The following is a 121,896-nucleotide window of genomic DNA, read 5'->3' as shown; positions in this document are numbered from 1 at the left end:
GGCAGGTGGGGATCCTGCCTGGGGAAACCCCTTGTATAGGGCAGCTGGAATCTGCATGTGAAATAGTAACATCAGGCTCATGAACCACTGACTGCATCCTGCAGGAGCTGTTACCGAGTGCCCGGGGGAAGCAGCAGCACAGACTCGGGGTGGCCCATGGGGATGCAGGGTGATGGAGATGGAGGAAGTAGAGACCTGGCAGAAATCTTTAACTATCTGAAACAAGAGCTAATTGTTCCCTCCTTATTCTGCCTGCGTGTGATGATGCAACAAAATCCCATATTATCATTGCTCGTACAGATCTGCTGCTAGTGCTGGGATTGGCCTTGCTTCGTGCCCAGCAGGGGGCTGGTTTGCCATGGGAAAGGGACAACTGTTGCTTCAGCCAGGGGCAGTTTTGGCAGCCAGGACACTGCATGTGTCTAATAACATAATGCCAGCGGTGGGATCAGCAAAGGGCTGGGCTGGCAACTGGCCCGTCTCGGTTCCCAGTCCTGACAGGGGACATCTTGGTATGGCCTGTACTCTATCTTCTCTCCCAGCAGTGTGCTCAGCTCTGGCAGGTTGTTCCTGGCGCTGGCACCTCTGAGGATGCAGCAGGACCCGGTGTTTGGGGGAAGGAGCACAGCACCTGTGTGCAGACAAGTGAGAACCAACACTGCCTGCTGCACTGCGTTAATCCATGCACCACCAAGCAGGTCTGGATACGGCCCGACCCTGCCAGCTGCTGTTGTGGCCATAAAGGGCCAGGGATGTTGCAGGGAGGAGGGTAGCCAGGGGACTGTAGATGCCAGCATTTAGGCTGGGCTGTTCCCTTATATCCCACCTGTGGTCAGGACCTCTGGGCAGCCCTAGCAGTGGGCAGGAGGATGCCAGAGTGACAGCAAGGCCAGCCTTTTCCTGGGGATACACCACGTTGTAAGGCTGTCCCAGCAGCACAGCACAGCCCTGATCTTCTGCAGGTACTGCCAGAAATTTCAGGGCCAAGGGAGGTCTGCAGAGCAGCATCAATGAGTAATTCGGCCAAAAGAGCAGGTTCAACAGCTCTGTTGGTGGAGTAAATGTATTTTTGGTGCTTTTATGGCTGTCGCTTGTTGCAGCATGTCTGCAGCTTGGGAGCATTGATCTAATTCCACAGTTAAAATGAATTTAGATGGTTTAGTAGAGACCCCAGGAGGGATTTGCCAAGGATTCACAGTTTCTGGCACAGCAGAAACTCGTCCCCTGTGCTTCTCCCCAGCCTGGCAGTGCTGGGGACACCTCGCCCGGCTGCCGCTGCCTCGGGCTGGGAGGGAGCTGAGCTGCCAGGCAGATGCGGCTCCCCAAAAGCCAGGCAGGATGGGTGACCCGCCCCGGGGAGACCCCCCCCAGAGACCCTAGGTGAGGAGAGTGTCCCAGGCGTGCCGTGCAGCCTGGGCCCGGTAGCTGCTGCGTGTTTCCACTAGGTGGCGACAAAGGGCCGCGGGGGGTGGGGGTGGCCCTGGCTGCCCCCAGCGCCGGCGGGACATGCCGGGGACATCCCGCCTGCTGGCTGCGCCATTCCCACGGAGGGGGTCTGAGGGGAGCCCCACCTTCGGTACCTGCCAGACACAAGCTGCAGCCAAGCGCATTTCGCAGAGGAAGAGTTTTACCCGTGGCAACAGGCGGCTGCTGCCCAAAACCGCCAGACACCTCCAGCCACACACCCGCGGGGGCTCAGAGGGACGAAGCAAGCTAGAAATGCCATCAAATGTGGCCCCAAGCTCCCCAGCCTTGCTCCCCTGGCATCGTGGCTCACCTGCTACATGGTCCAAGCAGTGGCCTGGCCTGGCCTGGCAAAGGTAACAGGAAAAAAAATAATTACATTTATCCATCTCAGATCTACGTTAAAACCTCTTGAGCATCCCCATGTCCCACCGGCAAAGCCCCTTCCCCTGCCAACAGTGCCCACCTCACCCTGTTATGCTGCTCCCTGGCCATTTGCCTGCTGCCAGCCAGAGCCATCCCCGTGGGTACCGTGGAGCAGCTGATGGATGGTAACGCAGTGGTGTCAGCACACAGTGCTGGTTGTTTCTCTTCCCGGCTGCACAGCTCACTTCAAATAGCAGGTGGAGAAAACTCTCCCCAGGCCCTGATTAATGCAGGGCATCAAATGAGACAGGCCTGTGTGGTACCCTAATTAAGTCTTTTCTTCGTTACCCACCTGGCCTTGGCCATACAGAGAGGTCAGCCCTCAAGGATGATGGCACAAAGTGGGCACAGGGCTTGCTGTGACACATGGCATTTGATTTGAGCAGCTGCACTCCAGGCCACGTCCTGCACCTTGAAACGGGCAACTCAGGACACAGTGGGCTGCAGGGATGAAAGTCAGCAGTGCCTGGCAGAGTACAGGTTCTCTTCTCTCGGGAACATCCTTTTTGAAGGTGGGATGCTGCAGGGATCGGCATGGGTCCCTGAAGCCAGATACACCCTTTGCCGCTCCGACTGGTGGTGGGTGATAACCCAGCACATCCCTCCTGCATGAGGCTGTGCCTTTTCCTGGGGTTCATGACGAGGAAAAGTCTTGGTGTCTCATACAGGGAGTTTCGTATGTGCAGTGTTTAGTCTTCTCATGACCTCCAAGTATTCCTTGCATTGATTGTTCCTGGTATCCTGGAGAGAAAAAAGGGCTTTTCTATTTCCAGGAGAAGCCAATTCCCCTGAGATGTCCCTTCTGGCAACCAGTTCCTCTCCCTAACACGCCTTGCCTGGAGCCGGCAGCAGGACCTTGCCGCCTGCCTGTGAGCCCCCAGCAAGCCCAGCAGCTGCACAGAGCCCCCGGGACAGGCGAGACTCCCCTCCGGCTCTGCTCAGTTGGAAGAACAAGTGCAGCCCTGGAAAAAATGGTGTGAGGGAAAGAAGTGGGACTGAATCAAAGAGGACTTGTATTAGGTGTGAGATAAAGAAGAGAAACCAGGCTAGGGAAATGTGGAGCAATTTGGGTGGTGAGGGGGGAGCAAACCCAAACCAGGGGATTGGTTTTTTCTTTCCTTTTTCCTTCTCAATCGGAAAAAAAAAAATATATCTTTGTTGAGTCCAAACTGGAAAACCAGGAATCCCCCTCCGGTTCCTCTGTTCTTGTGTATCCAAGTGAGGGGGGTGAGCTCAGCCCTGCCTTGGGAGCTACAGGCACCCACCACTCGGTGAAGGCAGTGAGCAGCGTGGCACAGTGAACCTGGGGTTTCCCTATGTCCTTACCTTTAAAAGCAGAACAGAGCCAAATGCCACCAGAGAGAGCAGAGCCACAGTGCACCAGGGACCCCGTGCAGCCCACAGGCACACACACACAGATGTGTGCCCAGTATAACGTGTCCCAGCCTCTGCCAGGGGAGCTGGCAGGTCTCAGCCAGCAGAGCCAAGTCAAAACCGTGCTTGGCATAGGCATCAGTGCCGGTGGAAGGCACACTGGGTGGCTTTAGCTTAGTGGGAAATGGGCTGTCACTGCCCCAGGGGGCTGCTGTGCTGTGTTGTCCCAGCTGAACCTGCCCCCTGAGCCCCATCCACAAGGTTTGCAAAGCTTCTGCCCCAACTTACCCGTGTGAGGGAACAGCCACCCCAAGGGTTTTCGTGCTTGCATCTGCAGGTCCAGCCACAAGCCGAGCTTTTGGAGAGGGTCACTTTACACTTGACTGCACCTGCAGAGCTCAAGTGACCCAGGCTAGTGTTGAGCTGTACAGACCACCCAAGTGCCTGGGGAAGGTCAGAGCTCGGGAGTCACCAGCACGGTGCCAGGGATGCTAAGCCCACCCAGCTTTCACCCTCTGTCTGCCCCAGCCTCCCCTCTGCAGCATGCTCCATCGAAAGGAGGTTAAAAGCGGGGGCTGAAAGTACGTCCCCAGCCCGGACCCCTCTCAGGCTGTTTGTGCCTTGTCCCCGCAGCACACTGGGCTCTTTCACTTACCAGCTCTCACTGCAGAAATCCCCACCGGCAGAGCGCAAGTTAAAGTCACTGCTTTCAAACTTTCTATGACTGCAGGTAAAAATAAGACTTGGAGGAATAATTTTCCCACCGTCAGCACTGTCGAAGGCGAAACCCGGTCCTGAATGACCAATGGTGTCTCATTAAGCTGGGCGAGCGTGTGATCGTGACGCCTGCGTCCTGGGAGGGAGATGAGAACATGGTTTCTTGGGAAAAGTCTTCTCCTTCCCATCCCTTACAAGCCATCAGCACATCCCCGTGCACATGAAACATCAGAGAAGCTTAAAGCAGACAATTACCCTGCATCTCTCCTGCTCAGTTTTAATTGTAGAGCAAAGAAAGAAGCCCATCGATTCATCCCGCTGGGTAATTAAATGCTTAATGCCATTGACTGTAACGACATTACGGCTCAGCAGCCCAACACTAATGCAATAATAATCACTTATATCATGGCAAGGAAGGGGCACGAGCTGCTCCCAAGGAAAGTGATAGTTATGTGGGATGGGAGCCTGCACTGGAAATCCTTAGGGCCTGAATTAGAGCCCTGCAGTTCACAATTAGTGATGCCCTGCAGAAGTGAGAGCTTCTCCCGAGGAGCAGGGGAACAGGGAAGGGCTAGAAGGACAGGCAGCCCCTATCCCAGGGAAGGCCCCCGGCCATGCAGTGGATGGGCAGTGGGGGTGGGGGTCTGGGTCTGGGCTCTCAGCATCAGTGCTGTCCCCAGCACAGATCTGAGATGTAAGCTGTGGGATCACGAAGATAAATCTGAGCAGAGCAACCCTTTCATAACAAGCCATGGTGCAGGCACGAGCAGGGTCTGCCCACCTCCTCCCAGGGACTATATTTCCAATAATGAGCTGGCTGCTTTAGCGTATTTATTATGCAGATGTTGTGGAGCACAGGGCAGAGGCTGCACATTGCCTGAGGTTAACAGCATCAAAACGTGGCTGAGTGAGCACAGCCAGAGAGGGTGATTTGCTCACTGGGAAAGGCGGCATTGACCCTCAAAGCGTGGCGTGCCAGCAGGTACCATGCACTCCCTGAGGAGTCTCACCTGCTGAAGGATGTACCTTGCTATGGTGGCTGCACAGCGTCCCACCTGCAGGGACTTCAGAGCCTGGCACGTGGCAGGAGTCCCATGGTCAGGCAGGCTGGAGAAGGCCGGTTCACAGGAGGTGGAGGAAGGAAGGACCTGCAACAGCACGCAGAGAGGGGACCCTTCACAAGACCATCCTCTGCTGAGTTTTTTCCCACCTCCCCATGAGCAAGGCATTGCCCCTCCAGCCGTGGCACGCTGGGTTAACCCAGCAGCTCACCTGTAGCCACTTCGAGGGACAGAGCAGACACAGCCTAAAAAGCCACCAGAGGCATAATTTCCATCTCAGGTCTCAAATCCACATTGGCAAGCCCCTGCCTAAGAATAAGGAGAAACTCTGCAGCCCTTTCTGGCCTCCAGCATGAAAACCAAAAGTACTCGCAATTTTCTCTGAGCAAATACAAATGCAGATCATGCTGTCAAACCCTCATTCGATTTGTTTCTCTGGTGGCTCTGCACCATTTGCCTTCATTACTTTCTCTGCCCCATGCCATAGTCCAGTAAGGTAGCATCTGACCAATAAAAGGTCCATTCATATAATTTACAAGTAGTTGGCACTTTCTGCCTTGCCTGCGAGAATGGGCTCCCTGGGTAGCCTGTTGCTTGGAAAAAAAGGGGCTTTTACAGTAATTCTGAGTAGGATAAGTAACCTCCAAGCACTGTTTATAGCATGATTTAGCCTCGTGAAGTTGCAATTCTCCCAAAGATTTGATTCATGGCTTGAAATTGAACCCTTTAAGTATATTTCTTTATACGGTCTTTAAAACAAAAAAAAAGGCTGGAAAGAAGGAAAGGTCCTTTCCTACAGCCCCCAGGGACAAGGAAGAAGGTTCCTCCAGCTCTTTGGAAGCAATCATAGGGGGACACTGAGTCAGGGGAGGAGGAATGCCTGGTGCTCCCAGTCTCCCGCCTCACCAGGTGAGGCAGCCCTGACTGGGTGAGCTGCTGCATTTCCTCTAGAAAAGCCTTTCTGAGACCAAGTTTAGCCTAAATACATACCTATGTTGGTACGTATGTATGTGTAACAGCCTCACTAAGGGTGTGTTGTGGTGTTAGGAGTGAAACACATTTCCTGAGGATGCTGTGAGGGTAAGGGAAGCACATTGCTGTTGCTGGGTCTTGGTACCCCTTTGCTCTGAGTCTTCAGGACATGCCCATGCAGTGATGGGCAGAGACTGTGGTCTGTGCCACGGAGCAGTGCTCGCTCTGCACCCATCTTTTGGGAGAAGAATGAATCATCACCTCTATGGGTGCCAAACCCAGCACCCTCCAGGCTGTGAGCCTCGTAGTCTTGTGCCTAAACTTGCTGAAATTGGTTGAGGCTCTTGTAAGGCAAGTGGTGTTGACCTGCGCTTTTTGGTTGAGGAGCACCTGAACCGGTCCTGCTGCTTCACTGGGGCTCACCCTGTGCCCATACCCTCACCCCGGCTCAGGGCATCCCTCCCAGGGAAACTGAGCTCCTCCGCACAAGGTGTCTCCCACCACAGCACCAGCATTGCCCAGACCTTGAAGGTGATAAAACACCCCAGGCGGATGAGCCACAGCCTGGGAGGGAGCAAATCTGTCTATGTAAGGAGATCGCACTGGGAGAAAGGTCCAGAAGAGAAAGGGGAAATTTCAAGGAAAGCCCAAATGTCTCTAGCCACAGTCATGCCAGGTTTCTTTATTTGAATGGGGTTTCCTTAGCCTTCTGTTTTCAAGCGGCTCCATCACATTGCAGGTGAAGGCTGCCAGTGTACAGAGAGGAGACAGGCAGTTTCTGTACGAGCCTGGCCCGAGCGCTCCCGCACACCAGGACAGCAGCAGCACAGGGGTTAACACTGAGCCTGGTCTCACCATCCACCTTCTGCCCAAAAACCTTGTTGGGGCTAATGAAGTGATCCTGCAGCTCGGCCAAGAGCTGCTTCCACCCCTGGCAAAGGCAGGGGAGACAAGCGCATCCCAAGTCCCTGACCCCAACACCAGCTTTGCTGGAAAACCAGCTAAAGGCAAACCATAATGGATCTAGAAGAGCACCGAGGTGTACTTGCACTGCCATTAGTGCAGGATTTGTGCAGTGCTGCATAGCCTAAACCTTCAACTTCTAGGTATTAAAAGGTGCATTTAGCACTGAAAGGACTGGAGGGTGCAAAAATACACCAAGCATGGAGAGTCCTGCTTTGCTCACTCATAGTCAGTCCTCTTTCTTTCCCCCAGTGCCTTGGACCCAAGTGGGTATTTGCACAAAATCAGGATTGTTCTGCTAGCTCTGCTTCTGCCCTTGCTCTCACCTGCAGAAAGGAGATCATCCTTCTGTCACCACTGAGGCTGGACTGGAGGCAGTGAACTGGGGGGGGGACAGCGTTCAGAGGGGACGTCAGCATTGATGTGGTGGCTCATGGGAAAATGCCTGGATGTTTTCTGCAAAAAAAACATTAAATCTATCTCTTGGGGGATGAGCCTGTTTTTGTGGGGCTGGCACCACGCACAAAGCAGCCTCTTGGATGAGGGGAAAATCAGACCAGAAGGTCCTGAAGATGCTGACAAGTGCCCATCGGCCACATCACACCTGCAAGCATCCCAGCTGCCAAAAACAGTTACCCTGTGAATTCTCCCCCCCTGGTGCCGTGGCACAGGAGAGGACCCATCCTCACCAGCAAGGAGGGGATGTGGCTGAAGCAAGTCTCTTGGCAGGGCAGGGCTGTGGTGGGACCATATTGCCCTGCTGCTCACGCTTGGAGATGCTCTGGCTCCCTCTGGGTGCCGAATGGAAAGGATACCGGGTTGCTTGGCCCGGTCTTTTCTATTGTTTTAAATTGTTCTCCCAATTTTTGGCTCAAGCACAGTCAGGCTTTGTGACCAACATTATCACTGGCATGGAAAAGCCAGATGAAGGAGGCTGGAGACCCCCAAACCTGTTTCAAGTAGGTTTTGGGAGAAAGTCATCAGTGATGTGTAGGTTTTCTCACTGCTGACCCCAGCCCCGCCCCCCCCCCCCCCCCCCCCCATATGGGCAGAATGAAATTGCACAAGTGTCAGCCAAAGGCTCTGCTCAGCTCTGGAGCTGTTGTGCCAGGGGGATGGTAAACTTTAGGGGTGAGGAAGCAGGTCAAGAGCTGGGAGGAACAGCGAGCAGGTGCAGGGACCTCTCAAAGGCTGGTGTTCCCAGCAAGGAGGGAGGTGCTCTCAAATATGACTCATCAGACCACCTCAGCTCCAGGGATGGGTGGTCTCCTACTGCAGCCCCTGGCTTTTGGAATAGGGTTAAACTCCATTACATCTCCCGGTTATATCTGCACAGGGACAATCAGCAGAGAGGCAAATTCTCTTTCCAGGAGGAAAAACCTTTAAATTCTTCAGTTGCCACACTCACTGGATGCAAACATGTTCTTTTCAGTCCCATTTTCACCTTTACTGTGTTTTCTTTCCTTTAGCTTTTTGTTGCTGTATATTTAATTCAGCCATCCACCACAGTCAATAGAAATCACTCCCACCTGTCTCCCTTCTTCCATGGCAGGGGATCAAGAAGTCCTTACCCAGCCCTCCTCTTGCAGGGCTCCCAGCTCACACAGATGATGCTCTCGCATGGCACTCGCTGCTGTTGTGTTTCAGGCTCCTGCCAGATGGACTCACCGCCTGCGAGCTGGGGATTGCCACAGAAAAATAGACATGAAACCCAGCTCAAACCATTTGCTTTTCCATCTGTGCAAGGCGGTTTTTTAAATCAGCCCCAGCAGAGAGGCTTGGAGCTGGAGCCAGGATGAGTTTGGACAACTGAAGAGCAGGAGAGAGATGCAGATCTTCCTTTAACCAGAGCAGAAATCACTCGAAAACACCAGGAGGAGCAAAAAGCTCTTAAACAGAGAGGCACAGACCAGGATGTGAATAAAAGGCAGTACCTGGAAAAAGGGAGCTTGAGCCTGGGGTCACCAACAGGCTCCTGGGATAGCTAGGAGCTCTAGGTGGGGGAAGAGATGAGCAGGGCAGGCAGCAGCAATACCTTCCCCTGTTCCTCATTAATACAGCAGTAAGGCTTGATGGGTCTCCTCAATTATAATGGCTTTCTTGTCATTAACTTGATTTCTTTCTGGTGACAGCAGCAGCAAATTGGCCCCAGCTGTTCTGAGCATGAGATGAGAAGTTAAAAGGAATTAATCCAAGCAAGTGCTGGAGGGGTTGGTGTGAAGGGGTGAGGATGCTCTGGGCCAGTGATAACCTGAGGGCTGCAGTAATGGGAGTAGTGGGAGATGTCAGGAAGGGAGGAAGTGGCATCAGGGCTTATGTTTCTCCCTACAAGCAGGATGCTGAAAAGCAGGTGCCTACCACAGCAGGGTCTGACCAGGGAGGGGTTACCCATATGTGTGCTGAGGCCACTGCCATGGGAGTTGTGGGTTGTGGGATCTGGCCCAGTCAAGACAGACAGACAACCTATAGGGATGCTTTTGGGGGTGAAAGTTACCTGAAAGCAACTTGGACCAACAAGCCAAAAGCCTGCCCTGAGGAAAGCAGGACCTTGTCCACCACTTGCCATAAGCCTGCAGCCCCCTGGGAAGGTCCCCTGGCTGGGGGATGGAGGAGGGCAGTGCTGCTGAGCTTCTTGATGAGCCTGCACAGGCAAGTGTCAGGCAGCAAAGGGTTTTTATCAGCTGTCCCTGCAGAGGTCAGGCACAGGAGCTGAGGAAATCCAGATCTATTTATTTATGTGTCTTTATTTTCTGCTGCCTGTTGGCAGCTCCTGTGCCTCCAGGTGCCTGCTGGCCGAGGCATGGAGAGGGGCTTGCGTGGGGAAGCCACTCTGTCCTGTCCCTGCCAAATACCCACTGGGAACCTGTGTCCTCCCCTCCTGGCAGCCCCAGGCTGATTCCTGTGTGAAATACAGCTCTTGGTCAGATGCAAGCTCTGGGTGTGGGAAGGGATGTCTCACACTTGGTCTCAGCATCATTAATGTGAGATGGTCGTTAATGTGAGACAGTCACTCTACCTGCTGAGGAAAGATAACAAGAAAGATGTGTTTGTCTTCCAGATGCCTCTCAGACAGTTTTCTCCAATATGCCACATTAAATAGTCCCAAACCAAGAAGACAAACTCACCCTGGCTGCTGTGATAAGCACAAAGAATGATAAAACCCTGTAATTAAAGTCTGCTGCTATAGTAATGTGGCAGCTGGGGTCTAGCCCTGAGTGCGGGTCTGCATCGGGTTTTTACTTGTTTTCATTGCAAACTCATTTCGGAGTGGGTCAGCCCGGGTACTGCCAGGTGCTCTGCGTGCCAGGAGGGAGGGGAAGGTGTCTGGGCATGGTGGGGGAGCAAGGGCTGTTGTTCCTTTCCTGACTTTGTAATGCAGACCACATCCTTAGCAAAAGCAAATACCTTCAAAACCACATTTGAAGAAGAGCTGACCTTATAGAAAAAGCACTGACCTGTGAGGAGGCATTTCCCCTCAAGGGATTCCACCACTGCCCCTGGGAACTTGTGCTCATATTTCACTGGTCCTAAATATATACAAAGCCAGATAAGTTAGGTTTTCCCAGCCTGAGCATCCCAGCCTTCCTCTTCATGCTGGAATTTGTTCCACCCCAATGAGGACCGGAGAGATGGTGCCCCCTCATCCTCCACATCCCACACAGGGGACCAGGGCAGATCCCTGGGATGTGTGCGCTGAGGACCTGAAACACAGCTTGTGTGGGCTGTGGGGAAGCCCTTTGCAGACTGTTGTCCTCCAGCTCAGTCTCTGAGTCCTGCACTGGCTCTCCCCAAGCCCTGGGGACCTGCTCAGGGTCAGTGGGGGGGGCTTGGGCTGCCTGATACCCCCAGCCCCAACCAGTTGTTAGCAATCCCTCCTTGCCCCAGAGGTCTGACATCCAGCCAGCTTTAATCCACTTACTGCCATGCTAATTATGCATCACTTTCATTTCTTAATCAAAGTGTCCCCATGAACCAGTTTAAGCATCACACAGGCTCTGCTGACAACAATTCTGTCATCTTTAGCAACAACACATCGCGATGGGAGAAGGTGGGAGACAGACTGTCTCTTCTAACCTGTTGCGGTGCGGTTTGGATCCTGCCCCAGGTGAAGCTTGTGAAGGTGTCCAGTGGCTTCAACGGGCCGCTTTGCCCCTGAAAATGTCCCTGCACATTGCTGCTAGGCTGTGGGCAAGGGCACTGTGTGTTGCACCTCTGTCCTTCCCATCACCCTGCTGTGAGGACATGAGGACGGTGGTATTTCAGGCAGGGAGGTCCTTAGATAACACACAGACCTTCACTTCTTGGAGATGCCCTTTGCCCTTCTGGCCCCAGTGTGTCCAGTCCCTGCATGCCCTAAGGCAGGCAGAGGTGGGATGCGGGGAGCCCATCCCTTCCCTGCATCTGGCCCAGCCCCTCCAGGGCTGTTGGGTTGCTGTGACATGGAGAAGAAGGTCCCCAGTGCAGGTGACAGTCACATTGCACCTTGGCTGAGTCAGCCTGAGCATCCAGAGCCGTGGTTGCGCTCCTCCACCCAGGCCCTTGGGGTGGGCTCTGCTCCCCCCCCCCCCCCCCCCCCCCCCCCCCCCCCCCCCCCACCTCTTCCCAGCCTCCCTGCAATGCGCAGCTCCTGGGAAGCTGGTTCCTGGGTGGGTCCTGGCTCTTTGGGAAGCCACCAAGGAGCTGGGGAGGAAGGTGGGCTGCCTTCGGTGTGGGGCTAATAGCTGTGCCTACAGGTGTCCCCAAGGAGCAGAATCAAATCCTACATATATTTCTCTCACCCTATTTGTCCTCCCGCCTACCTCTATGCTGCCCATCACCAGCCTGTAGACACTAGGTGTTAGCTTTCCACTGCCACCACTGGCCTGGAGTAAGAGGGATAACTGAAATGTTGTTCAAAAAAAAAATTTTTTTTTAACACCTAAATCTGTACCACGCTCAAACCCAGCACATACAGTGGTTTCCTGACATTTACGTTTTTCTGCTTTCCCGCTCTCTTTACAAAGTCTGGATTCTCGGTGGGAAAGGCTGCCGTGCCACATCCATGGCCAGGCAGCCTGAATCTGCCCCACCGCCTGACCCCAGCCAGGGACCGCTCACCCCCAGGCACGCAATGGCTTTGCCAAATTCATGCTGTATGAGTTTTCCCCATACCACTGCTGTGCAAAGGAAGAAAAACCCAACTCTTCCCTTGGCTTATTGAAGAGGGTCGGCAAGAAATCCACTGGTGCTCTCCGGAGCCATCCATCAGGGCTCCAAATATATGAGGCAATTGCTGTAAAACTTGAATTTGGCTCTGTAAAACAAAACAAAAAAAAACAAACACCAAAAACCCAACCAAACCAAAACATCCCGTGCCTGCTGCAAACGACCACAGTACAAAAAAAAAGCCTTACAAGGCTGGGGCAGCCTCATAGATAGATTGCTTTTTAATCCTCAAAGCTACGGTGATAAATCTTTTTATTGGAAGCTCCGGAGATACTGTGTCACTCAGGGCATGCAGCAGTGCGGGGGAGGGGGAAAGAGCTCCACAAGCTGCTGGGAGAGAGGGAGTCTCTTGGGAGCAGGGCCAGACGTGATGGAGGAGGGATGGGTGCTTGCTGTAGGGGTGCTGAGTGGGCACGGGCTGGGGGGGACAGGAGGGTTCCCTCGGGGCTGGGAGTGGGTGGTTAAGCAGGAACCGGCTGTCGGACAGACATGCTGTAAATCTGGGAGGACAGATGGACAACTTTTGGGGAACAGCCCAAACAACAAAGGAAACAAAGTGTTTGGAGAGGAGACGGTGGCATGGAGCCCGACCTGGCCACGTGCTCCGTGTTGCAGGGACAGAGCTGCTTCCCCCAGCTCTGAGAGATGACCCGGAGCAACAGCTTCCACACGCTCCCCCCAGCTCCCGGCCCCCCAACACCACTCTGCTCCGTGCCCTCTGGGCTCCCTTGGGTTCTGGAAGGATCATTTAGCTGCTGAGAACTCCCGGGCAGCGTTTTGGGACCCCCCTTCCCCTACACCCATCCTGTGGCGGTTGATCCCCCCGGCCAGTTACACATGTATGAGGAGTGGGAGCAATTCGCCCCATCCCTGGCTTCTGCTGCCTCCCCGCCCCCCCCCCCCCCCCCCCCCCCCCCAAGGCTCTGGCTTCTGTACCACCTCCCCGGCAGAAATAATCCCTCCAATTTATACCGGGAAGGTGGCAGGGAACCAGGCTGACCCCAAGGGCACAGGTGAGCAGGGAGCATCCTCCTTGGAGCAAACAGGCACCGTAATTCCCTTCCTGGGGGCTGCAACAAGCCCGAGCCAGGCAGGAGCCAGCAGCCGCTGCCCTCCTGCTGATGGAGATGTGTAAAACCCTCCCTGTGAAACCACTCTCAGAGACGCGTTCCTTTTCTATTAGGTTTCATGCCCTGACTGCAGCTTTTACTAAAATTAATTATGGGATTAAAGGACTAGCCTGGGAGCCTTCAGTTGCAACATCTCTCATGAGCCCAGCTGGCACACGGTACCTGGGGACTTGGGGTTTTTCTCCACACGCTGTCACAAAACCCTGGTCAGGGGAGCAAAGTTTGCCCATGCGTCTCCACCCAGGAGGTGCCACCAGCCACACTGCAGCTGCAGCTTTGGCAAGCCTTTGGGATGCTTTCCAGGGCGATCCCTGGCCGAGCTGGGGGGGTCAGGGGGCAGGCAGTGGGGCAGCCCCCAGCATGGCCACCTGACACACCAGGGCCTCAGCAGCACATTCCCCTCCTGCATCTCAGAGAGGGGAATTTGGAGTAGCCAAGGAGGACAGGCAGTCCCAGATGAGGAGACAGCAGGGCAGCTGGGGACACAAGGCTGGATGAAGGCAAAGCCAGTGCCTCACCTTTCCGGCTGCTCTGAACTCCACTCCAGCTGTGCTGAGTCCCAGGACACCCCCAAAAAACCCCAGGGGGAGACACACTGTCCTCTGGCACTGACCAAGCAGCTCGAGCTGCAGTGGCCACAGCCGTACCCTTGAGCTGCCTGGTTGCTCACAAGCACGGGGATGCGCCCTCCCAGCTCACAGCAGAGGGACCCTGAATCTCCACGCGGGCAGCTGTTGCTGCATGATTAAACGCTGTTGATCACCCACTGAAAAGCCATTCCCTGGAGATCTGTGGCTGGGTGAAGTGACATGGGGCAATAACTGCCATCAAGGAGACATCAGTCATGTCCACCTGCACAGCAGTTACGAGGGGCCCTGCACGGCTACCAGGGTGCTGTCCCCTGCCAGGACCATCAGTGATGAGAGCCAGAAAGGGAAGGAAATAGATGGATCTTGATGCTCTTGGCCATGCTGACATCATCTGGAGAGAGGCTGTGAGCAGCCAGCAGGACCCTGAAGCTCAAAGTTACCACAGCCCCATGCCCACCCTCACCCCGCAGCACACAGCAGGACCCCACAAAAACTTTGCCCATGGCAGATCCTGCTGTGGGTATGGGGAGCTGGCCCCACTGCCCCTGAACCAGAGACCAGGTCAATGGGGGCAGGAGGGAGTTTGCAAGCCCCAAATCCCACCCATTCTTTGTTACTGGCCTGGCTGTGGCTCCATATGATGTGCTTAGGAGGGGCTGGAAGGAGAGCAGCAGCTGCCAGCACTCTGTCTGGAGCTCGATCCTCTGGTATTTGCGCTCAGGTCCCCAGGTGAGCCCCACAGGTACATCCATGCTGCCCAGAGGCACAGCCATGGGATGCCAAGCCAGGGGAGCAACCAGGGCTGGGGAAGATGTGTAAGCCAAGAGCTCAAGCTGCTTGGCCAGCCCCTCAGGTGGCATTCTGGACCCTCAATATTTCATCCTGTGGGAGGACCTGGCACACACCAGGAAGTCAGCAGCATTGATCACAGACAGTAAATCGATGGGTCCTTCCAGCCCGTGGGAGCGTGACCAGCCAGCCCGCATCCCGTGGCATTTTCATGACATTTTGCGAGCTGCATGTCTGGGGACAAATTGATCGCCACCGCTCTGGAGGCAGCTTCCTTTCTGCAATGGCCCCAACCTCAGCTCAACCCGAGCATCCCTGACACCAAGAAGGGTGCTGCTCATGCCTTCCCTGCCGTGCTGTTCCCTGAGCCTGGCCAGGCCCACAGGCAGCAGAGCTCACAGGCAGAGCTGGTGGGACACCCCTGGTGCCCATCACCCTGGCACATGGCCTGCCTGTCACTGCCCAGGAGGATGGCCCAGGTTCAGTCCTGTGCTGGGAGCAGAGCTGGGTCCAGGGGGATGCAACCAGGGCACAAAGCAGGTCAACGGCATTTTTAATTCTCAATGAGGATCAGCCCATGCAGGGCGGGGAGGGAGGGCTCCACACACTCCCCAGGGGTGCAGGGGCACATGGTGAGCTGAGGAAGAGGAGGGTGGCACCCACCAGGTGTGAGTCAGAGAGGGGAGAGCAGGGCATATTCATGGGGTACATGGACAGGCATAGCGCTGTGCCTTGGTGCTGCAGGCAGCCTGGGACTCCCATTGTCCCATATTTTCCCCCACAGACTCCAGCTCCTGAGGGAGCAGCTGTACTTCTTCCCTTGCCCTCATGGGCTCGGGACGCAGGGCAGGAGGAAGGCTGGGAGCAGGGAGCCACACCAGCACCCTGCAGCCAGACACTGGCTGGCACCACTGAAGAGATGTGCAAGAAAATAAGGGGCACGTCGATGCCAGAGGGCCCTGGGGAGGTCTCCGGAGATAAGGCACCCACAAACTTTTTCATCCAGGGCACAACAGCATGGCCACTTCCACCATGTCCCTGGAGCAGCACTGTCAAGAGAACCAGTCTTTGCATCCCAGTGGGATGGCACAGAGAGGCAGGGATGCCTCCATCTCTCCTGCCCCGATCCCCACCATGGGATGGGTGCCATAGTCAGGGGGATGCTGGTGGTGGGGAAAGCTGACCCCAGTCCCCCTGTGTCCTCCCACTCTTCAGCAGAGGGATGTTGCATGGGTGGTGGCCTGGCCACCCTCCACCTCCTCGAGCTCGAACTCGTCAGCATCGGAGAGGGGCAGCCCATTGGTGCCAGGCATGGGCTCGCACTCCGTGCTGCGGGTGGTGGTGCGGGTGACGCTGGGTGAGTATTTCCGTGACCGCAGTGGGCCGTGGCCAACATGGCACATCACCTCCTTGAACATCTCCCGGAAGCGGGTGGACATCAGGTTGTAGAGGATGGGGTTGGCGGCTGAGCTCAGGTAGAAGAAGACGCCTGAGATGATGTGGACATACTGGAACATGTGGAGCATATGGCTGGTCCAGGTGGAGACGAAGCTCCAGACAAGGCGGTCTGTGTGGAAGGGGGCCCAGCAGATCCCGAACACCACCACCAGCACAACTGTGGGAGCCGAGGAGCTGCTGTTACTGAGGGGATGGGACTCACCCCCCAAGGGTCCTCCAGTCCCTGGCCAAGCGCTGCCCTGTTTTGGCTTTGGCCATAGCAAAGAACACCCAAAAAAGCACGGGAGAGGGAAAGGATGAGGGGAAGGGGGAGAGGGGAAGGACCCCCCCAGTGCCTTTTTGACTTGCTGTGGAGAGGCTGGAGGTCTGGACAGGATCTCCCTCCCTCCAACTCCTGCCAGGCTGCTCCAGGCACTGCTGCACCATGTGTCTCTGCTCCCCATCAGCAGGCAGCTGGCCCTGCCACAGCCCCAGGGCCATGCAGCATGGCTGGGGGATGCCCCTGTGGGCATCCAGCCTCCGGGAACCCTGCCACCCTCACCAGCAAAGTCCAAGGAGCAAGAGCTATTTGTGCCCTTTCCTTCTGCTCTGGTTTTGGAGGGTTTTTTATAACCCCGCTCTGCTGATGGAAAGGAAAGGGGGTGATGTATAGGTGGTCCTGGGGTCCCCTGCCCTGCCCATGCCACGCTGCATCTGCATTGCACGCAAGGGACAGGTCCCCCTTTGTCCCCGTCCCAGCCCTGGTGCTGGGGGAAGCGGGGTTACCACTTGTCTGGGACATGGCGGAGAAGCAGCCCTGGCCCTGCGGATGGACTGTGCTGGGCAACCTGCCATCACTGTACCATCACGGGGCTGGGAGCACGCGGAGGTCAGCGTGCCGGGGAGAGAAAGCTAGCCAAGGGCAGCCGGCTGCCACTGCCAAGAAGGGGGCCAGGGGCTGCAGGGACAGAACTGGGGAGGGAAGCAGGAACACAGAGCGGTGGGATGGAGGGATGCTCCAGTCCAGCCTTGGGTCAGTGCATCATTGCCCCAGGACAGTTGCAGAGGCTGTGGGACTGGGTAGGAATGATCCCCCCCTGGGAAATACCACCACCACCACCACCAGACCAGCATGCGAGGTCTGGCTGGGGGACAGGGAGCAGGTTCCCCCATCCCAACCCACCTCCTTTCCCTTTCTCACCCAGCACTTTCATTGAGGAGGAGAGGTCTCATGGCTAGGAAGGAGCTGGCGTAAGCAACCCTCACTGGTGGACTGGAGCCACCAGATCTGTCTTTGCCCTGATATCCCACAAGCAAGCCCCGCAGCCTTCCTCTGAGACAGCCCTGCTTCGGTGCTCTGGACCACCTGTGCCTCAGTTTCCCCCCCAGCACCCTTCCAACAGAGCCTTGGGAGATACTCCCTGGCTCTGCCCATCCCCAGCATCACACTCCCCAGCATCAGACTCACACAGCATCTTTGTGACCTGCCTCCTCTTGACTTTCTTCTGCCCCCGGGTGTTGTGGCACTTGCCGCTGCCGCTGGACTTCGCTCCCAAGGTCTCCAACATCTTTTCCTTCTTGAGCTGCAGGCCAATGAGCAGGTAGAGGACACTGATGGTTCCCATGGGCAGGAAGAAGAAGACGATGGTGGTAATCTGGATGATAAGGTTGTAGGTCAAGCGTGGCTTCACCAGGGTGCAGATCTCCGAATCAGGCACCCGCCCCCGGCCAGGCACGTAGAGAGGCTGCAGCCCATGGAGGCTGGTGTTGGGGATGGAGCAGATGACCGACAAGACCCAAATAGTGATGATGACCCTCTTGGCGTGGTTCCTGGTCACCACATACTTGGCCTTGAGTGGGTGCACCACAGCGATGTAGCGCTCCACGCTCAGGGCTGTGACATTGAGGATGGAAGCGAAGCAGACGGCCTCGAAGAGCAACGTCTTGAAATAGCAGCCGCTGGCGCCCAGCAGGAAGGGGTAGTTGCTCCACATGTCATACAGCTCCAGCGGCATCCCCAGCAGCAGCACCAGCAGGTCGGACACGGCCAGGCTGAACAGGTAGTAGTTGGTGGGGGTCCTCATGAACCGGTGCCGGAGGATGACAATGCAGGTGAGTGTGTTGCCCACAGCCCCCACCACAAAGATCATCAGGTAGATGACACAGACTGGGACAAAGAAGCTAGACCGTCGGGGTCCCAGGTACTTATCCCGCAGCTGTTCCTCTGTCAGGTTGGCATCCTTGGGGTCGAACAAGGTCGCTCGGTGAGTCCTGTTGCAGAGATCAGGGCTGATGGGCTCCACAGGAAAGTCTTGCTGAGGCAGGGGGAACTCAGGGCTGGAGCAGCTGATGTACGGATTCATGGCTGCGGAGAGACAGGGAGGTTTGTGGCATGCTTTCCCAGCCCCTCTGCTGCCCCTGCTCCCTCTGCCCCTCTCCCCACTGGTGTTAGGTTCCCAGTATGACGCTGATCGCCACAGCTCTGCACCCTTGCAGCCATCCTACCCCAGCCACAGCCTTTCTTGGGAAACCATCCAAAATCTACCCCCCACCCTCCCTCCAGGGTTCCCAAGCACTCCTTGTCCTATTTCCCACTCACAAACAACTCCTCAGTCCTTTGCCCCCTTGACAAGGGATGTTAGCAAAGCTCTCCCTTTTCCCTGCTCCCCAAAGCAGAGCAGGGTACAGCCCCAAAGCCAACCCCAAAAATCGATCCCAGCTCCAACTCTACCGGCCGTGCAGAGGAGCTGACAGGGTGACCGTAAAACAGCCAGAAGGAAAATTGATTTTCCAGCCCAAGAAGGACGTATGGCTTGCTGAGAAGCTCCAGATGAAGGCTGAGGTCCCACCACTCCTGCGCCACACAGGGTCGGGCTGGGGAGGGAGCATGGGAGGGGATGGATACTCACTGCCTTAAGAGGCAGGCTAATGAAATCCTGCCGCCGCTCTCTCCCCCGAGCTCAGCTCCGAGAAGCTGCCTGTCCTTACCCACCTTCTCCCTCTCGTCCTCCATCAGAGAGAGGCTGGCGAGTGAGCTGGGGGCTTCCTCTCCCACCGCTGGGGCAGCAAAACCCGGCACCGAGACCCTACCCCTGCTGGGGACTGGCTCCTGGTTCACAAAGCAGCGCTGCTGAAAAGATGCTCTTCAGAGAGAGGAAATAACGTTAAAGTAATAAACTCCACTGACTCTAAGACAGTCCCGGGGGAGGGAGGTGCAGCCGCCTCCAGCCCCACCAGCAGCCTTCGCAACGCAGGGATTTGCCATTTGCGTGGCCTGCGTGGTGCGGCATCCATCAGCCCCGCTGCCATCCTGACACTGCCAGGCATGGGGGTCTGCACAGCACCCACTGCTCGTCCGGGCTCGTCTGGGGAGATGCAGAGGGCCCCAGCCGCTTCCTGGGGTCTCCCCGCTTCCAGATGTCCAACCCCTGGGTTACCCGAGTCACTCCCCCTTGGACCAGCTGGCTCCAGCTGGCTCCCCTCACACTTCAGAGGGAGGAAGTTGCTGCACTCGCAGTGTCACCCCTTGCTCCGCACCGGGGTCTGCTCCCTCCCTGTACCCAGTGTCTGTCTGTCTGTGCTCCCACCTGTCCTCTGTGCTGGCACCCAGTCCTGCGGACACCCCCAGCCGCAGGGCAGCGTTCCTGCTCGGCAGCTGTGTAGCTGCATGCAGACCCATTGCACACACACACTTGTACATAAATGTGTGCAGACACGCAAACAAATACATACATACACACACAAACATGCCTACACACACATATACATGCACACACATACATGCCTACACACATACATGCCCATGCACGTGTGTACACACATACATGTGTGCATACATACATGCCTGCACACACAGATGCATGCACACACCCAGATGCATGCACACACATACATGCCTACACACACACTACACACGTTTGCACACACATACATGCCTGCACACACACTACACACATAAATGCTTGCACACACACATGCACACACAGTACACACGTATGTTTGCACACACATACATGCCCACACACACAAGCATGCAGACACGCACACCCCGACACTGACTCACGCGTTCCCGTGCGCCCGGCCGTGCGGCAGGGCTGCGGGTCCCCACTCCTCTCTTCCCCCACCACGTCCCTCCCCGGGCGGCAGCCCACCGGAGCCCCCCGCCCCTCCTCACCACCCCGGCCCCGCTCCGCCCGCGGAGAAGCGCTGACGGCTGCGGAGCGGGGCGGGGGCTTTCCAGCCCGCCCCGGCCCCCCGGAGGTGGGGAAGGGGCGGCGGATGGGAGGTCGGGGCAAGGGGGTGACACCGGGGAGGCTGTGCCTGGTGGGGAAGGGGTCCGAGTGAGGGGGGAAGCTGCTGCGCATCGCTCCGCCGCCCCGTGCGACGGCAGAGGGCACTGCCAGCCCGCGGGACGGGCGGGCACCCTGGGCACAGGTGCGCGCACCGGTCCCTCCGAGGGTGGCAGAGCCCAGGGGGCCCCGGCCCCGGGATGACACCTTGAAGGGCTCGGGCACCCCGGGGACCCTCCTCCATCCAGCCCGTCCCAGCACCATCTGTGCGCGGAGTGCCTGGCTGAGCGGGCAGGATGGAGCTGGAAGAGGCTTTGGCGGGGCTGGATTCGAGCAGACAGGACGGGGATCTTGGAGAAGGAGCTGGGAGAGACCTGCCGGGAGAGACCTGCCGCCTCCTCCCCAGCTCCCACCCGAGCTGAGCCCCAGCACAGCTCTCTGTGCCACTGAGCCCTGTGCCTGCTGCCAGGATCCAGCAGCCTCCAGCATCGGGACAGTGCTCCTGGAGTCCTGCACCCCCAAAATCACCCTCCTGATGCCAGAGCACACAGCAGCAGCACCGCTCACCCCCTTCCCTCCCATGGCCCAAGGGGAAACTGAGGCACCAAGCTCCCACTGGTGCCCTTCTTCCCAGGAGGCTCGGTGCTCACAGGAGTGCTCCCGCTTGCTGCTGTTGCACAGGGAAGCAAATAGAGCCTGGGTGCAACCAGAGATGGTTGGCAGGACACGACTGGGCACAAATGTCCCCAGGGCCACCAGGCACAGCCTGGCACTGGAGCAGAGCACTTGGCACCACCCCTGCTCAGGAGCCACCCACATGGACCACACAACTTGGCACACTGCTCCAGAGCACCCTGGGGGTACAGGGTGCCAGCTGAGAGGGGGGACACAGCACCCCATTTCCCTGCTGGCTGGTGAAATAAAGCCAAAGGAGAGCAGCAGAGGACAGCACCCAGGGGGAAGGATGTGGCAGGTGGGGACAGTGTGCTTGGACCAACCCAAGGGAGTGATGTACACGGTGGGAACTGATCCCACAAAACCCTGGAGACATTTTTCCTCCCAGTTTTAATAAGGCACAAAGATCCTTGAGAAAGCCTTGAGAGTACCCAGCCCGGCCTCTGCCCAGGCTGGCAGCAGAGGGAAAATCAGCCTATCACCTCCCTGTCCTGCAGGCCACTGTGCTGGTGTGAGTGATCTCTGCCAGCTCTGTCCCCAACAAGTGATAATAATGGGCAGGAGGAACACCACAGGGGTCCAAGGCAACCCTGAGACATGACTTTCCTCGGGAAATCATCTCACAGCAGAGGAGAGGAACTACTGAAGCCAAAGGGCTGGAGGGTAAAGGAGCGTAAACAAGACATTACGCAAGGGAAGATCGCAACAAGCTGGAAATAGCGCCTGGAACTAGGAGGGAGAAGAGGTGCTGCCCCTTTATGGGATAGATTAAGGCAATGAAACCTTGTCCCCTCTGGGCTTGGAAACACACTAAAACACAGGGGTTTATGGCACAGTGCTGGTGACAGCAGGAACAGGACTCAGGAACAGCAGCTGGGCGATGCTGGCAGGGGTTCAGCAGGGCTGGCTAGGCAGATGCCAGGGTGGGCGACAATGTCAGGGAGCTGGCACGCTGCAGACCACAGCCCCTGGGTGGCAGAGCCAGAAACAGTAGCTGATGGGCACAGATTTCTCTCCCTGCCTCCAGACTATGCACAGGCTGCTTTTTTCCCTGGGGGATGTCCAAGGCAGGGGACGGATCCATGGTGGTGCTGAGGCAGGTTGTGCTGTACCACTGAGGCACCAGAAACCTAGGCAAAATTGAGGGAATGCATCAGGGAACGAAGCATTGCTGAAAATCTATCTCATTTTCCATCCTTTCTCTCTCCCTTCCATCCTCATCTGCCTCCCCCTGTTTCCTGGCCACCCTGCTGAGCACGCACACAGGCGGCCAGCTCCCAGCACAATCCCAGCTGCTCCCTGGGCTCTGTGCACGGTGGCACAGCCATCTCTCCCATCCCTGGGGCAAAGGCTCCTCCCTGCATGCAGCCATGATGTCTCCCACCCCTGTCCTGTTCATCGCCCCTGCCCAGCCCCCTGAGCTCTGCACCTGTGTCCTTGTCCCTGCACGGACTCCCACAGCTCATCTGTCCTCCACCCCTATGGGGATGAGGGGATGTCTGCTGGGACTGGGGGGCTCAGAGGTTGCTTGGGTTGGAGCAAAGCAATGGAGATGCTGCTGAGCTCTTACCAAACTTCAGCATCTGTTTCTCTGCAGTCTTCATTCCTAGCTGAAGGCAATGGGCACATGGTAAGGATGGTTTGGATGGTTTGCAACAAGCAAGAACCAGACAGAGCTTAGTTCACTCAGAGCTGAACCACAGGTCCATCTGTCCCCCTCTAAGTTGCCAGATCCTGGCTTCCAGGTAGCAACAGACCTCCCTGTCCTACTCCTAGTCCAGCTCTCCTAGACCTGGCTTTGCTGGGACACCAGAACCACTGTACTGAGGATCCTTCTTCCTCTGCCTCCCCTTTTCTGCCACCATTCATATCAGCCTGCTGGAGCTTTCCCCATAACTGGGGCCTCAACAGCTGCTCCCACCCTACCTGCTGTTTTATCTCTTTGAGAAGAGTTGGTAGCTCTCTGGGACTGCACATCACTTCTTCCCCTTGGCATCTGTTTCTTGCTACCCCTCCCCACCAAGTCAAGCCTGACAGTGCTTCAGTGATCCTTTCTGTTTTTCAATTTTCTGATAAACCAAATAACCAGGAGGTGGTAACCCCTCTTCCATCAGTGAGCCCCTGCTGCTTAAAAGAGGGTGACCTGTACATGGGAGCATGGCCCTTAAGCCTATTCCCCTTATCACGTATTTTATAGTAACCCTGCCCAGGGAGGCAGCAGGGGGGATAGCCAGAAGCACATCAAACCCACTCCTTGCCATGATTTGTTGGCCACAGTCCAGCCATCTCTGTGGCCAGAGCATCTCTGAGCTGGACTGGAAATTTCAGCAGCAAGCAAGCAAGCTAGGAGCACCCACAAGGCTCCCTACATAACCCCAGCTCAAAGGATCTCTCCAGTCTTCCTCCCCTCAGTCTTCCTCCCGCTCCGTGCATGCACCCATCCCTCCCAGCAAGCCAGCCAGTACAGAGGCTGTCCCTCCACATGTGGGTTAAGGCTGGCACACGGAGGTTGAGCAAGGCCAGCTCTGCAGCATTGCCAGGAGAATTAAGAGGCCAAAAGAGAAGACAAACAGCAGCTTTGAAGCCTGAGAGCTGCAGCACTAATAACCAACTGCATCCACTCCTGGCAATCGCAGGGCAGGCCAGCACAGCCTTTTACAGAGCTGTTTTTGCTCTGTCCCCCCATTTCTTCCCATTTTGCAGTTTTAATTAATACCCTTTGGTCCTGAGCACAAAAACCCACCACAGCACGGAGTGACACTGCATCTGAGGGGAACTGGGGCACATACAGTCACTTGTCCCCTCCCTGTGCCATCACCCTGCAGCAGGCAAGAGCCTTCGGGGTGCATCCCTCACTGCCACTGAAGCAAGTGGATAAGCAGCCCCTTCACAGGTTATTGCTGCAGCAAACCTTCCCAAGTAGAGATGGACAGAACAGGGTTATGAAGCTTTAGGGACAAGAATGAACCCTCTTCCCTTGGAAAACAAACAAATCTCTTGGCCACAAGGATGTAAGAGGGTCATGTCTCCCTGCTAGGAGCTGCCTTCTACCCCTCTTTGGTCACCTGGAGGTGATGCATCCAGAGGATGCATCTCAGAGGAGGAGGATGCTCCTTTCAGTCCCCAGGGCCAGGAAGGGCCACTCAGACCCACAGGGCACCAGACCTGCATCTGGGTGATTTTGCAGCAACATAGCTGGAGGTGAATGCAAGTCAGTGGTGTGATCTTTCCAAAGCAGTGCTGCTGTCATTTACCCAGCAGAGCCCACCCACACAACCTTGCCTGGTGTGGGACACCCTCCTCTAGAAATTTCTTGCCCATTGCTACCCTTTGTGTTTCCAGTCACTAACTCTCTAAAGGCCTTTTTTCCACTGTGTAAAAATCTCCAAAAATCTCATCTCAACATTGTTACCCTCCTCATCCCCTCTCACACAGCCTGAACAGGTGACTTGTTAATCTCTCCCAAGAGTGGCAGCTCCTTCTAGATCTCCAAGTCCCCTTTTCTGAGCTGGTCATAACTTGCCCACACACTTTCCAAGGTGCGGGCTCCCAGCAAAGGAACGAGCAAGGAGCCTCTGGGACAGCTAACTGCATCCCTGTGGGATGCAGGGCTGGTACCCTGCTCACACCCTGGGGTTTTTCCCTTGCACCTGAAGCCCCACAGCTCATTTGAGACATTGATGGGAAGGGGCATTTCTCCTCCACTCCAAACTGTGCTGAGACAGAAGCAAAGGGGCAGGTGGGAAGGACCATTTCAGTGTTCACTGGGAAAAAAGCAATCTGCTTTCTAAGGAACAGCAAAAATGGAGAGTGGTCCTCAGGTCTGCTGGGGGGACATGGGAAGGCAGGCACTCTCTGAGCAGGTATTTGGGCTCCATGGCAACCATAATTTTACTAATCAGGTCCAGCACAGACTTGAAATGCTTTTTCACATGGCAGGAGCACTGGCCTTTTCCAGATCCTCATCAGGCTGAGCTACCCAGGGGTGCTGTCTCGGCCATGCCCATCGCATAGTGATGGAGCGGGATGAGGGCTGGCTGCAGCCAGGGCATCCTGACAAAAGCCTCAGTGCTGTGCCCCCGTCCAGCACAAAGCTGGAGACCATGTTTTTCTACTGAGGCCAGGATGAATCACCCAAGATGAAAAAAGCATCAGGTTACTTCTCAAGGTACAGATGTGTCTGTCAGCCAGGGCTTTGCTAATAACACACCATTTTCCTGCCTCCCCCTCACCACCTCGGTGGCTTCATGCAGGGTCAGCAGAGCTTTGCTCTAGCATTGCAACCAGTGATGGAGATGGCATTTTGTACCTGGAGAGTAGAGATGCAGTTGCAAGAAGGGTCATCCTCTTACCCCACACTCAGGGCACTGCTACCACCATGTTTTCCTTAACCTGGAAAACCCCAGCTTGGAGAGGATGAGTTGCAGCCCACAGCAAGTTCCAGGGCTGCAGCAGAATACTCTGTGGGCCCAAGGGGCAGCAAACAAGCCGTGATGGAAATCCCTTCTTCTGACTGAAACCTGCTCTGTGGCTGCAACACCCGATGGGCAGGAAGGACGCGGTGCCTGGCCAAGCCAGCTCTGCCTTTGCTCAGCAGCACAGCCAAGCCAGGGTACACCAAAGGAGCATTTCACCAGCTGAACACATCCCAGCCAACCCGTAACGAGCTTGGAATCCCCTCAGCTACCTTCTCTGAAGCACTTTTAAATGGAGCATGGATCCAGGGCATCTTCCCAAGCATCAAAAAGTCATTTTATGGGCTCTATTTATACCTTTCCAAACCTCCTCCTTTATGAGTTACCAAAAATAGATAACTACATGGCACAGCACAGGGACAGCCTCCCTCCCCTCCATTCACAGCCACTTCACATTTGCAAGTTGATTTAAGGTTCCCCCTGGGTCTCTGAGGACTGATTGCTGGGACTTTTACTACCTCTCCCACTCGGCTCATGGCAGATACTCATTCCCTGCCTATGCATGGCTCTCAGCACCTGATTCATAAGCCTTAAATGGGACTGGAAGAGGCTTTCAGCTGGAAGGAAAAATGGCTGCTCCAGTTCTGCAAAAAAAAAAAACAGATGAGGAAATAACATCTGTTATGGGACCCCATTTACCATGTAGTAACAAACTGCGTCAAGATCAAATCCTCCAGCCATAAAAAAACCCAACAAACTACATCATCCCACTGAAACACAAACAAGGCAGCAAATAGAGATGTAGGCTAGAAAGAGAGAAACGCATGACAGGGTCTGTGCACTTGACCCTGAAGTCATTTGTAAATGAGCATCTCCCCGGTCCAGCATAGGGCAGGGCAGAGGAACAGGGCCGTGACGGTAGCAGGGACAGGGTCTACTGCAAGTGTCTTGTTCTTCATACTGTCACGCCAGACACTGATTTTAATCACCACATTAATGGCACTGCAATTTTCCTTATTGCTTCTTGTCTTTGCAGCATGACAGCTGATGACTGGGGATGGTGGGAATATCTTGCACTAGTTGCTGGCACTTTTACTGGTTCACTGGGAATAAAAAGGGCTGGCAGTAAAAGGTTGGCTGCTTCAGGGAGAAGAACAGGGACCCCTCCTCACATCTGCAGCATCCTCTCTCAGGGAAAGTTGCATGGGTCAGGTGGGAGAGGCGAGAAGGCTTTGGAGAGGGTCACCGCAAGCCAATTGCCACCCTGTCACCTGAAACATCACAGCAGTCTCTGACACAGCATTTCAACCAAGTATGGACCCTGGTGCTGATGGTAAATTGGAGGGATCTCCTGGCAGAGCTGTGCTCAGCATCCCCAGTGAAGCTCCAGCACCTCCCTACCCAGCTGGTAGCCAAGAGCACTGTAACCCTTCATACGGACCTACCTGTCCCACATGCCACATTCAAAGCCCTTTCAACACAGCCTGAGAGCAGGACTGCCAGGCATAGGACAAAATACTCTCTCTGCATCTTTATGCAAGTACCACCATGCTCTGCACCAGGTCCTGGGACAGGTTTTTACTCTAAGCCTCACTTTCCAGGCACTGGTAAACTTCAGGGCTGGACTTTTCCAGGCTTGCTCTGAATTCAAAAGATAAATTCAACTAAAAAAAAATAAAGTAGGACACACACGTACACTTTCATTTTTTTCTAGTAGAAAGCTTGTGCTTCAGCTAAAGAGAATCAAAACTCAAAGCACACCACCAGCTCCCAGGGATGCCAACATGGCAGCTTTTGTATGAATGAAAGTGGCCTGAGCCCCAGGAAGGAAAAAAAAAGCCACAAATGTGAGCAAACAGCCTAAGATACTCCTGCCTGCTGAGGAAAAAGATCTAGCAAATTGGTGGAGCTGGCAGGGTTCATCTCTGAGCACAGGCAGCAAACACCACCTCAATTTGCAAGACAGCTACCGGCGGTGCTGCTGTGCTAGAGAGCAGGGGATGCTTGGACTCCAACAGAAGAGGACAGCAGATCCAGCCCCTTCAGAAACTTGCAGTGTTTTGATGCCAGCAAATTGGAGCTGAATACAAGGAGAGCTCCAGGGCGAGTTCCCAGCTCCTTGTATAACCTACCTGTTCTGTCGGTCCAGGAAGGGGTCACCACAGAGCAAGGGAGACTGAAGCATCCAGGAAATCCAGTTTCTGCTGGGATGGATCAGATATATCACGCCAGGATGAGCAAAAAGCAGAAGTGGGAGAAATGCTAAGGTCTGGGCTTTGCAGAGAGCTCACCTGTGCTTCCCAGGGTTGTTGGCATCACCTCAGCAGCGAGCAGAGGTCACCAAGGCAGGCAAGAGTTGCCTCTGTTGATGGACTCAAGGGTGACAGTTCACAACATCTCAGGCCAGCTGATCATTTCTCTCTGATGAAACTGCCTTCGGCCAACACTGCTTTCCATGGCTTGCCCACCCCACCAAACCCATCAGCATTGCAAAACACCTCCCTCAGCCCAAAGCCACGACCCCACCAAGCACATCTTCCTCCCTACCTCTGCAAACCTCACCAGCCCATCTCTCACTGCATTAATACAGGATGGGACACAGGGCAAAGATCCAACCTGTGTCTACCATCACCATAAAACACATAGTACCCATACCCAGGGATGCTGGCAAGCCCACCCACTCAGTATAGCACAGGATGGGCTGAATGAGAAGCCAAGTCACACGAGCTGAATTATGGCATGACACATACAGTGATGGAGTGAAGCCAGAGGGGGTGACACATGCAGGGTGGCAGATCCAGATAACACCTACCCCAGGGGACTACCGTAAGACACAAAAGTCACTGTCATTATTTGAGACCCTGGGGACACTCAAGGGACAGAAGAAGATTAAGGATGATAATTCTAAGTGGAGGGATAGAGATGAGAGGCTCTCAGCCTGATTTCCACACTCAGAAAGAAACAGGAATGAATAATTAAACATCCCACCTGCAAGCACTGAGATACTCACACCTCACAAGCACAGCAGATGCAGCCAGTTCAGCTCCCCTCTCCAGCAGGACAGTAGTCAGTAAGTGAAAGCCATCACAGCTCCACCACAGGAAAACTCCCAGTGCTGTCCACTACAACATGCCCCCAAAACAGGGAATAAGCTCCGGGGTGACCGTATACACCCTCACTGCTGGCCAGACCCCAGCACAGCCCTGCTGCCACCCTCTTCCCAAACCCAGAGGGGTGACAGCAACCTTCTCCTACCCTATTAGCCCTTCCTACAGCCTCCCACCAGCTCACCCTCAGCCCCTTTTATAGGTCTGGGAAGTGCCCACAGCTGGGCCAGGCTGGGCAGCACCTGTGTGAAGAGAAGGGTTGGGTTAACCCTTTACTCATCAGCCTCTAGCCTAATGCTGCCTCCACCAGCAGCTGTAGAGGAGAGGGTTGATGACAGTTGCACATCCACATGTTTCAGCTGCCCTGTCCCACCCCATCCCACCAGTCCTCTCTCCCGTGCCTCAGTGTCTCTCTGTTGTCCCCACCTGCTGCTGAGGTTCTAAGGGAATTCCTGGTTTCTCCTCTTTTCCCTCTTTTAGGTGCTTCCCAGACAGGCAGGCATCTTTACCCATGCCAGCCAGCCCACCACAAGGCTTGGGGCATGCACACCCTGCTTCCAGCATCTTTGGGACTGGTGGGAAGGGTATAGGACACGAACTCAGCCCATGAAATTGTTTCCCTCCCACCAGCCCTGCAGCTCTCAAATGGGGCTTCCCAGCCAGGCTTGGTGGCCTCGCAGAAGTGTCGTGGCCTCTGGTTGCTTCTCATGCCCCAAAGTCCCCAGAAGCTGGGCATTCCCAGCCACTCCACCAGGGAGACAGGATTAAATGCTGGAGCTGGCTGGGATTTCCTCTCCCTGGCTGTGCCAGTCTGCTCTGGCAGCAGTGCTGAGTGGTAACCTGGCACTGCCTGCCTGGATTTGGCCCAGATCCCATTGATTCCATGATTTTCCCTGACCCATGGCCTCTCTTCTTCTTGCTGACACCGTGGCAGCCCCCTGCTCTCAGCCCCAGCCTCTGATGTGCCCGAAGTCTCCCTCATGCTGGTGGGGGGCTGGGACCCCCAGACCTCCTGGCCACCGCAGAAAGCAGCAGTTTTCAGTGGAAAGCAGGAATTTGGAGGGGACTTTGGTGGATTAGACACATGGCCAAAATGTGGCACCCGATTAACTCAGGACTGGTGTGAATCCCGTCCCACATGGCTGCCGCTAATGATAGGCTTTAAATAAACAAGCAAATGCTGGACAAATGGGAGAGATTTTCCTCTGGCATCACATTGCCTGCGATATTTCTGCTCTGACTCTCCCTCCACTCACCTCCTGTCCCCATCTGGCAGGTTATTTCCATCCTGCTCCCTTTTCCCACCAACAATGTGTCTGACACTGTCCAAACCTGGGGAGCAGCGAGGTGTGAACAGGAAAGAGCTTCAGGTGTGATGCCACGAGCTGCTGTTCCAAGAACACCATTTCAAACCCTCCCTTTCTGGTGCTTCACATCTGCATTAATTTAGATTCGTTACGTCTCCTATAAAGTGATTAGAGCAGTTTCTTCATCTTCGGTCTGGGTTTGGACATGGTGCTGAGTGATGATTTGAACGGGGAGACACCCACTCGCCCGAGAGACGATGCGGGGCTGCCCCACGGTGCGGGGACCCTCTTTGCTGCTGCAGTTGCTCTTCCCAGACAGGAGGCAGCGGGGTACAGCCCCCCCGGCACAGGGGCTGCGAGCCCCCCGGCTGGCCCACAGAGGGACAGATGTGGGGTTTCGCCCTGCGGTGTGTGGCAGTTGGAAGCAGGGTTCCTGGCAGGTCGGCTTTGCAAGCCACACGGAAGGGTGACAGTCCCCGTTTGGCCTCCCAAGGCTGCGGCGTGGCTCAGCGCCCCGAGGCCGCAATGATGGGCGGTGGTGGCCACGATTCGTGGCGGTTTGGCTCCCTCTGGTGGAAACACGTGGGAGCTCCGGGGTGTTCCACAGCCACGGGCCACCACCGGCCGCCAGCTGGCCCCGCTGGGGGGTGGGAGACTCCCGGGCAGGGCAGGCATTTGCCGGCATCCCCGCTGCACCGCCGAGGTGGGCTTGGGGAGGGGGGTGTCGCACTGTGTCTCCCCTCCTTGCAGCCCCCAGGGACCGGGGCAGCAATGCCCACGGGGCTGCGCACGGCGGCAGCCGGTGAAGGGGACACCCTGGAGACATGCTGGAACGGTGGCCCCTGGGGAAAGGGGGGCCAGGAGCAGGTCTGGGCTTGCCCAGGCGGAGATGTGTCGTGTTTGCTGGAAAACGGGGAAGAAGGAACACGAAATGGGGGCATAAGGGGTGTAAAATGGGGGGAGAAATTTTGTATTGTGGGGGAGAGCCTCTCTGGGGGCTGGTGAAGACAGAGTAGATCCCCCCAGCTCCATCACTTCCTTCCATGTCTAGCTACTTGTGTCATTTATTGTGCCCCCTTTCCCTTGCCCAGGGCACTTGTGGGGGTTCCCCACCAGATCAGCCAGCGCTTGATTCCTTAATGCAGTCACAGCTTGGGGGTGGCCAGAGCAGGGGGGCACGGCGGTGGGGGTGATGGGGTGGGGAGGGAGGACACAGCCCCTGTGCCTAAGGGGGAAAGGCAGGCAGCGGGCAAGGTTTTGGGGGACATGGGGTGGTGGGAGGGGGACATAACCCCTCTTGGTGTTCAGGACAGCCTGGGAAAGCAGCGCTGCCAAGCCAGGTCCATGCCGAACCCCCCATCCCCGTCCCTGCGCTCCGCAGCCTTGCCTGGCTGGGGGTGTTGTGGAAGTGTCCTGTGTCCACACGATGGCACCAGACCCGGAGCGGTGTCCCCAGCCGCGGTGGCGTGGCAGGACCCTGTCCCCAGGCCTCAGGGCTGTGTGACTCACGTCTGGGAGAGGTGATGGCTTTTTTGGCAGTGCCCACTCATAAAGGGTTGTGCAGCAGCCAGCAACTCCTCTCAGCATCCCTCCAGCTTCGGATGCTCCTGCTTTTGCTCCGGGTGTGAAACCGGAGGAAGGTGTCTAAAACCTGGTCCTTGTTTATCTGCTCCATCCCCTGGTCTCATCTTCTGTCAACTCTCTACACAAGCCTCACCTGGCTCGGGTGTGCACAAAGCCACCCTGCCTGGCACACACTTCCCTGCGGCAGGGCCAGAGCCTCCCACCTCCCCACCCCACCAGACAAACCAGAGCCCCATCCCCTGAGAAGGAGGGGAGCACCACGGGCAGTAGCTGGATGCCAGGGAGTGGGGGCCAGAAGGACAGATCCTGCTTTGTCCTTGAGGAGCTGGCAGGGCGCGGTGGGGCTGCTCAGTGGGGACCAGGATTCAGGGCTCTGGCAGATGAGGTCTTTGACCATCCTGTTCCATCCCACCATACTCTGGGTGAGAAGTAGCCAGGCTGGAGGCCACCACAGAGGGGGCTTGGGAACATACCAACTGCGATGATGGCATTCCTACAAATCACCTGGGTTAAATCACATGCGGTGCAAGGGTCCCAGCTGATCCTGTGCAGGCTCGGCACCAGCAGGATTAGGCCCCAAACCTCTCAGTGGGCAGCCAGGCTCTCCTTCGTCTGTAGTGCAGCCCTGTGCCCTGGGGCTGGTAGCTGCAGGTCCGGCCCCCCCTACTCCTCCAGCTAACAAACTCTTCCCAAGGGATACAGGGTCCTTCCTCTGCCCCCACTGCATCCAGATTTTCCCCTGAGCCTGTCCTTAAGAGGCAACATGAATTAGTAGGGGATGAGGCCTCCAGAGGGGACTTTGGGGAGCCCAGGGCAGGCTTGGGGACCCTCTGATGGAGCTCCCCCTTAGCCCATGTGCTCCGGTAGGGTGGGGGCTTTCTGCTGCTCAGTTTTGCCTGCTGCAAAGTTTGCATAGGCTCAGCAGGGAGTTTTCCTTGTTGGGCTCGGCAATAGCCCAGGGGGTCCAAGAGAGCAGTGATGCACACAGCACTCCCCGTGCCATTGGCAGGACAGGCACGAGTCCCGGATGGGGCTGCGAGCCCCCTCCACCCCCTGTCCATCCCCCAGCCGCAGCTCCATCCAGACCCCTCACCTCCACGATTTTAGCAGACGAGCCCTTCCCTGCCCTCTCCCTAGCTGCCCTCCACGCTCAGGACTCAGCTGAGCTCCCCATCCCCATCTCCTTCCCCACCGGGGCCCTGCAGCCCCGCCACCCCAGTAAGCTCAGCAGCTGTCTAACCAGCAGTGAGCCAAGATCCCGTCACCGCGCAGCAAACAGCGTCTCAGTGCGGCCTCACTCTCCTCGCCTGCCTGCGTCCATCTGCCAGCTCTTGTCCTGCAGTTCGACCGGCAGCGCCCTGTGAGTGGGCTCTGCCCTTTCCCCGTCCCTTCGTCTCGCCTGAGCAGGACGGAGATTTGGCTTAAAAGTCTCTACAAGGCTTTGGAAATAACACAGAAGCTGGAGGCTTGCTGGAGCAAAGAAAGACACTGCAGGGCACCCGGTCTGGCTGAACCCAGGGTTTCACCCAGAGACACTGAGCTATTAACCCCAGGCAACCCCTTTCCCACTCGGCATCCTTAGGTGGCCTCAGGCCACATATCCCAGCTTTCTCTGTCTCCCTCTATCCAACCAAGCTGGCCACTGCCCGCCCTGCGTGGCTCTAAGTAGCTTTGGCTAAATCCCTGGCCAGAGGAAGCTGCTAATCCCTGCGGCTTCGTGGCCAGCAGGATGGCTGGCATGCCGGAGTGGGCAGCAGGCTCAGGGGTGGCAGGGCAGAGGGGCAGGGCAGGTCCCCAGGGAAAAGGGACAAAGAGCAGGCATGGCCATGGGTCCACCGCTGCCAGCCAGCCCGGCGGAGCAAAGCCACCCAGCTGCCACGGTGCCTGGCCCAGCCGGGGTCCCAGAGCCGGTGGCAGAAGGGGACAAGGGATTGTGGCTCGGAAGGAGCAGCCGCCTCACTTTCCACAAAGCAGATGTCGGGGTTTAGGAATAAATCGCTGCCAGCAGGGATACAAGCTGGGGGAAATGTCAAACCCTCAGCCTCCCAGCAGCTATGGGGACTGGGACCAGAGCGGAAAGTGGGCTGCAGCGTTAGCACTGGTACCTGCCCCCCACCACCTGCCCCAGCCCCCCGTGCCCCGCTCCCCACACAGCCCAGCCCCCCGCTGCCTGTTTCCACGGGGAAGTGCGTTTCCCGTGGAAAGAAAGGACGTTCCCGACGCGGGCAGCTTTTCCGCCAGGATTTCTAAAAATAACAACTCAGGCCGAGCCAAACAAAGCTTTATTTTCCTTTTTTCCACTGTTTTAACGCGAAGCTTTTGCTGTTCCCCCGGGAAGACACCTCCCCGCTCGGGGGGGGGGGGGGGGGGGGGCGTCGCCGTTCGGGGAGGGGGGGTCTGGTCCCGGGGACCCGCCCCTCCGCCGCAGACCGCCCCGGCCGCCCCCCGGCCCCGCGGGAGGCCCCGCATCTCCCCCCCGCCCCTCCCGCTGCACCGGCCCGTCGCCATGGCGACAGTGACCTCACGCGGGGACGGGCGAGCGGACCGGTCGCGTAGCAACCGTCCCGGTGACATCAGAAGCCCGGTCCGGTTCCCACGGCAACCCGCGGCGCAGGGAGGAAGGCGGGGGCCGTTCGCGGGGGGACCCCAGGCCGGGGGGGATCGGGGCAGCGGCGGGGTCCCCCCGCCCCAAAGCCTCCCCGGGACCCCCCCCCGAGTCCTGCGAGGAAAGGGTTAACGCGCATAAATTTGCATATCTTAGTGACGTCAGCCGCGGGGCCCCGCCGCAGCCAACCGCAAGGGAGGGCAATGAGCCCCGGCCGGCCCTCTCGGGGTTTGAGGGGGCTAAAAAGGGACAGCGCATCCCCTGCCAGACCCCCAGCATCACCCAGGCACACCCCAGCGCTGCACCCCCCCGCCAGACCCCCCAGCATCACCCAGGTGCATCCCAGCGCTGCCCGGGCAGGGGACACTACCCCAGCATGGCTCCCTCTGCCCTGCTGGGCAGGGGGACAGGGGCTGGTGGCCCGCGGGAGACATGGCAGGACAGCGGGCACCCTTGAGGGAGAAGCATGAAAAGGTTTAGGCCGGGGGATCTCGGGGTGCAGCCGGGTGGGAGCGTGTCCTGGGCCATGCACGATGCTTCCTGCTCCCCCAGCAAACACGTGCACCCCCTTCACCCACCCCTAAGGTGTGTCCTTCCCCCCCCCCAAGGTGGGCACCCCTCACCCTGGCAAACACTCTCCCACGCTCTGCCAGCCCTCTCCCGTGGCTCCGAGCCCTGGATGTCCCTCCAGCCTCGAGCGAGGCCAGGGAAAAAAGCAGCTTTTTCTGGATAAAAACTCTTACCACCTTAGGCTACCAGTCCCCAAACTGGGATGGTAAGGCTACGCCCACAGAGGTGACCTGTGTCACCAGAGGCCTTTGCAGAAGTTAATCGCCAGCCTCACTGGTGTTCCCGGTGGGATTAGCCGCTAGATAGCAGTCTTGCTTTACACACAGCGAGGGAGCTGGCAGGTATTTGGCAGCAGGGAGAAGGGATGCTGAAGGCAGCATGTTCACCCAAGCACCACGCACGACGTAATCCCAAACGGGGTGCGCTGCAGCGGCTGGGAGACAGCCAGCTCCTCCGGCCCCGCCGCCAGCCAAAAATAGCCGTGGCGGGGTGACTTTCAGCAGGGAAGCGATCTGCAAGGCTCTCTGGGCAGGGTGCTGCGCGCTGAAATGCAGCTGCTTCTGAGGCAGCGAGTACTCATCCCTCGGGGTGATAAGCGGAAAGGATCAGGGGATGCTTTTGGTGGGGGAAGATGCCTGGATCTCCGTTTTGCAGCTCACCTGGACACAGTCCTGTCAGCAGGATAACCATCCCTTCCCGGGACAGCCGGTTCCACAGGACAGCACCTACGTGCCAGCTGCTTACCATCACTGGGAGAGGCTGAATTCGTCCCCATGACCCAATGCACGCTGCAAATTCCCCTCGTGCATTTATTTCCCTCTTGGTCACTGTGACTCACGCTCTCCATCTGCCTGTTTACAGGCTGTTTTCCCAAGGCCCCTGCAGAGGCAATGACCAGTTGGGAGGAACTGGGCTGCTTGCCCACGTCCTCAAGGGAAAGCCTCCAGAGGTCTGGGAGTGAGAGGCAAGGGACAGGAGTCACAACGCCTGCACACTGGGATGTCTCCAAAGGAATGGAGGCCACTTCGTATCCCACAGACCGGCTACACCCACAGAGCGGCTACATCCACAGACTGGCTACACCCAGGAGCCCGCGGCAATACCAGGGCTGGCACTGCCAGCCTGGCTGGCATCACTCTGGCAGCCAAGCGCCTGCGGGGCAGAAGCGGGTACTACCCACACAGCTCCTTCTCCAAAAGGTCAAGCGTCACCAGCCTGGAAATAGTGCCCACGCCGCCAACCTTTAGTTGGACCTTTAGGACTCCCTTCAGTGGGCGTCCGGCATGCCAAGCCCCCTGGGCCAGGGATGGGGGGGAAGGACCTCAACAAGGTTGAAAAGGGATGGAGGGCTGATGGCAGGGGAAGGGCAGGAGGGTGGAGGGTGCCCCAAGGGCTGGTGGGTTGCCCTTGAAACAGCCCCAGAGGGAGGTTCTTGATGCATGCATCCCATCCATGCATCCAGACCCTGCCTCCCTGGGGATGCTGAGGCACTGGGAAGGGGGAGCGGTAGTGGGGGGAGGCTGCGCTTTGTGTTTTCACGGTGCATCTGTGCCCTTTGAATCCCCACGTGAATGTGGAGGTGGTAAAATGTCACCAGCTGGGCTGCGGGGAAGGGGGCCGGGCGCGTAAAACCTCAACAAAGGGTGGCCATTGTCTAGGGAGGCACGGCGGGGGGGGGGCAGAGGAGCAGCCTGCTGCGTGCCCCTCGGCCCCCCTGGCCCCTGCAGCCCCACAGCTCAGGTGCCTGATGAAAAGGCAGCTTTATCATTCCCCCTGAGCCCCACATGGGAGGTGATGCAGATCCCCAGCGTCTCAGAGCATGGCCCAAACGTGCCCCCCGGGGAAGCAGGGGGACACAGAGGGGAGCACAGTGTGCCCCAGCTCCCTTACTCCACTCTGGGCTGCCAGAGCCGCTCTCCCCCATCCGACCTCCCATTCCCACATCCTGGCAAGCCTGGCCTGTGTGGGCAGATGGGACAACCCTGCTCAGGCTCGAAAAGCAGCCCTGCTCCCCACCCGGTTCCTTCATTTCAGGGCCTTTTATGGCCATCAGCTCCAGCAGGGTGGCAGCCGGAGTGGCTTCCCAGCCTGCGAGGTCCCTTCCAGGCAGGGGGAAGGGACACTGGTGGGATCACCCGGGGATGCTCTGAAGGCAGCTCACCCTCTGCAATCCCAGGCATTGGGGTCCTGCTGTGGAACAGCAGCATTTCAGGGGCACCGCATCCAATACACTGCCAAGTTTACTTTGTGCCTGCTGCTGTGCACTGAGATACATGTACTGAGGGACACTCCCAAATACTTGGCAAGGGTGAACTCTACAGGGTCCCAAGTGGAGGAATTGTGGCTCAAAAAGCGTTCTTTCCCACCATCTCCCTCCATGGAGCAAGGCTGAATGCTGCAGCCTGGCTTTGGAGTGAGGTGCCAGGGAGCTGGTGGGCACCAGGGACAGGGTGAGTGGAGGACGGTGAGAGCCATCCCAAGCCCTCACCTCCATCCCTGGGCTGATGAGCTCCCAGGCTCCATGCTGGAGCTGGCTGCACACACAGGCAGAGGCAAAGCAGTCCCTCAGCCCTAGTATGAAAGGTGTTGCTGCAAACACCACCCGTCATTTCCTCCTCCATGGCTGGAGCTATGGAACAGGTTCTTCAGCAACCCCTTGGCACAGTGACAGGACGGGGAGAGGCTGGGAAAGGTGCCAGCTGAAACTTAGCACTGCCGGCCAGAGCCGCCCTGCACGCCACCAGGGGAGGGGGACCCCAGACTCCAGCCATGCTGGCGGGAAGCCGAGCCGGATGCGTGCCGAAGGGTGCTGTGTGGGCCACTAACCTCAGCTAAAAAACCCTGGGAGATAGCTGTAGGGGAAAATGTGGATTTAGTGCATTGACAAGGTTGGGACCCAAATCTGCCCACCGGCTCCAGCAAAGGTGCAGAGACAGAGATGTCCACAGCAGCTAAGCAAGGTGTGGCCAAGGCTGTAAGGCTGCACCTTGCCCTGCTGGGGCTGGTGGCAAGATGCCCCCTCCCAGCTGCAAACCAGGGTCCCAAATGGGGTCCCCGTTCCCAAGCCAGGGACTGCTGGAGGCAGGGGGCAGACGTGCCGGCAGCTCCACAGCACATGTATCCCAGTGTGAGCCCAAGTGTAGGAGTTTATGGGGCTTTGACGCAGGAGACGTGTGATGGGAGAATTGTTGCCAGGCTTGGGGAAGGATCCAATCGCACTGGGGTGCTCTCAGCAGATTAAGCATTGGAAAGCTCTGGTAATTACTTTGCAGTATAAAAATAGGCCCAGCTTTATCCCTCGCCCTGATCTCCCGCTCCTGCCTTGCCCTGCCCCACTCCTCCCCCCCCACCCAAGGGTGAGCAGATGCCACCCACCCAGCCAGCACAGCAGGAGGGCAGAAAACAGCTTCCAGCCCAGTGCCAGCGTCTCTAGGGTGGAAGGGGGTAAAAAAGAGGGGGGGGGGGGGGGTGTCTGGGATAGGGTGGCAACAGCAGCACAGCGATGGCATCTGGCTGGCACATGCAAACTATGCGGATTGAGGGGCTGACAGAGGAGCTGGGGCATGCGCAGAGGCGTTCCCGCATACTGTGAGGCATTGTGCTGGGGAGGAAACAGCCAGGAGACATCAGCAGACCAGATGCCTGGTCAGGAGAGGACCATGCCTGCAGGATCCTCTCACACAAAGAGGGAGCATGGCTCCAGCTCTGACCAACCCCGCACGCAGGAGGACCCAAGAGAAGGCTGCTCCAGGCACAGAGCGTGGAGTGGCACAAATTGACTCAGGGCAGTTCCCAGACCTCTCATTTCCCTTTGCTGGGGCCTGGGGACACGTGGTGGTTGGAGCCACAGGAACAAAGCATAGGGCAAATGCTCCCAGACATGTAGTCCAGCCTGTCTTCTCACCTTCTCCCACAGGTCGCAATAGCTCTGGCAGACCTGTATCTCACAGCAAAGCCAAAACATGGCATCTCGCCTTGTTCCCCTCCTTGCATGGTGCCGTCCTCCTTTGCCAGAGCCTGCCTGGCCCAGGCCAAAGGAAAAGCTGCTCTCTGCACCCTCCCTGCGAGGCCTCTGCAGCACCCAGAGCAGGCAGCAGAGCAGGCAGCAGAGCACGCCGGGACCTGTAGTCTGGCAGCAAGCCCCAGCCTGTTCCATGTAACCCGCAGGCTCCCACCCACCCCAGCCCTGCTGGGAAAACGGCTCAGCTGCATCCAGAGGCTTCTGGATTGGGGAAGGGGGGGGGAGCAGCTGCCAGCCCTGTTCCAGGCCATGCAAACCTCAGGCTAGTGGAGCAGCACTATAAATATCTCCTTTTGCGAGACTCGGTCACGCAGCTGAGATCACGTAAGGGGCAGCGCTGCCCTTGTGAGGTCCTCTGCGGTGCCTGCGCAGCGCAGCCCACTCTCCCCGAGTCCCCCATCACCAGGTTCACGGCCAGGGCACTGGGGTGCAGAGCTGAGAGGTGACTAGCAGAGCGGTGGGTGGATTGTGTGGGCAAGCGTAGGTGGCATCTCTGCCACCAGCACAGAGAGGGGGCAATGCCAGCCCCACAAATCCCTCATCTGCTCCCCTTTTTCCCCATTGCCACCCGCACCTTCCTTTACAAGCGCAACACCCCATAACCCTCCTTGTACCAAGCCGCAAAGCCCCCGCACGGCACTCCCGTGCCCGCACACATTCTCCCTGCCACACTCCGGGCACTCTGCACCCCCTAACTCATGTGCAAATCCTGCAGTCCCTCTGTACCCCGAAACCTGCGGTAGGATGGCTGGGGGGGCAGAGTCCCCGCCCCGCTCCCGTCAGGATGCCTGCAGCCCTTGTCCCCTGCAAAGCCCCCAGCTCCGAGCAGCCCCCCAGCCCGGGGGGATAGTGCGGGCAGCGTGCCTTGGCACCCCCCAGCCCTCGCACGGCACACCGTCGCCCCCAGCCCGGTTTGCAGCCGAGCAACCCTCCCCTCCCGCCGGTATTTTTCCATACATCCCCCCCACACACACGCTTGGTCCTTTGTTCTTCGCAAATCCCGGATCCGGCCCCTTCCCGGCAAGAGGCTGCACGCACCCCCTGCCCCCCCGGAGGTTCGCCCCCCGGCCGATACCCCCGGGGTGCCCCGTTGCCCTCGGCGGGGGCGCGGGAGGGGGTGCTGGGGGAGGGGTGGGGGGAGCTGAGCCCCGGCCCGGCCACCCCCGCCCGCTTGCCTGGCTGCGGCCGCTGCCTCCTTCGCCTCTGCGCGGAGCCGCCGGGGCACCGGAGCCGCCATGGGGTACCGGGGGTGCCGAGCTGCCCGGGCGCGGAGCCACTAAGCAGTACCGGAGCCGCCGCGGTGCCGGAGCAGCCGAGTTCGCCGGGTACCGACCCACTGCGGTGCCGGTGCCGCCGGAGCCGCTCTCGGCGCCGCCGCTCTCCGCTCCTCCCGCCCTGCGCCGCTGCCTCCCGTTCCCCCGGGCCGCCACCGCGGGGCACGGCCGGGGGGGCCGCGTGCTCCCCGCCCCGCTGCCGGGGACGGGGACCAGGACTGCGGCCGGGGAAGGACCCCGATCCCTTCCCGCCCCCCGGTCCCTGCTGCGGCGGGGGATCCGGTCTCATCCCGCCCGTCCCCCCCCCCCGGCTGCAGTCCTCCCCCCCGCGCCTCAAATCTCTGCTCCTGCAAGGTCTGCGCCCCCTCCACCTCCCCGACTTTTCTCCCCCGGGTACTGCTGTCTCCTGTATGCCTGGTCTCTGCTCCCTGCCCCCCCCAGCACCTACGTGCACAGCTCTGATCTTTGCCAGACCCCTTTTCTTCCACCCGCCCTTCAATCTTCCCTTTCAGGGGTGCTGCTAGCAGGGTGCCCCCCAAGCTCTCCTCTCTCCGGAGTGTAGGTGACACCCCCACACACACCACCATAGATGCCCCATCAGCATCGTTCAGTCTCACCGCAGAGACACAGCCCCACCCCACACCCCCCGCCGGGGAAAGGGGACTCCCTGCACTACCACCCCCCCGAAGAAGCAGGTTTCACCTCCCTTTCCCCTTGCAATAGGGACCCCCCCCGACCATCTGTGCTGTGGGGAGCGATTGCTCTGCCCGGGGCTCTGCAGCTGGAGCACGCAGGACCCCAAGCTGAGAGCGGGGCAGGATGCCAAGGGAGCACAGGGCAGGGGAGAGGGGCGCAGAGCCACCCACCGCCAACCACCGTGCAAACCACAAGGGTCTCCCGGTGTGCAGTAAGTGACATACGGGGACTGTCCCGAGGACAGGGGGGAGCAGCAGGTACTTGAGGAGCAAAAGGAAGGGGTGACCAATCCCTCCTGCTTGGCCTTGGGTGAGCAATGAGTTGCCCTGTGCCGTTGTGAGAGCGATCCCTGGTCCCGAGTTTCCCGCATGGGTGATGGGGGGCGGGGGGGGTGCAGCCGGCTGCTTGGGGAGGGAGCGCAGTGGGGCCGCAGCAGCCCCAGCTAAGGGCTGGGCTGGGCTGTGAAATCCAGGCACAACCAGACGGGCTCATTGCTTGCCTTGGCTGTGCCCCCTGCCTGGCAAAGCGCCCGTGGGCTGCCGCAGCCCACCCGTGGATCCAACCTGTCTGCGGCCACCCACCTCCAGAGCCCAGCTCTGGGTCATCGCCGTCACCCCATCCCTGCCCTAGGACGAGCCTACTGCGATGATCTCCCTCTGCGGCAGAGGAATCGCCAGAAGGACGGAAAGCTGAGCTGCTCTGACAGGGAAAAGGCAAGTTAAACCTCCCTCCCTCCCTGTTTGGTGGGGAAATTTGTATAAATCCAGTGTTATCCTGGCGCTCCGGGGCTGGGGCTGTGCCCAGCGGCTGGTAGAGCCCCCACAGCCCGCCCCCCCCCCCCCGCCCCCGCTGCCTCCCTGGCCGCCCGGCCGCTGCGCTGAGACCGCACCGACTCGTTTCACTCAGGGCGAGCAATGCCAGCTCCCTGCCGAGCGGGGCTGGACGGGGCGGTCGAGCAGCCCTCGTTGGCTTTGCCTGCTGGAATGAGCAGAGGAGGAGGGCTGGTGCCCCGGCAGGGAGGAGGGACCGTGACCGGTCTCCTGATGACACTCGGCCAACTCATTGCATCCGGTCTCTGCCCTCCCCTTCCAGCTGCCTGGGCTGGACCGGAGCTGCCCGGACAGAGACGGCTGCCCTGCAAGTCACGCGTCCCCAGGCACTCATTAGGGGTAGGGGACACCGTGGACATGCAGGGGATGAGTGTGGCAGCTCTGGGCCGTTTGTGGGGTGGAGGGAGATGGATGACAGTGGCGGGATGGGGGATGGCACCATAGCACAGTGCACAGGGAGGGGAGTGAGGCATGGTGGCCGCAGGGGCTGTGCCCCGGGGCAGGTGGGAGGCTGTGCCCGGCTCTCCGGAGGGCAGTGCCCGGGTGGAGTGGGCACAGCACTTCCCGGGAGGGCGGCAGAGCCGATGGCAGCGAAGATAACGCTAAAAATACGCCAGCTGCTTTGTTGCCTGCGACAATAGCCTGCAGTATTTTTAGCTGTTTTGTGGCGTTAGCGACGGAGCGGCTTCTCCGGTCCCGTTGCTGCCCCATCCTGGCCTCGGTGCTGCCAGGCAGCCCCCGACCCCTCGGGGCTGCTTCCCGGTGCTGTGGAAACCGTAACGTTAGAAACTAAACACAAACACCTCGCCCGCTGCCACCCCCGGCTGAGTCACGGCTGCCTGCTCCCCTCGTCCCTGCCTCCGCTTCCCTGCCTCCCAAAAGTGGAGCTGGTGTCCCCCGCGCCAGCCCCGCTCCCACTTACGGGGGATTGCTGCTCTCAAGGGCCAGCCAGGCTCGGGGTTGGCTTCGCTTTCCCCCATCCCGGGACTCCAGTATCTGGGGATTTATGGAGCAGGGTGGCATCGCTGTTTCCAACCCCATGACACCAGGACGTCCCCTTGCTTCCCCACTGCAGAGTGCCAGACCCCGAGCGGTACCCAGCTTGCCAGCACAGTCCCAGCCCTCAGACCCAGACCCGCCGGCGGCTGCAGCTCCTGCACAGTCCCTGCCTGCTGCAGGGATAAAAATAGCTGGGCAGGAGCAGGCAGAGGCAGAAAGAGCTGCTTCACACCCCATGGTGAGGGCCAAGCTGGGGTGGTGTGCCTGGCCCCCTCATCCCACTGAAGGGGAACAGAGTGTATGAACAGAGTTTTTTTTGGGGGGGGGTTGGGGCAAGAGCAGTGGTGGGACACGGGGAAACGAGGCAGCTCTTCTCTGCCCTCGAGGGAGGTGTCAGCCCCCCCCGCCCTTCGCCTGCCAGACTCAGCACATGGGTGCCCTCATCCAACCTCGTGGGGGGACAAGAGATGAGTGTGACCCCATCCCACCTCCCGGGGTGATAGGATGTCCCACCGCAGCACTGCCGCTCTGCTGCCCCAGCCCCCACAGGGGTTTTGGTACTGTTTTCAGGGAGCTGGCAGGCTGCTGTAGGGCAAGCAGAGCTGTAGCCCCATAGCCGACCAGCATGGTTGCCCTCCCTCCACCATCCATGTCCCAAAGCCCCCGGCACCAACCAGTGTCCAAGGGCAAGGAGAGCGGCTGCGCCGTCTCCTCCCTAAAATAAGGCAGTGACCAGCAGGCAGGCGGCCGCAGCCGTGACTATGTTAGGATGTTCTAGGGCTGAGGGCAGATCACGTCGTGGGTACAAATTAATTAACACTAAGCAGTTTTGGACGGCGTCCCAGGCTTTTTTTTTCTATTTTCATTTTAGCCAACTCCAAGCCTGCTGGCGTCTGCCCAGTCCTGGGTCTGGCGGCGAGGGGGGCAGAAGCACCCATGTAGCTGACCCAGCGCCTGTGGGTGCTGGGGTGGCATTGTGGGCACCCCACCAGTGTGATGCATCCCTGCTCCCTAAAACGTGGTTGCCCCTGCTAACTCCAGGGCTTCCTGGCTTTGAGGGCCAGTGCAGCCAAAGGTGGTTTTCAGGGCCCGATGTAGCCCCCGCTTTCCAGCTGTGGGTTTTTTTCAACTCCCCACCCTGCCTGCAAGAGGCTCACACATGCACTTCGTGCCTGGCTCACAGCCCTGAAAATTATCTTGGAAAGGGTTTTTTAAATAAAAGTCATAAGCACCCTCAAATGGTACTTTTATTACCCCAAAACACTGTGGGGGGTGAAGGACTGGGGATTTGGGGTACACAGAGAGGCATGTGCACACTCAGCACCTGCGATGAGAGGGGGGCTGACCTCAGGGGGGGGTTGTGTGTGTGTGTTTGTGTCCAGCTGTACGCATGTGTCCAGCTGTGCATGTGCGAGTGCGGCTAGGTGAGTGCAGTAGGGCTGCTAGACGGTGAAGGTGTCTGGGTACTTGCTGTGAACATGTCAGGGCTGCACAGGGGACATCCCCACTGGGGTGTGCAGCACCACTCGAGCTCGGCCCCCAGCATCGTTTCCTGCTGATGAAACAGGTGCTTGTCCCTGCCAGGCCTGTAACTCCCCAGTGAAAAAATGGGTGCGGTGGCTGGGAACATGCCCGTGCCCCACATCTCCCGCACAGGCGGCCAGAGAGAAGCTCTGAGCCAGCCAGCCTCCCCCGCCCAGCCCCCCCCCCCCCTTAAATTTATTTCTTCTTCCATCTCCAGTTGTGTGAGCCAGGCTGGCAGCCAAAACCTCCGCAGCTGTATGCACCTCTTGGAGAGTGGCCGCCTGCCCTGGGAGGCTTCAGGGTTCTGGGACCCTGTCCTTTGCCCCTATGGCTGCCCCTCCAAGCACCATAATGCCTCACACCTGCGGCAACCCCAGTCCCAGCCCCTGCCCCAGGCAAGCAGGAGAGGATGGAAAGTGTTAAGTGACATGCCCAAGGTTCCCCCCAGGGAAGCTGTGGCAGAGCTGAAAAGGCTCAAGGCTCCCAGGCTCGAGGAGGGAACTCCCTGCTGGCCACAAGAAATAAAAGCCCAGTCCAGCTCGGCCGCCCTGGAGGAGCAAGGAATTCGGCAGGCATGCCGTGCACGTGTGCTCACCCCATCCGTGCTGCCCACCTGGCCAACAAACGGAGAGAGCGGCACCATTTCCCTGTGCGCACGCACCATTGCCTTGCGTGTTTGTGCACGCTCACGTACATGGCCTACGTGGGTCCAGGCGTTCCATCGAGCCTTGTGTTCACCCTGTGCCTGTGTGTGCAATTTTGGGCTCCCCTGTGCACCCACGCGTGGGTGAATGCATGTGCACCATGGGAGTGTGCGACAGTGTGCAAACATGGAGGTGTGCACGTGTGGGGTTGTGCGTGCTCAGTCAGGTGTGTGCACATGCACACAAGCATTTGGGTAGTGGGGTGCGTACGTGTGCATATGCACAAGCGTGTGGGGGCCCCACTGTGTGAGTGGGTGTGGGTGCGTGTGGGCTGGCAGCACGCGTGTGCAGGCACCACCAGATGGTGCACTGCATCCATGTTGTCTTTTGGTGACCCAAACCTGCACCCTGCGTAGGGACATGAGGGGTGCATTGCCCTCTGTGGGGTGATGACATTGCTTGGTGCTGGGCCTTGAGTACTTGGCCGCTCCAGCCAGGCAAGAGCCCCCCACCACAGCCAGGGGAAGGTGACCGCCATGTTGACACCTGACGATGCAAACACTGCCTACAGAGACGATCAGGCTGGTGGATCAGCCCCTGGAGGGGGCTTTGCTGCAGGGAGTACCCTTGTGGCAGGGAAGCAAGCAGGGCTTGGGGAAGCTGTAGGGTCTGTACATGATTTGGGTGGGTGGGCAGCTCCCCTCTCCCCTACTGTATCCAGCCCTGCCAGTGGTGTAGCCATGCATAAACATACATAGCATTTTTGGGTGTCAACAGCCCCCAGCCTGCAGTGACTCCAGACCTGCCCAGAGCAGGAGATGCTCAACTCACACCCTCATGTGTGCTGGGGGCTGCAACATGGCCCCCAACCACATTTCCATCAGGCTGTGACCTGAACAAACTCATCGCATGTGGGCAGAGCAGAGATGAAGGGGATGACTAAGGGGGGTGCGCGAGTTGCAATTTCTGCTCCATCCCCCCTCCCAGCTCTATGTGCTTCAGTCCCCACACGCCCTGCTGGTCTGCACCATGTGTGTGGGTCACTCTCAGCCACGCAGCCCGCTCCCAGCTGTGGGTGCCGTGGGCCCCAGGAGCTGCCACAGGCCGGGTGGGAGGCTCAGGGCTGCCCAGGAGCCACGCCGGCCCCGCAGCACCTCCGAACCGGCCCGACCTGCCGGGGAGGCCAGACCTGCTGGGGGACCCGGCTGCCTGGCTCGGCGGGTCCCCTCCCTCGCCACCGCCAGCCTCCCCCCTAGGGAAGGGCCCCATCCCCAAAAGCAAAGGAATGAGCCTTTGCAGCAAGGCAGGTCCCCCCTGCCCAGGGCTGGGAGGGGGCACGCTGCCCGGGGGTGCCAGCCCTGGGGTACGTTGTGGCCACCCAGGGAAGAGCCATCGCTGCCCTTCAGACAAAGAGCCCAGCACAAAGCCGCTTTGTGCCCGGACTTGCCGAGTTTTCCCTGCCTGCCGGACCACGGCTTTGTCCCGGGAGAGGCCAGGGCACGTACGGGCACGACCGTGTCCCACTTGCCCGGCGGCGCCCACTCGACGGCCGCGCCGCCACGATGCGCCGGCCTGGGCTCGCAGCCCCCCTGCCCGCGGGCACCGGGACGCAGCGCTGGGCACGGCAGCGACAGCCCGCTCCTGCTCCCGGCGGTGCCCCCGCACCGGGGCATCCCCCCTCGGGGGCCAAGGGATGAGCCCAGGCAGGGGCTGTGGGGGCACTTTGCCAGCAACAGACGCCCCCTCATCCCTGCCCCACCAGCCCCCTTGCCCCAGCCCCTAGTCACACGCACACCCCCCAATCCGCTGCCCCATCCCTCACCCGGGGCTGTCCCGAGTGGGGGCTCACTCCCACGGGCGGACGTGCCGCGGGGGGCGGGCCGCGGCCCCGGGTGAGGGATGGGGGGAGAGCGCAGCCCCGCACCGGGGGCGCGGGGGAGGCCGCTCCGCACGGCGCCCCGCTGCCCTCCGTGTTTTCCCTGCAGCCTTTTGTGTGCGCGGCGGCGTGCGCGGGGAGGGCGCCCGGCCTTCCCCTCCGCCTCCTCCTCCTCCTCCCCCCCGGTCCCCGCCCCCCCGACCGCCATTTCGCAGCGCCGGCCTCGCCCGCGCCCTCTCCACATCATGGAGGACCAGCGGCGGGAGGAACAAAGAGCCCCCACCCGCCCCGTGCCCCGCGGCTGGGGACACGCGTGTCCCCCCAGCCCCTCGCGCGACACGGCCACCCCCCCCGCGGTGTCCGAGTTGTATTTGAGGAGGTGGGTGATTTCAGGGCTGGCTCACCCACGTGTGATGAGTTTGTACCAGCCTCAGCCTGGTGGGAGCAACCCGGGGGCCGCGCCGTCGGGGCGCATCCCGCCCCCTTACCCCTCCCCGGGTCGCATCCTGCCCCAGCACCACGGCCCGGCGCGGGGCACAGCCCTGGGGCCACGGCGGTCTCCGAGGGATGCGGCATGTGTGCAAGGGAGGCACAGCGACTACTGCGTGTGCACTGGAGAGGTGCCCGGGGGATGTGTGCATGCGTGACCGTGTGTGCACATGGCTTGGGGAGGTGTGTGACAGTTTGGGCACATGTGGTCGGGCACATGGGACAGCATGCACACATGTGAGTTGGGTGTACGGCTACGTGATGACATGACAGTCGGCACACACAACCATGTGCTCATGTGTGGCAGGGCACACGTGCCTGTGCACACATGACACTGTACACATTCCACATACATGTGTTTGCACACACATGACACTGTGTGTACACATTCTGCACATGGGACGCTGCTGAATGTGTGACAGTCTGCACATGGGTGCATGCACACATGGCACTGCATGTGCTCACATGTGACAGTGCATGTGTGTCTGCACATGTGGCACTGTGTGTGCTCACATGGCTGTGTGCACATGTGTGTGCCAGGCTGTGAGGGTGTGACAGCAAGAGCATGTGTGTGTGCATACAAGCATCAGGGGGTGTACATGGCAGTCTGTGTGGCTTGGTGTGGGGGGTGTGTGTGCATGTGGGGGCACACACGTTTGGCACCCATGCTGTGGCTGTGCCCCCCGTTTCCTCCCCAGTGTGCCAGCAAGGGCTTGGTATGAGGGCCGAGGTCAGTGTGCATGTGTGTGTGCGTGTGTGCATGCACATGTGCATGTGTGTGTGCGCGTGTGTGCATGTGTGTGTGCACACCCCCAAGGGGAGGCGGATGATGGAAGGACACCCCAGGCACGGTTTGGGGTGCTCCAAAGGCTGCTGCAACACGCCCCCCCCCAGCCTCCCCGGGGCCGCAGCTCTGAGCCCGTTGCCCCCCCCAGTGCTGTCCTGGGGCAGCCAGTGGGGGGCGCTGTTTTGGGGGGGCAGCCAGCAGGAGGCACTGTGCCCCTCATCCGGCGGGGAAGGTGCACGGGGTGGGGGGCACAGCCCACGGGTTCCCTCCTGGGCGGCAGGAGGGCCAGCCCGATCCCAGCAGTGCCCCCCTGTTGCTGATCCCACTGAAACCAGCATCAGGAACGAGGCGGGGGGGGGGGAGCCTGGGGTCTCCACTGCCCCGTCCTGCTCACCGGTGCCTGCGGGGGACGGCGGGCAGTGGGAACGGGCTGGAAGCAGCTGCCAGCCATTGCTGGGAAGAGGAAGAAGAGGGAGCGGGTGGCGCTGGAGGGCGTGCGAAGCTGGGGAATGAGGGGAGGCCAGTGGGATGCTGCTCCCAGCCCCTGGCCAGCCCTCCCTGCCACGGCCGGGGACCTGCCTGCAAGGGCCTCATCCTACCCCCTGAAACCCTGCGGCAGCCACCGTTCCCGGCTCCCTCGCTTGTCTTCCACCTACTTTTTATACCGTTCCCCCTTTCAGGTTTATCTTGTCCCAGCAACGACAGCCCTGTCTCTTCCGCCTCCCACTGCGCACGAGCCTTTCTCAGCTCTTCCTGACTTTCCACACCACCCAACCTTTAAGCTGGATGTGACCAAAGTCTTGCCCCCTACAATGCAATCCATATGCAATCCCCTATGCAATACATAGGACTTGTACTGCACACCCCCGCCCCACCTCCCACTGTAGCCCTCCAAGGAGAAATGAAGCCAAGCTGTGGCGCAGGGCACAGCTCACCTGCAAGCAGGCTGGGGCCAAAGCCCAGTGCCATCTGCAGCCCCACAGCCCCTGCTTTTGCATGCACAAGCCCCCAACCCCTGTTGTGCCCCCCTCCCCACCCCACGGTGTTCCTGCTGGGTGCCAGGCAGGGCTGGTGACCCATGCCTTCATCAGCAAAGGGGCCAAAAAGCCAGGGCAGAGGATGCGGCACGTGCGCTGGTGCCACCCGGCCCTGGGTGGCTGCTTGCTGCCCTGCGTGAGCTACCTGCAGTGAGCAGCACTCCCATCACAGCTCCCGTCCCCTCCCCGCTGCCTTCCAGCCACCAGTGTCAAGGCACTTTGCTGGCATTAAATATTCAGTTCCCTTCTCCATTCCCTCCCTGTGAAGGAGTTCAGCACCGCAATGAACCTGCTGGCCTGCCTGTGCCCTGCGCTGGTGGGATGCGCCTGGGTGGATGCTGTGTGCCAGCCTCCTGCAGAAGTGGCTGGGAGCAGAGGAGAGGAGAGCCACATCCTGCAGCACGCAGCCAAGTGATGGCCCTGGGGACCAGGGTCACCTTCCCCTCCACTGGCTGGTCTCCTGTACATCCACCCACTGCGACACAGGGTTCAGCTCTCCCTGCATCCCACCCCCAGGTCTGGATATGGCCAGAGGCTGCTGCCTCTTCCCCACCCTTGTTCCCCTCCACCGTCAAGTACCAGCTGGCCTGTTCACTGACAGGAGTCATCTGTTGAGCTCGGATTAATGATCACTGGGCCCCAAACAAGGTCACACGGGGAGGGGGGGGGGGGCTCCCTGCATGCTGCAGCAGGAGGATGGGTGGTTGGGTGGCTGTCCCCCTGCTGAGATCCTGTGCCACCATGGCCGGCAGGCACGGGGAGCAGAGCTAAGGGGGTGTCTGCTAGGAGAGAAATATTATTGGGGTGGGGGTGGGGGGGCGGTGGCAGCCCTGAGTGCTAGACAAGCGCTGGGGCTTCAGGTCCCTTCTCTGGGGCAGAGCAGCAGCAAACCCTGACCCAGTGCCAAGGCTGGAGAGAGAAAGGGCAAGTGGGTGCCTGTGGAGGGAGATGGAGTGCGAGCACCCCTGGCCTTGGGAGCCCAAGCTAGCACCCCGGGCTGCGAGGGAGGGGAGCTGGCCAAAAGCCACAATGCCAGTATCCACCAGTGCAACTGGGAGCCCAAGGTATCGGTGCTGAGCATGGACAGAGGGCAGGTGGTGGGAAGAAGCAGCTGTTACAGTGGGGCAGGGACCATGTTCTGCTGTCTGGGTGCTGGAAAGTGCTACGCCAGGTCCCACCACCCCAACTGTCTTCAGACCCCTGGGAGAAAGCACCAGCCCAAGGGGCTCCTTTTCTTTTTGCCTCCAGGTCTATTTTCAAGCTTCCCTCTGTGACCACAAAGACCAGGAATGTGCCACGTGCGGTCAAGATGAGAGCCCGCATCCTGCTCACAGGCACAAAACACGTGGGGACCAGGACACCAGGTCATGGGAACACCCCCACAGGGGACACCCCACATACCAGCTCACTGCACAAGGCAGAAGCTCCCCATTTGCAGCTGGGAGGGGAAACTTCCAGGGCGGCACCGGCCTGGGGGTTCTCACAGCTGGGAAGATCTGGGACCCACCACGAGGGCTGGGAGGACCTGACACGGGGCATGGCCGGATGAGCCTGTCCCAGGCTGGCGGCTCCCGGGAGCTCTAGGAGCAGAGGCGAGCCACCCCTGCCATTCCTGCAGCATGGCATCATCGCTGCGCACGATGCTGATGCTGCTGGAATAATTGCTGCTGGGCTGGGTGCCAGCGCAGCACCCACCTTCAGCCCCCCCCCCGGCAGAGGAGATCACTCAGTCTGCCCCCTCCTACCTTCACGCAATGGGGGGGTCACCAAGCTCCCTCTGCTCAGCCCAGGGGACCCCTTAGGCTGGGGGTGGGGGGCAGGGAGATGATGGGGGGTGCTGGGGCAGCCACACAGTGCTCAGAGGCCACTTCTTTGCATCCCCCTACCCTAATTTCAGGCAGCTGTTTTGCAAAGCCCAAGGGCTTCCCTCTGCAAAGGCCATCGGAGCATTTTAAGAGCATGCTTCTGCCCAGCTTCCTTCCTGGGAATAAACCACGTCCTGATGATACCGAGCATAAAACCCCCAGCATTAATGGTCAGTGCCCAAAGCTGGGAGCTGGCAGAGCTGCAGCCTCCCCTCCCGCCCCAGCTCAGCCCTCCTGCCCGGGCTGGGGGGATGTGACCTGCCAGTGCCCTGTGTTGGGCCCGTCCCCACCAGCATCGCCAAACAGGATGCAATAAAACCGCACTTGGAGCCCGTGTGGTGGTGGGGAAGGGCGGAGGGATGGCTGGCTTGTGCCGGGCGGCTGCTGCTGGGTGGTGGGCGCCTGTGTGCCAAGCTGCGTGCAGCACACGTGGCAGCCATGCCACGGAGGGCGGCGCAGGGCAGTGTGGCACCTGCCTGTGGTGTGGAGTGGCGTGTGTGGGGTGGCCAGTGCCTGGCACACGGTTGCCCCATCTCCCCATGCCTGGCAGCCTTTGCTTGCCCAGGAGCAGTGGGCACAGTGCCGGGGGAGCCACATCCTGAGGACACATGGGGGCCCCCTGTCAAGTGCCTCTCCCTGAGCACCGGCTGCAGCCTGCAGACAGAAAGGGACACTTGTCCCATGCCATGCCCAGGAGTCACACCTCCACCGAGCAGCGAGGGTGCTTTGATCCTCCAGACTCCATTGCCATAGAGCTCAGGAGGGTTTTGTCCATGCCTGCTCAACCTAAAGCTCTTCCCAGCGTGTGTTTTAATAATTAAACTACTTTGGATGGAGCCATGGAAGCATGGCCCACCGGGCATCACAGGTTACCTGCTCGCTGTCCCCAGCCTGCGGGCAGCTCGGCGCTGCCCCAAGCTCTGCTGAGCACCGTGCAGGCTGGAACCACCATCCCCGTTGCTGAGACAGCACAGAAGCACTGCGGTAACACCAACGCTAGGGGGAAGTTTCTGGAAAACTACAGCACATAAGTCACTGCAACCCCTGTGCTCTCAACCTGAATACTGACAGGTGGCTTTTGCAGTGGGTTTTGGGCAGGTGGGGCTTTTTTTGGAGGGAAGATGGTAGTGGGGAGCTGCAGGATGAGCGTGTTTGGTGGCAGCTTGCTGCCTTTGGGTTGGTGGAGCTCAGCTTCCCCCAGCAGCATCTCTCAGGCACATGGGGTGCAGGCTGGGGTGGCCAGGGGGTTCAGGAGCCAGGCTGTGGCATCAGCACCCAAGCTCTGAGCCAGAGCCCCATCACCCCATTCCCAGCCATACGGGCATTTCTGTATCAGGCTGGGCAGGGGCATGGCCCCCCAGCACTCCTGCCCTGCCAGCACTTAAAACACATCCAAGGAGATATGGGAAGCAGACAGGCTCTTCGTGCAGGCAGGGAGGTCTCAGGCAGTGGCCAGGGACACAATTCCAATCTTCACAAAAGAAAACCAGCATTTTTAGATACCAGCAGATGCCCCTCAGAGAAAAAAAAACAAAAGGCATTTTTTTTAATACCTACATCCAGCACCTCGGTTCCTCCCCAGCTGTGGAATGCATTTGTCAGGGCTCAGCCCAGGTGAGTGGGCTGGCAGTCATGCCTTCGGTCCCCAGGGAGCTCCCACAGCAGCACAGCTCAGGTATAAGCCCAGATCAAAGCCCTTCCCACAGGTGGGGTGTGCTGGGTGCCCCACATGTGGCTTTTCCACTGTCTAACAAGGGGCTGAGTTACGGAGCAGCCTGTCTCTGTGCTAAAGGAAAGGAAAGCCTCCTTCCCTCCCCCAGCTGCTCTTTTTTGCCAGCCCCACTGACCTAAGCATGTTTACAGATTGCTGCCCCTCTGTCCACGGGGAATGAAATGTGGTCAAAGTTTATTAGAAGGGAGCCAGCCACACATACATGTGTGTGTGTATGTGTGTATATATAGGCAAAGTGTGACGGCATGACCTTTGTTTTCTTAGGAAGCCACACTGAAAAGCAAGGCCAGGAGGGGAGGAAGCAAACAGGCAGGAAGGGGGGGACCCAGTGGGCGTATTTTCAGTTGTGCTCTGCCTCTCTGCAATGCAGGAAGGCAGCTGGGAAGGAGGGCACAGGGGCAAATGGCTGCAGCAGGAGCCAGAGACCAACATGAGGGCTCATCCTGCACACCCCACCTTGGAGCAGCAAGAACAGTCACTATGTCCCACTGGAGCAACAGTGCCAGCCTGCAGGCAGTGTCACAGGGCTATGTGGTGCCTGGCCTCCATCACCTAAAAGTGCTTTCAGGATCATACGGGGCAGTTCTCCTGCTGAGAGCAACCATGGGGCTGTGCATGCCCCATCCTGCTGGGATGCCCTTCTCCCCCAGCACAAGGACATTTACCCACTGGTGTTTTGATTGCACCAGAGGAAATCTGCCTGCCGGAGCACTTCCAGCAGGCAGTGGGGCATAGCATGTGGCAATGGGGACCTTCAGCTGCCATGACTAATTTTCTTCCCCAGGCCACGCCAGGCTCCAGGCAAGCTTGTCCCCTTCCAGCATACCAGGGGCTGTTCTGAGGTCTGGGCTCTGCTCCTCTGTTAGGCAGGTGACATCTCACATGCTCACCTGTGGCTGGGTCTGCAGGGAGGCAGAGGGATGCTGCTGAGCTGGCCACACCAGGGTGGCATGCTTGGTGGTGGCCATCACTCCCAGCCAGGCTACCGTGTCCCTCCTGTGGTGCAAGGAAGTGGCAGAAGCCTGGTGTGCTCTGCCAAGGGTGCTGGCTGCTCTTGTTCACACATGCACATACACACACTCATCCTTTGTGGCAGGCAAGGCAACACCTTTGGTACCTGGCAGAAGGCAGCTGCCTCCAGCCTGGCCACCATTTGCATGTGAAATCACAGGGTCCCCAGCATCTGATTCTCAGGGGACATCCACTGCCTGTGCCCATCGCTTGGGCCACCACGGTGCAAACAGCAGGTCAGAGCCTGGCAGTGCTGCTGTGATGGTACCTGGGGATGTGTAGGGCCACAGGGTTTCTCTGGCAAGCCTGGGCAGGCAAGGACAATCTCCTGCTGTTGCCAAGAGGGCTGTGACAAAGGACGCTGTGCAAGAGGAGTGTCTTGGAACACAGCAGAGGGGAACCAGCCCCTGCCGTCCCAGGGGATGGCAGCATCCCCACACCCACTGCTAGCCCCCCATGCATCCTACAAGGAAGGAACCAGGGTGACTTTCAGGGAACTGTACAAGGGCCAAATCCTTGGACATCTCATGCTTGCAGCCACTAGTGTCCCTTTTCCAGACTCTGTTCCCAGAAAACTTATCTGCCCATCTGCACCCCATGGCAGAGATGCCACAGAGGGGTCCCCTTCATCAGGGCCCTGCAGCAGTCCCACTGTCCCCAGAGGCTGTTATGGAGGCATGCATGGAAGGACCCCAAGAACAGAGACTGAGCTGAGAACAGCCAGAATTGGTCCTTTCCCAAAACTGTCCCCACTCTGTTCCACCACCAACCCCCCAGCCAGTCACCACCCCACATTGCTCCCAGCCCCTTCCCAAAACAGCTGTAGGTTCTGGCCATGGTTACAGCAGCCACATGGAGACCACGGGGCTGTGCCATACATGGGGACTGAGTGTGGGAGCAGGGGGATCTCAGTGTCCAGCCCTACCCAGCCATAGGGACAAGGACCAGCTGGTGCGCAGGTGCAAGAGCGATGCTGTGCTGGAAGAAGCCCAGCCAAGGCTCTCAGCAGGCACTGCCACACCATCTTGGAGCCAGGGAAGTCAGCCCTGATGATTCAGGGGCAAAAAGGGAAATCCAGACTCACTCCTCTGCTCTCCACAGCCTTTTGAGCTGTTTCCTGGCTCCTCTCTATTTGCGTAACAGTCACCAAGCTGCTCCCTGGGGCCAATGGGCCCCCTGCAGCAACTGGCCACCCACGGCTGCTGCAGGCTCCTGCGGTCAGCCCCAGCTCTTGCTTGTGCAAACAGCCTTGCCAACGGCTGCCTGCACACGGGGGTTTGCAAGCACCTGCCCCTGATAACCAGCCAGTGCTCATCACCATCCCAAGTGCTAAGGGGAAGACTGCAAGCCCCAGCAGGGTGCATTGCACTGTGTGGGTGCTCAGCCACGCTCCAGCCAGCAATCAGAGCTGTCACATCCCTGTTAACAACAGGGGTGAGGAAAAGTGGATCCTTGGGGTGGCTGCAACAGACATCTCCTCCATCTTCTGCTAATGCAAGGCTGGTGGCTTTGGCACAGAAATCTGAGTTCACTGGCAGTTTACTGGGTGACTTCCCGTGGTACAAAGGTTGAGGCCCACTGTGCTTCCCAGCCGAGCCTGCTGCTTCCCCACTACTCCTGGGTGTCCATCAGGAGCAAAGGACAAACCCAGGTGGGATGGGTAACCACCACGTGCCCAACTCCTCTGCCTCCGAGCTCCAGCCTGGGCCACGAGCGTGTCCCCTCCAGCCTGGCAATAGGGGTCAGAGACACGGAGAAGTGACAGCCCCCTGGTGCTGTTAACCAGCTCCAGCTGTCACTGCTCAGCCCAGCAGGGAGCTTCTCTGCTTTCAAGGCCCTGGCACAGCTCTGGGACCACAGCAGGGCTTTGGCCAAAATGAAAAGGAGGGGACAGGGCTGAGCTGGGGGGATGCAGACAGATCCCCAGTGCAGTGGGGCTGGCTGGGCACAGAGCAGGGCTGTGGCCACTACCCAGGGCCACCACTTGTGGCACTACTTCATGACAAGGCAGCTGCGGGGATGTCCCAGGCCAGGTTAGAGCTCCCCCACAACTGGTATCTGGAAAGAGGCTGAGCTCAAAGGGTTTTTTGGGGGCTTTGCCCACGGGCACTGGGAGGAGAGCCTGGAGCTGCACATACAGCACCCGGCCTGGGGCAACAGCAATAGGCCGTGCTGATCCCCCTCCCTCGAGGGACCCTACAATAAGCCAGGCCCCAGGGTCCCCCTCCAACCCTCACCCCATCCCCACAAGCAGCCAGTGATACAAGGTGTCCCCATCACCCCAGCCTGCTCTGCCCTCCATGCCACCAGCACAACACACTCAGCCCCACCCAGCAGACCCTACAATAATAAGCCAGCAGGTGCAAAGGAGGAAGGAAACAAGACGGTTAAAGAAAAAAACAAACCAAAACTAAACCAAAAAAAACCCCAACCACCCCAGCCCCAGCAAAACGGCGAGCGGGGCGAGCCAGGCAGCCACACGTTTATTGGGGGGCTGGGGATGAAATACCTGCCGAGGGGGGAGCTGGGGTGCGGAGGCCGCCGGCGCGGCGTGGTACAGGGCTCCTCCCGGCGGCGGCGCATCCCGATCCCGCATCCCGGCCCCGCATCCCAGCCCCGCATCCCGGCCCCAGCGGGCGACGTGCACAAAGGCTCCGCTTTTAAAGCCCACGGCCCAGGTCCCCCAGCCCCAGCGGGCCCTGATTGGTCGGGCTGGGGCAGCGCTGCCGGCGGGGCCCCCCCACGCCGGGGGAGGTTGGGGGGGGGAATTAAAAAAAAATTTGAAAAGAAAAAAAAAAAAAATCAAACACCGAAGGGGAAAGTGCAAACCGGGCCCAAGCAGCGCAAAAACCACCCGCGGGGATTCTCCAGGCAGGGCACGCCGGGTACCCCCCGTCCGGCTTGGGGGGCTGGCGGGGGCTCCACCGGGTGTTGAGCGGAGGGGCCGGGCGGGAGAGGCTGGAAACCGCAAATCTGCTGCGGAAAAAACTTGCTTATGGCGGGTGGGCGGGTGGTCACGCGTGTTGTCGGCGCCACCCGGCTCCAGCCCTTGGCCCCCTCCGGCGCTGGCCCTCGCCCCGGGGCCGCCCCGACCCCCCCCCCCCCCCCCGTTCTATCCCCCGGTTTTAGGAGGGGGGGTGGGGGGGTGGGGGGGTGTCCGGGGAGCTGTGTTTTTCCAGCTCGTCGGCAGGGGGTATGCTTGTACCGAATAATCCAGCCTTTTTGCGAAGGATCCCGGCCCCCGGCCCCTTCCCTGGCTGTTGCGTGCATCCATGCATCACCGACACATCCCTGCCTGTTCCTGGTGCACCCCGCGGGGCGGTGGGTGAGCAGAGCAATCCCCTTCACCCCATCCCACCCGTGGGAAAGTGCCGCCGACCCCACCAGAGCTGTTACAAAAGGGCACTAAGCAGCAGAGGGGTGTTTTGGGGCTTGGATGGAGCACGTCTAGTGTGCGTGGTGGCAGGGCATGGTCCTGGACTGCACCAGGAGCAGGCAAGGATGCTCGTACAGGTGTGTTACACCATGCGTTTGGCCAAGGGTTGTGTTGATTTCACAGGCTCTGGGCACACGATTGACCCAGCTACAGAAAGGGAAACTGAGGCACAGGAAAAAAAGATCCCAGGGCAGCCCCAGGCCCTTGTTGCCATCCTTGTCCCCAGTCCGGAGTGCCTCAGAGCAGAGCCACATTCCTTGCAGACTTCCTGTACCGCATTCCCTGCTTTAACCAGCCTCTTACTGCTAAAGCTCTGGGGCCAGTGCACATCCAACCCCCAGCAGTGCTGGCCGTCAGTCTTGGCTCTCCAGGGATGCAGAAAGAGTTTGGGGTGTTCATCCCAGCAGCAGGGTTGGGGCCATTTTCACCCCTCTTGTCCCCTGGGCCTCGATCTCTGACCATGCAGAGAAGAACAGAAGAGGTAGAAAACCAAATGGGTCTTTCCTGGTGGGAAAAGTTTCCAGCTCCATTGTGCTTCAGCCGTGGTGCTTTAAAGAGTGTCCCAGACTTGAGTCTGAAGTGTTCATGACTTGTTTTCTTTTAATAATTTCTGGGGTTTGCATGTGAAGCATCACCCCTCGGAGATGGGCACCTTCTGGCAGGAGAAAAGCTATGGGGGAAGCACCGAGCGGTGTCTATGTGCAGCTGGGAAGTGCGTGCACACGTGTGTGTCTGTGTGTCTGTGCGTGTGTTTGCATGCACACATGTGCAGGTACATGCAGCACAGAGCAACTCCAAGGCCCTGCGGAGGCAGGGTGGGTGCTCTGGGGATGGCTGCAGGGAGGGGAGGGCTCACCAGGGAAGCAAGGGGTCCTAGCTCAGACAGGAGGGCAGGTACCACCAGAACACCAATCCCAAGCCCCTCTTTTGCTTTGAATTTCTGCAACAGTGCGCTTGCACCGGGCTTTGTTCACGGGGCAGGGAGTGAATACCTCTCCAGGGCCCCTGTCCCATCCTCTTTGCTCAGCTGCCAAGCTCTGCTCACCTCCCTGGGCCCTGGGCAGTGATGCGCTGGGACGAAGAACCATAAGCCACTCAGTAACGACTCCCCTTGTTGTTAATTTGGCAGCCAAATTAGCTCAGTGACTCTTCTCTCGATACCATGCTGTGTGGCCATCATCTCATGGCCTCATGAAGAATTCCCCCTGGCAATGCCTATGGAGATGGAGTTGGATGCTGTGGCTTCTTCCCCTCTCTGTGCATCTTCTGTTGGACTTGTGCTCTGCCTGAGCAGCTGGTATCTTCCTGGGGGGAAACTGAGGCACAGAAGCCAGGCTGGCACCAGCCAACCTTGTGTTGAGCCTCCTCACCTACCAAAAAAAAGCAGATTTTAATTAAAAGCAGTGACCCAGGAGCCCTCACCCCTGCTTTTCCCCTCCAGCCCCTGTGCCAGTTCCCAAAGCAGGGGTCACCCCCACGCTGCAAAGGACCCCCACAGGGTAAGCTGGCTCCTGTGGCTGCTGATAGATGGGCAGACCCATCTGTGGCAAGTCCACCTTGAAGATCAGCAGGTATACAGAAAAAACGAGAAAACCACAGCATACACAAGCTGCACCCAGGCTCTGTTTCTTTGATTTCTTTTTTTTCTTTTCCTATAGGAAACCTGACCCAGCTCTGGATGTCTGCTGCTGCTTTGCAGGTAGGAAAAAACATAAGAGGGATTTTGATCAGGCTGGCTTCTCGGGGACAGGAATTAACCCTGGAGCTGAACTGTCTGCATTACCAGTGCTTGGGGCTCCCCAACAGACAGCACTAATGATGACACAGCATCGCCCTCAAGACTCGTTAAAACCCAGACTTTAACGAGATTGTCGTGTATATAAACCCACACAGCCCTGTTGCAGTACCCATGTGTGAAACCAGACCTGCTCAGAAGCACATCTGAAAACCTCCTTGGTGGTTACAGCAGGTCTCCAGGCTGCTGGCCCTGGCACAAGCAGGACAAGGCATGGGGGGTACCAGTGTTTTGAAGGGTCCTGGACTCTGCTTGGGTGGAGACGCAGGTGGGAAAGAGCGGCCCGGTGCTTCGGGATGTTCTGCCCATCCCTGGGCTCACCTCACTGCTTAAACCCTCCCGAAGTGGATGGAAGTTGCTGCCCAGCTCAGGCCACGTACATTAAGTTCACCCTCATCCATGCATGGGCCAAAATGGGTTGGATCCTGAAGGAGAGGGATACCGGCAAATCCAGCTGCCTTTTCTCTCCTGAAGATAAATCTCCCACAACAGCCCAGGCAACGAGGAGAAAACAAACACAAATACCGAGCAGGGAAAGTTTGGCTGGAGCTGGCTAGAGCATCCTGGCAAAGCAAACGCTCTTGCTAGTGTTGTTCCAGCTTTCGTGCGAAGCCCCCTTTTTTATTAAATGGGGTCCTGGAGAGTTTGCTTCGCCGCCCATCGGAGCAGCCCTGCGGGGCCAGGCTGGCTGTGGGAGGGAGATGCAGAGCCAGAAAGGCCTGACCCCACCCAGAACCTTATTGTTTTTTTCAGCAAGAAGTGTAACAGCATCACGACCCTTGGTGACATTGAGAGACTATTTGTCACTGGGAAAAGTGCATGTGATGTCACTGGCAGGCGGCAGGAGGCAAGCCAAAGGCTGCAGAAAAGCATGAGGCAGCCAGTCCTGCGCTCGCCGGTGAGCAGGCAGGCGTGTGTGCAGGCAGGGCTCCAGCATTCCGGCACCGTGTGCTGCCTGTGCTTGGGCTCCTGCCTGCACTGCTCTCGTGTGATGCTTGTCGTGTGCCTCGGGTGAGGCTCTGCCTGCACACAGTGCCAGGCATGCACGTGCACCGCCTCCGTTGGGACACCGTGCGTGAATTTGGCAGTCTGGCTGCTTACCTTCATCCAGCTGAGAGTGGGAACTAAACCAGAGCGGGTTTGGTCATGGTGACCCAGTGAGGAGCTGGGGCTGGCGTCGTGTTTGGGACAGACTGTGATATCAGCTTGGCTCTTCCCCTGCCTACAGCGATGTCTTCCCAAGGACTGTAGCTTTGCAGTTATTGCACTGATGGAGAGGGATTTCTCCCCTTCAATACGCCGCAGCTGGGTGGCTGGGATGGGCAGCCCTGGCTTGCAGCAAATTTAAGTCAAGCATTCAAGGCTGAAATGGGTCTTTTGAAATCCTCTCAAAGCAGTGGGGAAAGGAGTCAGGTCTGCTCAGGGTTTTTCAGCTAGACCCTGGGCCAGCGCCCAACTCCACCCATGTTTCTGAGGGATTACAAGGCTGAGGCAGCCACAAAATCAGTTTGGAGATGGTTTTTCATGTCCCAAGCACTCCTGGGACTGGGTTCAAGCCAGCCATGATGAAAATTCAATAGAAAAGGATTGGCTTGAAGTTTGAGGTGGGAGACAAGCAAGGTGATGCTCTGGCCAGGAGCTGGGAGCCTGGGAGGGAGCCTGATCACCTGCCCTGGACATGCTCATCCCTACTTCATTGCCTCTGGGATGAGCTCTCTTCTCTGCTCTTGTTAACCTAAGCTGTCTTGCAGATCACTTAGGAGCAAGCATGTGTGAAGCACACATCACATCGTATGTGTGCATCCAGGCCTAGACACTAGGTCTGGTCTCTGCTCCTGGTTCTTCCCTGGCATTGTTTGCCTCTTGTTTTTGAAGCAGCCTGTTTGGATGAGGCCCCTCTCTGTAACATGTGCACGTGTTCTTGTGCCTTCAGCAGCTTCTCCTGGGCTTTCCTCTTGCTCTATTTAATTAGGCGCTGAGGGAGAGGGACAGTAACCAACAATTAGGTGAGCTGGAGAAGTGCCCTGGTTTTCTGGCCTCACTGCTCTGAGCACCTTGGGAACCACTTTCTCCCGAGACAGGAGAAGGAGAGGGAGGGAGCCAAGGCTCTCGGAAAGATGGAGTGAATTAAGTGTCAGCTGGGAAAAGCAGGCAGTGGGTGAAATTTTGCAGGCATGGCATGGTGGGATGAGGCAGGTTAACTCCCTGGGAAGGGGTGAGCCCGTGGGGTTTTCTCTTGGCTCTGAATCGGTGGGGCTGTGAGGCCATCATGGGACAGCATCGCCTGGATGAAGGATCGTCCCTACACATTATTGATATCCCAGGAAGCGCTCAGTGAAGTGGGTGTGATGTCTGGAGACTGCTGGGCTCTCGTTCTTGGAGGTTGTGAAGCTTTTCCATTCATAACTTCTTTGTGATTGTCAGCGATCGCCTTCCCCATAGTTGCAGGGTCAGTGGCATCCCTGGGGAGGGATTAACTCCACCACTGACTGCGTGCCTGGCCCAGTTAGAAATGGCCCCAAGCAGCCTCTGTCTTTTTCTGTTGCCAACTCAAGGCCTTGGAGCCAATCTCCAGTGTCACTAAGAGATCAGGTCTTGGCCCTGCTGGTAATGGTGTGATCCCAAAACATTTTGGAAACAGAGAACTTGAGATGCTGAGCCAGACACTGAGCTCCTGGAGAAGACAGTGGGGGGCGGGGGTCTGACTACATCCAGGTGAGGCTGGAGGCTGTGATTCTGGTGGTGAAGGTGGTGACTGGATAGATGATAGAGGTGACATGGAAATGCAACAGGAACCAACAGAAGTGCAGCAATCCAAGGCCTGAGAGCATCCCTCTGCTCTCCTCACTGGCTGGGAGCTACCTATGAGGTGCTGTGGGAGCCCCACGAATGGGCTGCTGCAGAGGAGGATGCTTGAGCTGTTAACAGGGATGACTAGAGCCCTGGTACCTGCATCCCACTGGAAGTCTAAGGCAATTGGAGACTTTTTTGGTCCTGGTCCTGGCGTCTCTGAAAGGTTCAGTGTTGGCTTTGCCAAGGCAAGAGCTGTCTCTGTGTCTCGCCAAGAAATTCCTGCCAAGACGTTATTTGGCCAAAGTCCTGGAGGCAGGATAAATCAGTCTGAATTTGCAAACCCTGGGCAAGTGGCTGTGTGTGTGCTCAGACACACACACCCAGGAGAGGCCGTTCCTTATCTGCATCCACTCTGCTCAAGGCTGTCTCAGCCCTTGCTTCTGCTCCTGGTTTGGCTCCCTTAACTTCAAATCCCATTAGGCTCCAGCGGCATCTTCCCAGGGGGCTTTTCAGAAGGGCTGTGCCCCATTCCTCCTCACCTGGGGAGCTCTGCCTGGAGATACAGCATCCAAGGGGGGCATGCAATTAAAATCACCCATTTGTCCCCATAGCAAATGGCCTGGTGGTGGCAGGAGGCTGTTCTCCCATCCATGAAACACACGCAGCTCCTCAGGGGCTGATCCTGCCTTCTCTGGCTCCTGATGGAGTTGATCCTGCATCCCCAGTTCCATGTTCTCCTCTGGCTGAGGCCACTGGATATGCATCTCCTGTCTCTGCTGCTGTGGAGGGGAGAGTTACCTACTGCTGCTGCTGAGCTCTGCCACACAGGGAAACCTCTGATGGGTGGAAGATCCTGGATCTGCCAAATTTCCCACTGGAAACAGGATATGAAATAATCTATGGAGCCAGTCCCCTGCTTGGCCATGGCCGCTGGCACCTCTGTCTCCACTTATCCTCTGGGTGTGAGTCCCAACTGTCCTTGCTTGATGCCATCAGTAAACAAGAGACAAGTGGCAGTGGGTCCAGCTGTGCTGAATGTGAGAGGTGTTGGGGGAAGGCTGGTGGAGAAGAGGCGAGTCTGTCTGGGTGAGGTGCATTGATCAGAGGCATCTGATACATTATTCATGATCAACCTGGGCTGCAGCTCAGGAGAAAGTGGTGAGCGTGTGTCCTTGGGAGATAGGTCTATAAGAGCTGAAGAGCCCCCGTCTGAGGCTGGTGGCATTTTGAGGGAGAAGCTAAGATGCTGGATGTCTCACCCTTCTGCAACACCTCCTCAAGCCAGCTGCCCACAGCAAGCTGGGGGTGGAGCGTGGTGGCCAGGTCTGTCCATGACGAGGAAGGGAAGACAGCCTCAGTGCTGCAAAGCATCGCAGCTGAATGGGCTCCAGCTCATCAAACACCCTGGTAGTCATTCAAGACACCCCAGCTTCCTTTTGGCTTTTCATACCCAAATCCACTGATGCTTGTGGCACTTGGACTGGCCAGTGAGTCCCAGCACCCAATGGCACCTTGCGCTAGAGAGTTTCTATCCAGCATTGCTCTCTCTAAGGGCAGAGCAGCTTCTCCTTGCTGCAACACCCCAGTCCTTGTCACAAGAACATGTGGCTCCTTTGAAAGTGATGCTCCATCTTGACCAGCAAGTTAAGGATGGTCTGCTTCCCAGTCTGGATGTGAGCACAATGCTCAGCAGCAAGGGATGTGGGCCATGTTGGGCTTTCCCAAGAGGAGGGAAGGGTGACAGAGAGGAAGGCAGGGGCACACAATGAGGACATCTGCATGGCTTCACATCAGGCCCGATTCAGTGCAGAAGTCACAGCCTGAGATGGATGCAGCGCCCAGAGCTGATCACATCTGGAAGACTTTGGGGAGAATACTAAGAAAGGGACTTTCCAAAATGTCTGAGCAACTAAAGCACCTGGAGAGCCCATCCCTGGGCAGCTGGGGTTTCTCCAATAGCCAGATCCCTTTCCAGTGTGGGACGTCATCCCAGCTGTCCAGGGGACCAATGATCAGGACAGTGAGGGGCAGTGGTGTGACAGCAGCATCACCCATGGGATCTGCTCCCCACCACTGCAGGCATCCCTTGGGACAAGTAGCAGCTGCATGATGCATGGGTCATCCGCTTGATGTGGCACTTGGCATGATGCCACCACACTCTGGAGGGACTGGGGCTGGGAAGAGATACTGGGCTGAGGTGTGTTGGGTTGGAAGTGCTCTGGCATTAGGGATGAGGGGGGTCCTAATGGGGGCAAAATAGGCTGAAAGAGACATCAACCACAATCTGTATTTCAACAGGGGGGCTTAGAGATGCCTGCGTCTGGGTTTTATATCCCTCTGCCCATGGCAGCAGCCCCATGGGGCTGGGGAAGGGGCTCACACCTGCCCCTCCGACCCCGTGAGCATCCTCTGTGATGCTGCTTCTCTTCCTGAATCCATTTCCTCCCCTTCCCCACACCTGGGGATGCGCTGCATCTCTGGAGGATGCAAAGAAACCTGCCAGGCCTGGGACACCAGCTTCCTCCCTGGAAACATCACTGCTGTAATTCCCAGCAGAGCTGAGGTCGGCTCCATATGGCCGCAGACTCCCCTCTGCCTCGCTCGCAGTCTGCCTGGCCCAGCTTCCTCGCAGCTCCTCCCTGGTGCAATATGGTACCTCGCTGTCCAGCGCCAGCACTGGGGGATTAGCTCTTTTTTGTTGTTGTTGTTGTTGCTTTATTAGCTAAACCTAAGGAGGCAGCATTTGTGTCGGCCCTTGAGGGCAGGTGGCCAGGATTTATGACTGCAGCACTGCCAGGTGACCCCGGAGTAGAGACAGGCATTTAGTGCAGGGGAAGAAACCAGCACCCGCATCCCTGGGGATGCCGGGAGGACCGGACAGCTGTGATGCCCAGTGACCTTTGGCGATGGCATGTTTGCACCGAGTGAGAGCGGGCTCCCGCGATCGGGGTTATTCACTGGCATCACTCACGCCAGAGCTGGCAAGGAGGCTGTGCCATGCTGAGAGAGCACCCGCATTGCGAGAGTCACAGCTGGCACGGGCACGGCACTGCTCTGAAGGGGCATTTCACTGCTCAGACGGTTGCTGCGCATGAAAAGGGCATTGTAGGGGAGCGTGTGTGGCTGAGGAGCAGCTGGCGTTGGCAAAGCATTGCCGTGTCTTAAAGGCACACAAAGACTACCACCTCCTTCCCCAAAGGGCAGTTTTGGAGCCAGAGGCAGCAGGGGGGGAAAGGGCAGGACGTTGCTGGGGTGGCAGTGGACATCACTGAGGATGTGAGCATGAAGGGGACAGTCACACAGGTCCTGGCTGCAATTTGGAGCCAGCTGGATCCCTGCCCCAGGCACCCAGTGCATGGCATGAGCAGGGTAGGTGCTGCCCTGTGCCCTATGCCGCTTCCCTCTGGGTGCCGCGGGATGCTGCGCCCCCGGAGCGGTGACACCCAGATCTGCCTAGAGGGAGGGGACTAGGAGACTTAGTGAAAGTCCCTTCACTCCCTTTCTTCTAAGCCAGCTATAGGGAGCCCCTGCCGTGGTCCCTTGCAGAATCAGGGCATCAGCCCCACAGCTGCCTGCACCCCTGCTGCACCCCTACTGTGAGCACCCCTCCCATGCCCTGCCCGGGGGGTGCAGCGTGCCCCCATACCTATCTGCGTAGGCCTGGTTCACACCGAGGGATCACAGAAATTTCCTCCTGAAACTGGTTTTTGAACGGGCTTGGCTCACCCAGCGTGAAGAGCAGGACGGGCAACGCTTTATTTCAGGCGGCGGCATAAATCAGCCTGTGGCTGGTGTCGGCTTTGCCAGACGTTCCCCTGGGGAAGCAGAGGCAGCTGCAGGGGATGTTTCTCCAAGCCCGAGTTTGCAGCTTGGGGCCTGAGTACAAATCCACTGCCATGTTCAGGTTCAAAAAAGTGACCGGGGAGATGCAAGGAACACACAGGGCCCTCTGGCAGCGGAGAAGGGGAGCCAGCTGGACGCTGTGATGTCTCAGCTCACTCCTGCCAGCTCTGATGGAGCTGCTTTGCCAATCCAGGGTGCAGAAAGCGGGGAAGGGGACGCTTGGAAGGATGCATGGCTCCCACTGAGGAAGGACCTGAGCGAGATGGGGTGCGTGGGGTGGGGCGGGAGGCAGTGGGGCACGAGGGAAGGAGCCACACCAGACAAAAAGCACTTGGCAAAGTCCTCAGCAGCCAAACTCACTAGCCCAGACACGCTGCAAAGCACCTCTCACTGGGAGCCGCCGCTTGAGAGGAGCCTTTGAGGAAAAGACGGGGAGCACAAACACGTTTCTCCTCCTTCCCCTGGGGGGGTAAGCTCCCGTTCCACGGCAGGGTGCTGCACCCCACGTGGAGGAGGACACTCGTAGGGGGCTTGTCACAGCATCTTAGCTTGGGAATGGGGATTGGGGCTGAGCCTCAGGAGGGGGCTAATTGGGGATCCAGACTTTCCAAGCTGTTGCTGCGGTGGAGGGAAGGGGGGGCTCTGCCTCCCTGCCCACCCTTCCGTCGTAATGGGGCTGCCGGGAGAGGGGCGAGAGGTTTTGGGGCGGCGGGGTTGGGGGCTGGACGGACCCCCCCGCCTCCTCAACCCCCCCCGCCCCGCTCCCGGCAGCGCCGCTCTCTCACGGCAGAGGGCGCCCTGCTCCACGCTTGCGAGTCGCGGCGTGGCGGGGGGGCGGGGGGGGCTGGCGGGTTCCTAAAGCCCCGAGCAAACCCCCTGCCTCCCGAAACAGGGACCACAGCCGGGCCTCAGCCCCTGCCCCGCATCCCTGCATCCCTGCATCCTTGCGTCCCTGCATCCCTGCCCTACAGAGGGGAAGGTGGTTTGCAGCCTGCATCCCTGCATCCCTGCCCTACAGAGGGCAAGATAATTTGCATCCGTGCATCTCTGCATCCATGTCCTGTGGAGGGTGAGGTAGTCTGCAGCCTGCATCCCTGCCCTTGCTGCTCTGGTCCTCCCATTTCCTAAGGATTCCCTAGAGCTGGATGAGGCTCAGAGTCCTGCTTCAAGGATGTCCTGCACAGGGAACAGCTGCAGCACTCACATGGATGAAAAGACACCAAGGGGAGATGATAGAAGGTTAAAATATCCCAGGTGTCAAGGAAATGGTGTGGAGGGGTGACTGTTCCTGCCACCTCTAGCAGAAGAGTGATTGGGGCAGCAAATGAAGACTGAAGGTGGAGCTGCAAAATGGGTGGTGTATGCCACGCAAGTTCTCCCTGCAGGACTCCCTGCTGCAGGGGGCCCTGGGTGCTCAGAGGTTTGCACATGGCTGATAAACAAGTGGACAAAGTCATCTAAGAAAAATCCATGGAAGTCTGTTAGATACAGAAGCTCCGACATCCCTGAGCTGCTGGTGGCTAGAGGCTAGAGGACCACTTGGTCAATCCGACCCTACATACAGTTCCTGCTCCTGCACTGCTCCCTGTGCACCTGGGAGACATCCAAGCTGGCTACCATGAGGCAGTGGTGGAGACAGACCTCTGGGCTGCCCCAATCTACCTCTCTTCCCTTCTCACACAGCCTGGATTTCATGCTGCCCTATGTCCTACCAAGTCTCCCTCCGCATTAAAAGCTAATGTGATTTTTTCTGGGCTTTTTTCTGCCCCTAAAAGAGGCCAGTTGCTCCTACCCGGGAATACCTGTCCCATCTGGCTTCTGGGTTGGTCGTTTTCATTGCATGAGCAAAGGACCAAGAAATAGACCATAAAAATAACTGCCTGCAGCTGAAGCTCTCTGGGAAGCTGGGATACACAAAGGAGGTAGCATTAGGGGAAGCCAGTGTCATAGGATCTAGACTATAAACCACCTCCTTCTGTTGCAGGGACAGAGGCCCATGTTTGTGCAGGGGGAGGATCGGTGCTGTAATTCAGATGCTCTTGCGATTGCAGTGTGTGTGTGTTAGTGCTGGGAAATCCCCGAAGCTCATCGCCAGATTAAGAATTAGCTCCAGATTGTAGCGAGATGGATCGGCATCCTGGCATGGTACCCTGAGGCGGCCTGTCGTAGCTGCTGCTGGTGCTACGTGATGCGATCGGTCACCATTGCCTAAGGGAAGCAAAAGCTGGAGAAGAAACCAAAACCAGCGGACGAGGATCCGGCACCTTGCCCTCGGACTCTGGCCTGATCCCGATGGCCTGAGCCCTGAGCTGATTATCAGCAGCTTGATCTTTCCTCTAATGCCACAGCCCGGTGCCCACACCAGGCTGCCCCAGGGGGATCCGGTGCACCTGGCTTTTATGGATGCAGTTGTGTCCAGCATGGCTTTGTGGGCTGTGCATAGTGTTTCTCACCTTCCCCAGCGATGAAGTGCACAGGGCACGGAGAGAGAAAGCTTCATTTTAAGCCACTCTCCCTTGCCAGCCTGTGCTGACCAGGCACTCTGGCAAGCCTTTGGCTGGCAGCCTGAAGGCCAGGAGTTACCAGCATTACTCAGGAGTGAGAAAGGTCCCCTGAGGACAGGACTGGGGTGACAGAGGACAACACGGGAAAAGCCACTTTGCAGAAGGCAGTGCTTGGGAGGACAATGGCTGGTGTCACGGTGGGAGAACGGGCAGACTCAAACATGGGCTGTGTGACCCCTCCAAGCAAGAGCCCTCTCTGCTCTGAGATCCCCTTAATCCTCCTGTCCCACTCCTGGGGCTGGGACACAGAAAAGATTTGTTGCAGTTTTCTTTGCAGGACTGTTGGCAGAAAACTTTGCCAAAGCCCTTGTGGACACACCAGGAGGGACAGGGAGGGATGAGGGATGTCCCTCCTGGGGGCTGTTTGGCCCTGAAGGGGAAGGAGTCCACAGAAGGCCAAGCAGACCTGCCAGCATATAGGCTTTGGTGTTTGAGGCTACTGTCTTTGCTTGCAGAAGAGCCCACAGTCCCAGGGTTGCCAGCCTCTCCCAGCAAGCCAAGCCTGATCGGGCTGTGAGCTGAATCACAACGGCTTCCCAGCTGCCTGCGCATATGGGGAGAGTGGGGGATGCTGTTCTGCTTCTCTCTGTGCTCCCCTGGTCTCTCCAAGTTGCCAGGAGATGCTCCAGCCTCTTCCTCTCCCTTGTGCTTTCCTCCCCACCTGACTGCCTGCAACTTGAGGTGAGAGCCCATCACCTTGGCCTCTTGGCTGCAGAGTGGCGAGGTTCCCATGCACCCTTTGACTGCCTGGGGCTGAGCAATTTGTTCTGGAAATGACAACCCCCTGCCTTTTTCTTGCTCCATGGTCTGGCCAGGTGGCTGTTAAATAGCACACACACCCTGCACTTGCTATGCCATGAGGTGCCCATGGTGTCCGGTCCAGTGCTGGGACACCCTGGGAAGCCCATGAATTTAAGGATCCCCCAAACAGCCCAGGGAAAGGGGGAGAAGCTCCAGCGCAGGAGGTACCTGTGCTTCAGTGCTGCCCCAGCCCAGCAGATACAGCTTCAGAGATGGGCTGGAGCCACCATGGTGACTCTCTGAGCACCCAGACAAGTTGTACCACAGGCATTTTCAGGAGGATTATACGCTGGAGAAGGAGAATTAAAGTCTGGGGCTGAGAGACGAAAAGTAAACGCAGATGTTTAAATAGCCCAGGAGCCATAGGGCATGCTGTGCTTTCTCCTGGAAGAAAGGATGGGGAGATGTAGCAGTGAGGTTGGGTGGGATTTTGAATTTATCTGACAAGTCAGTGTTGGGGTGAACATGCACCAGTATGGTGAGCATCCTATGGAAGAAGGTCTAAGGGGGATTTGTAGAGACTCTTCCAATCCCAAAAGGCAAGGAAGACAGTGCCAGACATGACTGGCTGTGTTGGTTTCATCAGATGAAGCCCTGGGCTGTGCAGGAGGCAGAGTTACACATAAACTGGGGCTCTGCTGGTGGCTGCTGTGGCTTTGAGACAAGCTGGTGACAGTCTGGGGAAGCAACTGGGCTGACAGTGCAAGGCAAAGATGCTGAGGAGATAAAAGCAGTTCAAACACAATGTGTTATCGACAGAATGAGCTCATGTGGCAGAGGACATGGCTGGAAGAGATCTTGGTCACATATATGCCGGGGTTAGATGCGTGCTTACTGAACCAAAGGAATGGGAAGCCTTCCCTGATGAGGGAAAACTTGGTGACATTGGTTGGGGTGGAAGACACTGGTGTGGTTCACGTGAGGGGAACTGTTCAAGAAGGACAGTCTGTGTGAGAGCTGCGTGGGAGGGAGCGCTTTATGAAGGGGCTGTTTCCTTCGTTTAGAATTATTGATAACTGTGAAGTGTGGGATCTGGACTGCACATGGAGTGACATGCTAACGCCAGCGCCCGAGAGCGGTCCTGCCTGCCAGGCTCTGCACCAGGCAGCTGAACCAGCGAGCAGAAGCAGTTCATTACTCCTTGACCTGCCCCTGGGGGAACGGGGATTTCACTGGGTTGTTCGGAGAAATCACACCTGGGTGAAGACTATCCTGAAGGTCTGACACATCCACTAGTTAAAAAAACAAAGAAGGAAGGTTGCTGAAACTGTCAGAAATAAACTGACGTGAAAGGAACCACACAGGACACAAAATAACGTGACTCCGGACCTTGTTACGACAGATACAGATGAATTAATCACTGGGCTGGAAGGTAGTGGTTACCTGGGGACTAGTCAGCCTGACCTGATTCTACTTGTTCTGGGTGAAAAAGTTCTGGCTCATTTGTGTGTGATGCTCCACAGGGTTAATTTTTCCTAAGCTGAGCGAAAGTAGGAGAGATGCTGGTTGGGAGGAATAATTTAGAAAAAATGTGTGAAAATATTGTGAGCTCTTTAGAAAGAGTTTTTGATAGTTGGCAGGTCACAGTGCAAACAGAGAGGAAACAGGTTTGGCTACAAGCCCATTCTGATTCAGTGGCAAATTGGAAACCAAAGAGCTACACATCACAACTGGAGGGGAGGGAGGACACTAAGAATCAGTCAATAAAATGAAAACTTGTGGTATTGATTAGGAAAGCTAAAAAAGAACAAGGAAAAAATCCGTGTTGGGCAGGGGTGAGGACGACAGGAGAGACTTGCAGGTAGATGGAGAGCAAAAGTGACAGCATGGATACAGTCTCCACTTAATACCATGGAGATGATAAAATTAACAGTGATATGTAAAAGTTGTGCTCAGTAAATAGTTCCATTTGGAGAGCAGAAGGGGGATATACTCTTATCAGATGAGATATCATACAGACCACTGGAATCTTGGAAAGATATTAGAGCACATACAAGAGTAAACTCACAAGCCCAGAAGAGTCCTTAGAGAGCTGGCAGAGGTGTTCTACCTTACCAATCTATTTGCAAGAAGATCAGAGAAATGCTAATGTTTTGCCAGAATTTCTAAAAAAGGCAAATGAGATCACTGGATAAATCAGACCTGTTAACCTGGCATCATGCAAAAGAGTGGAAGAGAATCTGAGCTTTAACCAGCACAGAACTAACAGGCAAGAATACAAATAATGAATTGCCCTGGTTTTGTGGCAACAACAATCCTGGCTTTGGTGAGTGAAGCTCACTGCGTGACAACATTGTTCTTGTGAACATATTGACTGAGAACTCTGCGATACATGATAAAATATTTCTAGAGGAGCCAGCTACAGGTGGGCCTCAGAAATAGTTGACCTCTGCTGACATACAATCTTCCTCACAGGCTTCCCCTGGAAGGTGGATGCTCTTGAATCCTTCTCACCACTGATAACGCTGGCACATGGCAGAAGGATGATAAAGAGATAAGGGCATCACAGTCCTGCTCAGTGGTTTGCTTCTTCAGTGAACTCAACCTGTTCAAATCAAAGATCTTAGCAAGTCAAATGCATGGAGCAAGGAGCAGATTGTGGACTTCATGTACTGACTGAGAGGATGGAAAGGTGCAGAGCAACCAACTCAGCCAGAGCTCCTACTGTGATATGGGACTAAAAGGAATAACACAATTTTTTGATGTTTAAATAGAGAGCAATGACATGGCTGACGCAGAAGACCTGCCTATGCTTTTCAGTTTTGTTTTGTTTTGGTTTATTTTGTCCTGTTTTGTTTTTAATGGGGATGAAACATGGGAGAAGATGTAGAAAAGAATCACTGCAAGGAAGCCCAAGCATGGGAAAGAACGAGAACACACATGCCTGGTCTGGTTATCCAAATGAAACAGAGATTAAGAGGTGTATGAGTGTTTTCCTAAGGCCACAGGAAAGCTGATTTCAGTTGTAGGTAACACGGAACATTTACAGAGGAGAAACCAACAAGACACAAACTCTACAGCCTGTTGCTGACATGAAGGATGCGTTCTAACAAAATAAAACCTCCAGCCGTTTCTCATCGTGTTCCCAATCTAGACTCTGGCTTGGCAGAAGGAAGATGCACCGCAGGTGTCGGAGACCTCTCCCTGGGAAACAAAACCCTCAGACACGCCCTTTGATCCCCTACAGCAATCCCAACATACATATTCATCTCAACGTACCCCAAGCTGGTATCCCACAGCACATACCTGGGATACCTACCGCTGCTGGCTAACACCACATTCGTATCAGTTCTGCACTAGTTGCAGCATTAGGGCCACTTAATGTATCGTTAGTGGTGCTTGATCTCACAAGTGTCTTAAAGAAGGTGGTGTTCATACAGCCTGACTTTCTTAATGTCCTACGAGGATCGCCAATGGTAAAATATCCTTATTGCTCCTTCTACACCCGTTTTAATCTAGCACCTTTACACATTGAGAGATTTATTGTTTTATTGCTCCATTAACAAACCCATCCACTGTAGTCTTCATCCAAGGTCCCATGACTCTTCTTTATACTAACTGACAAAACCTTTATCTAGGAGCTAAAGTTTTTTAAGTTAGAACACTCTCAGGAGCCTAATTACCTCCATTTCAAGGCTAAATGCTTTAATATAGGCAACAAACCAATGGCTAAATTCCAAAGCCAGGGTAAACCCACATTAGAAATGATCAGGCTTCCTCAACAAGAAGCATGACTAATCGTCAGAACCAACCAGCTAATGAGAGACTGATCTCCAGATCAAGACCTGGTTCCCTTCTGGAAGAGAGCTGTTTGATTTGGCATCCCTTGCAGCAGTAAGTGGGCAAAATACAATGGCCTGTGGTGTAAAAGAAGCCATATGGGAGGGGTGGCCATTCTTTCTGGTCTGATACTCCCAAATGCACTGTACCTCTGTCTGCTTCATCAAGACCTGGAGGTGAGCAAATGGGCTCCTTGAAATCAAGGTTAGAGAGACAGCTCACCCAGCCTGCCCCTCCTCTCTACCTTCAAGGGATCCCTTAATATGCAGTGTAAAACAGTCAAGGGCAGATAGTCAAGGCATGGCTAACCCCAGCCCCGAGTCAGCAAAGGCCTGGGAGCCTCTCTGTTACATAAATCTTTGGCACGTGTCTGGAACTGCCACCAACCTGAAAGACGAAACAGCCTTCCTTGGAAATCTCAACTTGGGGAACTTGTTCCTTTACAAAATCCTAGTCCCCAGCCCAAGGCTGAGCCCACAGATCATGGCGCTCAAGGGAAGTCCTGTTAGATCAGAGCTGCTCACATAGCTTATGGCAGCTATGCCAGGATTGTCTTCTTACAAGTGACCCAAAATGTTGTCTTGTGATGACTTATTAATTGAGACATACCCCTGGACACAGAGTACCTCCTTTTCCTTACTACTTACTGGAAGGCTGCTAACACAATGGGATGGGTGAAAGATGGGAGGATGAATGGTGCACTGGAGGCAGTTCTCTGTCCTGCTTGATGATAGTGGGCATCCCAGTATTAGATGATTATATTAGGAGTGGTACAGTCTCACCTTCAGCTATTGCCTTGAAGCATCCCTCAGTAAAGGTTTGCTCCAGCTGGCAGACTTCATCTTGTCCCTCTTGGATGTGGCCACATCTCTGCCATCTCCTCCCTTTCTCACCACCATTTCTGTCTGCCCCCCAGCAGCACAGTACCCTGGGCATGAGGGCTTTTGCCCTGAGGAGATGGCAGTGAGCACACAGCATTGCCATATTTATCTCTAGCAACTCATGTAAAGTATGTCAAGCCTGTCCTATGGTTTCCAAACCAGCATCTCAGGTTGGAGGCCACAAGGTCTGATGAGGGTGAATGCTTTGCCCTCGAGGCTGTTACAGAGATGATCATTGCATCTCTGAAATGGAAGCAAGCCCTTGGTTTCCAAAAGGATGGACTTCTGACATCTTTACTGAGGCGAGTTCAGTCTCTCCTTGTCTTTGGGTACTCCGTGGTGTAAGGCTGTGGCAGAGCCCGAAAGCCATGGTTAGGGCCATTATCTATTCCTTTGATGCAAAACGTTTGAGGACAACCATAATGCTCCTAGAACCTCCTCAGGAGACAGCCCAGAATGGCGGAGCTTACTTCTCCAAGAGGGACAGGCTGCTTCCAACCTCCCTGCAGCCCCCTCTGTGTTTCTTGGGCCATTCATTCCTTGCTGCATGAGCACACAGCAAGGGGCATTGCTGTGAGGCGTGTGCAGGCGCTGACTACCAAGACATGACTCTCTTCCACAGACTTGCCACTCTTGGGGAGCACGTAGGAGAGCAACCAAAGCCATGGCACTTTGAGGAGGGTCTCCCAGACCCTGCTTAGCTGCTGGGAAGGGGAACCTGGACATAAGTGGGCGTGTGGGGTGGCTGTGGGTGCATCTACGGGTGCTGGGAGCCAAGTTGCTCCACGCACTTGGAGCTGCAGTCTCACACACTTAATCAGCACCAAATGTGCAGGTATATAAAGTGAACAGAGGGAAAGCCTTTGTCAGGCTATGGTAACTGCCAGTGCAGGAACAGTGAGAGAACCCTTTTCCCTTAAAGTTTACTACTTTTACTACTGGCCTATCCTGGAAGCCTTTATTGGTCCCAGCAAGGCCGGGATCTTGCTCTAAAGCCAACCAACGAGAAAGAAGGATCAGAAAACCTGCACATATATATATATATAAGTGTGCATGCACCTTTGTGTATGCATTCCTCTGTGTGTGGGTGCCCGTGTGTGTGTGAGCGTGCCAAGGGGTGTGAGCGTGGGTTTGGGTGGAGCGGGAGTGCACCTCTCCCCCCGGATGCTGGCATGGGGAGCCAGGTGGGGGGCTGCCGGCAGTGGCAGCAGGCTCCCTCCTGCTGCCGGAGGCTTGGGGCGGGCAGGAGGAGTTCGGCACTTCTGCAAACAGAGGCCTCTCTCAGAAATGCCAGCAGCCACTTCAGGGGCAGGTTTGCAAAGGAGCTCAGTGCCCTGTTGCAGAGCTGGAAGGAAGAAGGCAGCTTCTGCAGGGAGACTGTTGCCTTGAGCCCCCCTTCCAGGCTCTTTGGAGAGTCTGCCCTGGCAAACCCCGGCAGAAACCCTGCTCATGGTCTTTAGATGAGCCCCAGCCAGGATGGGGGAGACCCAACAACAGGGAGGTGTGAAAGGTGCAGAGGCTGTCTGGAAGGGATTGTATCTTTGCTGATGCAGGTGGCAAAGCTCCCCCAGGTCCAGGGGAGCTGCCAGCAGCCCATAGTAGCCAAATCATCTTGACCATCCTCCTCTCTGCTCCGGCTGTCAGACCTCTGCCAGCGGTAGGACAGGTGCCTGGTGGCTCTTGGCAGAAGGGTCACTCCTGCAGCTTGAGACCTCAGCCCTGCCCTGCATCCCAGGTGCTCAGTGGGAAACCCAAAGCTGGAGCATCCTGTGGGTCGACTGTGCCTGATGGGCACTTCTGAATTGCCTGACTCCCGTCCTCGGGCTGCTTTCCCCAGGACCGACACCCAACCCTCTCATGCCCACAGCAGGCACTCACCCACATTTCATCTGCTGGTCCAGGCTGGCAAAAGAAGGCTGAAACCTGGCTTCCTCTGCTGCCTGCAGCCCTCCCATGGCCCACAGCATCTGGAAGCCGTGGCAGGCATGTCTGCTGCACCACACGGCATTTCTGCAGGCGAGGAGGCCTTTGAGAGGCCAGGATAATGGCTAATAGTGCTGTTTCCCTCTGCTCTGCTTTCCTTCAAGTGAATTACCAGGGTCTTGCTGGGAATTATCCTGCCATTACCCAGCGCTCTGGGGAGCTGCCAGTGATTTACTTAACAGCAAATAACACAAAGAGCCGGACACGGCGGGAGCTACGCAACCAAACAAGCTGGGGAACGTGCAAGTGGAAGAAAAATGCTATAACAGCAGCCAAGGTGCAGGGATCTGGACAGGGCTGCGGGCCAAAGATGGGCACAAGGATGTTGCCAGGAGCAGCCCTCCATTTGCACATGGACTAACGGAGCTGTTCTCCCCTGAGGGCAGGTTGGTCTGCAGCATAGCTGAGTGCGATGGAAATGTCAAAGGGTGGTGGCCCCGCAGTGCTGTGCCCAGCTGGCTGGGGGTAGTTCAGGGCTTCAGCACGAGAGGAAAATCCAGCCCTCCCTGCTCCTGGAGAGCCATAGGACTCAGGGATGGTCAGGAGGCTGCAAGCATGTTGGCTGACCCCCTGCTCTCCCACGGAGACTCACCCAGTGTCTGTATGGAGGGTGCAGCAGGGACAAGAGTCCTGACACCCCCTTATTGCCTCTTTGCACCTTACAGACTTTGCCCTTGTCACCCTTTATTGTCCCATGGGTAAGCACAGCCCTCAGACACCCATGACCTGCCTTGTACTAGCCACACTGCCTGCGACAGCCTCCGCCCTGGGGGACCACCACGGTATGAGTTTGCTCAGGGCTCCTCCTTCCTCCTTCTGGGAGCTGCCCTCTGCACGCAAAAGGGTGTGGACCCCCCACAGACATGTGCCACCCATGTGTGTCCCCACCACCTGCACTGCACCCTCCTCACAGGCTCTCATGCTTGCCATGTCTTCCTCTCCTTGTACAGGCTGCCCCTGCACAGCAGCCACACACCCCCTCCCCAGCGCTGTGCACCCCCAAACCCCCCAGCACACACACAGACCCCCTTGTCCTCCTGCCCGGTGCCTGCTCCCACACAGCTCTGCACACACACGCTCTCCTCTTGACACTTCGCAGGCGCCGGGCGAAGGAGGGGCTCCGTCGAGTGCTAGAAAGTTGTTCCTACTCCGCGCTGGGAGCAACCACATTACTCACGAGTCCTTTTTTAGTGCGGGTATGTTTCCCCCCTTCCATCTCCAGTCCATTAGCTGCTATGGAAACAACGTGTCATTGCCCAGAGGTGGAGTTCAGCCACAGCCAAAACAGCCGCGGATAAATTCCAGCACCCAAATTCACATCCTGGGGCAAAGCCCATGCAGCTCAGCCAGGGAGCAGGAGCAGAGTCCCGGCCGTGCTCAGGAGGCAGATGTCAGCCCAGGCTTGCCGGCTGTAGGATATGTGGGGTGCGCGAAGCACTGGTGGGGACCCCCTGGTCCCAGCTGGGGTGGAAATGGCATGGCTGGGGAAGGCCGGGGTGATTTATTCTTCCGGAGCCCAACCGAGGGTGTGCGAGTGGTGCGGAGATAAACAGCGGAGCCGCAGGACCTCGGCTGCCTTGTTTCCGCCGTGTCGTGCAGCTCCCGCTGCCCGGCCGGGGGCTGCTCTGCCAGGGTGGCCGCCGAGGGGAGGTGGCAGCTCCGCAGCACCACTGGCTGAGTGGTCTCATCCCCCCGCTACACCATGCGGTCCCGCTCGCTCCTGGCTGCTACCGTGTCCTTTCACAGCAGACACCCATTGCAGCCCTCAGCTGGGGATGTTGGCTGTCACGACATGTCCAGCCTGAGCAATTTGTGCATCTCACCCAGGGCCCTGTTGCAGAGGGGCATGAAGGGGCTGGTCCCCGTTGCACCAGGGCAGCTGAGGTGCCTGCTTGAGCTAAGCTCAAGCTTAGCTTGAGTCTTAACACTGCAGGTAAGCAGTGGAGAGGGGAGCACTGCGGGGTGACCCCCTCAAACTGTGTCCCCATACCCTGAGTCACCTGGGTGTCCCATCAGTGTCCCAACACCTGCCTGGCTCCCTGTGTGGGGAGCCATACTCATGGCAAGGCAGGAGCTGTAGGGACCCAGGGAAGTTGCAGTTTGTGTGGCTGCTCCTTGCCATATCTCCCAGGGACCCTGGAGAGAAGGAGGGCAGGCAGGGATGGTGGCACATCCTGCCTAGAGGCTTTCATATCAAGGGTGAGTCCTGGCTCCAGTCTCTCCTGGCAGATGGAAAATGCTGGAGATAGGAAGCAAAGCCCTTGGACGGAGGAACTTTCCTTGGTGGCAGCCAACAGTCCGTGACGGGGCTGTCCCACCCAGCACCAGTGCTGCCCAGCTGCCTGCTGCTGCCTGTGGGCACTCTTCCAGCTCAGACTGCCCAGGAGGTGCTATGTGCCACCCTGGTGGCTTTGCCACCCTGCAATGCCAGTGCTTGGGGACAGCAGGGTCACACACGGTAGGGAAGAGCTACACCAGCGCTTCCAACAGCTCATCCAGAGACAGGCGCTGGAGCCACCTCTGGCCCTAGCTCGGACCCTCCCTCCCTTCCCCAGCTTCTCCAGGAGATGGAGCAGGAAAACCTGTTAGTCCCCGGGGCAGCCTGGGAGCTATCCACCAGCTTCCGAGTTGGAGCAGTGACCTGCGTAAGTGCCTGCCTGGATCCGGGCCAGCGGGAGCAAACTCTGGCCATGAGGCTCCCTTGGAGGAGGGAGGGAGAGGCTGGAGGCGAGCGGGGATGCCTTTCCAAAGCAGGCAGAGAAATTGCCCATCAGCAAGGATTCTCCGCACAGAGGCGAGCGCTGTCTCTGAAAAACAACTGAACAAACATTGGGAGGAGTGAAAAAATAATGCAGGTTTCTACAGCTGGGATTTTCAACCTGTTCTGCTTTGCTGATCTCCAAAAACATCCCAGCAGAGATGTGAATTCCTTTGTAGCAAACCCACACCACCTGGCAAGACACTTGCTGGCCTCAGTTACCCTTCCTTAAAAGCAGTCCACGGAGCCACGGGGATCCCCCAGCCCTGGAAACTGCAGCTCTGGAGAGCACTGGAAACATATAACAAACCAGGCTGGTTTACCCACATGGGAGCCCCGTGGAGCAGATTGCAGCCTCAAAACCCCAGGCCTGCCAGGGCATGGCTTTTGCAAGAGCGATGCTTGTCTGACACCCATAAGGAAGGGGTAGGAGGGCACCCAGTGTAGCTGAGAGAAGCTGAGCTGCACCCTTAAGGATGAGCAGTACTGGGTAAATTGCAGCTTTGAACCCATGCTTCAGCCATGGTGCTCGGTGTGGATTCTCTGATGACTAATAAAAGGCCTGAGTCTGCAGTTGCCAGTATCTTGGAGGGGTGCTAGTGAGCATTCCTCCTCTGTTCAGCCACTTGCTTCCAGGACACCTGCAAGAAGACCTAGGATCTCCCCCTCGCCTCCCCAACAAATTAGTTTAAAATTTGTCCCACGGGTTTGCAACAATCAGAAAGGAACAGGAAACAAAAATGTGAGGAAGGCTCCCTTTCTTGGAAATCAATGTGGAAAGCAGCTGGAAAAAATGCTGGGGGATGTGGGAGGGTGGATAGAAGAATTAGGAAGGGAGCGTTCCTGCTCCTAAAAGAGAAGGTTGAAATATCCTTCCTCTCTGAAATCCTGAGTATTACAGGTGTTTCCACTGAAGCAGGATGCCTGAGCATCCTGACCTAGCAGGGGACAGTCCTGAGAGGTACATCGGTCCTGATGTCCCCAGTCACATCCTTGTCCTGGATCTGAGAAATGGCACCCAAGAAAATCCCTTCCAGGCAGAAATCTTCCTTGTGTTCCCACCCTAGTGTTAAGGGTGTGAACACAGCCCCCATCAGCTCTGCAAGCTGAGCTGTGTGACACAGGGGACACCACCCATCTGTGACCCCACAGGCATGGCATTTTCCTCCATATCCCCTTTGCCTCTGCCTTTAGTCACTCTGATACGAGAAACATCCTTATAACACCTCTCAGACAGACAAGCCTCCTCTGAAGTCTGCACAGCCATGAGATGAGTTGGCCAAATGATTTGGTTGAGAATCAGCCTCCCTCTGGAAAAAAACACAACAAACGGCAGGATTTGTTTTCAGCCTGATCCGTTCCCTCATCAGACTCTCATTGCACAAGGAGGGAGTGAGGCCGCTCACTGGGCAGGGCTGGATGGCTCCTTTTGGCAGCGGCACAGATTTCGATCAGCTTGAAGCAATCGGTGAAACTGCAGCCTGAACTTCCAGTGACTCACCCAGAGAAGGGAAACTTCCTGGCTTGTGTGTTTGAGCATTTCTGGAAAAACTGCTATATTTGGCATGGAAAATAGGAAGGATTCCTCTGGCCACTTGAAATGGGAGCAGCAGAAATGACTCAATGGGCAGTTTAAGAGAGCTGAACAAGGGTGCTCTCTAAATTATTCATTGTGATTCTCCACATTGTGTGTTTTGCCCACAACAACCTCAACAGTGTCTGCACACAGGATGGTCCAGGCTCCGCCAAGAAGTTGTACGATTTATTGCTCTGACAGCAACCCCACCAATGCACACTGGCTGTATATTATTGACTACGGACATTACAGGCTGCTTCCCATCTGTTTACCAACAAATACTGCTCCTAAAAAGGTATGGCATTGTGCTTATCGCTACACGTTGACCCAGCGTGAAAAATCTGCCAATTTATATTTTCATGACATCAGTAGCTAGAAATGCATTTCTTGCCAGCTTCAAACACTGTCAACTGTTTCATCTAGTATGCTGGGGAAAAAAATAATGAAGAAATTGCTCTTCTGCAAAATACTGAAGTTGGTGGAGGGGGGGGCGGTATTTCTGAGGATTTTAAATGGATTCTTCCTCTCTTCCTTTTTTTTTTTTTTTTTTACATACTTGTCCAAATGGTTATTCAAATAGCTTGTTCATTAAACTCCTGAGCTGGTAAATGAAAGTCGTCATTTTCAGATCATAACATTATCGCCTAAAAGAAAAAAAGATGTGAATAAGTCCCAAGAAAAAAATAATCAACAACTTTTTATGAAAATCTGTTAGAAAGAGAGAGAGGGCACCAAACATATTCCATTGGGTTGAAATGCCAACTGGCTCCTGGTTAGCGTATATTACATTAAATATTCAATTTGGTCATGCACCACTTTTATTGGTGGATTAAATATCGACAGATACGTCTAGCGCAGGGAGATGCTTCACGCTGCAGCCTGACAACTCCTGTGAGAGCTCTGGATCAGTGCTTTGGGTGGGAAAAACTCTTCCTCCCACCACTGAGACCCTGGGAGGCTGATGCCTGGGTTCCACATGGCCACAGCCATTGCATGGGGGCTACCCCTCCCACCCTGTGACCCCCCAATGCCCAGCATGGCTGTGCCAGCGGTGAGTGACCGGCACCTCTGCTGTGATGCTCGGGGCAGGGAGCAGGGAGAGGGCTGCTGGGCAGCGACCCTTTCCCAGCTGCCAAGGCTTTGGAGCCAAGGGACCTCCAGAACAGGGAGTGGGCCTGTTGGATTTAACTCCTTCCCCTTTCTCTGCTGAATTTATCCAGTTGTTTTTTTGCCTGTAAATTTTTAAACCATTCTCCATGCTCCCACAGCAAGGAGGCCGTAGCTTGGCTATGGCAGAAGAGCTATCACTTTCGTTGGCACAGAGCTTGCTGCTTTCTGGTGGCCCCATACTCTTGTACAGGGAAGAGCTGGACACCCGCCTTGATTTTGATTTTGCAGGCTTTTTTTCCCTCCTCCCCACTCAGCCTCCTCTTTCCAAGGGTGCTGCTCAGTGGGAACCATCCCGTGCAGGAGGGTTTCAGCCTGGAAGCTGCAGCCTCCTTCCCCCTGACTCCTCCCTGCCTGGCTGGAAGGCAGCCAGTCCCTCCAGTGCTCCAGCAGCGTGGGGGGCGAGCTGGGATGTGAGGTGAGCGGAGGAGCACTCCCATCCCTGGCACCCCATGTCTTCAGCTCACCAGAAGCCCCAGGAAAGAGTGAGACACATTGGCATCGTATCAGACAGAAGGGGCTCGTCCAGGGCTCTGCTTTGCCTCTCAAATGTTGCCCCTGGAGATTCAGTAGCTGCTTGAGACTTCTGGCCCATCAATTATTTAATTCCCTCCAGCCATGTGGTCTCCAGCCCGGAGTGCTTGTCTCCTCTGAACACACAAGCCTGCGTGTGGGGGAAGTGGGGCTGGGCAGGGGGATGTGGAGCTGGGGCTGGGCAGACGACTCCTGCTGGGAAGCAAAGGAGAGGCACAGGGGACAAGTCCTGCCAGCCAAAATGTTGAGCTGAGCGCTTCAGCTGGCATCTTCTTGCCCAGCCACACACCTGCTGGAGGGGTGGGTTTGTCTTATCTCCCGGGATGACCCTGGGCAATTTATCTCCCCACACTGTGCCTCACTTTCGCCACCTATAAAATGGGGGCAATATTTCACAACCAGTATAAGTTTTGGTGGCATCCACCACCTGCCATACCAGCACACAAAAGTGTGCGCGAGATGGTGGTTTGCAATAAAAAAAAATAATCAGTGTGGCTCTCGCCCCTGCTTGCAGGGGCCACACCAGCATGGATGTGTCTCTAGCAGATCGCTTAAGGTTGCTGGTCCCTGTTTGCTGCTGCTGTCCATGCCATCTTGAGCTAAAAGCAGCAAGGCATGGCACGGCATGGCACGGCACGGCATGGCGGGCGCTGCTGGGTAGGCAGGACAAGCCGCGACATGCGGTCAGGCAGGCGGCTGGAGCCGGGTAGGTGTGTCGCTGTTACCCAATAAATAACTCAAGCCCTAAAGCAGCCCATTGTAATTACAGGGGCCCCGCGCAGATTGAAAACGAAGAAGAAGGAGGAAAAAAAGGAAATCAAGGTTCAGTCTTCCCCAGGAGGTAGCGCTCCACGGGGGAAGCAATAGAGGGGAGCGGTGATTTATATCTCTCCAGAGGAATTCTCCTTTCCAGGGCTGCCCCAGGCGCCGAACTGCCGCCAGGTTCAGCCGAGTTTCTCATCTGAATATGCATGAGCCAGTAATTAATTCTCTCTGATACTGATCCAGATTTGGGGTTGGTTTTGTGAGTGTGTGCGTGCGCATTGTGTGCCTGTCTTCTCCCAGGTGTGCCGATGCGGCAAGGAGTGACGAGGCGAAGGAGTGGTGGCTCTCTACACAGTTGTCCCTGCAGGATGATGGCCATCGGCACCCCATGGCTGGCTTGGGGCAGGAGGGGGGCTCTGGTCAGGTGGGGACCCCTATGAGGTGGCTTTGGGGGGTGTCCTGCTGGGGAGAGTGGGAGCAAGGGTGATTGAGAACAGGGCACAATCGGGACCATGTGCCTGGGGCTGGCCACACCATGGAGCAATCCCTGCCCCAACACACATTCAGCCTTGGGCATGTGCGGGGGGGGTTCCCCTCCTCGTGAGGACACGGCAAAGACGTCGTGTTTGCAAAGCGCTGGGAGAGGCAGGGAGGGAAGAGAATCTGGCCTCGCCTCCTCCCTCCCACCTTCCTGACTCTCTCTCCTTTTAAATCTCTTCTGCGCATCACTTCTAGCAGTGGGACAGGAGCCCTGAGGACTGAAACCATGTCTCTGGCCCAAGGCCCAGGCCCAGGGCAGGGTGTGGGTGTGTAATCTCCATATGATAGGCCCTTGCCCCGAGTCTGATCCACGGCATTGATCACTTGGGCTTGTAGTCACAACCAGCCTTCAAACCTGGGAAAACCCCAAAAAACTCATTAAAAGAGAGAAACAACCGTTTTCCAAATTCACCTAGTCCATGCCCTGGGGCACAGGTCTCTTCCCCCTGCCTCTGGGGCAGGTTGCCCTGATGTCCTCCTCACCCTTCACTTGATAGAAAGGCAATAATCAGCTTTGCTGCCTTTCAACCCAGCTGTGGGGCCCTGGCAGCCCACCAGGGTCAAGCCAGAGTCATCCTGGCACGCAGGCAGGGAAGGACAGGGATTCAGGGATTTGAGTGCTGGTTTCCTGAACCACGGCATCACTGGCGCTGGCCCTCAGCAGCCAGGGAGGTGATGCTGTGTCCTCTTCTGCTGTTGTGGGCTCCCTGGAAAAGCTAGCATCCCAAACTGGAGGCTTCCCTTGTCTCCCCGTCGCATCCCCACCCTGCCTGCAGGCAGGCTCAGGATTAGCAGCAGCGCTGGAGTGGATTGCTGCCCTCGATCCTGCCAGCACTCAGCTGAAGGAGGCAGCAAAGGGCACTCCCTTGCCACTGCCTCTTGTCTGGCCAGTGTGGTGGCTTCCCAGACCTGTGGAGAAGCCAGTGAGCATCTTGGACATCCAGGAACCGTGGTGTCTTTGCCTCCTGGAGTCAGGGGACATAAAGAGATCACACTCCCTTTCCCATCTCCTCCAGTCATGGGGGATAACCCCCCCTAGAAAGCTGTCCTCACCCTGGGGCTCCACGCAGAGGCCCAAGGGGGACGCTGGCCGGATGGTGCCACGTCCTGCCCAGCACGTCCTGCTCTGGGTGCCAGCACTGGGATGCAGAGCAGCCAGACTCCCTACATCCTTCTGAGGGATCCCTGCAAATGTCTCCAGGCTTGGTGAGCAGTGGGCTGGGAAAGGCCGGTGAGTCAGAGCCCTATTTTGTAACACAGGGGGCAGAGCGCGTGTCAGAGCAGGGATGGCCGTGAGCTGAAGTGTGGGGCCCGCCTGGGCCTTTTGCAATCCTCTGGGGAAAGGCGAAGTCGGTGTCTCCATGCCTTAATTAAAGTGTGCCACAGGGCCCCGCTCCCTCCTGTTTACGTGGTTCGTGGGGATGGATGGCGGAGCAGCAGCCTGGAACGTAGGGAGGAGGGCGGCCTCATCAGCCCTTCCCTGCATCCGGGTGGCTAATGGTCTCCAAGCGCAGTCTCTGCCTCCTGTGGCAAGGTCTCAGCCTTGGTCCCACAGTCTCACAAAGATGCTTTTTGGACCCATGAGCTGGTCCCAGTGCTCTACACACCTCCATTCCCTCCTGGGAGTACACATGAAGCTCCTTCCCACCTCCAGCCCCCTCCAAGGTGTTCATTGAGGCCCTGCAGAGGAACGTCCATATGCAACCCTTGCCCATCGAGGAACAGAAGGTGACACTGTCAGGATGTCATCTCTGCTGGCTTCATGTCCCGCATCACCAGCCTGACCTAGAAACACTACCACGTCTCGTGCGCTGGAGCCTGGGGATGCTGCAGGCTCATCCCTCTGTTTTTTCCAGAGCAGCTGAGTGACAGTCGCCCCTCCCCTGCCTCTCCGAGGAGCGTAATGAGAATTTCCTCCGAGGAGCAGCTTGCCGCGATGAAATAATCGCCCTAGCAGCAGGATCTTCGCCGGGGATTAGAGAGGCTGCTACTTGCTGAGCTAGGGAAACGGCCAACAAGGAGGGAAAACTCCTACCACCTCCTCCAGCACCTCACCTCCTTTGCCAAAACGATCGCCTGCTGCAGACGGAGAGAGGTCCTGGGCAGAGCTCAGCCCTGGAAACTTCTGTCCCCGATGCTTGGGCACTTTTGCAAAGTCCCCTTCCACCCTCCTCCTCGTCTCGCTGCTCCCTGCCGAGCTGCTCCCCAGCCCCAGCCGGCGGGAGGGGTGGAGAAGAGGTAAAGCAGCAGCTGCTTTTCACAGGCAACAGTTTTGTTGTTGTTGTTGTTGTTTCTTTTTGGATTGCTGAGGCTTAACACGCCAAGCTGAGCCTGCCTCTCTCTGCCTTACGCGCAGGAGCACTCACCAGCTGGGTTATCCCGCTGCACAGCGGGACGGCAGCAAGGGCTATACATGGATTTCTGTCACGGAGTGGTTTAAGGCAGTTTTGCTTCCACTCCAGGCTTGGTTGTTTTTTAGTTCACAACCAACCCCCCCCACCTCCCCCGTCTTCTGTTGGATCCTGGCGTGACCATCCCTTGAGGATTCCTAATTTTCTTTCCCAAATATCCTAACAACTCTTTTTCTTTTTTTTTAGCCGTTCTTGAAACGTGGGAACCCCAAGCCCAAGTGTTTGAGGAGAAGGCACACGCTAAACCCAAGTTATAGCAGAAGTGCTTTATTTTAGGGCTGGGCTTGGGTGTTTTTTTGTCTTTTCTTTCCTCTTTCGGACGCATTTAGAGACCCACCGTCCGCCAGTTCCTGGCTGGGCTGTGGCAGAGGGCGCTCCTGCTGCCAGCCCTGTTAGCAACCTGCCCCAAACCCACAGCTGGCGGTGAGTGCCGTCTATGTCTATGGGAATAGACAGCAGCTGCCCTTGTCTTGAACACACCAACCGAGAGGCGTAGCCAGCAGCGACCAGAATTCCCGGTTTCCACAGCCCTGTCCTTCCCCCGAGCCCGCGGAGAGGCTCTCACCCAGCTCCCACCCAGCCCTGCCACCGGATCAGAGCAGGACATCCAAGATGAGAATTTGTTGTCCCCAAAAGGCCCCTCCTGACTAAACACAGGCTTGCCAGTGGCACCTGAAAGCCACGAGTGTGGCACCGTTGTGCCAAGAGTGGCTCTGCTGCAACGTGAGAGCTTCCTGGGGCAGCACTTGCCTGTTGGCTCACAGCTGGCGAGGTGGCCCCTGGGGCTAGTTGGGGCAGGGGATGGCCAGCCCCAGTACAAGGTCGGTCAGAGCATCAGTGGCCAACGGTCTCAGCCACCGCGGTGCCTCCCATTCCCACCACAGCCTGAAGGCCCTGACCTGCCCCCCATCATCATCACCTCAGGGCTACTCCCTGAGGGCAGGATGCTGGGGCTGAGGAGAAAAGTGCTCCGTGGTGCAACCAGGCATGGACCAGCCTGGTTGTGGTGCTGGTATGTTTTGTGAGAGGAACGTTTTTGTCCTGGAAACGGGGCCCTGTGGCCTCAGCATCCAGCCACTGTAAGTGTACAGGGACAGGGCAAGGGAGGCTGGCACCACGATGCCTCATGCTGCAATGCCTGGTGCCAGGTGGTGCAGGGGGTACCATGGCTTCTCCGCAGCTCTCTTGTAGCTGGGATGGTGCAGGGGCGAAGCCCAGGGGCAGCTCAGCTCCCAGCAGCCAGGAGAAGCGCACCCTTCGCCCGCGGCAGCCCGCCCCGGGTGTCGCGCCCCTGCAGGGTGCCCCGAACCCCCAGTCAGGTGGCCTCAGTTCCGCTCCCGCACACCGCCCCGCGCCCGCTCCGGGTTTTCAAAACCACTCGGCTTTAGACAGACAGGCGCTTCATCCAATAAGAAGCCGCAAAGCGTCAACACAGTGTTCGCTCAGCGCTTCAGGCCAATCCGCATCGCTCGATCCTTATATCCCGCCCTCCGAGGATAGGCTCTGCCGACAATCGCCTCGGCCCGGCGGCCATGTTGAGTGTGGCAGAAGCGCTGCTCCGTTTGGGGGTGCTTTTCCTTACCCTCTCACGCCTTCCTTCGACCTTTTTGTATCGGGGGGTGCTTACCGCACCTCTGTCTTGCCGGCAGGACTGTTGCGGGCTACGGAGCGGCTGCCGGCAGAGGGCAAAACCGTGTGGTTGCCCCATGAAGCGTTCTCGGCGCCATCTTGAGTGTGGCAGAGTCCCCTCGCTCGCAGAGTCGGTCCCCAATTACCCCGCGGCGGCGGGCGGGCGAGGGGGACACAGAGGTGGCTCCGGTGCTCGCGGGTGTGTGTGTGGGCCCGCGGCTCGGTGTAACAACAGGCTGTGGAGGGGGGAGTGCGGTGAAGCTCTCAGTGCGTGCCGAGCCTGGTGCTCGCGAAAGGTGTGTGTGTGTGTGCCGAGGGGCGGTGAGGTGGCCTGGGTGCGTGTGTGTGTGGTGGTTGTTTGTTTGTTTTTTTTTTTTTTTTTAATTGTAAAATAAGCGCATGAGTGGGAATCCCGCATTTCTGCGCGGCGGCAGCCGGCACCCCCGGCGAGCTCGGCTGGCCGCCCCTCCCCCGCTTTCCCCGGGGGCGACGGTTGTTGTTGTGGCCAAAGTTTCTGAGGTGCTGAAAACACGGCGCAGGTTGCGCGGGTGAGAGGGCGGCATTGGGTTACCCCAGCGGAGACCTAGGGACCGGGGCTCCCAGGTACCACCGGCCGCTCCGGGCGGGCTCCCTTTTGCGGACGTTGGGAGGCCCCGGCGGAGTGCGGGGGGGGGGGGGGGGGGAAGACGCAGCGCCGGTTCTCCCGTATTACTATTATTATTATTTTAAACTTAATATTTTTCCTCCCCTCCGCGGGCGGGCGCGCACGCCTCCCGCCCCTCCGCAGGCATGCGGGCTGGCTGCGGCGAGGGGAACGGTGGAAGAGCTGCCTCCCGCCCGCCGCCTCACGGGGCGGGGCGGGGGCGGCGGGGGCGGAGGCAGCGCGAGGGAGGGGAAGGAAAGGGGGCGGGGCTCTGCCGCCCACCGCCTCGCGCCTCGCCCACGCTGAGACCGGGCCCGAACTCATCGCCGCAGTGGCGGCGGCGCCGACGCCTGCCGCTTTAAGCGGCCGTGCCCATTGTTTGCGCCGCGGCCAATGGGCGCCGGCGGTCGGGGCGCGCGCGGCCAATGGGCGCGGCGCGGGGCAGCGCGCGCACCGCCCCCGGCTCTATAAGAGGGCCCGTGGCGCCGCGTGAGTCCCCACTGGCTCGCGCAAAGCCATCTTGGCATTGTTCTGCCCGCGCCGCCGCCCGCGCCGCCACAGCCCCGCCACAGCCCCGCACGCCCCCGCCATGTCCGACGCGGCCGTGGACACCAGCGCCGAGATCTCCGCCAAGGTGAGCCGTCGCCCCGCGCCTCGCCCCCCGGTTTTTTTCTGCCGTGTTTTTTTTTTCCCCGAGATTTTTTTTCGGTTTTTTTATCTTTTTCCTTTTTTAAAAAAAAATTTTACACCCCTTTCATCCTTCCCCGCCTTCATGCTGGTCCGTCCGCCCCTCGGTTGAAGTTCGCGGTGGGGCTCGGTGCGGGGCCGCCGCTACGCGCTCGTCTTGCGGAGCTGCCTGCGCCGTTTCTTTGTCTACAGCGTGCGGGAAACGTGCTCGCCGCCCTCGCCGGTGCTGCGAGCCGCGCCGGGCTCCGCGGCCCGCTCCCTCCCGCCTTGCCGGGGACAGCAGCGGCAGCGCCGGCTACGGGGCCGTCCCGCCGCGTAGGGGCTCGGGGACTTGGGCGGGGGGGGGCGGCGGGTGAGGGGGGGGGAGCGGGAAGCATGATTGCTCCTCGGCATCCGTCTGTGGCGGGGGGATGGCGGCGGCGGGCAGCGCTCGCCTCATTCAATCCGCTGCGGGAGCTTGACAGCCCCGTCAAACTTGGGTCCCGCTCAGCCCTGTCGTTGCGGGGGGGGGGAAGCCGAGGGGCGGAGGGAGCGCTCCGGAACATGCACCGGAGGGTTGGGGGGGGGGGGGGGCAGTGACTGTTGTGGAGTTACTCCCGAAAAAGGAGGGGGGTGGCGGTTGCTATTTTGGAGTTGCACCCGGTTGATGAGGGGCCGGGGGGGCAATTGCTGTGTCGGTGTTAGCCCCCCCGGGGGGGGGGGCAGTTGCTATTTCGGAGTTGCCCCCCGCCCCCTCCCCCCGGAAGGGGGGGCTCAGTTGCTATGTCGGGGCTGCCCCGGATGGGGGGGTTGGGGTTGCTATTTCGGAGTCGCCCCCGGAGGCGGGGGGTGCAGAGGGCTGCACCGGAGCTGCCTCGGGGCGGGGGGGGCAGTTGCTATTTTCGGAGTTGCCCCGGTGTGGGCAGCCGCCCCGAGTGCGCTGGGGCGGCGCGGCTGGGGGCTCCGGCCCCAGGCCGAGCTCCTCGCATCGGGGTAACTTTGCGAGTCGGTGTCGAGGGGTGATGGGGAGCGCCGGTACCGGCCAGGAGAGGCTCTCCCAGGAGTCCCCGCTGCGGCTCCCGGCGCCTGCCTTTGTCTGCGAGCCGCGGCGGAGCGTCCCCCGGGGGCGCCGGGCACCCGGGCGGGCTGCGCTCCGCCCCGGGCCGAGGGTGGCGATGCGCCCCGTTGAGCCCGGGGCCGCGAAAGTTGCGGGGGGACTCGAGTCGGGCCGGGTGCGTGGGAAAGGTGGCGGCGGATAGATGGGGCGGCCGTGCCCGGGGGCCGTCTCACTCAGCGCCCCGGCCGGTACCGGGTCGTGCCGCTCCCGGGGGAAGCGGGGCTGGAGGAAAAAATACCCGACAGGGAGGAGGGTTTACAAAAAACAGCCAACAAACACCGTTTCTGGCAGATTTCGATTTCACTTCTGTTTCCCGCTCCCGCAGCCTCCCCCCCACCCCCACCCCCCGCCCGCTCATCTCTGCCTGCCCTGCCTCCGCTCCGGGGCCGCGGCTCGGTCCCCGCTGCCTCCGGCTCTCCTGGAGCCGGGAAAGCGGCTCGATCCCCGTCCCTCCCCGGGGGAACGGGGCCAAGTTTGCCGTTAACCTTCCCCTGCCCTTTACGGCGTGGGGGAAGGGGACCTCGTCCCTGGCTCGCCCTCCCGGAGGGAACGGGGGGGGGGTCCGTGCTGCGGGGCGGGTGTAGGCACGCACGGCGGCAAGGTGACCCTCCCACCTCCCCCAGACCCGGTGGCGGCGGGGCCTGTGCGTGAAGCGCAGAGCCACCGGGACCGTTCGCCCTCGTCCTGCCTTGCCGTCCGGAGCGCTCCCGGGAGGCGGGGAGGGGGGGGTCCCGCCCCGCCCGGGCGGCTGCTGCGCGCCGAGCGCCGCCCCCGGCCGCCGCCGTGCCGCGGGGCGCCCACCACGTGCGGCCCTTCCCGCGCCGCCCCCTGGGAGCCGGAGTCCGCCGCGCCGCCCCCGCCGGCACTACACTTCCCGGCAGGCAGCGGGGCGCCGGCCCGGCGCGCTGGCGGGCGGCCAATGAGCGGGGCGCGCAGAGTGGCGCGCGGTTTGAACGGCGGCCGGGCGCATGGCGGCGCGGGGGGCCCCCTGCCGGCCGGAGGCGCGGGCTGCGGCGGCGGCTCCTCCGCCCGCCCGGCGGGTAGGCGGCGGGGCAGGGTCTCCCGGCCCTTTTCGCCGGGATCCTGCCCTCTGCCGCGGCTGCAGGGGCAGTTGCCGGTGCTCGCGCCCCGCGAGTAGAGCAGGGCCGAAGGTAGAGCTTCCCGGGCAGTCGGTGTACTGAATGCCTTTGCTATTTTATGGAGAAACAGCCTCGCCACACCTGTAATTACAGGCTCTGTCAAGCTTCGGAGCTCAGGCAGTCCTGCTGCACAGACTCCTGGATTGGAGGCTGCTGTGCACAGCTGTCTGTTTGTATTGGACTGGCCTTGGGGAAAGCGAGAAGCTGTGGTCCTCTACGCAACTCTTGCTAGCACAAACTGGCATCCTGTTGGTTGTTAAACTGAGAGTGTCTTCAGTGGTGTGGGAAAGGTCAGGGCTGGAGATTTGTCTAGCTAAAATCCCCAAGAAGGGGTTGTTCCTTCACCAGGAGAATTGCTTATGTTTTGTGCACAGTGCTTCCGCTCCCCCCCCCCCCCCCCCCCCCCCCCCCCCCAAAAAAAAAAAACAAACCCACAAAAACAAACCATCGGGAATAGTGAGATGTGGAAACTATTGACTGCTTGATTTGCTTTGTATTTAGCTTGGGAAATGCTTTGTCGTCTTCACACCTGTGTGCCTGATGTGAGGCAGTGGCTGCAGAACATAGCAGTGCAGTGATGTGCGAGAGGTTAAATGGTTGTGATCAGCCCCTGGGGAACAGGGGAACTGTAATCACTGATAGTCTAAAACCGGTGGACTTGGGTAGCATGGAGGAGATGGCCTGGGATTCAAATGTAAGCAGCAGAAGGAGGCAGGAGTTTGAGTTTCTCTTCTACTACAGACTCCTAGGATGCTGATTTGATCAGGTGGGGTTTGACCAACAGGTGTAGTTGCCCCTGAGTTTGCTTCCAAAGAAGTCTTTCCTCTGGCTGCCTCCAGTAACAGCATTTGTGTGTCTCCATCTGGGTCTGAGTGATTTAAATAACCTGGTCTAAAACCTGTGTGCTGTCCCTCCTAAGCAGCCTACAGGGTAGTACAAACCCTGCCAAAATGGAGCAGCAGTCATGCAAGCAGGGCCAGGGCCGTGCTCTTACCTGTCGATGTTCCATAAGGAAGTGATGGTGGCTCAGGGGGGAGTGAAGGTGCCCGTGGGCTGCAAGGCAGCTGCAAAGGGCAAGGCAGGAGAGGGGCAAAGCTGCTTGCTGCTGCAGCAAAGTAGGGAGCTGCCAGGCACCTTTCAAACACCTCGTGGTCGCTGCTGAAGCTGCCTGTGTGGCTGTACTGCTGGCCCTGGGGAAGGGCCTCTCTGCTTTCCTTGGCTGGGGTAATGCTTCTTGTGCTGAAGGATCTTGCTCCAGCTGATGGAGGAACAGAAGGGGAGGAGGATGCAAGCAGAGATGCCAGTGTTAAATCCAAGTGTTCTTTATGCGGGAACATAAAGTTGGATCCTCTCAGCCTGTTTGCTGAGCAACTTGGCATGACATTTTGACAGTGATCAACAGCAAAACCACAAAAGCTCCCGCTCTCCTTTCACTCTGCTTGCAGTGGAGACTTGAACCAAACTAGCCAGGCACTGCTCTTGGAGCAGTGTAAAAATAGACTTCTTCCCCACCCCATCCTGTTACACTTGAAGCTGTGAGCTGGATACTGGCGTCTCCTCTCTGCTGCTGTGAGAAAGACCAGGCGTATAATACTTGCCCTATGATTTTCCCCAGGCAGGGTAGAGACTGCAGTCTCTACTAGTGAGTCCCTGGGATTTGTTCCTGCTGCAAAGGTACGGAGCAGCCGTGGCAATCTGCAGCACTGGGGCGGTGGAGCCCGTACGTTGGACAGGGCTGCCGGCTCTCCATGGCGTTGCAGGAGCTTGCGTGGACTGTGCTAAGATGGGCAATCAGCCAGCTCTGCTGCTGTTGAGCATATGCAGGCGGCCAGCTCTGTGTGTTTGGGAGCTCAGAGGTGAAACAGAGCAGTCTCTTTTAGATAGCTGCTCTCTGGCAAGGCTGACTTGGATTGAGATTCACCCCCACGCTCTCCTGTTCCCAAGGAGGAGCCAGAACGTGGCGACCAAATTACAGAGCAAATGGGTGTGAAGAGAAACCAGCTCCCGCGCTCTCTCAGCCTTGTGTTTTTCACACCTGATCTGCAGCTTCTCTGAACCAGGCACCTGGAATCGGGGTGACTTCTCTGCTTTTCTGCTCCTTCCAGGATCTAAAAGAGAAGAAGGAAGTTGTTGAAGAAACAGAAAATGGCAGAGATGCACCGGCCAACGGCAATGCTGTGAGTATGGCTACAATCTGCAGGGAGAAGCAGCCCTTACACCAATGCCTTTTTGTTTTCATTCTTGCTTTTGATGCAAGCTTGCCCCCAGCTCTGCTGAGAGGGAACCCCTCCAAATGGCAGCGCTGTGCTGTGCAGAGCCCTGAAGCCTTTGGAACTTCAGGGTCAACAGATACTCCCGAGCCTGTGGGCAGTTCATGTGTGTGCAGAAAGGAGGGGCTGAGTTCGGATCCCCTCCCCCAAAAATGTGTGAGGTTGTGTCCAGTGCCACCTCTTCCCTAGGCAAGCTAGAAAGGGAGAGAAAAAAACCCCAGTACACAACCCTAGGTTTATACTGTTAGTCAGTTAAGCGGGGAAACACATTGTGTACGGGTAAACCGGTTGGTTTCTTATTTTTAACATGCTGGGGGAAATTCACTCTACTACGTTTCAGTGTGTCACAAGAGCATTTGCAGTCTTTGTCTTGGCCTCCAAGCTGCAGCCCCAGGTTACTTTAGACTTGATCCTTCGTGCCTGGGCTGTCTGCATCGTGTGGAGGCAGGCAGGAAGCGGGACGCGCGCCTGGTGGGCTGGTGCTTTGCTTTAGGCAGAAAAGGTGGGGACGCGCACTTCTGCTGAACATTTCTTCCCCCTTCTCCCTTCCCCAGTGCATTTTTTTAAGTGATGTTTTGTCTTGCCAAGGAGAACGAGGAAAACGGAGAGCAGGAGGCTGACAACGAAGTAGACGAAGAGGAAGAGGAAGGTGGTGAGGAAGAGGACGAGGAGGAAGAGGGTGATGGTAACTTTCTTTGTTCCCCCCACCCCGTGGCTGTGTCCTGCCCTGGACAGCAGACCCCCGGCAAGCAGAGGAGAGCAGCGAGTGGCATCTCCCCCTCGTGGCTGCGTCCAGGCAGCCTTTGCCAGCCAGGCTCAGTCTTTCCTTGTTCACCCGGGCCACCAGTGCTGAGAGTGAAGTCAGCCTTGAATCCCTTCCAGCAGGTTGAGGGCAGATTCCTTCCTTCCCTCCGGCCAGACAGCACTGTACCACGGCGCTGAATAAGCGCATTAGCCCTTCCGTGCGAGTAGTAAAACCTGCCCTTGACTCTGTGATTACAACGGGTGCTGCAGACACGAGTGCCGGCCAGTGGGCCAGGGACAGCCCTGTATGGCTGTGCTTTGGCCCGGGCACAGAGCAGAGGTCACCATCCTCATTCATGCAGCAGCATGCTGAGGGGCTGATGGTGGTCCCCTCTCCCAGCCCTTTCCTGGCCTGGATGCTGTGTGGAGGTCAGGCAGAAGAACCTGTGGCCCTTCCCCACCCCTCCAATGGGAGCAGACAGTCTTGCTTTGAACCTTCCCAGTCTACGGTGTCCTGTGCCTCCCTGCCCTCCCCTGTTTTCTGGCCTGACCCAGCCTGGAAGTGGGTTTTGGCAGCAGCGACCAGAAATCCAGCAGTGACTTGCCGAATCGCTTCTCACCCTTGCTGCTATGATTTTTTTTTTTTCCCAAGATCTGCTTGGATGAATAACATTGTTTATTTTTATTGCTCGTTAAGGTTTGGAGAAAACCATTCTTGTTATGCTGAAATGAACTCGGGTCCCTTGATTAGCTGTTACTAGGTTAATCCCCTGTGAATTGTTGGTTTACGTGCTGACCTACTAACCTGTTGGTTAGTTTTGGGAGATGGGGACAGGGCAGGAAATTTTAATGACCATTAGGCCAGTGTGCAGTGGTAAGCAGGGAAGGTTGCCTCTGCAGGGTAGCACTGCTGTCAGCAGCCTGCTGTCTGCAGCACCCTAGTGAACTGGTTCGCTAGGAAATACCGGGAATTGTGGCCCTCTTCATACTTGAGACTTTAAACCCCCTGGGGACAGAGCACAGTGCTGTCCTGGGTCCATCTACCTCCAGCCCTGCTTTGGGGTGGAAGAGGGGGGGAACACTTGCCTCTCCCTGCTCCTGTTGGGCCAGAGGGGAGTGTATGTGCCGCAGGCCTATGTGTGTGGGGTAGAAGTGTTGCTTGGATACTGCTGTGAAAAGCCCAGGGAGATTTCTTTGGTCCCGCAGTGCCCAGCCCCGCTCTTCCCAGCTCACTGAGTGCAGGCACGATACGGCACATGGTGCTTGGAGGTGTGAATGCCTCGCTGGGATCCTGCACAGCCTTTGTCTGTCCGTGCCTGCTGCCCTCGGGTGATCCTTGCCTGAGAACTGCACCTGAGCAGCTGAAAGCTGCAGGAGAGAGATTTAAAGGCAGCGGGTGCAGCTTGCATCAGCTTTTTTTTCCCCCAACACTTGCAGCCAAACTCCATGTTGGAATATGACAGCAAAGGGGAGCTTGAGGGTGTAGTTTTCTCGCCCTTCTCCCCATCCCATCTCATTATTTGCTTTGCTTAAAGCAGCTCAAAGAACTAAAAATGCTCCCAATCAGCTTGGCCCTGTCACCTGACTGGCCGGCCGGCCCGATGCATGTGATAGCTGCTGGGGTGTTGATCTACCGCTGGGAGCTAATCTTGGCCCTTCTTGCTGCATGGGCCATGCTGCAGCTGGGCACACGCTGGGTAGGGGAGGATGGGCTGACCTTAATCCCCCCCCGGCTGTCCATACATGTGGCTTGTGGCAGTGGTTTAAAGCCAGCTTACTGGCCTTAACGCTCTTGAGTTTCAGTAGGGTCTTGTGTAACAGGAGGCTTGTCACCACAGCCAAGAGGTGGTTCTGCCTCTGGTCTTACCCCCAACCTACCAAAAGTGGCCGAAGGTGATAGACTCGGTTGTTCTGATCCACTGGCCTATTTGAACTCAAAGTGGGTCAGAGCCCAGAGCTCTCTGCTCATCCTCCTCTGGCTGTAAGATAAGTTGGTAGCATTTGTTTGCTGTTCTGGTAATTAGAAAGTGTTCTGGCTCAGAACTAATGCGTTCTGGCTCTCTTAACTCATTAAAGATGGACTAATAGCAGCGAAGGGAAGCAGAAGTAATCTGGAGCAGTTAGGCGGAGCAACTGCTAGAAGGAGTTTTTTCCTTTTGGTTGTTCTCCCATGCCCCCCCCGCCCCCCCCCCCCCTTGGCAATGATTTTGGTGCTCATGGTAGTTGCTGGTTTTGCTGTCCCATTGCCTGCACTACAGATGTGTGAGCCAGACTTGGTGCTGCCAATTCTTAATTTCCCCCTTCGGTGGGTCAGGTCAGTTGGGGGATGCTGCAAATGCCCCCGTGTCCTTGGGCAACTGCTGCCCTCAGCAGGGGCTGTGCTAGCTGGGGAGATGGGACACTGGACATCGCAGTGTGGCTCTGAGCCAGAATTAAACCCAGAAGGGGAGGTACATGGTGCTGCAATGCTCCGAGAGGGTCTCACTTCCTCCCCTTCTCCATGCAGGTGAGGAAGAGGATGGTGATGAAGATGATGAAGCGGAGGGAGCCACAGGCAAACGGGCAGCTGAGGATGATGAGGTAGGGAGAGCAACCAGCCCCTTGGAGCTACCCGTGTTGCCAGCGGGCTTGGGGAGGGGAGTGTCAGTGGGGCCAGAGAGGCTGGGCTGGGCTCGGGCTGGAGCGCCCTGCCTGTGTGCTCCCCGTGCTGCTCTGGGGACATGGCCCAGTTCTGTTTATACACTGGCCTGGTTAACGGGGTGTCTGCTCTGGCAGTGCAAAGCCACTGGCCCCAGGCTGGGGAGCCCCAGGGTGCTCATGGCAGGCCAGGCCAGGGATGCGCGGGGCTCCTGGAGCTGGAGCTGGCTGCAAGAGAGAACTTTGTGGGAGGGAAACACTTGTGTTGCTCTGCTCTTGTAACCAGTGGGGGAGGGCGACCCAAAACCCTCTCCTGCCTCACTTGGTGTGGCTGTCAGCAGTCCCGCTGCCTGTCCCTGCTCCTGACAGCTTTGCTTTCCCCCCAGGATGACGACGTCGATCCTAAGAAGCAGAAAACCGATGAAGATGACTAGGCAGCAAATTATTATTATTTTTTTTTTTTAAATAAGGAGGAAAACAAACCAACAAAAAAGGCCAGCGCGTCCTCTTCACCCTTGGGACCCCCCCCCCTTCCCTCCCGTTGAAATGCCCTCCCCACACACAGACACACACCCTTCCTCCCCCTCCGCCGTGGTCATCCTCACCAAGTAGAGTGAATCCCATCCCCGGCCCCCCAGCGCGGCGCTGCCACTCAATGAACATACAAAACTATTCGCCCGTTAGCGGGGAGAGAAACCCCCCACCCTTGCCCACACAGACCCCCTCCCCCCCAAGCACCAAAACTTCAAGGCCCTGCTTTCTTTCTTAAAAGTACTTTAAAGGAGAATTTGTTTGTATTTTTTATTTACATTTTATATTTTTGTACATATTGTTAGGAGGTCCGCCATTTTTAAGTGATCTCGGATTGACCAAAAGGGGGGCTTTGAAGTGTATATCTCTCTTGTTACCTATCTCTGACTTTACTTGTGGTGTGACCAGGCCCAAACCATTATCTCAAAGGAGAATAAAACAAAACCTTGTAAAAAAAATTAAAAAAAAAAGACAAAAATGCAAAAAAAAATATTTACAATCTTATTCTGAGCATTCCAGTAACTTTTTTTGTGTATGTACTTTAGCTGTACCATAGATCGTGGTTTGTATGAGGTGGCAAGGCCAAAGATAAAAAGGTTTTCTTTTTTTTTTTTTTTCTGTCTATGAAGTTGCTGTTTATTTTTATTTTTTCTTTTTTTTGGCCTGTTTGATGTATGTGTGAAACAATGTTGTCCAACAATAAACCGGAATTTTATTTTGCTGAGTTGTCCTAACAAGGCTGCCTCCCAACTGCTGCTTTTTGGTTTAGTTTTCATTTGTTTTTGTTTTTTGTTTTTTTTTCTTTCTTTCCTTCATTTCTTTCTTTGCTTTGGATTTGGGCTGGGAAGAGAGTTGGAGAGAGGGTAGAGGGGTGCAGGGTACTGATGGGGAGGGTCTGGGGGCTGTGGTCCCAGCTGGCATGGGCAGGATGGTGCTGTGCCCCTGGCATGGCCTCTGCATGGTCCCGCATGGTCTGGCTGCTCTTGGGAATGGGTAGGGGCAGCTTGGACTGGGAAACCCTTGGAGATAGAGAATAAATGAAAGTGAGCCCCAGGGTGTGTGGTATGGGGTGCTCAGCCACCTGGCGGTCCCTCTACAATCGGACTCTGGTGTTGCGTTTTGCTGGTCCAGTGGGGGTGAGAAACCCATGCCCCGGAATTCCTCCTTGGAAAGTGCTGTGGGTGGGTGCTGGGGCCGTGTGAATCCTCGCCCGCCCTTTGAGCTGAGGGCAGCACAGGGCTTGTTTACAGCATCGCTGGCTGTGGGGTAGGGTGTGTGTGCTGGAGGGGATGGTGTTCAGCAGGGACTGAATTCAGCCAGAGCAGGTCCCTGAGGGATGCTCCAGCCTGCGCCAGCTGCCTCGCAGTTGGTTTCTGGGGTGCCAAGTTAGCAGAGGTTTGGTGGTGGGACCCCAGGAGGTAGGTTGGGATTTGTCTGCTTTAACCAAACCAAAAAATGCTGTTAACTTAGCTTAGACCTCTGGTGCTTTGCTTCTGACCTTCCTCCAACTCATTTTTCCTCCCTTCTCCAGGGTATTGGAGCTCAGAAAAGCTTAGCCTGCTCTGCCAGGTGCGTGGAGACGCATTTGCAGGAGCCTGCCTTGTGTCCGTGCTTCCCAAACCCTCACCCAGGCTCCAGCGAGTCCCCTTTCCCTATTGACCCAGGCTGTGCCGAAGTCTTACCAGATGGTCTCATTTCCTCCTCTGATGCTGAATCCCAGCAGTTAAGATGCTGGGGATTATTATTATTGTACCCCTTTTTAAAAAAAAAAAAGAAATTGTGCAGTTAATGTGCTGGCTGTGAGGGTCACAGCTCCTGATCCCCAGGAGCAGTCAGGTCACTTACTCTATTTGCACTGGTGGCAAATAAGCTCAAAATCTGGCTCCTTGTCCTTAATTATCCAACTAATCGTGGTGCTAGCTGATAGCTTATCAGATTTACTGCCTCGATGCCAGGGGTCCTGTCCAACCTGCATGGGTGATGGGGTGCTCGCAGAAGGGGTGGAGGCCAGTGCTAGATTTGATGAGCAGGTGCTCTGATGTCCCTGATGGGATATGGCAGCATGTGGCAAACGGTGTTGCCGAATGTCACTGCGCTGCTGGGCAGTGCTTCATCATGCAGCACCAGGAGCCGTCCCTGTGCCCTCGCTGTGGCTGCCCTGCGCGCAGCTCACGTACTGCAATGGGCTCGGACCACGTGCAGTTCGAGCTGGCATTTGTGGATTTGCGAGGCCAATTATTAAATAAGTTTCTGCAGCTAAGGAGCAGGCGAGAGCGGGCTCTGCGTGTCACCAAAACGCGGGGACACTGCATGCACAGCTGGCACGAGGCTCCCTGGGGAGAGATTTTTGGGGGAGCAGTGGCCTTGTTGCCCCCCCCCACTCCACTGCAGAGTCCTATGTCCTGCAGCCCCCCCAGACCAGGGGGTCTTCGGTAGTAGGGTCCTCTGGTCTGGGATGCAGGGTGTGGGGTAGAACTGGAGGTGTCCCCAGCCGGACAGGCTGGCGATGGGTGGGGCACGGAGCAGCGTGGGGTGAGGAGAGGGCAGGCTGGGAGGACCCCCGGCCCCACGGCTCCTGGTCCTTACCCGGTTGCCTTGAGCCCTGTGAGTGCTGCGATGGAGAGGGCAAGGCCTGCTCCCCCGCCACCAGCAGCCCCAGTGTTCCTGCGCCCTGCCTTCTGCACCTGGCCCCTACCCCGTCCCGGTGGGTCTGGCAGCCCCCGCTGCCCCGTGCCCCTGTTCTGCCCCGGCCCTGGGGGCTGAGGCTGGGCACAGCTCAGTGCACCGACCACCTCAGGGAGCCCCGGCCCAGCCCCACTGCCCTTGCTGCCCAGCCCCAGCCAATCCCCACACACCGGCACAGCCTGTCAGCCAATCGCACGCTGCCACCGGTCCCTCCCGCCCTCGTGCTGCCTCCACCAACCACAATCAAGCAAGATCCAGGCCTGACCAATCCTGGTCTGCCACCTGGCTCTTCTCCCCCAGCCAACCGCGTGCTGCCACCTGCTGCTGCGGCCTCACCCCTCGTGGCAGCAGCTCACCAATCACAGGGTGAGGGAGGTTGCTCTGAGCCAATCCGGAGATGCCACCTGTCTGCTGGCCTGGCCAATCAGGGGCAACCACACCTCCCCGAGGGGTATAAAGGCCCTCGGCAGGTATCCGCAGTGTGCATTTGGGGCTGTGGTGGGTTGGTGGGTGTTTAAAAGAGCTCTGTGTCTGTAAGGGCTTGGCAGGGAGGGGGCTCTTCATCTGACTTGGTGCTCAGTGCCACACAGGATCTTCTGGGTGGATTCAAAATGTTACAGGGATTGCTCACCTGGATGATGCCTTGGGATGGGGACCAGGAGCAGCAGCTCTTCCTTGGCATGAGAGGGCTTGCAGGACTTGTGCTGACTGAAGGCACCTTTGAGGATCTTAGAAACGGCCTCCCTGGTGGGCCAGCCAGGTGCTAGGGGCTGCCCGGTGGGACCTGGGGAGTCTCGCTTGCCTCTGGTGTGCAGAGGAGGATCTTCACCACTGCCCGGTGGCCAGAGCCAGGTGCCGTGGGGGACTGACATGCAGGACTGGAGGTGAAGAGCACGTGGCTGTTGTGTGTCTTCAGGCATGGTGCTGGGTCCCTTGACTAGAGCACAGGTCACATGCTCAGCTGTAACCTGCGGAGCTGAGGTACTGCTCATGCTGCCCCTTGCCTGCAGATGTGACCCATGGTCATGGGTGGTTTGAATCCTGGCTGGAATGCTGATCATGCTGGTCCTGGGGATGATGGAGGCAAATGGCTGAAACTGTTCTGGGGTGTGCTAGCTGGCTGCAGACTGCTGAAGACACTGTAAGGTAGCTCCAGGTGTAGATAAATGTCAGGAGAGCTGCAGGGTGCTCTGTATGAGCCTGGAAGGACTTGGGCGTGCTGGTGTGTACAGGTTGCCACTTGGACCAAGTGCAGCCCTTCCCAAAGCACTCTGCTGTGGCTGGACCTTGGCTGGAGCAACGGTGTCCTGCGTGTGGCTGAACAACCTGGTGAATCGAGAGCAGCTTCTATGTGGCTGGTCTGACATGCAACACGCCAGTGGAGCTGTGCTACCAAAGTTCACAGCCAAAAGAACCGGTGGGACTGAGCCCATGCCCTGTGGGCAACTAGACTGGATCTGGACCAGCAGCCCTATCTCCTGCCCATAGTAGGTTAGGACCTGTTTCATCGGCTCAAGCTTGTCCTGCACCAGCTGTAGCTTTCACTGTCTTATCCAAAACTCTCGTTGCATCTTGACAACCTTAATGAAATTTGGAGCACCTTGAGGGCTTGGTGGAGAACCCGCCTGTGGGGAGCACAGGACTTGGACTCCAAACTAGACACAGGCTTGGGGTTACTGGTGCAGTTTGTGTCTGGGCAAATAATTGGCCTCTACTTAAGAGTCTGATGAGTGAAACTGCCTTCCAGGCACAACTCCTCAAGATCACAAACAGAAGCGCTTTTGGGGTGTTGCTGTTGGAAAAGACACAAAGAGCTGTTCCTCTGGCAAGGCAATTGCCATCCAGCTCAAGGGGAGCTGACCCCTCGGGAACGGGCTGGGGAAGTCTTGGCTCATCCCATGTAGCAAAGGGGAACCTCCTAAATGTCACAGGGAGGTTCGTGTACTTGCCCTGAAGACAATCTGGTGCCAGCCCATGGTGAAGAACAGATGTGGGAGATCTAGTTCCTGCCCTGTCCCTGGCTGCTGCGTGTCCCCCTCGGTGAGCTGGGGCAGCTCTGGGCCTGGACCCTGACTTGGCAGTTGGCAAATCCCCCGTATCCCTGCTTACCCCCCCAAGGCGAGGCTGTGCTGCTTCCCTGGGGATGCCCCCAGCGCGAAGGCCTGTCCCTGGGTCTGACTGGGATCAAGGCTGCAGCTCTGGGGTGATGTCCTGGGGGATCAACAGTGGGCAGGAGCAGGGCTGTGGGGCTCTGCTGTGGGAAGGGGCAAGCGCAAGGCACTTAGGGCTCCCGTTCCCTTGCCCTCCATGCTGCACCTTGGGGTGGCTTTGGGGCACCCCACAGAGTAGGCTAGTCCCCAGCAAGGGCTGGGGTTGCGTTTGGCTGTGGGAAGCCCCAGCAGGCTGCTAGTGGCCCCGGGGCGCTGGGGCTTCTTGTGCATCCCCTGGCTTGGCAGGGGTGGGGCTGGAAGGGGATGAAGGTAGGCACGAGGCACAGAGGTGTCGATGCCTGCGGGAGATGCTGGGACACCTCACCCCGCAGCAGGAGCAGCCCTGGTCCTAGCACGTGCTCCTCGGTGTCCCCATCGGCTCTGGGCTGGCAGGGGTCTTGGCACGTGCAACCCAGTGCAAGGGCTGCTCCTCTCCTGGGGTAGAGCTGGTGGCACGTCCCATCCCGAGTGACCTCCCAGCCCACATGGCACGGGGTGACCGGCCCAAGCTGGCCCTCGGGGGCTCTCCTGGGGTGCCTGGCCAGCGCAGGGGACCCAAGCCAGCCTCCTCCCCGCTCGGCCGTGTGGCTGTGCGGATGCTGTGCGGTCCGCGCAGTCTTGCTGTATTGCAGCACCATCTAGTGCTGTGGGACGGGGAAGCCCAGCACCTCGGCGTTCTCCCGGAGAGCGGCGACAGTGCTGTGGGGACAGGCTGTGGCTTGGCTGGTGTCTGTGGGTCACGCTGCCAAAGCCAACCTGCCAGGAAACCCGAACAGGCTGTTGGTGATGGTGACAAACGGGCAGCACAGCGGGGTGGCCAGGGCTCTCCCTCCCGTGCCTCTGCTCTGTGCCAGGGAATTTCCTGCAAGGGTTCCGGGAAACTTCAAGGGGCACAGGCGTTCCCAGTTCCTGAGCCAAATGTATGGCTCAGACCTCAGCTGCTGGTTTTGCCGCCACCTCCCATGAAAATGGGGCCTCTGCCCTCTCCTCCAACCACTTTGGCTTCTTTATTAGCCAGGTGACCTCAGCTCTGTAAGTCCCTCACTGTCAGGGTCTCCACATCACTCTTGTGGCTTCCTCCTGCATCCCTGGCAGTGTCTTGGTGCCCAGCTTCCATAGCTGATGTGAGTGTGATCTCTACAACTTGCCACTGTTCCCCTTTTGCACGCCTGGGGTAATGCCAGCCCTTTCCAGCCTGGCTTTTGGGACACCAGGAAAGCTTTCTGCAGCACTGTCCCATTGCCCCCTCCTCCCTTTGCTCTGTGTCCCCAGCTGGTCCCCTCGGCTTGTCATCCCTCCTGGGTGCCTGCTGCACTCCCTACCCTGCATGACCCCAGGGTGCTGGGCGAGCAAGCAGGATTTTGGCACAGGGAAGGTGATGCAGGCAGGATTTTGGCACGGAGCTGGATGCCATCCATGAGAATGGGATGCTCTGCAAGAGGGGCTGTGGTGATGGCTGGGCCCGCAGTGCAGTGGGGGGTGCCCATGGAGAGCGCTGCCGTGGGTGCCAGGCATGCAGTGGGGCGAGGTGGGTGCTGAGCCCTGAGGGGCTGGTGGCTGGAGGCTCTCCAGGGCAGGAGGAGTTGGGCACCTTGGACTGAAAAGAGGCCCTTTGGCTCCTGCCTCTGCCCTGGCTGCCCTCCTGTCTTTGGGGACGGGTAAGTCACCTGGCAGCCCCGAGGTCCCTGTGCCTGAGCAGTCTGATGCCTGGCTGGGGCTCAGCCTGCACTGGCCTGGTGACCCAGGAGCAGGATCTGTGCCCCCCAAAACCTTCCCAGGCCTCCTGTCCCCTCCCAGTGCTGCTGGGGGAGTTGGGAAGAGACAGCACTGACCCGGCAGGCTGCCTGCCCGCCCCTGCTGCCCGCCCCTGCCGCCCGCCCCTGCTGCCACTGCCACGTGCTGCTCGCTGCCTGCCCGTGCGGGAAGGTAAGAGTAGCAAAGCAGGCACCGAACATAACGTGGCCCTGGGCTGTTTGTACACCTTTTGTTCACCAGTAACTTTCATGCATCAGTTAACTAACCGCTTTAGGATGGCTCCGCTTCCCACCGGAGCGTTCCTGGGCAGGGCGGATCTGGGGCAGTGTGCCAGCAGGAGCCCCAGCCGGCTTCGCCAGGCGGTCAGGCAGCTGAGAGCCCCCGCGGTGGCCGGGGAAGGTGTCTGGGCAGTAGCCGGGGCAGGTAACGCCCCAGGGGGTGCTGGTGATGGGCAGTGAGGGCGTGAGAGCCTGATGCTTGCTGTGTGGCGGGGAGGAGCCGGCCATGTCCCTCCATCACCCTCGTCGCAGCGAGCAGGCAAAAGCCCAAACTGCCTGGAGTCAGGGTCCCGCTTCACAGCCAGCCCTGCACCTCTTGATGGGTGGTTTCCAGTGGCGTAAGCCATGCCCGCGCTTTCAGTGAGCCTCTGTGGCGTGGTGCATCCCAAACCCATGCAGACAGCTCCCCCAAAGCCAAAAGCACGTTGTGCATCACTCTCCTCCTGCACTGCCTTTCTGACTTCATCCAGTGGTGATGTGACATCCCAGCTTGGAGGGGCTCCCAGGCAGAGACGTGGCTGGAGGGCAGTGAAGATGGAACTTGCTTTTTACAAGCTTCACCCCAAACCTCTCCGTGCCACCCCCCCAGGCTGTGCACAATCCTGACTCTCGCGTGCTTCTCCCTCCCTCCACTTCCCCATATGCCTCTGTGGCCTCTGACTGGGAGTCCGAGCTCCGCAGGGCCGCCCTGCCCTCGCTGCCAGGTGTGGGGCAGGCTGCCACAGCTCTCCCGGTGTGGGGGGCGGCTGGTGGGGGGCAGCCTCGCCAGCACCTTCCCTGCCCCCAGGCTCCTGCAGAGACAAACGCCCTCTGCATGCGGGCGGCTGGGAGCCACCAGTGCCCACCGTGGCAGCTGCCAGCAGTGAGCTGGGGGAGGCCGTGGCTGGCAGCTGGGCATCGCCTGTGGCAGTGGCAGCTGAATCCGGCCAGTTCCCTTTCCCCAGTGCCACTTCCCAGTCCCAGTGTGGTGAGTGCCAGGAGGTGGCTGCTCCAGGTGAGCCGAGGTTTCTGCGAGCGGCCGGGCTCTGGGAAGGGCCCTGTGTGGCGAGAGGCTCCGCGCCTGCCCCAGCCAGGTCCTGCCACCATGGAGCCCCCCTCGCCACCATGGAGCCCCCCGGTGCAGAGCGCGGCGGGTGGATGGGGCTGGGGGAGTCTCCCAGCCCCAGAGGTGCCGGCCAAGGCTGGGAGTATCCAAGGGGGAACTTTTTTGTTAAATAAAAGGGGGAATCGCTGTGGTGTTCCTCGCACCCACTTCCCCCCTCCAGCTGGCTTTGCGCAGACGGTGGCACGGGGCTGCCTGGGCACATGGAGGGGTGGTGGCAGTGGTGACACATGGAACCCCTGCCCCACTTGTCCCTGTGGTGACACCTTCGCTGCCCCAGTGCCGGCGGCCCGGCTGAGGGCTCCCCCCCTCCCCCCGGGCTCCCCCCTTCCCGTAGCCCCACGGGGGGGCCGGGCTGCGCACCGACCCCTGCTCCAGGCACCCGGGGGCCGCTCACCAGGATTGTGGGTGCTGTCAGCTCAGCCCCCGCTGTCCCGCCCCACCGGGGCTCCTCGGCCGGCGGGGCCCGGCCCCCGGCCTTTGCTCGCTGGGTCCGGCGGGAGGCCGAGTCCCGCACCGGGGGTGCGGGGGGCCCGGGCGGGGCTGCCCGGGGCAGGAGCGGGGCAGCTGCAGCTGTTCCCCGCAGAGCCGCTTGAGGGCAGCAGCGACCCGCCGCAGCGCCGCCGGCTCCAGCTGGGCAAACTGGGTGAACTGGGACAGCCCGTGCGAGGCGGGCGGGGAGCAAAGGGGCTCCGGGAGCCTCGGGCCGTGTCAGGCCATCACGCGTGTCGGTGGCCGCCCGAGCCCCCGCAGAGACCCCAAGCGTGGGCGCCCGGCAGGGAGGGCATCCCCGCGGGCACCGTCCCCGCCGGCAAGGTTTGGGGTTCGGTGGGTGTGAAAATTCAGGGCTTGGCCGTGGTTTAGTGGCGGACGCGGCAGTCCTGGGCAGACGGTTGGACTCCACGATCTTAAAGATCTTTTCCAACCTAAACGGCTCGATGAGTGTATGGGTAGAAGGAAAGGCACGCAGCCGGGTTAGAGCCAGCCCTGCCCGGAGCATCCTTGGATACGGTGGCAGAGGCTCCCTGGCACTCGGTTGTAGCTCAGCTTGGCAAAAGGAGATGCCTTCTCCTTGTCTCTGCTGGACACCTCCTGTGTGTGCCTAGCAGAGTGTCTATCCCAGAACATACCAGTACCTGCTCTCAAGACCCTCAACCTTTCATTTTTTTTCTTTTTGGATACTCTTTGACGGGCATACTACCATCGCGGGGTGTTGATCTCTTTGTATAAAGGCTGGCCCACAACGGGTCATGCTGCCCCGCAGACCCAGCAGGCTGAAATCCATCCGTGAGGTCTCATGGGAAAGCTGCTACAATGGCTAATGCTCTTCTCATGGGGATTAAGTCCAACTTCAGTTTGTCTACAGAAAATTTATGCTGTACCCCTCTCACGTACGCTCAGTGGCTGAATTCAGGATCCAAAATGATGCGTTCCATTTCCCTGTGACCCTCCCAAGAATCTCAAGCCCACCCACAGGACAGGCTGACCAAAGTGTGGAGTGATCATAAAGCTGCCCATGATGTTTAAGAGCAGAAGCTGGAGATGCTCACTTCCCAAGATTTACACGTGCTAGATCTAATTATAAATGACAAAGCAAAAGAGTAGTGGTAGCGCTCGAGAAACCTGTCACAGCAAAAGTGCCGTCGCGTGTCATCAAAGCCGTGCACGCGTGGGGATTGTTGGCACCAGCACCTCCAGCCACAGCCGTGCCTCAGGGAGCTCAGCCCAGCACAGGACTGGTGCTGGCGGGCTCAGGGGAACACAGGTTTTCCAGAGGGGTTTGAGCATCCCCAGGAACCCAGAAAAGCAGAACAGCGTGCAGTGCTGCTCAAGAACCCGGTGACTGGGCAAGCAGGACAAACTGCCCCGCGGGATTGATGGACAGAAATGAGGCCAAGGACAAGCCTCGGTGAGAGCAGTCGGGAAACCTTTCCTACGTGGTCAGTGGGAAGAAGCGAAATGTAACAAGAATACGGGGGCTGTGGAAAGGCCTGTTCTGCTGCTGGCTCGAGTGGCAGGAGTTTGTACCTGGTGCGAGACATTTTTATAACAGAAAGGAAAACGCACAGAACTAACATTTCTTCCCTTCTTTGGACAGTAGGAATGTTTTAATTGAGAAATTTGTTTTAATTACATTAGGTGATATCACAGTCTATTTTACAAGTTCGGGGTAAGAGGATATGTGGACCAGTTACACAGAAATCCAGTGAAAGGATAAAAACCTACAACGTGAGAAAAATGAAAAGGTTAACGTAATCCGTCAAAGATGAAACGCATTGAGAGTTTGGTGTGAGTGGAATGGGAGATTATACCAAGATCCAGAGAAGTACAAAGGATGAGACTAACGTAATTTACAGTATTGGTTCTGCATGACCATCGTTTGCCTGTGTTCAGAGACAGCCTCTATTCCCCAGTGCATCGCTGAGCAGATGGTCCTGTCTCTGAGGATTTGGTCTGGTCTTGTCAGAGGAGAAAGCAAAATAACTGATGGGCAAAGGTCACAACCCACGTTGAGCTGGTCCCCAGGGTCACCGCCTACAGGAGTGTCTTCCACTGGATAGTCGGGGGGTTCTGCACCAAGAACTGTGTGGAGGAAAACTAAAACAGCTCCAAAAAGCCCCATCTCAAACGTAGAAAAGTCTCACTCTGGAAGTGCTTACGAGAAGATCGTCGTCATAGAATTTGGTTTCTATAATAACATTACCACTGTGGAAGGAAAAGAGGAGAAAGAAGAGGTGTTAGAAGAATGCATGAACAGTAGGCAATGACTGCTCCTCTCAGTGCTCTCACAAGCCGGGGCTGACACCTTACCCCTGTAGCACGAGCTCTGGTTTGGAGCTGCATGCGAGGAGCACTGCGTCCTGATCCGGGGGTGCTCAGGGCTGAAGGATCTCCCCACCGCATTCCTACATGGAGCAGTTCCCCCAGTCCCTCCCTTCTCGCCCCCTTTCTGGGCACAGTACCACGCAGGCTGCAGAGTGCTCACAAACTGCTCACATCTACCGCTAAAAATAAACTAGCAGTCCCAGCACCTTCAGGCCCCTCTCTCTTGCAGTGAATTGTGAAAACTGATGGGAGTTCTTTTTTTATTTCCCATCTCTGTCCTCCAGTGCTGAGCAAGCTACTTCAACCAACTTGTCATTTCCCTCAAGAAGCGCTTAAATGCAAACACACAAGCATATTTTATGCAAACTGCAATGGAAATGTAGTTTTGGGTGTGACAAAAGCTCTGATGATTTAACTTGCTGACTTTGAGATTTTGGTAGACAAAAGTAAGAGCTTTGGGGCCATTACAACACCTGGACACCTGAGCAGCGTGATCTGACCATGTCTAAATAACCTGGCTCTTGAAAATCAAAGCAGCTGTTCCATCTCCACTGTGGCTCTCGGTGTCTGTAACACTGGCAAAGCTGAACCTGGCAAGAGTGCAAGGTTTTTGCTGTGGTGTGGACAATGCTTGAACTCAAATGTCAGGGAATGTTCTAAGTCTGATATTCAGTCATCCTGGGAATCCTTTGCGCAGAGTGCCTTGGTTAGCACCAAACGTCACATCTCCATTTTGTCCTGCTGTGGAAACACCGAGACGAATGTGAGGTTTTTGGGAACACCAAAAAGTGAGGGGCTCTCTCCAAGTCTTGGCAGCTGAAAAAACCTCATTTCTTTTGGGCCACAACCCCCCCTCTGGATTTCTTTGGACTAGTGATTCTACTGAAAAGCCTCAAGAATGACTTTAGGACACCTCCATGAATAGAAGAGAGATCTGTGCGGCCCACTAGAAGCAGACAGACTCCAGGGAAAGTATGGGGCATTGGAAAATCCTCAAGGTTACTTGGGAATTGGACTGCCAAGACTCCCAGTCCTAAAAATGCCTTGATTTCTTCAGATGGTCAAACCCAATGCATCAGATGTCGGTTTCTTTACCCCCACTCCCAAATCTGGCTCCTCCGGTACTGACTGAAAGCCACGAGCTCTGGGACCCCAGGACATGTGTAGCACCTATAACTTCCTGAGCAGATTGTGGCAGGGAGCACTATTCGAACGCTGATGCTTTCTTCTGAGTCCACTCTCTCTTTGAAACGTGCTGTGAATAGAAATCGGTGAGGGTAGTTCCCATCCCAGTGCCTTCTCTATGCGACTGGCTTGCCTCCAGACAGGGAACGAAAGGGAAAACGCTGGAGAGGGAGGTCTTCCAGAGGACAGAGTGACCTTGCGGTGAGACTAGCTGCTCCCTGTCTGCCTCTTGTTGGCAGCAGGATTCCCATACCCTTCTGTCTCTGCTGGCAACGTGCTGCTCATGTGCTTGCCAGCACCCATCGAGCACTGCAGGGAGGATGGCTTTTTGTCAGTGATTACAGCCTCCTGGGGGGCCTCCCTCAAAGAGCCTTTTCTGTCATCCCACGAAAGCTTGTGCCTTGCTGTCCACACTCAGAGCGATGCCCAGCGCGCGTTATTCTGGCACAAGTTCTAGAGATTGCTGACTCGGAAGTCAATGTGCAAAGAGAAGCCAGGACTAGATGTTTCTGAGGAAGGTGTATGAGTCCCATTACAGGTGACTATAAAATAACCGTTTCCTACCTGTTAAGCGTATTTTATCCCCACAAACAACTCTGTGTGACTAAATGCATAGTTTATAAGCCAATGTGAAAGACACAGAGCTTGGCAAAACAGTACAGTGATGAAACAAATGCTAAGCAGCTCCTGTGGGTGATATACTGCATGAAAGACAACCACCTTGGACAAGAGTTCGTGATCAATAGCTGGATTTGAAAACGGCCCAAACATCTTTCTTTTTCCTGGGTGTAAGGGGTACTAAGCTGCAAAGCATTTTTAAACTCTTTCACGGTTCACCTTTCAAAAAAATTAAGCAACTCTAATAAAGGATCAGTTCCACTTTCTCCAAGCTTTTATTGCCGTATTAATGCAAATTGGACCTATGGGAAGGAAGGTAATGAGGTCGGCTTAGCCCCTTTTATTTCTCAATAGGTAACAGTAGTGAGGGTGATTCAGAGTTGGTAGCAGCTCCCTCTCTTCATTCCCACTGTGGCCCCCAAGGAAACGCCACACTGCTTTTTCTTTGCCTGCTCTCAGATTCTGTAAGCCCAAGGCACTCACGTTAAAACGTTAGCTGGCATCATCTGTGATTCAGGTGCTGCCTCTATCAAGGACTGCCAAGTGTTTGTGGAGTTAGGAATCACAAAACCGAATTCAAAGAACCATTCTGCAAAGTAAAAAGAAGATCCAGAGGCATTTGAAAGAAGATAAAATCCACAAATGGTCCTTTTGCTTTTCACCTGACAGGCTGGGGAATTCCCTAAACTGTCCTGCTGTGCTGCCAACATTTTACATTTAAATTACATTGTACAGCTTAAACTGCACTGAATCCTGCCCTCCTCTTGAAGCAGATACTCCCTTTCTAAAATAGCTGATGGTAATGATAAAGTCACACCACTTCCTTAGCGTTCAGTGGAAGTTTCACCACACCTAATTGGGAACAGGGAAACCACACTCCCCCTCTTGCAGACATCCCCCAGATCCAGTTGCGATTAAGTGTACAACTGGTTGCCCAAAAGACAAGGAGCTCCATGTTTTATCTCCCCCTCCTCCACCCCAGATTAAGAGTAATTCTGCAGTGGGGGAAGTCAGAGGTGCAGCTCTGGAGTCACGCAGCCAAGACTCAGTGGCACTGCTGTAACCAAAGTAAACCAGAGGCTCCTTTAGCCCAGCCTCCAGTCTGGCAGTGGCCAGCACTAGGTGCTGCAGAGGAAGACACATGAATCCCTGTGATAGGTGACTCTAAAATAACCTGTTTCCTTGCCTCAGGCAGCCTGCGGTGGATTTATGCCCTGAAGCATGATTACCCAGATTTTTTTGTTACATAACAAAGTGTTAATACACTTATGAAATGCTATCCCTAATACTGTGGCCCATTAGTCCTGACAAGATGAGTGCTTCTGCGCTACTCTAAAAAATTAAAATCACCACGTTCAACCCATTTTAGTTTCTCTAATCCCCAGCACGCTGGGGGTCATTCCCTGCACTGCAGCAGGACTGCACACAGGGCAGATGCGTACCTTCTAGACACTGCCCTTTGAAATAAACTTTCTGTTCCAGTCGGAATTTCTCCATTTGTTCTGCTGAGGAAAAGTTTAACTCCCGAGACACTGCTTTGCATTTCAGGATTTTTTTGGGAACTCGAGCTGTGAAACAGATAAAGAAGGATTATTTGGACACGATAAAACAAACCCACCTGCTTCAAGTGCTCTTATAATGTACTTTGAAATAACGATTATTGCTAGTACAAGATCATAGTAGCAGGAGAAATGCAAACACAAAGGATTTTGGTTTTACATTTGCAGGAGTGAAATCCAAGATGCAAATAGGTTAAGTATCTCGCCCAGAGCCAGGAATGAAACTTGTGACAGAACCAGGCATACAACACTGATCTTTCAGGCTCCTGTTCTTAGCTGTTCAGTACTAAAGCCCGCAATTCCTCAAGTTGAAATATGAGATCCAACTTCAAGTTTGATTTTAGGAAGTGTGCTGAAGATCACAAGTAGCCACAGGCCTGCATAGCGCACCAAGCGTGTTAGCCCTTCTCACTTCTCCTTCCCTTTCAGACTGGGCATCCCCAGCAAACCACAAACGGCTATTTCTCAGCCCAGCAGCATTGTTCCAGCCATCTCACATAGCTCTGGGAGGTCGTGCTGTGAAAGTGTACAAAATGTCTGTTCCCTAAACACTGAGACCCACACAGGCAGTAAAGTCAGTACCAGAGAGTTTAAGAGAGAGCAGTTTGGCAATCCGGGGTTTCTGGGCTCTTGCAATGGGCGAGACACCAACAGCAAGTGGCAAACGGTACCTGGTAGGTATTTGATAAGGCTTTTTCTACAGGTGGAGGAGTAAGAGCAGGGACAGTTTGGGAGCACTGATTAAAATGCTGAAAGGCCCCGATCAGGAGAATATAGGGGGGAGTCAATGTACTAAAAATCTCCCAAGCCTGTCATACTTCAGTGGCGTGACTGTACATAATCCTTCCTGCATATTAGAAAATGTTTCATGTAAATTTATTAGAAATAAAGAGGGGAGGGAATACAGCTGGTGTGTGCTTTATGAGCCAAACTGTTCCTAAATGGAAAGCGTATCAAAACATCCATGAGTAGACAGCAGGCTGCTGTTTAATAAAAGGAAGAGTTTACCAAACCCCAGGCAAATCCATCTATGTAGAACAGTTTAATGGAGTAGGACCTTGCTAAGAAACCAATCTAGAGAGCTGAGGGGTTAGGGAATATAAGCTACCATCCTATCCCATGGAGAAGTACACAGCCCACGGATTGTTTAAAAAAAAAAAAAAAAGAAAAGGTAAAAAAGAAAATTAAAAGTCTAATGGAAGAATTTAAAATGTAAAAGCTCTCTAATAATTTTTAGTCTTTTTTTTTCAGCAAGAAATCTGCATGGCACCATCCTTTACTGCCCTCACAAGTACAGACTACAGTCTGTTGTGAATAAACAGCTCTTTGCAGTTAAGTGTAAAATGACTTGTTAAAACTATTCTGTAATTTAGTAATTACATTTCTTTCATCCCCAAGACAGACTGCTGAGAATGTTTGCTTTAATATTGTAAAACTACAAAATAAAAGGTTATTTTAATAAAACAAGGACTGTGTAGACTTTAAACATCTGATCTAAGATATTTAAATTTATATTTATACCATCAAGTAGAAACTTTTAATTGAAATTATTTTAAATTAAATTTATTTTTATACCTTTTTTTCCATTACAAAGACAGAAGAGAAATCAGTTTGATTCACATCAGTTAGGTCCATTTTAAAACATGCTGAAATGCAGGTAAGCATGTTTTAAAATGGACCTAATACCTGCCCATTTATTTAAGCACTTATACAGCTAACATATATTTAGTCAGATACTTAATTCTGATCAGATTTGAAAGTCATGAATGACACATTTCTTATTTACTAAGCAAGTCATTTTGGGTCCAACTGCATTTAGTTAGAAACTGAAATTCAGTTGAAATATCCATATAATTATGTTTTCATATAGTAGTTTAATAAAACTACCGTAAATATTTGGGACATGTAAGAAAGAAAGCTATCTTACTCAAGCTTATTTTATATTTCAAACTACATATTTTCTTTGATAATGAAAGGATTATTTGTATTTCCTAAATGAAAGCTGGTTGTGGTGACTGGGAACAACACTGGGGATTCTACAAGTGCTACACCTCAGCAGCTTACTCCAAGATTTGCTTGTATGTTGGAAGAAACCAAACTTTATGGATTTGTATCTCCCAGATTGCCTCCCAATTTTGAATGCGCTGTCACTGAACTGAGCTGACTGCATACACAGAAAAGGTCCTGCTGTCAAAAGCTGGTTCGTTAATTCCAGTTTAAGGTGCTCAGGCAGTGATTTTCACTACTTTCAGCAGTTTAATGTTAAGATTGCGGCAGGTATCCAATACCACATTAATATTCTTTTTAATTAATCTAAGTGGTAATAGTAAGTTTAGGTAGTAATACAGTATCATGACTTAAACTAGATACTGCATGATACAGTATCATGATTTTGAAATAAAAGAGTTCATTTTTAAAAGAAACCTGTGCTTAAATCAAATAGAAGTCCTGTTTAAAGGAAAGAATTTTATTCACTCTGCTATATATTTGATTCTTTGCTTGCTGTGTCTACACACACTGTGATTTGCTCTGAATGGCCACAGAACACACACACACAAGTACTATATAATGACTCTGAAACACACATGGCCTTCATTTTAGAACAGTTTGTTGTAGTTTAACCCCAGCCAGAAGAGAAGTACTGTGCAGCAGCTTGCTCACTCCCTTTCCCCCTCCCTCTGCTCCCGCTGAGGGAAGGGGAGAGGAATAATATCCAAAGGGAAGGGACAAATCCAAGTGATGCACAATACACCACCACCCACTGAGTGATGCCCAGCCAGGCGCTGAGCAGTGATCAACAGGCACCGGCCAACCCCCTGCCCAGTCCATACGCTGAGCATGACGTTCTGTGGTATGGAGTATCCCTTTGGCTAGTTCGAATCAGCTGCCCTGGCTGCGCTCCCTCCCCATTTCCTCTGCCCCTCCAGCCCTCTCCCTGGCAGGGCCTGAGAAACTGAAAAGTCCTTGATTTAGTATAAATACTAGCAAGCAACAACTAAAAACACCAATGTGCTATCAATGTTGTTCTCACACCAAATCCAAAACACAGCACTGCACCAGCTACTAAGAAGATAATTAACTCCATCCCAGCTGAAACCAGGACACAATTGTTCTGACTGTTTGCCCTTGCCTTTCTGTTGCAGGACTATCAGAATCACATTTCCCCACACCTTTTAATTCATAGTCAAATTATCCTCCTTTGTGGGAATCTCCCCCCCTTCTTAGCCTATTTATTGAGAATAATCTATCCATCTCATCCTTCTTTTCTTACTAAGCCATGTGAGAATGGCTTTTTTCCTCTCTTCTCCTAAGGAAGACCATCCTCCCATGCACAATCTTTTCAGCGGCTTCTCCTAGTAGCTCTCTGCACCTGTTCCAGTTTGCAGTCATCTGTCTTCTAGATGGATGACTGAACTGCACACCGGATAAGGTCTTAACAATTTCTTGTACAATGGGCATTAATCTCATGCCAGAGTATGTTTTAATTAATTCCCCAAGCTCCTCTGATGGAGGGGAGGGTTTCTGTTTCATATGTGGGAAAAATCTGAGACCCTGTGAGGTGATATGATTTGCCAAAATGAGAAAGACGGCAGTGGGGAAATGGGGCACCACAACAAACCCTCCTGAGACACAGCTCCAGCTGTCACCTCTGCCCCAGATCACACCTTTCTGCTGTTTGTATCGAACCACGGCAGTGCAACGGTCTGTTGAGACAGTGAAGAGGATTCAAAGACTATCCATGCATCCAAGGGGAAGCTTTTACAGCGCAAAATCTGGGAAGACTGGGAATATTTTGAGTTAATCTTCTTTGCTTTCTACAGCCTGATTCCTCATTTCTCCTAGGTCTCCTGTTACACAGTTATTTTAAGAAGACAAAGCATCACTAACCCACAGTTTAAGAAATATAGTACCACATTTCTTTTAAGTTGTATTTCAATTGCTTTCCTACAGTTTTATACGAAGATGCTGGAATGCTTTGCTTTAATACAGGTATCTTGTATGACAGACATGAGTACGTATCTGTTAAGGCCCATCAGCAAAACTGTTTGCTCTTAGCACTGCTACAAGAATGGGAGTACAGGTTAGCAAGGCTGAAGGAGACAAAGCTTGGAAAATGCTCTTAGTAATCGCTGAATCACAGCTTTGCTTTCCTCTAGCTCTGATCGGCATCCTGTGTTCCAAGCATCAGGCTCTTAAGCTGAGACAACCTACTACTGGTCCTGTTAATGAATTCTTGTCATAAAGCAGATGAATGTTAACTGGGGACCAAATGAGGAGAAGGCAAGTTATTTCTCTTGTGCCTTAATCTGGCTTTGAAACCAGGTGTATTGCTGGGAGACTACCGGACTCACAGTGTTTTGCCAGAGATTTTCTGTATGCTTTCTGGGCAGAGGAGGATTATACACTGGTTGCTTCCTTCAGATGTAACAGATTTTCCAGTTTATGGGAGAAATGAGTCCTCGTAGTGACAGTCAGAACTCAGTCCTTGATGTTTAACCAAAAATACATCAATGTCACCAGCATAATTAAGCGATCAACTTCACTCCACTTACTGGAGATCAGCTATGGTACTCACATAATACAAAAACCTTCAAAACTAGTTCAGTGAGGCCAGACTTCACAGAGCCAATGCCAAGCTCTTGGCAAGGGATGTCACCTATCAGAGTGCTTTGTCACAAAGGGGGAAGAGTAAGGGACAGTGAAGTCCTCTGCTACTCAGTGAGGACAGAAGTGAAAGGGCAACAGTCCTTCCTAGCAATGCTAGACGGACAGGAGAGCAGAGCAAACGTGCCATGTACACCACTTCAAAGCAGAGGTCAAATTTAGCACAGGACAGTATTAGGACAGTTGTGGCCAGGCAAGATAATAACCGTATACGCTTCTTTCCCACTGGTTGTCCATTTGACCTCTGCCTTGACTAAACGTTGTTGTTACACTGAGAAAAGTCAATACATTTTTATACTTTTCATTTTGGAACAAACACTCAACCTAGCAAAGGTTGGCCACTCATTCCTTACCCTGCTGAGCTCCCTGCTTAGCAGTTTAATTTGTCTCTTTTGCCAGCCACTGATCCACTCCCACCCTTCTCCACATGTCCCCAGGTTATTGTGGTGGAAGTCTCTGAAGATGTGAAGTAACAACCAGGACATCTGTCTCTCAAAGCAGGTGCACGCTCACAACCCTGGTGACTTAGACATGTAGCACCACCCAGCCCCAAAATGTACAATAAGGACACACAGTACCTTCATGCTCCACTCCAGGCACAGAGAGATCTTCTGTTCCTTGCCAGAGGATTTTCCCTGTTTCAGCATCCCGAAGGTTCATCCAATTTCTGATTGGGAAACAATTAAGGAAAACAAGCTATCTGCATCCCTAAATGCTGTGTCTGGTATTCTTTCTTAAGCCTTGAAATAGGCTACTCAAGCTGTTTTAATCATGTTTTCTGATTCTCAGGAGGCCAAGGAAGAGAGATGCTTTTCCCCAGAAAATAAATGAACAAACCAATCCTTGACCAGAATGAATGCAACGAGAGTTGTATAGTCACAGATTTAGTTTTCACTTTAGACTGAAGCTTGTTAACCTCATTTATCATTTTCCATTTGTTCTAAAGGATACAGGCAATGTCACTGTGCTGCGGAGAAGCAAGAACATTGCTAACAATAACAGATAATTCTACACAAGCAATGGCTGTTCTTCAGCATTTGAAAAATGCTAGAAAGAGAAGTGCTTCCCTTATAACATTAGAAAAAGAGTAACACCTGATAGAGCTTGTTTTCCTAACTTGTAAATTATTAATATCAAGGGTTGTTCTATTGCTGTTGACCCTGTAACTGCCACTCATGGGAATTCTTCAGTTGCTGAGTGCTAAGCAAAGAGAGATCCTCTCTTTTCACTCTCAGCAAGTGAGGCTGTGCCAGCTTTCAGAAAGCCCAGATCAGTGATTTAGTCATTAAAGTTACAGGCAAGTACGGCATACTCATATTTTCAAAAGGACAATTAATAACTATCTTAAGCACACCTTTAAAACATCTCCCCCATAACATAGCTCAGACATCGACACATCAGGACAAGGCGCCTGCACAGCTGCCCAACGCCGCTCTGAACAGGGATACAGCCACCAGTGAGCCCGAGGCCCTGCAGCAGCCTCCTGCTCCACAGCTCATCAGGGTGGCTCCGAGGAGTCACCAGCACAAACACAAACAGCCTGAACAGAGCAGGATCTGTGAGATAAGCAATGCCTTTCCAGGTGTTTTCTTTTGCTGGTTTATGGCAGCGTAGCCTTCGTACTCAGTAATTCCTAGACAAGAGACTGGAAACTATCTGGGAGAAGGGGAGAGACCAACTGCTCAAGGAACTGAGGAGGTAGAGAAACAGAAGAGGGACAATATGGACCTTGATGTTGGTATAAATAGGAGCTGTCAGAGATACGCATATTGAACTCATCCTCTAACATACAGTTTCCAGGCAGACTCACACAAACTCGTCACACTGATCAAATTTTTCCAGAGCTCCAGGGAAGAAACAGATGCTTTAGCAAATTTTGCATTACAGGGTAACATTTGTTTTAAAATTATGTGTGTGGAGGAGGGAAAGGAAGATGGCTGCTTCAGCAGGGCTGTGAGGAGCCTTTCCCCTTCTGAAGTATGGGCAGACTTTCCATGTCCCACTAAAAGGGCAAGAGGGAGGAGGAAAGTAGGAATATGTGCACAGGGTCCTTTTACACAGGCACAGTCTTACAGCTTCCAAAACTTAGCAACAATTTGGAGCATGGGAAGAGGGAGTGTAGGGCAGCTTGCTCATGTTCTTCCAAACATGTTCTAAAACACATAATATCTACCACTTGTTCTGTGATTAAGGCAAAAGCAAAAGGGAGAGAAGGTGGAAAGCATCATAATCTGAGTGCCCCATATGCCACCTCCATATCCTGACAGAAAGCTGGAAAGCGGAGATCTCTCCCCAGCTAGCAAACCAGGGGAGATGGGGGCTGTTGGCAGGCAGGTCAGAGAGAGAAAATGAGCAGCAGCATGGCAAGAAGGACCTGCAGCAGGACAGGGCTCTCATGTGGAGCTGACTGGAAAACTCAAAAGTCCCCAGCCAACGCCACCCATAGGATGGAACCGCCCCAACTGTAATTTACAATGTCCAAAAAAAAATCCACCATTTTTTGATTTATCTTCCTCCAGACAAACACGCAAACTAGCCAGGGTGAAGCTATTTGCATGGAAAGCAGCATGCAATTTATCAAATGCCATGTACGAGGGAAAAATAACAAATGAGACGATCTGAGCATCTCACTGACAAATTCATTTATCTTCACAACACCCTACGATGCAAACACTCTTGACTATTAGCTGTACAGTAATTCAGTAAAGTGGGCACTTGATTATCAAACCCCTGTATTACCTTTAAAAAATGGTCCCCTTTTACTTCCTATTTTTTTCACTATCAGTGGGAGTTATGAGCTCACAGGTCTGGCCATAGGCTGTGCAGTGTCAAGCTGAGCAGTAGACAAGTTCCTCTGAACTGGAAATGAAACACTAACAAAAAGCAAACCCACCGCTGCACAGGAACTGATCCAGCCTCCCAGGTGCTATACCAGCACTTTTAACTAACAGACTACCTTCCTTTTTCTTTGCCATGCCTTGCCTTGCCTTGCTTTGCCTTCCTGTCCCTCTTCCCTTACCAATTTTTGGAGTGCTCTGACAAAAGTATTAAATTAGAACTGCCCTTCAAAGAGTGTATGTAGACTCTCAGCTTAATTATTATCCTTACTTGAAATCCATAGTTATAGAGTGATAGTGACCTACTATTTCTGGTGAGAGAAAACACTGCTGTAGACTATTGACCTCTGTTGCTTCTCTCTATAAGGTTTTATCTCTCAGTCCAGTCCAAGAGAGATGATAACAAGTTACGTTGCCATGCTGAATAATGCCAGATATGTTAACATTTGGCGTGTTAAGACTTCTATAAAGTGCTGCTATTCTGTATGGATGTTCCACTGTAAGAGTAAATGATGCAGGACAGCCTGCCCCATGCTTTTATATTCTGACTATCAAATGAAAGATGAAGAATAAACAAAAACCTCAGGACTGTATCCCTACTGATGAGAGCATGCAGGTCAGTAACGCAAGCCACAGTTTCTAGAATATTTCTTGTATTTAAACAGTCTGGACATTGCTAATCCATGTAAATTCCATATTAAATGAAAAAACGTTTACTGTCAGTGTACCCAAATGCTTTCTGGCCTAGACAGATGCATGACCAGGTTCAGGACATGCTTATCCAACTTCTAAAAATAAAACAAATGAAATCAACCTGCTATTCAGAGTGTATATACAGAGGTAAAGTATGTGGATCCTGACATACTTTAAGGGATAAGAATACTCTAGCCAGTTCACAATTTTTTCCCCAGTAACTAAGCATTATTAAAAGGGAAGAACAAATCATCATATCTTAAAAGTGTACACACAGAGTCCTCTCCTATTGGAAAAAAACCTTCACACTCAAGATAGTAATTCTTTTTTAAAAACATATGTTTAAAAAGAAACAGGCATCTCAAAAAAATTCCTAAGTCAAAACTGAGATAATTTATAAAACTTAACTGTAACAGAATTTAAAAAAAAAAGGCAAAACCCATCAGAAGTTATTTTTTTGGCAAGGGAATACCTGACAAAGCAGCAGTTGCATTGCTTACTTACTTAGCAGCTTATCACTACTTCTGTCATCTTGGATAGAAAGGCTGGTACTAGGACATACCCCAGAGTGAAGAAAATGGAGATCTTGAACCAAACCCCCACACACTGTTATCTTCTAATGTGTTTAATTGGTTTAAGATTCTTCCATCCCAGCATGAGAGATATTGTTACTAAAAATAAGAAGTGCTCCATCTTCTGAGCAGCAGTGGAGACCTGCAGGCAGGATGAAGAGGGCATTTTAAGTATTATTGAAAAGGAGAAAGTAAATTAATATAGGTTTAACACAATTACTCTTTTTGCAGAGTCTCATGTCAAGCCACCTGGCAGGGGTAGCTACGAAGAGCAATCAGAGAGCCAGAGAGTTACAGCTTTGTAAAGTTAATATATATGAAAAAAAAGGAACAACAATAGTATATTCCTAATTCAGCTTCTCATTCCAAAATCAAAAGAACACTCTTACACCGTTATATTTTCATTCTCGTGGATTTTGCTTTTTTTTGGTAGGAAACAGTGTCTGATTTAAGACTCAATAGATCAAATACTCTTCAATCCTGAAGGCAAGGAAAGGATTAGGTAGAACAGCACAAGGAAGGGTGCACTGTTGATCTATTTATATTCCACCACCTATTGGGTCAGCAAAGTCTTACATAAAAGCTTTGTAGTACCTGGAATTTGACTTGCTTTATATACATGACATGAATTAGCTTCTTCACAGACCTGCTCTGTTTAGCCTGATGAAGGAAAATGGTTTGTGCATTTCTAAATCCAAGTTTTGTTGTCTTGAATACCTCTGATCTCAGAACAGAAATTCTTTCTTTTTGGTATCTGTCATAGAGATCTCCTAGTTCAAACATATCGAAATATACATACTTATCTTTAAGTGCTTTAGCATTGCAAAAGATCCCCATGTATTACCACACTGGTAATTAAGAATAACCTTGAAGGAAGAGAACAAGCACAAACAAAATTAATCATTAAAGGAGTATGGAGTTAAAGAAGTTCTGCCCCAATCTTCCTGACTATTATTTTTATCTTGTAATGTTTAGCACTTCTTAAATATCTCAAAGCCTGCAGCAAACAGTAGGTGCAATTTCTTCCATTAAAATGGTCCATTTTTCATTTTAATCCTTGCTGTCTACACCATTCTAAAACCTTAGGAACTGCTGCACTCTTATCTTTCATAATAAAAGCAAGCCTAATGTCCATAATCACTCCTGGAGGGTAAGGTCTTTCATCACCTTTGCCAGCTTTTTTTTTTTTGAGTGTGTGTACATGAAACCCAACATTAAGAACAGTTTACTACATACCAGGTGCAAACAGGTTCTCAACAACTATGTGTTAATAAGAATTGTCCTGTGGGACAAATGACGGAGAGAAGGTGGAGCTGAAAGCCCCGAACAATTCAGACTTGCATCTCTCCTGCAGACCCAGAAAAGCTTCTGATCTGGTGTGCCCAAATTTCACTTCTGAGTTTATGTAGTCTGTCAAGAAAAGCAGATACAACCAGGCACTCATGACATGGGCCAGCACGTTAATTTAAAGACTGTTACATGTAAGTAAAGATCAACCTTTAGAGATTATATTTTTATCAGACATATTTTCCCAGAATATTTGCATCTCAGTTGTTTCAATCCAGTCTGAGGAGTAAGGACCAAAATAAATTATGCAAAACAACTACCAAGCTACAAGATTACAAAGTAGACCACCCAAATGGTCTTATGCTTCTACTCCACTCATGCCATTCATCCCCTAATCTTTCCAATCTCTAATCTCGCTTTTTATTACAACTCCCAAATCCCTTTTCCACAGAACTCTTAATTGTGTGCTTACATTTAAGCATATGCACAGATATTCTGCTGAATCAGGTCCTTGAGTTCACTCTGTTCACATTCAAGAGAAATGCTGCTGCCTTTTGTGTTTAATAAACCACAGGTGTACATTTTGGCAGTGTGGTAAGAGAAAAGGAGTCTTTCCTCCTAGGCTAAGGCTGAAATTCAGTGTGAAATCATATCTGAAGGAACTGAATGAGTGTCCATCCATTCTGTCTAGTAACAGAAAGACCAAAACAAACACACAGACTGGAAGCTATTCCTCAGCATTACTGGAGCCTTTGGGTATAGCACTGTCAACTTCTCCTGCTTTCAGGCAGCAGCACACTCTCTTGGGTTCCAGATTAGTCAGAGAGCACGCTATGACAGCTCTTACAGGAGCAGGTATTAAAAATCCGCTATTATAAACCAACTTTCCTGGAGTGACGCACAAGATACAGGTTACTGTGCTTCTCCAAATGATGGGAGGTGCTGGGGACTGGAGAGGTGCTCTATTAAATCCTCAAATGGAAGGAAGCCAATTATCCCTTCAAAGCACTCCTGACACTCCTGTACTGACTGTAACAGAGCCTGCTTTTAGTCTCCTGCACAGCATTGCTGTGCAACAGAAGCCACAGAGATCCAGATTAATGTGCACCACATGACAAAATGAAGCAAATATCCTCAGCAACCAACAAAGTCATTT

At 55.9% G+C, this 121,896-nt stretch overlaps 4 protein-coding genes and 1 long non-coding RNA gene across 13 annotated transcripts in view; 3 read left to right on the top strand and 2 right to left on the bottom strand.

Annotated features, from left to right (window-relative positions):
- Positions 1-15,227: 15,227 nt before the first annotated feature.
- Positions 15,228-25,324, bottom strand: NMUR1 (neuromedin U receptor 1). 4 transcript variants are annotated; one of them, XM_080409309.1, is made up of 3 exons: positions 18,860-25,324; positions 17,597-18,493; positions 15,228-16,306 (listed from the first exon to the last, which is right to left on the bottom strand). In XM_080409309.1, exons 2-3 carry the CDS (start codon positions 18,489-18,491, stop codon positions 15,903-15,905), a joined length of 1,299 nt encoding a protein of 432 aa, XP_080265435.1. In that variant the 5' UTR covers positions 18,492-18,493; positions 18,860-25,324; the 3' UTR covers positions 15,228-15,902. The 4 variants fall into 4 exon arrangements, with proteins under 4 accessions (XP_080265435.1, XP_080265436.1, XP_080265438.1 ...); XM_080409310.1 differs by having other exon boundaries at positions 17,597-19,002; positions 19,121-25,324; XM_080409312.1 differs by having other exon boundaries at positions 19,121-25,324.
- Positions 25,325-34,403: 9,079 nt separating this feature from the next.
- Positions 34,404-43,739, top strand: LOC308072440 (uncharacterized protein). Its single transcript, XM_080409313.1, has 2 exons — positions 34,404-41,840; positions 43,372-43,739. The coding sequence occupies exon 1, from the start codon at positions 39,446-39,448 to the stop codon at positions 40,535-40,537; it is 1,092 nt and encodes a 363-aa protein (XP_080265439.1). The 5' UTR covers positions 34,404-39,445; the 3' UTR covers positions 40,538-41,840; positions 43,372-43,739.
- Positions 43,740-44,218: 479 nt separating this feature from the next.
- Positions 44,219-56,229, top strand: LOC308072442. The gene is made up of 2 exons (XR_013931672.1): positions 44,219-49,373; positions 50,106-56,229. It is a non-coding gene; the product is annotated as an uncharacterized lncRNA (long non-coding RNA).
- A 31,612-nt stretch (positions 56,230-87,841) lies between these two features.
- On the top strand, positions 87,842-97,188 carry PTMA (prothymosin alpha). 4 transcript variants are annotated; one of them, XM_080409317.1, is made up of 5 exons: positions 87,842-87,998; positions 92,392-92,463; positions 93,148-93,235; positions 95,807-95,880; positions 96,324-97,188. In XM_080409317.1, the coding sequence occupies exons 1-5, from the start codon at positions 87,954-87,956 to the stop codon at positions 96,369-96,371; spliced, it is 327 nt and encodes a 108-aa protein (XP_080265443.1). In that variant the 5' UTR covers positions 87,842-87,953; the 3' UTR covers positions 96,372-97,188. The 4 variants fall into 4 exon arrangements, with proteins under 4 accessions (XP_080265443.1, XP_080265441.1, XP_080265442.1 ...); XM_080409315.1 differs by having other exon boundaries at positions 93,148-93,241; XM_080409316.1 differs by having other exon boundaries at positions 93,145-93,235.
- A 9,387-nt stretch (positions 97,189-106,575) lies between these two features.
- PDE6D (phosphodiesterase 6D) overlaps positions 106,576-121,896 on the bottom strand; it is a 38,127-nt gene continuing 22,806 nt past the window's right edge. For 2 of the 3 annotated variants that reach the window (XM_080409906.1, XM_080409907.1), the window contains exons 2-5: positions 115,930-116,018; positions 110,570-110,695; positions 109,611-109,716; positions 106,576-107,204 (exon numbers count right to left, since the gene is read on the bottom strand). In XM_080409906.1, coding sequence (XP_080266032.1) covers positions 107,123-107,204; positions 109,611-109,716; positions 110,570-110,695; positions 115,930-116,018 — 403 coding nt within the window. In that variant the 3' untranslated portion in view covers positions 106,576-107,122. The remainder of the gene's footprint in view (positions 107,205-109,610; positions 109,717-110,569; positions 110,696-115,929; positions 116,019-121,896) is intronic. The other variant, XM_080409908.1, reaches the window with a different exon arrangement.

The sequence above is a fragment of the Falco punctatus genome (genome assembly GCF_963210335.1).
Source record: "Falco punctatus genome assembly, chromosome: 13".
Taxonomy (NCBI): Eukaryota; Metazoa; Chordata; class Aves; order Falconiformes; family Falconidae; genus Falco; species Falco punctatus.
The sequence above is the reverse complement of the archived record's forward strand: the minus strand, read 5'-3'. Positions and strand labels throughout refer to the sequence as shown.

What these genes read in the sequence shown, in the direction of transcription:
- LOC308072440 (XM_080409313.1), top strand. Translation starts at nt 39,446, where the DNA reads ATGGCTGGGGGGGCAGAGTCCCCGCCCCGCTCCCGTCAGGATGCCTGC.
- NMUR1 (XM_080409309.1), bottom strand. Translation starts at nt 18,491, where the DNA reads ATGAATCCGTACATCAGCTGCTCCAGCCCTGAGTTCCCCCTGCCTCAG. An exon ending in GCAGGTCACAAAGATGCTGT is followed by an intron (nt 16,307 to 17,596) that starts GTGAGTCTGATG and finishes CGGCTCCCACAG; the next exon opens with TTGTGCTGGTGGTGGTGTTC.
- PTMA (XM_080409314.1), top strand. Translation starts at nt 87,954, where the DNA reads ATGTCCGACGCGGCCGTGGACACCAGCGCCGAGATCTCCGCCAAG. An exon ending in CACCGGCCAACGGCAATGCT is followed by an intron (nt 92,464 to 93,144) that starts GTGAGTATGGCT and finishes TGTCTTGCCAAG; the next exon opens with GAGAACGAGGAAAACGGAGA. An exon ending in CGAGGAGGAAGAGGGTGATG is followed by an intron (nt 93,242 to 95,806) that starts GTAACTTTCTTT and finishes TTCTCCATGCAG; the next exon opens with GTGAGGAAGAGGATGGTGAT.